The sequence below is a fragment of the Oenanthe melanoleuca genome, chromosome 1, assembly GCF_029582105.1.
Source record: "Oenanthe melanoleuca isolate GR-GAL-2019-014 chromosome 1, OMel1.0, whole genome shotgun sequence".
Taxonomy (NCBI): Eukaryota; Metazoa; Chordata; class Aves; order Passeriformes; family Muscicapidae; genus Oenanthe; species Oenanthe melanoleuca.
In genome coordinates, this window is record NC_079333.1 from 28,514,044 (window position 1) to 28,654,468 (window position 140,425).

Sequence of the window (140,425 nt, forward strand, 5' to 3'; positions counted from 1 at the left end):
TTTTTTAACCCTTTCCTTTATCCTTTTTGCTTGAGAGTGATTCAATACAATTTTTCTATTAAGTATAAGGCAACAATTTTGCTAATATTGTTACAATTTAATTAGCAAGAATCACATATATAACAATCTTTATCTTGCCAGAACATTTCACACAATACACATTGCATCACAAACTCATTGAGGCAAAGGAAAACAAATGCAGGGGAGCATCACTGCAGCTCACACAACCTCCCTTTGCACAGCCTCAGGCACTTTCACAGCTCATCCATGGCCTTCCTTCTCTGCTGCCTGTCCTTTCCTGCTGAGGGTCCATGTGTGTGAAAATACATACATGGGCAGGTATATTTGGCATTTGCTAGCCAAGGGCTAAACCCACAGAGCACAGCCTGCAAAAGGGAATCAAAAAACACAGGAAAGCATATCTGTGACTCAGTGTGGGCAGTGCCCATGTGCACCCTGAGCCCAGAAATCCAGAGCACAACAGACAACTTGTTAACACACTTTTGATTGAATTCCACTAGAAGATAGGGTGGGGCTTTGGGCAGAGGCGTTCAATATGTCCTGTGTTTTTGGGGCTGGAGGCCATAAAGGATCACTGGATGGTGCCAGAGTCTGTTTGCACGACAGGAAATTTTCCTTGATTATGACTACAAAACCTGCAGCCATACTCTACGAATTTCTAGGAGTTGTCAAGGAGACCTGGATTAAGCTTCTGCAGCTTGATATTGCTAGGGATGGCCTGAAGGGTGAAGTATCCCTACAGGACCCCAATGTCCTCTGAATGGCCTGAGAAGGGAACAGAGCCTTTGGTCATATACCATCATACAGTTTCTGCCTTTGAGGAGGAATGCATGGGTGCAGAGACACAGGAATAGGAGAGCTCATAGATACAGCATAGGCATTTCAGCTGAAGCATCAGAAGATCAGAGAACAAAACTGCTTACAAGTGAGGACAAGCCTGAGCTCTCTGTAGAATACATCCTCTGATTCTGTTCTTTCCTGCACAACAGGCTGCAGGCACAACCAGAAAGTAAATTTTTAAACATCTTTGTGTAACTAATGTTCACAAGCTCTCTCCCCACATAAAAACACATTCACATGACTTGTGCAACATCCAGCCTTCTACCAGCCCCCCCAAAAAAGTGCAGCTGCAAGAACACATCCCCTTTGTGGAAGCAGGACTTCCCCTGTTCCCACACACTTCCTGCTGCACATGTAGGTTTCAGGAGTATCCACACATCTTCCAGCAGCCTGTGGAGCAGAGGTGAAAGCACAGGCTCACATTGTCACACTGCAGAGCTGTGGGTCTGTGCCTGCTGCACCCCTCAGTGCCATGAGCAAGGTCACCCAGAGCACTGAGCTGCCAGGGAGCTTCTTACAGACAGAGGTGGCCAAGCTGCAGAGCACCCTGAGCTCCATGGCCACTTCCTTCCTTCCCACTTCTCTCTGGTCTCTCTCTTACAATGTTCTTGCTTCATAGAAACTTTGTTTTCACACTGTTTCTTGTGTGCCTCAGAAGCCTTTCCCTAATTCTCTGGTTACTGTTAGGCTGGTGGTCATGCTCTTCTTTAACAGCTGTGGTTTGGGGCAGATGTCCCCTCAAATAGTTGCAGCTACTCAATTCACACAGCTGTTTGCATTCACACTCCTACTTTATCACTTGCTGCTGTCCAGGCCACTGGAAGCAGGCCAGAAGCATCTCAGGCTCAAAGAGGCTGGTAAGAGCATCATGGTTGTGTTCCCAACCCTGGACATTGAAGTGGCATAAGAGGAGGAGTTAATTCTGCGTGAGATACACATCTACACTCTGAAGCTGGAGAGGACAGGAAAGGGAAGGGAGGACATTTGCAGCACTGTACTTCTCCAGTTCCTGATACCACCTCAAGTCTCTTCTGACAACTGCTTTCTCACAGCTGCCTGTGAAATTTCTTCATGTCTGCTTGTGTAATTGACAGTATCCGGTGGAATTAAATCCCTGCAAGTGTCAATGTTACAGCAGTGGAAATAGTCTTGCTGAGAGGGAATTCTTGCACAAGAATGTAGTGATAGGACAAGGGGGAATGGCTTTAAACTCTCAGAGGGCAGGTTTTGATTAAATATTAGGAAGGAATACATGCCTGTGAGGTGGTGAGGCACTGAAACCAGCAGCCCACAGGAGCTGTGGATGTCCCATCCCTGAAATGTTCAAGGCCTGGCTGGATGGAGATATGAGTGACTTGGTCTAGTGGAAGGAGTCCTTGCCCAAGACCAAGTGGCCTGACACTAGACTATCCTAGAAAGTCTCTTCCAACCCAAACGAGTCCATGATTTGTGGATTATGCTCCTGCAGGATAGAGATGGAAAAGGAAAGAGAGATAAGCACAGAGACATGGGACAGAGCATTTTTTTCATTGGTCTAATATTGTATTTTGTCTTGTCTAAATTTTTAGAATTTGTTCTGCAAAACCAGGACAGCTGGAGGACATTCTGTGTATGACTCAACAGAAAGCAAACACCTCTGCTCAAGGAGACCAAGGACATTGAATCTCTGCATATCTGTCTTCCATTCCAGTGTCTTCCTCCTGGAGAAGGCCATCTCTTTTCAGCCAGAGGCTGCTGGACCCTCTCAGAGAGAAGAGGACATAAGAGCACAGGACATGCATTGATGAGCATAAGATTTCCTCTGTTCCCTGAATCACCCCATACACTCAAGATGCTGGAAAAAGCTCATTTCACTTTCTCACAAACATGGTCCCCCCACACACAGTGAAGATGTGTCAGGGCTCCTCACCCCTCCCAGCACAGCCAGCACTGTTCCCAGCTCACTGCTCAGCTCCCAGCTTTGCTCAGGACAGGGGTATTTCCATCACACAGTTACTGCTGCAGCTTCACAAATTCGAGAGAAGTTCCAAACACACCCAGAGTCATTCCAGTTGTTGACAGTTTTTTCAGGACTGTAGATTACAGTGCAGTTCTCATCCTGCCCACCACTTGGTTCTCCTTTTCGCCAGAATCTGGGACAGAGACAGGCTTGTTACTCCCCTGTGTCCACTGTGAAGCACTGTTGGAAAAGGCCACAGTGGGATGCCAGACTTGAAGGGAAGAGACAGAAATTCCCAAAGCTGATTTTATGGACAGAAGCAGTGCCCTGGCTCCCACTCCATATCCCACTGGCACCAGTGTCACATGGAAACCTGCCTCCTTCCTACAGCCTTCCAGCACAACAGGGCCCTGCTCCATCCTGCTGGGGGGAACTGATCACCACCACTCATCCCATGCACCTCACACCCAGCAGAGGCCCCTGTCAGCCTCCAGGGCAAGACACAGCAAGGACAGTCCTGGTGCTCTCTCCCTGTGCCCCATCTCTTTCCCTGCATTTCAGCACAGGCCATTTTGTGCATCCACGTGCAGTGAATGGAGGTCAGGCTGGGCTGGTCATCAGGGTTCTGAAGTGTTCTTGCTGCCTGCAAGGTGAAGTTTTTACTATGCCTCCAGCATTGACTTTCATGTCATAGGTAATTAATTCATAACTCATATCCAACACAGATGGGAACCTGGTGTTCCTACACAGAGCAGTTCTGCTATATCTTTGATGTCTCACAAGGAAGTAAGGTGACAACCCCCTCTCATGCACAAGCAGACCCCTTCACATTTGTCCTATTTTTCCCTACCAGGAGTCACCCCAAACACTCTTCACCCAGAGATACTCACGCTGCTGTCACATTATATGGAGTCTTGTCCACCCACTGCCGCGGGCCCTCCTTGGCCACAAACAGACCGATGTAGAAATTCTTTCTTTGTGGAGATCGTTTTATCTGCTTAGAGAGGAATTCCTGGCAATCAGACAAAGAGTGCAATGTCCATGAGGTGCAGGACTGAGCACAGGGAGGCATCAGGAGTCCCTGTGGGGTGGGGCTGGTGGCAGAGGGGGACTGGTGCTGCAGAGGTGCAGACAGGACATTCCCCCTCCCCTGCAGGACAAGGAGGGGCTCTGAGTCCCCTCCAGATCCCAGCACTGTGTCTCTGCCTGCTGGCTCCCTCTCTCAGCCCTGTGCACCCACTTGCTCTGCCTTGCTGTTGATCACCACCAGCTGGGAGCCCATCCCAGTGCAGTTCTGCTGACTCTCAGTCCAGTTCATCTTATCAGAGGACAGGAAATAGCAGCTTCTTTGAAACCTTCTCCAGCCCTCTGGGCAGCACATCCAGCCTCGGTCTGTGCAGGGAGAAGAAGAGAGATGAAGGCTACTAACAAGAGATGGTGATTGCAAAAATCTCAGTTTTCCAGGGACTGCCCCCATGTCCGCCTTAGTGACTTTTCTTGTCAAAAAGGGCTTGAAAAAACAGGGATAATACAGACATTTCTTCCTATTGCTTTGGGGTATGACCAATGAGCTTTGTCTACCGAAAGCCATGGTAATCCTTTTAAGGGGGTCTCAGGTCTCAGTTCTTTTGTTGATGTGGTTTGACTTGTCCTGGCACAGCCTCCTTGAGGCCTTTAGCCCCAAGGAAGAGGGGACATTGTGAGCACTGACCTGTGCCTTGTGGCACTGCTGAGTCACACTTCCACTCCGAGAACTGCTGCTGCAGGACTCTGGGCTGGTCACTGCTGTGCCAGAAGAGAACCACTGCAAAGGGAGAGGAAAGGCAGCAGGATTACCCCTTTCCTGCCAGCTCCTCACACAGCATCTCTGGCCCCTTCACTCTCCTGCCACCATTTCCCCACCAAGCATTGTCCCAGCTGTCACCTCTCCTGTCCCAAACCAGTGGCACAGCTGCCATCCCAGCCAGAAAGAGACTGTCTCCCAAGTCAGACAGCAGAAGGAGCCCTGGAAGCACATCCCACTGAGGACACACCACACACATGGCAGGATTGATCCCACCCAACCACAGCCACTCTGCCATGCACATTCCTACAGCCCAGCTGCCAGTGTACAAAGCAGCCTCTCACTGTCACACTTTGTCTCTTCCAAAACTACACATCAACAGCATTTGCAGAAATCTCCCATCAGCTGGGCCTGTTCCACCAGCAACACACAGTCCAGGTGCAGATAATCCCATCCAGCTGGAGCTGCAGAAACAAGGGGGGAGCACAAACTGCTAGGACTTCCTAGCTCCAGTTTGTGGGGAATAATGCACTGTTAGTGACAGGCGAAACCCACAGTCCCAAGGACTTACTAGGAGCTCTGACACTCAGGAGTGTGGATTAGGATCTGATCAGACTGTGCTTAACAATCCAGATGTCTATTTTCATCAATCATGCAAATCTATTTTGACTTCTGAGCAGAACATTCCTAGTGGCTTCAGTGCCTGATGAGTGCATTGCTGCAATGGAAGAAGACTCAGAGGAAATGGGCAAGGGTGATGCCTGACAGACCAGCTTAGACAGCCTAAGTGCAGATTCAGCTGCCTGTATAGACACTTGTGCTTCTGTCTCCACTTTTTCCCATCTGCCAAATGTAACTGCGTCCTTTTTGTGGGAAATGAAGATAGAGAATTGTTCCACACTTCCAAAAAGGCCATGCAAGATTGGAATGTGCAATCTGGGCACACTGACAAGGCCTCAGGGTAAACAGTGGAAGATTTGGGGGATGTATACACACATATACAATGTCAGGGCAGGAAAACCTGAGACCTTGCACAAAGCCCAGACTACCATGAACCATGCTTTCTCTACTTTTCTCCCAGCACTCCCCCCAGACCTCTCCCTTGTAATCTCCTGCACATACTCACCGAGGAGGACAACAACAAGGGCAAAGCACACCAAGAGGAGCAGCAGTGAGATCAACCATGGCAGCCAGAGTGGGTATTTCTGGGGATGGTGCTCAGGCTTCTTTGTCTCAGGAGGTACTAAAAGTGATGGAAACACACCAAACAAAACAGCACAGTCAATGGTGGGTCTGTCAGTCTGCAGTCCACATTCGAAGGATGTACTACTCAAGGGAGAGCTCCTCAAAAGAAAATGAATATAATTTCATTTCTGATGTGGAAGTTACAAGTTTTGAGAGAAGGGCAGGCTGGGACAGAGCAGGGAATGTCTCTGGTTTCTGGAGAAAGTCAAATTCAGTGAGTGTTTCCAGCCCAGCCATTGAGCCAACAGTGATAATTGTTGGTGTTTGGGGGTGAGCCCTTCACAGGACCTTAAAATCTGCAGTGACACGATGACTTTCTAGATTGATCCCAAAGCTGCCAAATGCAACATTTCTCAAGCCATGATACTTGCAACATACAAGAGGAGATGTCATGTTGACTTCTTCCCAGATAACTTTTTCTGCCTGCCTCAGTCCCTTCTTAGTTTTTTGGATTTCCTGTGCAGAAGGTTGCTGTAATCTGAGTGAGGATGGGAGACAAAAAATGCAATGCTATGATGGCATCATCATCACTGGGAGATTAAAAGATCTATTTTTTCCTTCCATCTCTCCTTTCCTAGTCAGAATTCAAAGATTTGCTGTAATAAAACTAGATTGTACTAGGCTGGATATTTGGAGAGAACAGAGGTCTGTGTCCAGCAGCCTGAGTAAAGTACTCATATTAAGATTGCCAGAACCTCCCTTTCATCTAGAGGTATTTTGCCAGTACTGAGGAAGTTTGGGAGCAGGCAGGAGAAGGGATCATAGGGAAGGAGAAGCAAACACATGTTAGGGGATTGTTCCAGCTTATGCCAGGTACACAAGCCAGGGCAAACAGGAGCACTCACTGCAGGACAGGAATAAAGAAGATTTGGGAGAGACTGCTATTAAAGATAAGATTTAGAGAGCCTTCATTCATTGTTCAGCATGAAGTCCCCAGGCCTGTCAGCAGCCAAGTGTACCTGCCAGACATGCCTAGTAAGCAAGATTGTCAGAAACCTGCTCTTTGTGGAAGCCTTCTGACTACTTCCCAAAGACTTGGGAGAGACTGCTACAGCAGGGCAAAAGCCATCATCTTTCATTATCTGGACAGAAAATATGTGTGGACAGGCAAGGTCCAGGTTTCCCTGGTGAAATCATGTTTTTCTAGCCAGAGCTTCTTCCTTAGTGAAAACAAGCCCCCCTCGTGATCTGGAGTCCAACCACCTACTTCAGAAATAGCTGAAATAGCTCTAACCAGTCCAACCAATTTTTTTGACATGCAGCACATCCAGAGATTGTTCAGCCTGTGCCCAGTCAGACCTGAGCACCCCACACTCACATCCAGGTGGCACAGGGAACACTGCACGCTGTGCATGCAGCAGCACAGCTCAAGTGCAGTAATCTTGTGCACACTCGGTGGGTTGAGCTCCCTGCAAAATGCTTTCCACAGCTGGTTTGTGCTCTGGAACGTGCCCAGCATGATCACAACACAACAGACTTGACATCTTTGGAATAGTCATTTGGAACACAATGGGGAACCTCCAGCACCCCCACCTCACCACAATGGAAATGCTAACTACATGCAGAACCATCTAATCTTGGTGCACTGAAAACAATGAGCTTTCAAGTCAGACAGGACTACTTACACTCTTTATTTCTGTGACTCATGCTTCAGAGCAGGCAAGGAATAACCTGGAGCTGATGCCTGCTCTGTTTGGGATTGTAAAACTGAGGTAAAGCTGCAAATTACGCAGCAGTAATTATTCATTTAATTTCTTAAAGTTATTATTTATTGATTTATGCACACATACTTTTACTGCCCTGGAACCTACTCTTGCATAGGGTCCCGTATGTCAGGCAGAAGCAGTGAGCCTTACACAGAACATCTCTATGACTTCCTACTTGTGGCATAATGACTACAGAGTACATACTGACCAGAATATGCCTTAAATTTGCATGCAGTCTAGTGAAAGAACCATTTCACCACTGTAGTTTTTAACAAGAAAAAAGAATTGTTTGTTTGGTGTGTTAAATATTTTCCAGGAGTGGAAGACATCAATAGCAGATTTGGATCTCCCTCCAGATCTTAAATAATTCTTCCTCTGTATATTTTAAGGTCTCACTTCTCCAAGGACCCTTTCTCAATCAGCCATTGACAATGGGGTTATGTTTCTGCAGCCAGTTCCACTTCTCATGAAGCTGCAGAGTACTACTGACTGCTCTACTATAAGCAGGCATGTTGATTCTCCTACCCTCTCCAGAAGCAGCAATCTGTAGTCTCACTCAGAGGCAAGAGCAGCCAGGACTTGGGCTTATTTGCTGCTTTGGGAGCACCTTTGGGACAGATCAGATTGTTTGTAACAAACCACAGTCTCTACTCTTGGTACATGGTCCAAAAATTACTCTTTCAGGACTACATAACATGTAGGGTAGAGGGAGCCCAAACAGATTCCTTAATGAATGCTCATTTGAAACCTATGATTTGTGCTCCGGGTAGTCACTCTTGTTCCTGCTGCAATTCCCATTCAACTTTCCTCTTGGAGACATTCCTCAGGATACTTATTTCAAAATTCCTTCAGTCTCCTGAGCATTTAGCTCCTTTTTCTCACCAATCCATCAAGATCAGGCAGGAACCAGAGTCACAGAAGGAAAAATCTCCATTCCCACTTCTTCAGCCCCACTCCCTCCAGCTGCCTTTCTCCCAAATAACCCATTCATTCCTTACCTTTGACCACTGGAGCCGGTGATTCATTTTTGAATTTCACCTCAGCATAGGTGATTTCTGATGCCATTGAATCACAGTGGGACCCTGTCCTTAGTTTTGTCACGTAAAAGGTGGTCCTTTTAGCTCCTTGTTTCCAGAGGGTGACACAGATAGGTTACTGAGCCTTCCCCTTCTGTTCATTCACCTTCTGCCCATCAAAGAAGGCTGTGCTGAACACTGGAAGCACTGGCAATAACCTGACAATTCCTGTGAGCTCAGAAATGCTCCAAAAGATCTTCAGTTTCTTAGCCCAGAAAATAAGCCCTAGCACCATGGAAGATTTTGAAATATGCAAGAAAAATGAGAACCTAACAACTGAAGAGGAAGTTGCACTCCTCCTTCCCCATATCAGATTCTCAGCTGACAGGCTTTCTTTACAAGACATTTATAGGGGTTTTTTTCTTTTTTTTAAACTTTCTTACTCAACTATCTCCCCATATTTTCATGCCTTTCTTTGTCAGCTAGTAATTCTACCATTGCTCTCACACTTGCAGCTATCACAGATCTAGCCCAGTTTAACCTGCAGTCCAGCACAAAAAGCATTCTGCCCTACTTGTCCCTTGTGGTTAAGCTGCATTTGCTCCATCAAATGTTGCAGCTATGTCTCATTCTTCAAAATCAGTCCCAGTTGGAAGCTAGCACTAGAACAAACCTCAGACTAGGAACTGTCCCTGTAGATGTGTGACTGGGGACTTGCAGCCTTAGAGCAATAAAAATAATCAGAAGGTTGATATATCCATGAAGAAACAGAAGGATCTGGGTGAGATCAGGAGAACAAGAAAAGTGGACTTAAAAAAAAAAAAATTATCTTGATGGTCTGAGAGATTATTGGGAAGAGTACACAGAAACTTTTCTATTATAACCTAATTGACAGCCTGCGGAAGTCCAGAGCAGTGCTTGCTCCAGGCTCCATTTCAGAGGCAGAAAAGGGATGGTTTACATTTTTTCTGCTACATCTCCAACACTGTCATTTATCTCCCAGTCTGATCACCAAGGGGGAGCACTACTACATTTCCTGTGTTTCTTTTGCTCCCTATCCTGTTTTTAAGGCTGTGTTCAGAAGGAGGCAAAGCATGGACTATTTCATTCCACTAATGCAAAGACAGAGACCAATGGGGATCAAAAGTTAACAACAAGTCAAAGAGCAGAAACTGCCATGAAAACTTGAGAAGGGACAAGCCAAGAGGCCAGGAGACAAGCTGGGATGACAGTGATCTGGGAACTAGAGAAATGATCTCAAAAGCAGAGAAGAGTAAATCCTTGGAAGGCAGATGCATGTGAATGCACAGTGGAGAAGGAAGTCACTATGAAAATAAACTCTGAGGGAAGCGGTTAAAATGCATCTTTGCAGGGACAATCTTGACCCCCATGAAAGTCTCTGAAACAGATGACCTGTCCAGCAGTGGGTCTCCAGGGGAGGTACATTGACTCTGGGTTTAGATGTGTGACTTAGGGGGACAGAAGGAAATTGTGCTGTTGTGCTCACAGCCAGAGCACTGGGCTTTGGCAGAGGCAGCAGGGAATAGCAGGAGCTGAGGCAAAGAGAGATAAATGGTGTAAAGAAATAGGTTAAGTAGGAAAGGTGAGGCTTGGAACTGGGAAAAGAAGCACTGGAAGAGGGGAGAAGCATTCTCAGGCCCAAAGCGGCTGGGAAGAGCACGGTGGTTGTGTTCCCACTAGAGGAGACATTAAGGGATATTAACACAAGTGGCACCAGAGAAGGAGTTAGTTCAGCATGAGACAGACATCTGAACTGTGAATGTGGAGAGGACCAGGACACCAGGAAAGAGAAAGGAGGACATTTGCAGCACTGCACTTCTCCAGTTCCCTGATACCACCACCAGTCTCCGCTGACAGCTGCTTTCTCACAGCTACCTGTGACACTTCCTCTCATCTGCTTGTGTTATTGACTGTATCCTGTGGAATTAAATCAAATCCCTACAAGTGTCAATACCACAGCAGTGAAAATAATCTTGTTGAGATTAATTACTTCCACAAGAATGTTGTGATAGGACAAGGGGAAAGGCTTTAAACTGACAGAGGGCATGTTTTGATTAAATATTAGGAAGGAAAATACATGACTTTGAGGTGGTGAGGCACTGGAACCAGCAGCCCATAGGAGCTGTGGATGTCCCATTCCTGAAATGTTCAAGGCCTGGCTGAATGGGAATATGAGTGACCTGGTCTAGTGAAAGGTGTCCTTGACCATGACCTAGGGGGCTTGAAATGAGACTATCCTGAAAACTCCCTTCCAACCCAAACCACTCCATGATTTATGGATTATAGCTCCACATTTTAGGGATGGAAAAGGAAAGAGAGATAAGCACAGAGAGCACAGAGCCTTTTTTCATCGGTGCAATATTCTATTTTGTCTAAATTTTCAGAATTTGTTCAGCAAAACCAGGACAGCTAGAGGACATTTTGTGTGTTTAACTCAACAAAAAGCAAATACCCCTGCTCAAGGAGACAAAGGTCATTAAATCTCTGGAGATCTGTCTTCCATTCCAGTGTCTTCCTCCTGGAGAAGTCCATCTCACTTCAGCCAGAGGCTCCTGGATCCTCTCAGAGAGAAGAGAACACAAGAAAACAGGACCTGCTTCAAGAAGCCTGAGCCTTCCTGTGTCTCTCTGCCACTCAATGCACTGGAGATGCTGGACAAAGCTCATTTCACTTCCTCACAGACATGGTCCCATCCCGTTGGAGTCTGTAATCAAGGGTCTCTCTAGATTCTTCAGAGAAAAATCAGAATGCAGGGATTGAATTAAAACCTGCACATAAATTGAAGTATGTTAAGCCACTCACACATAAAGTAGAAGTGTAAGTTTGAGTTTTAAAATAAGTAAGCAAGTAAGTAAGTAAGTAGGTAAGTAGAATAAGCTTTAAGTGGTTTATTAAGCAAAAAGTCTCAAATGCCAGAATAGAAGTGCAAGTTCTAGTGAAGGTTCAAAAACATAGTCCTAGATACTAGTGATTCTGAGGAGGCTCCAGGAAAATAATTTTAAACATAATAAAACTACAGTAAGAATATTGCTTACATTTTTCAAATAGAACAAGATAAACCATATGCGTAATTTATATGTAACCTGGCGTGCTAAAACACTAAAATTCCAGTAAGTTTAAAAGTAGTGGCTCAAGTTTACATCTTAGCTTGTTGGGAAGTTTCTATATAAGAACATGTATGCTGGTGCTTTTTGCCATTTGCTTTTGCTTTAATTCCTGCTCTCTTGACGCCGTCCATCAACAGCTGAGAAGAAGACAGGAGCTGCTCAGCAACATCCCCCATGCCAGCATATCTGGGAGCAGCTTCTGCTTCTATTTAGGACCTTATACTAAAACATAGCATGGACTTCAGCATCTATAATTTTTGCCTTTTTAGACTGATATGCTTCTGCAATAAACAACTTTAGAGCAACTATTAGCTGCGTGGCTCATTAAGGACAACCAAACAAATTGGTACCTAGAGCACAATGAGTATGTGTCAGGAATCCCCACCCCTCCCAGTACAGCCAGAGCTGTTCCCAGCTCACTGCTCAGCTCCAGCTTTGCTCAGGACAGGGGTATTTCCATCACACAGTTACTGCTGCAGCTTCACAAATATGATGATGGTTCCCATCTGAATAGATGTCATCCCGGTTGTTGAGAGTTTGTTCAGGACAATAGATTACAGTGCAGTTCTCATCACACCCACCACTTGGTTCTCCTTCTCGCCAGAACCTGGGACAGAGACAGGCTTGTTACTCCCCTGTGTCCACTGTCAAGCACTGCTGAAAAAGGCCACAGTGGGATGCCAGACTTGAAGGGAAGAGACAGAAATTCCCAGTGCTGATTTTATGGACAGAAGCAGCACCCTTGCTCCCACTCCATATCCCACTGGCACCAGTGTCACATGGAAACCTGCCTCCTTCCTACAGCCTTCCAGCACAACAGGGCCCTGCTCCATCCTGCTGGGGGGAACTGAGCACCACCACTCACCCCATGCACCTCACACCCAGCAGAGGCCCCTGTCAGCCTCCAGGGCAAGACACAGCAAGGACAGTCCTGGTGCTCTCTCCCTGTGCCCCATCTCTTTCCCTGCATTTCAGCACAGGCCATTTTGTGCATCCACGTGCAGTGAATGGAGGTCAGGCTGGGCTGGTCATCAGGGTTCTGAAGTGTTCTTGCTGCCAGCAAGGTGAAGTTTTTTCTATGCCTCCACCATTGACTTTCATGTCATAAGTAATTAATTCATAACCCATATCCAACACAGATGGGAACCTGGAGTTCCTACACAGCCCAGTCCTGCTGTATCTTGGTCTGTCACCACGAAGTGTGGGGACAACCCCCTCTAAAGCACCAGCAGGCCCCCTCACATCTGTCCTATTTCTTTCCCTACCAGGAGTTACACCAAAAAAACTTCACCCAGAGATACTCATGCTGCTGTCACATCATATGAAGTCTTGTCCACCCACTGCCACTGGCCCTCCTTATCTGCAAGCAGGCCAAAGTAGAAATTCTCTTCCTTTGGAGATTGTTATATCTGCTGGGAGAGGAATTCCTGGCAATCAGACAGAGAGTGCAATGTCCATGAAGGGCAGAGCTGAGCATAGGGAGGCATCAGGAGTCCCTATAGGGTGGGGCTGGTGCTGCAGAGGTGCAGACAGGACATTCCCCCTCCCCTGCAGGACAAGGAGGGGCTCTGAGTCCCCTCCAGGGCCCAGCACTGAGTCTCTGCCTGCCAATTCCTTTGGGGTATCACCAGTGAGCTTTGTGTACCCAAAGCCATGGTAATCCTTGTAAGGAGTCTCAGGTCTCGACAAAGTTCTTTTGTTGATGTGGTTTGACTTGTCCTGGCACAGCCTCCTTCAGGCCTTTAGCCCCAAGGAAGAGGGGACATTGGAAGCACTGACCTGTGCCTTGTGGCACTGCTGAGTAGCACTTCCACTCCGAGAACTGCTGCTGCAGGGCTCTGGGCTGGTCACTGCTGTGCCAGAAGAGAAAAACTGCAAAGGGAGAGGAAAGGCAGCGGGATTACCCCTTCCTGCCAGCTCCTCACACAGCATCTCTGGCCCCTTGACTCTCCTTCCACCATTTCCCCACCAAGCATTCTCCCAAATGTCACCTCTCCTGTCCCAAACCAGTGGCACAGCTGCCATCCCAGCCAGAAAGAGACTGTCTTCCAAGTCAGACAGCAGAATGATTCCTGGAATCACATCCCACTGAGGACATGCCACACACATGGCAGGATTGATCCCACCCAACCACAGCCACTCTGCCATGCACATTCCTACAGCCCATCTGCCTGTGAACAAAGCAGCCTCTCACTGTCACACTTTGTCTCTTCCTAAACTACACATCAACAGCATTTGGAGGAGTCTCCCATCAGCTCAGCCTGTTCCACCAGCAACACACAGTCCAGGTGCAGGTAATCCCATCCAGCTGGAGCTGCTGAAAACTAGGGGGAGCACAAACTCCTAGGACTTGCTGCCTCCAGTTTGTGGGGAATAATGCATCATTGGTGACAGGCCACAACCACAATCTTAAGGACTTACTAGGAGCTCAGACACTCGGGAGTATGGATTAGGGGCTGACTGCTTAACAATCCAGACGGCTATTTTAATCAATCATCTAATACAGAAATATTTTGAACTTCTGAGCAGAACCATCCAAGTGGCTTCAGTGCCTGATCAGTGCACTGGTGCAATGGAAGAAGGCTCAGAAGAGATGGGTGAGGGCAATGCCTGACACACCATCCCCATTGCCAATAAAGGTGACCTTATCCCTACACAGAGACAAAGGATGAGAAGAGCGATGACGTTTGGGTTAGTTCAGCTGAGGGATTTGACCTACTGTGGAACTGCTCATCCCTGTGGGGATCCAATAGGGTCTTCCTCAGTTAGCCATGAAAGCTCTGTTTGCTCAGAGACACTGGTACTGCTTTAGCCTTCCAGAGGAAGCAGGATAGGAAATCATTGGCTCACAGTCCTCTGGAAACCCTTTCATCAGACAAGTGTTGTCCAAGCTCTCAGCTCATGCAGACTGAGAGACTGAGAGCAAACTGCTATGACAGCCTTGCTGCCACCACAGGCAGTTCTTACACAGCCAGTTTATCCAAGAGATTACCTTATGCCCAGAGATTCAAATGATTCTCACAAAGGTCGAGGCTGCTCGAGAAGGGATTTCTGACCTGTGCTTTGGTGAATGCCATTTGCCTTTCTGCAGAGAGACTGGGATATGGGTTTACCACCTGACCAAAGCAGTCCCCTGAGCCCTTCATCCCATGGTAATTAAGACACCCTGGAACCCATCAAGGCAAGATAGTCACAAAGGCAGTTTTGATTGGAAGAGCAAACATAAGGAAGACCCAGATGTTCAGCCAGGAGCAGCTTCTCTCTTCTGCTGGGGCTGAAAAACACAAACCAAAAGTGAGCATGTCCCTGCCCAGATCGGGGGAGCAGGATAACGCAGATGGCTCTGTACCCCAACACCCTGCTGGTCCCTGGTTCCAAGGACTGGGGAGCCCCACAGGTGCTGGAAGCAGGTCCTGCTGCCTGTCACTAGCAGTGCCTCAGAGCCACAGAGTACAGTAACACAGTGGCTGCCCTGAGTCTGCTTTTTTATTTCCCTCTTCATCACAAGATCTGCCTGCGTTCTGCCCAAACCTCACTCCTCTCTGTCTTGTCCAAACCTCCTTTCTCCTCAAGACATCTTCCTTGTTGCCTTCCATTACCCTTGTGTGTCACTGAATGCCCTTCCTCTGTCTCCCTCCTCTTCTTCCCTTTTGCCTCTGTACCCTGAGCCCCTTTCTGCAATGGTCCAGTCCCCCAAAGGAGTGACTGTCCAGCTCAGGCTGTGCACAGCCAGACACACAGAAGGGATTCTTTCCACAGGGAGAAAAGGCACTTGGCAGCTCTTGGGAGAGCCCTGGCTGGGTTGTGCTGAGAGACACCAGAGATGAGAACAGGGACATGTGCTCAGTGTTTTGCAGAGAACTTTATCAGGTGAATACCAGAAGGATAGCACCCTTCATCCCCATTGTTCACAGACAAACCACTGAAGGGAATAGCTGGGCATGGTCTGCCTGGCCTTGCACTCCCCCTGGCTCCAGAAAAGAGGTCATCCTGGCAGCCTGGGCACTGCCCAGTTCCCACATATCTTGCCTTGCTCTTGTCCTAAGCCCTATCTCCTGGGAGGAGGCCAGCCACTGTACCATGCCCAGGATCCATCCCAGCTCCCAGCCCCTTCTTTCCCCAAGTTCCTCATTCACCAGCAGGACAGAAAAGAAGAAAGGTTTGGGGCTTACCTGCAGTTCCAGGATTGACTCTCCCTTGGCAATTCATCATCTCTACAAGAGGATCACTCTTCTCCAGGGGCCCCCGTTACCAGTGTGGCCACAAACACAGCCTCCCTCCTGCACAGAGCACCTCCCACACTGGTGAGGGGCCTGCACAGGCTCTAATCTGATGAGCTGAAAAAGCCATATCCTGGGTGCATCCCACAGCATGACCAGATTGAGGAATGTCCATCATTAGCTTGCCAGAACATTTCACACAATATTAGCTGCACCACAAACTCATTGAGGCAAAGGAAAACAAATGCAGGGGAGCATCACTGCAGCTCACACAACCTCCCTTTGCACAGCCTCAGGCACTTTCACAGCTCATCCATGGCCTTCCTTCTCTGCTGCCTGCTCTTTCCTGCTGAGGGTCCATGTGTGTGAAAGTACATACATGGGCAGGTATATTGGCATTTGCTAGCAAAGGGCTAAACCCACTGAGCACAGCCTGCAAAGGGGAATCAAAAATGACAGGAAAGCCCATCCGTGACTCAGTGTGGCAGTGCCCATGTGCACCTGAGCCCAAAAACCTAGAACACACTAATTAACTTCCACTGGAAGAGACAATGGAGTGTTTGGCAGAGGAGCTCAGTATGCTCTGTGTGTTTGGGGCTGGAGGCCAAAAAAGATCAAAGAAAGGTGCCAGATTTTTTGTGCATTACTGATCATGGAGTTTTCCTTGGACTTGCCTAAAAAAGATGCAGCCTCCTTATTTGGTGGTTTTTGCATATTGCAAGGCTACTGAATTGAAACTCCTGCCAGAGAGTGATCCTAAGGATATCCATGAGCATAAAGAATTCCAGCTGGATCTCATTGTCCTCTGAATAGACAGAAATGATACATTGTTCATAGATATAGCACAGGCATTTCAGATGAAGCATCCAAAGATTTGGGCACAGAACTGCTTACAATTGGGGACAAGCCTGAGCTCTCTGACATCCTCTGATTCTGTTCTTTTCTGCACAACAGGCTGCAGGCACAGTCAGACCATCCATTTCTAAACATCTTTGTGTAACTAACGTTCACAAGCTCTCTCCCCACATAAAAACACATTCACATGACTTGTGCAACATTCAGCCTTCCACCAGCCCCCTCAAAAAAGTGCAGCTGCAAGAACACATCCCCTTTGTGGAAGCAGGGCTTCCCCTGCTCACACACACTTCCTGCTGCACATGTAGGTTTCAGGAGTATCCACACATCTTCCAGCAGCCTGTGGAGCACATGTGAAAGCACAGGCTCACATGTCACACTGCAGAGCTGTGGGTCTGTGCCTGCTGCACCCCTCATGAGCAAGGTCACCCAGAGCACTGAGCTGCCAGGGAGCTTCTTACACACAGAGGTGGCCAAGCTGCAGAGCATCCTGAGCTCAATGGCCACTTCCTTCCTTCCCACTTCTCTCTGGTCTCTCTCTTACAATGTTCTTGCTTCATAGAAACTTTGTTTTCACACTGTTTCTTGTGTGCCTCAGAAGCCTTTCCCTAATGCCCTGGTTACTGTTAGGCTGGTGGTCATGCTCTTCTTTAACAGCTGTGATTTAAGGCAGATGTCCCCTCAAACATTTGCAGCTACTCAATTCACACAGCTGTTTGCATTCACACTCCTACTTTATCCCTTGCTGCTGTCCAGGCCATCAGACCTACATGAAGTGGGATGGGTAAGGCTGGAGAGGGTTCCAAGTACAGAGAACAGCAAGCGTGCTCTTGTTCAGAAATGAACCTGGTGGAGGATGTTCTCTCTTTTTCAGTGCTTGATGGCAGTTTCTTCATCAACCTGAATCCCCTGAGCAGTCCTGCTACCCAGTTCTCTTGAATTCAGGATGATTTGGAGGGAAAGACTTACCTGCAACAATGACATAAGGGAAAGAGCCTGGAAGAAATACTATCAAAGCCAAAGGCAGAAAGCACAGGAGAAGTGCTGGCAGCAGGGACAATACAGGAAGAGGGAATTAATGCCAGAGAAAGTTGTACCCACTGTGCCTGAAAACCAGCCCCACAGCCCTGAGCCCCAGCAGTGTGTGAGGGCACTTTCTGAGTTTTGTTTTCAGCACTAAAGGACAAACAATCCAGGATGACACTGGCAGTTCCTTTTCATGGAGCTTTGTGAGACAGGTTATGGAAGATCCAAGGATGAAATGGGCTCTTCTTGCTCTCACTCTCTGCAATGAGGCTGAACTGTTGGGGATATAGAGGCTGAGCTCCACTTTGTCTGCAGTGATTCTGACCTGTTGGCGTTCAGGATGTTTTTAATCCTTGCAGGGCATGATGACCTCCTGGACATGGGGTCTTAGGGCTCAGAGGTACATGGAGACAGACTCTTCCAGACCTTGAGTCATCCCAAACTCCCAGAATGAATCACCCTTGTTCTTCTCCTACTCTGTTCCTACAAACATGAGTCCTAGATGGAATCCTGCCTTCTTCCTGTGGGAGTCCAGGGTGTTCCCTTGGCTTCCCTGGATGCCTCTAGACCCCCCTGCCAGGGGTCTCAGAGGTCTTGGCATTGTACCCAGGGGTCCTGGGAGCTGGACTTAAGTCCCTGGAGAAATTTACCAACATTGCAGGAAGAATTACAAGCCACGAAAAATAAGTAGAGTATAAATTAGATTGTTAGAAGATAGAAAAGTGAATTTTTAGAAATGTTTACATTAGGGAGTTTGAAGCTAATATAGAGGATTTTGGGCATGGTATGTCTTTTCCTCCTTCTTCTTTATGCCATTCCTGTTGAACGCCAAACTGGCATTCTTGGATTGGATTGGGACAGAATTGGAGAGTGTAATACAACTGTCGTGTATTGGAAAGTAATTGTAAATATTAGGTATGTAATTTGGAGTATAAAAGATAAGACTGGCCCGCTGGCAGTCAGAGAGTGTGCCCTGGATCGACGTGCTGAACAGACTTGCTGTTAGCTGGAAAAGAATTCCTTAGATAAGAAACAATAAACAGCTTCCTGCATTTTCTTCGGCACTGGGGCTGGGAAGAACACAGATTTTAAACAACCAACATGTCCTTCCGTGGGGAGCTCAAGCAAAAAGAGATCCCAGGAGACAGTGACATTTGGTGCTGCTGAATGGGCTCAAACCACCAACCTTTCAGTTCACCCCAGAAAACAGTGACACTTCCTACAGACAAGGTGAGGGAGCCTGTGTCCAGACCCAGCAGGGGCTGCTGCTGACCGCAGGCTGACCCCAGGATTGGACACCCAGCAGAGGGACCTGCTGGTCAGCTCTGTCCTTCAGGGGCTGAGCACCTTCAGCTGGCTTCACCACAGCAGGCCTGACCCTCCTGTGCTGGCATGGCTCTGGGCTGGAGGAGGGAAGATGGGAAATCTGCTCCTTGTCCTGCTTGTGTGCTAAGAGTTATTGCAGAGGGGAGCCCTAAAGGGGATTCCTGCATGGCAAAAAGCCAGAAGGGCATTGAAATGAGGCTAAAGATCCCAGACAAGACAGGCCTTTGCAGCCAGGGCCATGACCAGCAGCCCAGGCTGGTGTTGGGAGAAGCTGTGCATGCAGAGCCTGGTTTCTAGGTCAGGATGGAGAAGCCCTCACACACAGGGCTTCATTTTATAGGTGTAAACAAACATTTCTCCTGATAGCAGAATTTCATCCTGCTGCAGCCAGGGAGGGGAACAGGAGCAGGTAGGTGTTTGAGTTTGGGTCAGTGCTTTCTGCCTGTGCTGATTTGTGTGGGTTTTTGCATGTACACACCCTCTTTCTTCACTATGTCCCTGGATATCTACAGACTGTCCCTACATGCTGTGTCTCACTGCTGCCTCGAGCTGAGCATGTGGACCTGCAGCCAGCACACACTGCTGTTCATACAACTGCTCCCACTGCATTAGCAAGCCAAATCTCCTGGGCACCTTGGCTCCAGTACAAATTCCTCTCTCTCTCTGGGACACAGGAGAGGATTCACTTTCATAGGAAGGACAGAGGTGCACAGACAGGAGTTGTACATCCAGCTGCATTATCTGTGGGGAGCTGGCACTGTTCGGTCAGGACATTTTAGGCAATTGGTGTTTGCTGAGGAAAGAGAAGTGAGGACACAGGAGGCAGGAAGTGGGAAGAGATGGATAAAAGAAAGATCCATGTTTTCCAGTGGTCTAGAGGAGGACATGAAGGCAATTCAACAGACAGTGATGCTCTGGATGGGATGTTATTTGCAGCAGGAGCCCTGTCTCTTCAGCCTCTTCTGCAGCATGATCTGGCCTGGGCAGACATGGCATTACAGGCACAACTGAGGATTTGTCTTTGCAGGAATGCTGCTGCCTCAGGTGAGCCTGGGATCACCTGTGAGTGAGGAAGAGGACTTTTTCCTCCAGGTGGCTCTGAAGGCCCAGTGGGGATTGTTTCTCCCATGGCAGAAAGTGCAAAGGGGGAGCCACAAGGATGAAGGCAATGAGGATAGAGACTGAGGGTTGGAGCACAAGCTAAAAGATCTAGAATTGTTGAGCATGGGAAAGAGGAGATTCCAAGTTGGTCTTATAGCAGCATTCCAGGAGGATTCCAAGAAGAAGGCTGGAAAGGGACTTTTTACAAGGGCATGTAGTGATAAGACAAAGGGGAATGGCTTTAAACTGGAAGAGGGCAGGTTTAGAGTAGGTATTAGGAAGAAATTCTTTCTATGAGGGTTGTGAGGCACTGGCACAGGTTGCCCAGAGAAGCTTTGCATAGCCCATCACTGGAATGTTCAGAGCCAAGAGAGGTGGGGCTTTGAGAAACCTGGTCTCGTGGAAGTGGTCCCTGCTCAAGACCTAGAGCTTAAAAACATGATCCTTAAATGTTCCATACAACCATTCCATGATTCTAGGATAATACCTCTACAGCTTAGATATGGGGGAAAAGGAGATACAGAGACAAAGCTCAGAGTATTTCTTCATTGTATTTTGTTTTGTCTAAGATTTCAGAATTTCTTCAGAAAAACCAGGACAGCCAGAGGACATTCTGTGTGTGACTCAATAGAAAGCAAACACCTCAAAGAGATCAAGGACATTGAATCTCTGCATATCTGCCTTCCATTCCTGTGTCTTCCTCCTGGACAAGTCCATCTCTTTTCATTCAGAGGCTCCTGGACCCTCTCAGAGAGAAGAGGACACAAGAACACAGCACATGCTACAAGGAGCCTGAGCCTTCCTGTGTTCCCTGAGCCACCCCATACACTGGGGATGTTGGAAAAAGCTCATTTCACTTACACACACACATGATCCCCTCCCACACAGTGAAGATGTGTCAGGATTCCCCACCCCTCCCAGCACAGCAAGTGCTGTTCCCAGCTCGCTGCTCAGCTCCCAGCTTTGCTCAGGACAGGGGTATTTCCATCACACAGTTACTGCTGCAGCTTCACAAATTCGATAACGCTCCTTGTCTGATGGGATGTCATTCCAGTTGTTGAGAGTTTTTTCAGGACTATGGATTACAGTGCAGTTCTCAAGAAGGCCATTATTCGGTTGTCCTTTTCGCCAGAACCTGGGACAGAGACAGGCTTGTTACTCCCCTGTGTCCACTGTGAAGCACTGCTGGAAAAGGCCACAGTGGGATGCCAGATCTTAAGGGAAGAGACAGAAAGTCCCAGTGCTGATTTGTGAGCAGAAGCAGTGCCCTTGCTCCCACTCCATATCCCACTGGCACCAGTGTCACATGGAAACCTGCCTCCTTCCTACAGCCTTCCAGCACAACAGGGCCCTGCTCCATCCTGCTGGGGGGAACTGATCACCACCACTCATCCCATGCACCTCACACCCAGCAGAGGCCCCTGTCAGCCTCCAGGGCAAGACACAGCAAGGACAGTCCTGGTGCTCTCACCCTGTGCCCCATCTCTTTCCCTGCATTTCAGCACAGGCCATTTTGTGCATCCACGTGCAGTGAATGGAGGTCAGGCTGGGCTGGTCATCAGGCTTCTGAAGGGTTCTTGCTGCCAGCAAGGTGAAGTTTTTCTATGCCTCCAGCATTGACTTCCATGTCATAGGTAGTTAATTCATAACCAATATCCAGCACAGATGGGCCATGGGAACCTGGTGTTCCTACACAGCCCATGTCCTGCTGTATCTTTGATCTTACACAAGGAAGTGTGGAGACAACCCCCTCTCATGCACCAGCAGATCCCCTTCACATCTGTCCTAATTTCTTTCCCTACCAGGAGTCACCCCAAACACTCTTCACCCAGAGATACTCACGCTGCTGTCACATTATATGGAGTCTTGTCCACCCACTGCCACTGGCCCTCCTTGTACGTAAACAGACCAATGTAGAAATTCTCTCTTGGTGGAGATTGTTTATCTGCTCGGAGAGGAATTCCTGGCAATCAGAAAGAGAGTGCAATGTCCATGAGGTGCAGGAATGAGCACAGGGAGGCATCAGGAGTCCCATGTAGGGTGGGGCTGGTGGCAGAGAGGGACTGGTGCTGCAGAGGTGCAGACAGGACATTCCCCCTCCCCTGCAGGACAAGGAGGGGCTCTGAGTCCCCTCCGGGGCTCAGCACTGGTGTTTCTGCCTGCTGGCTCCCTCTCTCAGCCCTGTGCACCCACCTGCTCTGCCTTGCTGTTGATCACCACCAGCTGGGAGCCCATCCCAGTGCAGTTCTGCTCACTCTCAGCACAGTTCATCCTATTAAGGGACAGGAAATAGCAGCTTCTTTGAAACCTTCTCCAGCCCTCTGGGCAGCATGTCCAGCCTCGGTCTGTGCAGGGAGAGGACAGAGAGATGAAGGCTACTAATAAGAGATGGGGATTGCAAAGATCCCAGTATTCCAGGGACAGTGCTCATGTCCTCCTTAGTGACATTTCCTGACAGAAAGTACTTGGAGAAACAGGGATAATACAGACATTTCTTCCTATTGCTTTGGGGTATCACCAGTGAGCTTTTTGTACCCAAAGCCGTGGTAATCATTGTAAGAGGTCTCAGGTCTCAACAAAGTTCTTTTGTTGATGTGGTTTGACTTGTCCTGGCACAGCCTCCTTCAGGCCTTTAGCCCCAAGGAAGAGGGGACATTGTGAGCACTGACCTGTGCCTTGTGGCAATCCTAAGTCACACTTCCACTCCGAGAACTGCTGCTGCAGGGCTCTGGGCTGGTCACTGCTGTGCCAGAAGAGAAAAACTGCAAGGGGAGAGGAAAGGCAGCAGGATTACCCTTCCTGCCATGCTCCTCTACACAGCATCTCTGGCCCCTTGACTCTCCTGCCACCATTTCCCCACCAAGTATTGTCCTACTTGTCACCTCTCCTGGTCCAAAGCAGTGGCACAGCTGCCATCCCAGCCAGAAAGAGGATGTCTTCCAAGTCAGACAGCAGAAGGATGTCTGGAAGCACATCCCACTCTGAGGACATGCCACACACATGGCAGGATTGATCCCACCCAATCACAGCCACTCTGCCATGCACATTCCTACAGCCCAGCTGCAAGTGTACAAAGCAGCCTCTCAATGTCACACTTTGCCTCTTCCTAAAGTACACATCAAAATGCATTTGGAAAAATCTCCCATGAGCTGGGCCTGTTCCACCAGCAACACACAGTCCAGGTGCAGGTAATCCCATCCAGCTGTAGCTGCTGAAACCAGCGGGGAGCACAAACTCCTAGGACTTGCTATCTCCAGTTTGTGGGGAATAATGCACTCTTATTGACAGGCCATTTCCAAAGTCCCAAGGACATACGAGGAGGTTAGATACTTAAGAATATGGATTAGGCGTTGTTCTTAAAAATCCAGATGCCTATTTTCATCAATCACCTACTATAAAAATATTTTGCCTTCTGAGCAGAACCATCCTATTGGCTTCAGTGCCTAATGCATTGCTACAATGGAAGAAGGCTGTGAAGAAATGGGCAGAGGCCTGTCAGACCAACCCTATTGGCTATAAATGTGACCTTATCCCTACACAAAGATAAAGGATGAGGAGATGACTTTTGGGTTAGTTCAGTTGAGGAACTGCTCAACCCTAGGGGGATCCAAAATTGTGTGTGTCTTCCTAAGTTAGCCATGAAAGCTCTGTTTGCAGAGTCACTGTTACTGGTTTAGCCTTCCTGTGGAAGCAGGATAGGAAATCATTGGCTCACAGTCCTCTGGAAATCCTTCCATCAGACAGGTGTTGTCCAAGCTCTCAGCTCATGCAGACTGAGAGACTGAGAGCAAACTGCTCTGACAGCCTTGCTGCCCCCACAGGCATTTCTTACACAGCCAGCTCATCCAAGTGTTCTGCCTTATGCCCAAAGATTCAAATGATGGATTAAAACCTACAGCTATGTTCTCAGAAAGGGCAAGGCTGCATGAACAAAGAGATCTCTGACCTGAGCTTTGGTGAAGGGTATTTTTCTGCTGGCAGAGGGACTAGGATATGGGTTTACCACCTGACCAAAGCAGGCACCTGAGCCCTTCATCCCAAGGGAATTAAGACACCCTGGAACTCACCAAGGCAGCTGGTCACAAAGGCAGCTTTGATTGGAAGAGCAAAACATAAGGAAGACCCAGATGTTCAGCCAGGGGCAGCTTCTCTCTTCTGCTGGGGCTGAAAAACACAAAGCAAGAGTGAGCATGTCCCTGCCCAGAGCTGGGGGCAGGATAACCCAGGTGGCTCTGTACCCCAACACCCTGCTGGTACCTGGTTCCAAGGACTGGGAAGCCCCACAGGTGCTGGAAGCAGGTCCTGCTGCCTGTCACTAGCAGTGTCTCAGAGCCACAGAGTACAGTAACACAGGGGCTGCCCTGAGGCTGCTTTTTTATTTCCCTCTTCATCACAAGACCTGCCTGCATTCCGTCCCAAACCTCACTCCTCTCTGTCTTGTCCAAACCTCCTTTCTCCTCAACACATCTTCCTTGTTGCCTTCCATTACTCTTGTCTGTCACTGAACACTCTTCCTGGATCTCCCTCCTCTTCCTCTCTCTTTAGAGCTTCTCTCTCACTACCTGGATTTTGCCTCTGTACCATGAGCCCCTTTCTGCAATGCACAGTCCCCCAAAGGAGTGACTGTCCAGCTCAGGCTGTGCACAGCCAGACACACAGAGAAGGGATTGTTTCCACAGGGGAAAAGGCACTTGGCAGCTCTTGGGAGAACCTGGCTGGGTTGTACTGTGAGACACCACAGATAGGAGCAGGGACTTGTGCTCAGTGTGATGCAGAGAATTTTTTCAGGGGAATCACAGAAGGATAGCACCCTTCAGCCGCATTGTTCACAGACAACCCAAAGAAGAGAATATCAGGGCATGGTCTGCCTAGACTTCCACTCCCCCTGGCTCCAGGAAAGAGGTCATCCTGCCAGCCTGGGCACTGCCCAGTTCCTTCATCTTTTGCCTTGCTCTTGTCCTAAGCCCCATCTCCTGGAAGGAGGCTGGCCACCATACCATGCACCAGATTCATTCCAGCCCTGTCTTTTCCCCTAACTCTTTTTACAGGAGGACAGAAAGGAAGGAAGGTTTGGGGCTTACCTTCAGCTCCAGAACTGACTCTCCCTTGGCCATTCATCATCTCTACAAGAGGATCACTCTTCTCCAAGGGTCCCTGTTACCAGTGTGGCCACAAACACAGCCTCCCTCCTGCACAGAGCACCTCCCACACTGGTGAGGGGCCTGCACAGGCTCTAATCTGATGAGCTGGAAAAACCATATCCTGGGTGTACCCCACAGCACATGGGGATTGAGGAACTTCCATCATTAGCTTGCCAGGACATTTCACACAATATTCACTGCAACACAAACTCATTGAGGCAAAGGAAAACAAATGAAGGGGAGCATCACTGCAGCTCACACAATCTCCCTTTGCACAGCCTCAGGCACTTTCACAGCTCATCCATGACCTTTCCTCTCTGCTGCCTGCTCTTTCCTGCAGGCAGAGGGTCCATGTGTGTGAAAATACATGGGCAGTTATTATTTGGCATTTGCTAGCCAAGGGCTAAACCCACTGAGCACAGCCTGGAAAAGGGAATCAAAAATGACAGGAAAGCCCATCTGTGACTGAGTCTGGGCAGTGCCCATGTGCACCCTGAGCCCAGAAATCCAGAGCACAACAGAGAACTTGCTAACACTGTTTTAATCAAATTCCCCTGGAAGAGCAGATGGAGCTTTGGGCATAGGTGTTCAATATGCCCTGTGTTTTTGGGGCTGGAGACCATAAAGGATCATTGAATGGTGCCAGACTCCCTTTGCATGATAGGTCAGGAAGTCTGCCTTGATTATGACTATAAAATATGCAGCCATATATGGTGTTTCTAGCTGTTCTCAAGAAGACCCAGAAGAAGTCCCTGTAGCATGATATTCCTAAGGTTGTCCTTAAGGATGAAGGCTCCCTACTGGATCCTAAAGTCCTCTGAATGGACTGAGACGGGAACACAGCCTTAGCTCATATTCCATCATATAGTTTCTCCCTGTAGACAGGAATGCATGGGTGCAGAGGCAAAGGAATAGGAGAGTTCATAGCAATAGCACAGGCATTTCAGATGAAGCATCCAAAGATTTGGGCACAGAACTGCTTACAAGTGAGGACGAGCCTGAGCTCTCTGACATCTTCTGATTCTGTTCTCTTCTGCACAACAGGCTGCAGGCACGTGCAGACCCACATTTCTAAACATCTTTGTGTAACTAATGTTCACAAGCACTCTCCCAACATAAAAACACATTCACATGACTTGTGCAACATTCAGCCTTCCACCAGCCCCCCCAAAAAAGTGCAACTGCAAGAACACATCCCCTTTGTGGAAGCAGGGCTTCCCCTGGTCCCACACACTTCCTGCTGCACATGTAGGTTTCAGGAGTATCCACACATCTTCCAGCAGCCTGTGGAGCAGAGGTGAAAGCACAGGCTCACGTTGTCACACTGCAGAGCTGTGGGTCTGTGCCTGCTGCACCCCTCAGTGCCATGAGCAAGGTCACCCAGAGCACTGAGCTGCCAGGGAGCTTCTTACAGACAGAGGTGGCCAAGTTGCAGAGCACCCTGAGCTCCATGGCCACTTCCTTCCCACTTCTCTCTGGTCTCTCTCTTACAATGTTCTTGCTTCATAGAAACTTTGTTTTCACACTGTTTCTTGTGTGCCTCAGAAGCCTTACCCTAATGCCGTGGTTACTGTTCAGCTGGTGGTCATGTTCTTTCTAAAAGCTGTGGTTTGGGGCAGATGTCCCCTCAAATAGTTGCAGCTATTCAATTCACACGGCAGTTTGCATTCACACTCCTACTTTATCACTTGCTGCTGTCCAGGCCATCTGACCTACATGAAGTGGGATGGGTAAGGCTGGAGAGGGTTCCAAGTACAGAGAACAGCAAGCGTGCTCATTCAGAAATGAACCTGGTGGAGGATGTTCTCTCTTTTTCAGTGGTTGATGGCAGTTTCTCCATCAACCTGAATCCCCTGAGCAGTCCTACTACCCAGTTCTCTTGAATTCAGGATGATTTGGAGGGAAAGACTTACCTGCAACAATGACATAAGGGCAAAGAGCCTGGAAGAAATACTATCAAAGCCAAAGGCAGAAAGCACAGGAGAAGTGCTGGCAGCAGGGACAATACAGGAAGAGGGAATTAATGCCAGAGAGAATTGTACCCTCTCTGCTTGGTTGCTTTGCCCTCTCACAGCTTGAAAACCAGCCCCACAGCCCTGAGCCCCAGCAGTGTGTGAGGGCAGCTCACAGAGGCAGCTTCCAGGGTCTGCAACTTGTGCTGCACTTTCTGAGCTTTGTTTTCAGCAATGAAGGACAAACAATCCAGGATGACACTGGAAGTTCCTTTTCATGGAGCTTTGTGAGACAGGTTATGGGAGATCCAAGGATGAAATGGGCTCTGCTGCTCTCACTCTCTGCAATGAGGCTGAACTTTTGGGGATATAGAGGCTGATCTCCACTTTGTCTGCAGTGATTCTGATATGTTAGGACTCAAGATATTGTCAGCCCTTGCAGGGCATGACAAGCCCCAGGACACAGGGTCTCAGGTCTCAGAGGGACATGGAGACAGACTCTTGCAGATGCTGATTCATCCCAAATTCCCAGGATGAATCACCGTTGTTCTCCTCCTACTCTGTTCCCACAGACATGAGTCCTACATGGAATCCTGCCTTCTTCCTACAGACAAGGTGAGGGGTCCTTGTCCAGACCCAGCAGGGGCTGCTGCTCACCCCAGGCTGACCCCAGGATTGGACACCCAGCAGAGGGACCTGCTGGTCAGCTCTGTCCTTCAGGGGCTGAGCACCTTCAGCTGGCTTCACCACAGCAGGCCTGACCCTCCTGTGCTGGCATGGCTCTGGGCTGGAGGAGGGAAGACAGGAAATCTGCTCCTTGTCCTGCTTGTGTGCTAAGAGTTATTGCAGAGGGGAGCCCTAAAGGGGATTCCTGCATGGCAAAAACTAGAAAGGCATGGGAATGGTGCTAAAGACCCCAGATAAGGCAGGCCTTTGCAGCCAGGGCCATGCCCAGCAGCCCAGGCTGGTGTTGGGAGAAGCTGTGCATGCAGAGCCTGGTTTCTAGGTCAGGATGGAGAAGCCCTCACACACAGGGCTTCATTTTATAGGTGTAAACAAACATTTCTCCTGCTAGCAGGATTTCATCCTGCTGCAGCCAGGGAGGGGAACAGGAGCAGGCAGGTGTTTGAGTTGGGGTCAGTGCTTTCTGCCTGTGCTGATTTGTGTGGGTTTTTGCATGTACACACCCTCTTTCTTCACTATGTCTCTGGATATCTACACACTGTCCCTACATGCTGTGTCTCACTGCTGCCTCGAGCTGAGCATGTGGACCTGCAGCCAGCACACACTGCTGTTCATACAACTGCCCCCACTGCATTAGCAAGCCAAATCTCCTGGGCACCTTGGCTCCAGTACGAATTCCTCTCTCTCTGGGACACAGGAGAGGATTCACTTTCATAGGAAGGACAGAGGTGCACAGACAGGAGTTGTAAACCCAGCTGCATTCCCTGTGGGGAGCTGGCACTGTTCGGTCAGGACATTTTAGGCAATTGGTGTTTGCTGAGGAAAGAGAAGTGAGGACACAGGAGGCAGAAAGTGGGAAGAGATGGATAAAGAAAGATCCATGTTTTCCAGTGGTCTAGAGGAGGACATGAAGGCAGTTCAACAGCAGTGATGCTCTGGATGGGATGTTATTTGCAGCAGGAGCCCTGTCTCTTCAGCCTCTTCTGCAGCATGATCTGGCCTGGGCAGACATGGCATTACAGGCACAACTGAGGATTTGGCTTTGCAGGAATGCTGCTGCCTCAGGTGAGCCTGGGATCACCTGTGAGTGAGGAAGAGGGCTTTTTCCTCCAGGTGGCTCTGAAGGCCCAGTGGGGATTGTTTCTCCCATGGCAGCAAGTGCAAAGTGGGGGCCACAAAGATGAAGGCAATGAGGATAGAAACTGAGATTTGGAGCACAAGCTAAAAGAACTGGGATAGTTGAGCATGGGAAAGAGGAGATTCCAAGCTGGTCTTATAGCAACCTTCCAGAAGAATTCCTAGAAGAAGGCTGGAGAGGGACTTTTTACAAGGGAATGTAGTGATAAGGCAAAGGAGAATGGCTTTAAACAGAAGAGGGCAAGTTTAGAGTAGGTATCAGGAAGAAATTCTTTTCTATGAGGGTTGTGAGGCAATGGCACAGGCTGCCCAGAGAAGCTTTGCATAGCCCTACCTGGAATGTTCAAGGCCAGGCTGGATGGGGCTTTGAGCAATTTGGGATAGAGGAAGGAATCCCTGCTCAAGAACTCGAGGTTGAAAACATGATCCTTAAAGGTTCTATACAATGCAAACCATTCCATGATTCTAGGACTCATAAACCTCCAGCTTAGATATGGGGACAAAAGAGGTACAGAGACATGGGACAGAGCCTTATTTCATTGGTCTCATATTGTATTTTGTCTTGTCTAAGATTTCAGAATTTCTTCAGCAAAGCCAGGACAGCTAGAAGACATTCTGTTTGTGACTCAACAGAAAGCAAACACCTCTTCTCAAGTGACCAAGGACATTGAATACTGGATATCTGTCTTCCATTACTGTCTCTTCATCCTGGAGAAGTCCATATCTTTTCATTCAGAGGCTCCTGGACCCTCTCAGAGAGAAGAGGACACAAGAACACAGGACCTGCTTTGATGAGCCTGAGATTTATAGTGTTCCCTGAGCCACCCCATACATTGGGAATGCTGGACAAAGCTCATTTCACTTCCATACACACATGGTCCCCTCCCACACAGTGAAATTGTGTCAGGATTCCCCAACCCTTCCATCACAGGCAGCGCTGTTCCCAGCTCGCTGCTCAGCTCCCAGCTTTGCTCAGGACAGTGATGTGTCCATCACGCAATTATTGCTGCAGCTACACAAATTCTATGAGAGTCCCTATATGATGGGACATCATTCCATTTGTTGAGAGTTTTTTCAGGACTATGGATTACAGTGCAGTTCTCATCATGGCTGCTTTGTTCTCATTTTGCCAGAACCTGAAAGAAAGACAGGCTTGTTACTCCCCAGTGTCCACTGGAAAGCACTGCTGAAAAAGGCCACAGTGGGATGCAAGACTTGAAGGGAAGAGACAGAAATTCCCAGTGCTTGTTTGGGGACAGAAGAAGTGCCCTTGCTCCCACTCTATATCCCACTGGCACCAGTGTCACATGGAAACCTGCCTCCTTCTTACAGCCTTCCAGCACAACAGGGCCCTGCTCCATCCTGCTGGGGGGAACTGATCACCACCACTCATCCCATGCACCTCACACCCAGAAGAGGCCCCTGTCAGCCTCCAGGGCAAGACACAGCAAGGACAGTCCTGGTGCTCTCTCCCTGTGCCCCATCTCTTTCCCTGCATTTCAGCACAGGCCATTTTGTGCATTCAAGTGCAGTGAATTGTTTTATCTTCTCGAAGAGGAATTCCTGGCAATCAGAGAGTGCAATGTCCATGAGGTGCAGGAGTGAGCACAGGGAGGCATCAGGAGTCCCTGTAGGGTGGGGCTGGTGCTGCAGAGGTGCAGACAGGACATTCCCCCCCTCCCCTGCAGGACAAGGAGGGGCTCTGAGTCCCCTCCAGGGCCCAGCACTGTGTCTCTGCCTGCTGGCTCCCTCTCTCAGCCCTGTGCACCCACCTGCTCTGCCTTGCTGTTGATCACCACCAGCTGGGAGCCCATCCCAGTGCAGTTCTGCTGACTCTCAGCACAGTTCATTGTATCAAGAGACAGGAAATAGCAGCTTCTTTGAAACCTTCTCCAGCCCTCTGGGCAGCACGTCCAGCCTTGGTCTGTGCAGGGAGAGGACAGAGAGATGAAGGCTACTAACAAGAGATGGGGATTGCAAAGATCTCAGTATTCCAGGGTGTTGGGGGTTGAGTGTTCTTCTATTACTGTGTCAATTTAAAGAATTTTTCCCATTATCATGCCAATGGAGCTGGCCAGTTACACCCCGGACCTTTGACGACTCTAGACAAAAGGGGTAGGTGGGATTGGCCTTCAAGACTGGCACTCGTGCTTCTGGAGGTGACTTGTGTTTCCAGCGAGCTCGGAGGAGGATTCCCCAGTCTTGGAGCCACGCGGCCGAAGGCAGGAGAGCCAGACCCTCTGCAATCACCTGCCCTGCATCTGCCCTGCTTCAGCCCCCTGCCTCTACAGACACAGCAAATCACCCGGACACCAACGGTGAGCGAGGAGCTGCCCGCTCCTGCCCGCTCCCCCCTGAGACCGGCGTGGCCGCAGCTGCCCCCTCCCACCTCCGCTCCCGCTGAGAGAGAGCGTGCCCACAACTAAAGAAAGGACTGGAACCGAGTTATCTGTTATGTTTTATTAGTAATTTTAACAGCTGTTGTTGTTTTTGCTTGTACAGTTAAATATATTAGTAAAAGAGCTGTTATTCATACCCTTTTATCTCTGCCTTAGAGTCCTTGATTCAAACATTTATAATATTTGGGGGGAGTGGAATTCAGGTCTCTGTTTCAAAGGAAAACTGCCTTTATTGGCAGACACCTGTCCTTCAAACCAGGACAGATTTTGGTGCCCAACGTGGGGCCCAAGGGCATTAAGAGGAGAGTTAAGACAGGAGTAACAGCTCTCTTGAGGGGCAACATATTGTCCGGTTTAAACTGGTTTGGGCTCCATGTGGCCACAGATATCTCTCTCCCATTTGCAAGCCCTTTTTTGAATATGGGCCCTCTCACCAAAGTTACTGTAGCTATTATCCAATTCATTTGGTGGATTGATTATGTCAAGAATTCATGGTTTTTTAATTTTCTCTGGGAAGTGGCCACATGGATCCAGAGCTATCGTACTCTAACTGCGTGTTTCTGGGGTTATTTCAATAATGGTACTTACTGTGAAGTAATGAATGCAAGGGAAATTTTCTCCCAACCCATCACCCAGTTTCTTGAGGCTACCCCACCAGTTTTCAAGGATTTCAAATCTGTTTTAATTGCTAGTGTTATTATAGAGTGGCTAGTGTTGCTGATAGGCCTGCTCTACTTAGCATTCAGAAACAAGAGAATATTGACTTGGAAAACAACCCTGATACCTACCCCAGGGACTAGAGATGCTGCCCCAGAACATGACCCTGCCCCAGGGACTAGGGATGTTTCCCCAGAACATGACTCTGCTCCAGGGACTAGGGATGCTGCCCCAGAGCCTGATGCTGCCCCACAACCCACCGCAGAAATGAACCACCCAGAGTGGGTGGGGGCTCTAGTGAAGGATATAGGCCAGGTGTTGAAGGAGCAAAGCCAGATGTTGAAGGAGCACAGCCAGATGTTTAAGGAGCACAGCCAGATGTTGAAGGAGCACTTTTCTTCAGCCGGTAAGAAACCCTCCCCCTTCCCTAAAGAGGGAGAGTCAGTGCTGCAGTGCTGCAGTGGAACCCGTAGATGTTGTATCTGCCCAGGTTCCAGCCGGATCACAGGGGCAGCCACAGCCAGCAGCAGTTGCCCCTGTGGAAACTAGAAAATCTAAGATTAAAACGAGGCACCTAGATAATGGGGATCAGCCAGGAGGGTCCTCACAACCAGCAAGGGAGCCAGAGGTTGAGATCGTCACTGAGTCCCTCTCATACGATAGTCTCTGTAACCTGCGTAAAGACATTGCACGGCAAGGCCGTGAGCCTTTTACAACTTGGTTACTCCGGGTCTGAGACCTTACGGGAACAGGTGTGCAACTGGATGGAACTGAGGCCAGGAATTTGGGATCCTTGGACCAGGATTCAGGTGTGGACCAGATATTTGTAAAAGAGCAAGGCCTCCTTTCCCTCTGGGACCGGCTTTTAATGAGTGTGAGAGAGAAGTTTGTCCACAAAGAGAGAATGCAGGAGTACCACCGTAGAATGAGCTGGAAGACTCTTCAAGAAGGGATCCAGCAGCTGAGAGAAATGGCAGTATTGAAGGTACGCTTTGGGAGGGATGGACAGCATGACAATGATCCTGACAAGGTCAGGTGCACAGGGCAGATGCTTTGAAATCTGGCAACCCTGGGGCCATCTCAATATACCACCTTCATTGCAATGATCAATGCTGATAACCACCTAGAAACAGTGGGTTCTGTTGCCAACAGACTCAGAAATTTTGAGAGAATAATGAATGGCCCAATGCAGGCCAATATCTCTGCCATGGCCAAGGACCTCCAAGAGGTCCAAGACAGGATGGAGGAAATGAGGGAGGAAATGAGGGAGGAGATGAGGGAGGAGATAAGAAAGATCAGTGCAGCACCAGTGCGAGTCACAGGCCCCAAAGTTAGAGCCCAACGCTCCCCAGCTAGGGAGAGAGGGTACACCTCATGGGCTGACCTGTGGTTTTTCCAGCGAGACCATGGAGAAGACATGGGAAAATGGGATGGAAAACCCACTTCTGTCCTGGCAGCACGGGTGCATCAGCTCAGGGAAGGAAATGCTAACTGAAGGAATCGCGCTAAAAGAAAGGTAGCCTCAACTTCCCATAGTAAAGGTGCAGGGTATCACAGAAGGGAGGATAGTCTGTCAGATCCCCTAGAAGAAACCTACCACTATGTATGCCCAGGAAAGAAATAATAACCAGGGCTAGAGGGGCCCTGCCTCTAGCCAGGGAGAGGCATGGGATGACAAAAAGTATTGGACAGTGTGGGTGCAATGGCCTGGCACATCAAAACCACAGGATACTGGTTCACAATGCACCCTGATACCATCAGAACATGTGGGGAAGGTACCTGTTTCCATTGTTGGGGTGACGAGGGGATCACAGGAGTACACTTTGCTAGAAGCTGAAATTAGCCTGACAGGGAAGGGGTGGCAGAAACACCCTATTGTAACTGACCCAGGGGCACGACGTATTCCAAGCATAGACTTCCTCAGGAATGGCTACTACAAAAACCCAAAGGGGTTCAGGTGGGCTTTTGGAATAGCTGCTGTAGCAACAGAGAGCATTAAGCAGTTGAACACCTTGCCTGGACTATCAGAAAACCCATTTGAAGTAGGAGTTCCTGAAAGTGACAGAGCAACAGGTACCAATTGCCACCATGACAGTGCACCGCCGGCAGTACCGGACTAATCGAGATGCTGTGATCCCCATCCACAAGATGATCCGTGAGCTGGAGAGCCAAGGGGTGGTCAGCAAAGCCCACTCACCCTTCAACAGCCCCATCTGGCCTGTGCGCAAATCTGATGGAGAATGGAGACTGACTGTGGACTATCATGCCTTGAATGAAGTGACTCCACCGCTGAGCGCTGCCGTGCCGGACATGCTGGAGCTGCAGTACGAGCTGGAGTCCAAGGTGGTATTGCCACCACTGACATTGCCAATGCATTTTTCTCCATTCCTTTGGCAGCAGAGTGCAGGCCTCAGTTTGCTTTCACCTGGAGAGGCGTGCAGTACACCTGGAACCGACTGCTCCAGGGGTGGAAACACATCCCACCATCTGCCACAGACTGATCCAGGCTGCACTGGGAAAGGGTGAGGCTCCAGAACATTTGCAGTACATCGATGACATCATTGTGTGGGGGAACACGGCAGTGGAGGTATTTGAGAAGGGAGAGAAGATCATCCAGATTTTGCTGGGAGCCGGTTTCGCCATTAAAAAAGCAAAGTCAAAGGACCTGCCTGAGAGATCCAATTCCTGGGAGTGAAGTGGCAAAATAGACGGCGCCAGATCCCCACTGAGGTCATCAATAAAATCACTGCAATGTCTCCACCAACAAGCAAGAAGGAAACACGAGCTTTCCTAGGTGCCATAGGCTTTTGGAGAATGCACATCCCTGAGTACAGCCAGATTGTGAGCCCTCTCTACCTGGTCACCTGCAAGAAGAACGATTTCCACTGGGGCCCTGAACAGCAGCAAGCCTTCGCCCAGATCAAGCAGGAAATCGCTCATGCAGTAGCCCTTGGCCCAGTCAGGATGGGACCAGAGGTGAAAAATGTGCTCTACTCTGCAGCCGGGAACCATGGTCTGTCCTGGAGCCTTTGGCAGAAGGTGCCTGGTGAGACCCGAGGCCGACCCCTGGGATTCTGGAGCAGAAGTTACAAAGGATCTGAAGCCAATTACACTCCCACAGAGAAGGAAATCCTGGCTGCCTATGAAGGAGTTCAAGCTGCCTCAGAGGTAATTGGCATGGAAGCACAGATTCTCCTGGCACCCCGACTGCCAGTGCTGGGGTGGATGTTCAAAGGAAAAGTTTCCTCAACCCATCACGCCACCGGCACCACATGGAGCAAGTGGATTGCCCTCATAATGCAGCGCATCTGGATTGGCAACCCGAATCGCCCTGGGATTTTGGAGATAATTACAAACTGGCCAGAAGGTGAAGATTTTGGTCTCGCTGATGAAGAGGAGCAGAAGCAAGTGACCCGGGCTGAAGAAGCCCCACCGTACAACCAACTGCCAGCAGATGAAAAATGCTACTCCCTTTTCACCGACGGTTCCTTTCGCATTGTGGGGATGAACCAGAAGTGGAAAGCAGCTGTATGGAGCCCCACATGACAGGCTGCACAAGCTACTGAAGGAAAAGTTGGATCAAGTCAACTTGCTAAGCTCAAAGCTGTTCAGCTGGCCTTGGACATTGCTGAGAGAGAAAAATGGCCAAAGCTCTACCTTTACACTGATTCATGGATGGTAGCCAATGCTCTGTGGGAGTGGCTGGAGAGGTGGAAAAAGGCTGACTGGCAACATAGAGGAAAACCAATCGGGGCTGCTGATGCATCGAAAGACATTGACACTCGTGTAGAGAAGCCACCTGTGAAAGTCCTTTAGCTCCAAGGAAGAGGGGACATTGTGAACACTGACCTGTGTCTTGTGGGACTGCTGAGTCACACTTCCACTCCGAGAACTGCTGCTGCAGGACTCTGGGCTGGTCACTGCTGTGCCAGAAGAGAACCACTGCAAAGGGAGAGGAAAGGCAGCAGGATTACCCTTTCCTGCCAACTCCTCACACAGCATCTCTGGCCCCTTGACTCTCCTGCCACCATTTCCCCATCAAGCATTCTCCCAAATGTCACCTCTCCTGGCCCAAACCAGTGGCACAGCTGCCATCCCAGCCAGAAAGGGATCGTGTTACAAGTCAGACAGCAGAATGGTCCCTGGAAGCACATCCCACTGAGGACATGACACACACATGGCAGGATTGATCCCACCCAACCACAGCCACTCTGCCATGCACATTCCTACAGCCCAGCTGCCAGTCTACAAAGCAGCCTCTCACTGTCACACTTTGCCTCTTCCTAAACTACACATCAAAAGGCATTTGGAGAAATCTCCCATCAGTTGGGCCTGTTCCACCAGCAGCACACAGTCCAGGTGCAGGTAATCCCATCCAGCTGGAGCTGCTGAAACCAGGGGGAGCACAAACTCTTAGGACTTGCTACCTGCAGTCTGTGGGGAGTAATGCACTGTTGGTGAAAGGCCACTGCCATAGTCCCAAGGACTCACTAGGAGCTCAGTCACCCATAAATATGGATTAGAATCTGATCAGGGTGTGCTTACAGTTCACATGTCTATTTCTAGCAGCCATCTAATTTAGAAATATTTATAGTTATGAGCAGAACAATACTGGTGGTTTCATCAGACAAGTGTTGTCCAAGCTCTCAGCTCATGCAGACTGAGAGGCTCATAGCAAAGTGCTGTGACAGCCTTTCTGCCACCACAGGTGGCTCTTACACGGCCAGCTTATCCAAGAGATCTGCCTTATGCCCAAAGATTCAAATGATGGATTAAGAGCTACAGAAATGTTCTCACAAAGGTCGAGGCTGCATGAGAAGGGATCTCTGACCTGTGCTTTGGTGAAAGGCATTTGCCTGCTGGCAGAGGGACTGGAATATGGGTTTTCTACCTGACCAAAGGCCGTCAATTGAGCCCTTCGTCCCAAGGGAATTAAGAGACCCTGGAACTCACCAAGGCAGAAGGTCACAAAGGCAGCTTTGATTGCAAAGGCAAAAAAACAGAAAGACCCAGATGTTCAGCCCAGTGAATCTTTAAAAAACTGTTATGATCACATACAAAGACTCTCTAATTAAAGTTATAAAGTGGTGAGTTTTTTCACTGGCAGATGCCATGGGAGTCATCTCTTAAAGGTGTTACTGCCCCGAACAAGGTTCCTTGCCCTCTATTTATTTCTCAAAATCTTACTTACAATACATATGCATAACCCCCAGCACCTCCCATCTTCATTCCATATTAAAATGAGGCTATTTGTCCTTTACAGGTGCGCAATTCTTTTCTTGAATTGGGTCAGTGATCTCCAAATGGGTCAGTGGTCTCAAAAGATGAAGTCAGGAGAGTCTTCATCAGGACTCAGTGACCCTCTGACACGAACCAAGGCCCCCTGCCTCATGATTAATTGATATGCAGTCAAAATGCTGGCCATTGTTCTTACTGGTTTCAGGCTATTCTCATAACACTTCACTTACACCACTTTCTTCTATAAGCAAGGATATAACAGCAAACAATATAATAATTAGCTGAAGAGTCTAATAATAATTAACTTACCATTTGCCTACCTAACTTACATCCTGATCAATATAATTGCTTCTAACCCTTAACTAAATATTAACTCTTTAAAATAATCATTCACAGTAGCAGATTGTCTCTTCTGCTGGGGCTGAAAAATGCAAAGCAGTAGTGAGCATGTCCCAGCCAAGAGTTGGGGGCAGGATAACCCAGCTGTTCTGTATCCCAGACCCTGCTGGTCCCCTCTTCCAAGGACTGAGGAGCCCCACAGGTCCTGCTGCCTGTCACTAGTGTGTTGGGTTGATGTGGCCAGGAATGTGTATTCTACCACCATTTGTTGCAGCCTGATGGGGTAGTGATATCCTTATCTCCATGGCACATACTATCTGCAAATGGGCCATCTTTAAGATAAGGTGAGGCAATCATCTTTATCTTTTCCACAATCGGTTCTCCCTCCAGGAGCTGCTGGCCCATTAAGTCCCACTGTATGACTGACTGGGAGATGCTCCAGCCAGGGGGAGGAGCCAAGCCTTTCCTACCTACATAAAAAACTGAGATTTTGGACAAGATTCCATCTTTCCACTGGATTCCAGAGGAACACTGGACCTTTCCACATCATCTCTGGACCTTCAGAGGAAAACAACACCTTCTACAGGACCACTGCCTCACCTGAACCACATCTGTCACAGTGAGAGGACAGTAGCCACCATTTAATTTGACTGCTACCAACATCCTGACTGACAGGGTATCAGGTTGTATCCTGACTCTGTCAGTGTTTTGGAGATGGTTCTTTGTAATACTGTATTTCTATTTTAATTTTCCTAGTAAAAAACTGTCATTTGTAAATCCCATATCTTTGCCGGAGAGCCACTTAATTTCAAAATTCTAATAATTTGGAGGGAGGGGGTTTACATTCTCCATATCAAAGAGAAGGTTTTTCCTTTATTGGCAGATACCTGTCCTTCAAACCAGGACAACTAATGGTGGCTCAGAGCCACAGAGTACAGTAACACAGGGGCTGTTCTGAGGCTTCTTTTTTATTTCCCTCTTTATCACAAGACCTGCCTGCATTCTGTCCAAACCTCACTCATCCTCTGCCCTGTCCAAACCTTCTTTATCCTCAACACATCTCCCTTGTTGCCTTCCATGACCCCTGTCTGTCAGTGAATGCTCTTGCTGGATCTCCCTTCTCTTCCTCTCTCTTTAGAGCTTCTTTCTCTCACTACCTGCATTTTGCCTCTGAACCATGAGCCCCGTGCACAGCCAGACACACAGAAGGGATTGTTTCCACAGGGGAAAAGGCACTTGGCAGCTCTTGGGAGAGCCCTGGCTGGGTTGTGCTGAGAGACACCAGGGATGGGAGCAGGGACTTGTGCTCAGTGTGATGCAGAGAACGTTTTCAGGGGGAATCACAGAAGGATAGCACCCTTGTTTACAGACAAACCACTGAAGAGAATATCAGGGCATGGTCTGCCTGAAATTCCACCCCCCCCTGGCTCTAGGAAAAAGGTCATCCTGCCAGCCTGGCCACTGCCCAGTTCCCTCATTTTCAACCTTGCTCCTGTCCTAAGCCCCATCTCCTGGTAGGAAGCTGGCCACAATGCCATGCGCAGGATCTATCCCAGCCCTATCTTCCCCTAACTCCTTTGACAGGAGGATAGAAAGGAAGGAAGGCTTGGGGCTTACCTGCAGTTCCAGGACTGACTCTCCCTTGGCCATTCATCATCTCTACAAGAGGATCACTCTTCTCCAAGGGTCCCTGTTACCAGTGTGGCCACAAACACAGCCTCCCTCCTGCACAGAGCACCTCCCACACTGGTGAGGGGCCTGCACAGGCTCTAATCTGATGTTCTGAAAAAGCCATATCCTGGTGTTGGGGGTTGCGGTTTGTTGCCTTGAAAAGGATTATGGAGCAGCAAAAAAACAGCAATAAGACACTCTCTTGCTTGGTGCAGGAAAGAGCAAGAAAGAGCAATTTATTAAAAGAAGCCATTGCCTTAAAAAATGCATTTCGTGCAAAACAAAGTACAAACAGATCATTGGTCAGAGAAAGAGACACGTCTTCTCCCTGGCCTTCTCAGAGACCTTGCAGGTGTTTATATCTGTTATGGTTCTTTCTTTTGTGTTTACAATAAAGAAGGAACCTCTAACTTGGGAAAAATCCTAGCTGAGGCTGAGAAAGTTTCATGGCCTAAGAAAAATACTTAGAACTTGAGAAAAAGGCCTGACAGCTTTTGCCCAGGCCTTCAGCAGTGTCCACAATTCCCCCTTTTAGTTTTAAAAACTAAAAGAAAGAGAAATGTTCGTAATCCCTCACAGGGCCCCTGCGAAGGAGAACGAACACCACTCAGGACCACTCAGGAGATTTGTGGACATCTGAAGTGCCTAGGAAAATCTTCACACCTGGTGCTTTTAACAAACTTAATTCTAATTACAATAACAAAACCCATCACCATTCACCAAACTTATCAAACAGTAAAAAATCCACCACTAAGTGATTATTCTAATACAATGAAAACTATATCAACAGTTCCAACATGAACAGATGAATGTCCATTCCCTGCTTGTAGAGGGATCATCTGGTCAGTGTTTTCATCTGGTTGGTGCTTGATGAGCTGGCCAGTGTGTGAAAGCTGAGCTGTGATCACACTCTGCCCCTGGTGCAGGTCAGGACGGACACCTTGATGGTCAGTAGGAAGGACCCAGGCATGTCTCCTCTGAAGCCTGAAATGAGGCAAAGGTGATTCACAACAACTGGATCATTTAGATCTTTTCTTTCTCTTTTTCCAGTCTCGCGTCCCACAATAGGAACAGCATCAGGCACAGGAAAAACCTGAGCCTCTTTCATTTGGGTATCATCATTACAAGTTTTCAGCTCTTCCCTTAGAACAATGGAATAGAGCTCAGAAACATCTGCCCCAGCACTCCCTCCTCCAATGCCAACTGCAGAAATGAAACCAGATCCTGCTGCTCCCCCCTTTAGAGTGAGGGCAAATCCATCGTTGCTGTCAGCACAGGGTGGGAGCGGCGAAGCAGCTGGAAATGCTGATGGGAGGGGACCCGTTCGTGGGGTCCAGCACTGGGGTCAGCACCGCTTCTGGGTGAACGAACGAGGAAGCTGAGGGAAGAAGAGAGGGCGACCCTGCCTTTGCTAAAGCAGAGAAGGGCAGCCCAGACCCTGCCTTGGCAGGCAGGTCGTTCTCCAACATCGGAGAGGAGGGAGGCGCCGGCACCACCTCCTTCTCTGGGGTGGCTGGTGCCGACGGCCCCCTCTGTGCAGGCGGGTCATGGTCAGACGGCACCTTGGACGAACGGGTCAGCACCACCCCCACCTTTTCAGGGGGCGGCTCTGCCCCGGCAGGCGGATGGAGCGACGGCACGGGCATGGTGGAGGGGCCGGCTGACGGCACCTCCTTCTCGGGAGCGAGCGGCCCCACCAGGGCGGGGGGTCCCGCCCCCCCTGAGGCAGCGCGGGCGGCACGGGGGGGCTGCTCCAGCCGGCGGCTGCTCCAAGCCGTCAGCACCCAGCGCCGTCAGTATCTCTCCTTCTTTCTGTGCTAAAAGGCTGTAATAAGATTTGGCCAGAGCTGCTTTTTCCCAGACTGAAAAATCCCACGTCTCTCAGCTTTTTTCCATGGGAGAGGTATTCCAGCCCTATGAATGTCTTTGTGGCCCTCCTCTGGCCTCTTTTCATCTGGTCTATACCTTGTGCTGGAGGCCTCAGGGAATGACACAGTTCTTTAGGTGGAGTCCCACAAGAGCAGAGTAGAAAGGGAGAATTGCCTCCCTAAACCTGCTGGCCAGCCAATCTAATGATGTAATTTAATCAGTAAAAGCTTTTGTTGTCACATTTGCACCGATTTTGCCATGCTTATGGAAGACCATTTCCTTAGCTATTGGCCAAGGAAATCAGTGTAGGAGAGATGAAGTAACACAGGTTTTGAAAGTTAACATCAGAGTCAAAGCACTCTACTTTTTTTAAGATATAAAAGCTTTCTACTGGGGATTATTCTTGTGGTTTTCAGCTCAAGCACCTGAAAGAACCTATTTACAAGTATGATTATGATGCTGTGATGAAGTCCCTAAAGGAGAAGAAGGTACTAACAATTCTGAAGAACATGCAAAGCCGCCTGGCTGTTTGTATGGAGTCTTCAGCTGCAGCTATCCCCCAGCTGGAAGAGCGCATTCGACGGTAAGACAGTGGAGCAAGGCTTCACTTTGCATGATTCTGTGAACACAACAGGACTGTCATCTTGCATCCCAGTGAGATGCTAATACACGATTTTCAAAGATGCTTTTGTTTTAGAAGATGTTCTTCCATGCTATTTCATTGGGATTTGTTCTCTTGTGGACTTCTATCATAAAGCCTGTACTTCTTTTTCAGGCTCCAAATTCAATCTGCAAGGCTGGAAGCCACAATCGAGCAACAAGCCAAGACTATTGAAGCTTTAGAGAAAATGAAGCAAGTCTCTTACCGCAGTAAGCTGCTCAGAGCTTTCCCTGTTCATGATACACAGAGCCTAGTTCATGTGAGAAAATTTTTTAAATTTCAGGTTTTCCTAGAGGCAGTCTTGGAGAGATCAGATCATATAACTAGATAACCTGAAAGACCCAACTATATTCTAGAAGAAGGGGTGTGGAGGTACATGTTTGGAAGGAAGATATATAGTAGGTGGTTTGGGAAGTTTGTACACTTCTAGTACCTCAGCCAATGCGGGAAGGAGGAGGGCAACATGAAGCTGGGAGATTAGGATCAAAGGAGGCTGGATCCTCCAAAAACTTGAGAGACCCCGCAGGGTTATCGCCCACTGGACTCTCCCTTTATTCAAATAAAGTTGATTTTTGCAGGACTCCTCTGTGGACGCCAGTCTTTGACACTGTGATTTTCCACACACTATCAAAAACTGCTTTGGAGTGAAGTTTGCAAAGTGAGCAAATCCCTGAGGCTGGGTACCCTGTGGGAGTTTCCGCCGTTTTGGATGTCTGTTCTTGTGAGATTTATAAAAATTAGCAATTTTGTTCTAGTGATTAGTTACTGTTATTTTTTTGCCTGTTGCTGTTTCACTTATCAATAAATTCTTATCTGTTCACTCATATGTACTTGTATTTGTTTGTTCCTTATTGGTGGACAGGGACTGGATGGAACTAAGGGGACGTAACTCATTCGAAAGCGTCCACCTCTTTAAACTGTCTTAAACCAAGACCTATTTATTAGAACTACCTTGGAAAGATTATTATGATATTGTTCTTGCTAGACAGGTTTCCTGGATGGCCAGAAGCCTTTGTCTGTCATACCAACAAAACTCAAGAAGTAAGGGAAGTTTTGTTAAAGGAAATTATATCCAGATTTGGGCTACCACTGGACCTGTCTTCAGACAATTTCATTCTGTGGCTGAAACAATTCAAAGTTTATGCGAAGTGCTTTTGGGAGTCACATGGTATCTCCACACTCCTTAGAGACCTCAGTCCAGTGGAAAAGTAGGAAGGATAAAGCAAAACTTGAAATGGCAAATAAGTAAGATTCGTGAAAAAACTTCACTAACATGGCCTCAGGCTTTGTCTTTAGCCTAAACCTTATTAGCCTAGATTGAAAGAAATATGAATTCCTTTTGAAATTATTTAAGGCAGGCTGTATCAAACTAACTAACTCAGGAGAAAGCCACGTGTTAGGAAGCAGTACTTTAAAAGAATATGTTTATCTTTGGGAAAAGAGCTCTCAGTTTTGCATAGGCTTGTTGTTTAGCATCTACAACAGCCTTGGACATTCGGGTACATCCTCATCAGCCCAGGGACTCGGTATACGCCCACGTGTGGAATGATGAACCACTTAAGGAAAAGTAGAAAGGACCATTCCAGGTTGTGTTGGTTTCACGTGCAAGGGGGCAGGGGTGGATTTCGCCTGAGGGAAGCTCCATGAGGCTGGGGAGTGGGAGGGACTCTCCCATCTCTGGGAGCTTCCCCTGTGAGCTGCTGGCACTAATCGGAGAGCTGATTTGGTGATGGACAGCTCAGGAAACCAATGGAAGGTTATTTCGCTTTCACAAATCACAGTGGATCAAGCTAAGTAATCCTCTTTTGGTTTCCGGCTCCCGGGGGTGGTGCGCTGGCCTCTGGCTGGGGCACCGGCCCCCCGGTCCGGCTCCGGGCTCGGTGGGGGGCTCGGCACCGGCCACATGGCCCCGGCCCTGCCAGCTCGGCTCAGCTCGCCTCTCCACGTGGCAGAAGAGGCTTCCAGCTGCCCATGTGGTTTTTCTTCGTGATCTGGATACAATTTTAACTCTTTTTAATGCCAGGATAATATTCTAGATCTCCTGAGCTCCCCTGAATGAGAAGGAATAAAGCATGGAGTCCACCGAAGTCAACGGAATGAAGATAAAGTTCCTGGAGGGAAGATCTATCCAAGAGAGATGCTTTTTGTTCTTTCCACCAAATGATCCCTTTCTTCTTCGGTATCTTGGCTGAGGCAGAAGCTTTGAGGGTGGAATGGGATGGAGAAGCAGCCTGTGCCACTTCTCATGTATGTTTCTTTACTTAACACAGACTGATTCTGAAGGTGAAGGAAAAATGTCAGCTGCTGTCCAGCTTCCCGCTGCAAAGAGCAACAGATTGAATGCTGGTTCTGCTGCAGTGGAATGTAGCAAAGGTAATTTCAGAGGGACTACATGGTTATTTTTGTGAGCCCCTCTAGGGTGAACCAGATACAGAAAAGCAGAGAAAAATAAACAAATTAGCTTTTATGTGCTTATCTTTTCGTAGGGGTCCTGAGACAGGCATGTAGAGAAGGGAAGAAGGAAGGGAGAGTCTTGCAGCCAGCAGGGGGAGAAGCAAAAGATGAAGACTATGATACTTCTCCCTGGGATTCTGAGGTACCTTTTCTGAGGCAGACAGTGGGGGTCCTTCTGATTCACCTGCTCCATTTTCCTTTGCTGCTGTTTCTGCCACATGTTCATAAATTGGACCTTGACACGCTGCTGCTTCTTCAGACAAGCTGTTCAGTTGGGACAGGGACAAAGTGACGTCCAGCTAGTGTCCTGGACCTCCTTATAGGTGATGTCCATGTGGGATTTCTAGGGCAAAGAAGTAAAACTTGTCCTGGTTACAGTCCTCTGAAGTTCTAGATGGCTTCTAGGCATTGTCAGAATTGGTTTTTCTACCTCACAGTTCTCTTCTGTGGATCCAGTCAATGTCAAATAGTTGTAGGTTATCCACAATGTCTTCTGCCTAGGTTCCCTCTAGCTAGGTGTCACAGTGTGACTCGAGTTTTCCACTTTAATATATTTGGCTTCCTTTAGAGATAGCAAGTAGTAGCAGGGACCAGGCAGGCTCAAAATTGTATAAAAAGGAAGTTATTAATAACACAAAAAGAATTCAGAAAAAGATTTCTAGATTATTTCCTCCTCCCCATCTCTTCACTCCACATTTTTTAACAACAACATACAGAAAACATTTCAGTTAATTATCTATTTAAATAATCATTTCAGTTGACTTTAGAAAGAAAAATTCCTTTTTGGATTAGGCTTAGACAGTGTCTTCGCCTTCACAATTCATGTCTCCCCGGGGAATAACTGGAAACTGAATTTCCTCCCATTTCCACAGTCTGTCCAGAGCTGTGCCATGTGTTATGTTACACCTGGGGTACTATTTTTAAAGGCAGGGTGCTGAAAAACAAAATTCTCTTCATCTCTTCTTCCATTGAATGTCTCGTTCCATATTTCCAGGCCCAAAAGAGCGAGCCCCATTTCCTCGAGGCAAGAGGTCCTCCTCTCAAGCACCCAACCTCCCCAAGTATATTTCACAGTTTTAAGGAATTTTAGTGTCGCCACAGTCCCCTTATAACCCCCAAAAATGTTTTCAGCTACTTAAGATTGGGAACTCTTCAATCTACTCCCATCTGGAAACTTAGCTTTCAATTCACTGAGTTCAGTAGAATTCCTCTTCATTCCTCTCATTCCGGGGAGCTCGGAAGATCTAGAGTCTTATCCAGGCATTAAAAGGGTTAAAGTTGTATCCAGGACGTGAAGAAGCAGGGCCAGGCCATTGCTGGAAAAACTCTGAGCCCCGTGGATCATCTGGGGCCTCTCTTCTCAGAACGGGGTGGGGGGAAAGGAGAGCCCTCGGTGGCTCCGCCCTCCCCCAGCTCGGCCATGCCGTGTGGAGAGGGGAGCCGAGCCGAGCCGTGTCGGGGCTGTGCCGGGGCTGGAGGTGAAGCAGGGCCGGAGCCGGGAGCCGAGCCGGGCTGTGCCGAAGCCGAGCAGAGCAGAGCCGGGGCCGCCCGGAGCCGGGGGGCCGCACGGGGCCCCCTCTGGGGCCGGGGCCCTGGGGATTGCTACCGACCTTGCCGCTGGAAGGCCAAAGAGGGCGAATCACCTTAGCAATGTGATTTATGGAAGCGAAAAAGCTTTTCATTGGTCACTTGGGCTGTCAACCACTGAATCAGCTCTCTGATAGTTCCTACAGCCCCCAGAAGAAGTCCCCAGAGTGGAGACAGCCCTCCTCTTTCCGGGATTTTGTTCTGCTCTTGTCAGGTGGCTCCCCTTCCCCCTCCATGTGAAACCAGAACACTTCTGCAGGTGGATTTTGTTGTGTTTTGAAAGATCTACACAAGAGAGATGCCAAATGTGTTGTTACCTCTTTTTGTTCTTTCCACCACCTGATCCCTCTCTTGTTAGGACTCTTGGCAGAAGCAGAAACTTTGAGGGTGGAATGGAGTGGAGAAGCAGCCTGTGCTACTTCTGATGTACGTTTTTTACTTAACACAGACTGATTCTGAAGGTGAAAAGAAAATGTCAGCTGCTGTCCAGCTTCCCGCTGCAAAGAGCAACAGGTTGGATGCTGGCTCTGCTGCAGTGGAATGTGGCAAAGGTAATTTCAGAGGGACTACATGGTTAGCTTTGCGAGCCTTTGAAGTGAACCAGATGCAGAAAAGCAAAGAAAAATAGATACTCATAGCTATAATTTGCTTATCTATTTGTAGGGGTCCTGAAACAGGCATGTAGAGAAGGGAAGAAGGAAGGGAGAGTCTTGCAGCCAGCAGGGGGAGAAGCGAAAGATGAAGACTATGATACTTCTCCCTGGGATTCTGAGGTACCTTTTCTGAGGCAGACAGTGGGGGTCCTTCGGATTCACCTGCTCCATTTTCCTTTGCTGCTGCTTCTGCCTTACGTTCATAACTTGGACCTTGACACGCTGCTGTTCCTTCAGACAAGCTGTTCAGTTGGGACAGGGACAAAATGAGGTCCAGCTAGTGTCCTGGATCTCCTTATAGGTGATGTCCATGTGGGATTTCTAGGGCAAAGAAATAGAACTTTTCCTGGTTACATTCCTCTGAAATCCTAGAAGGCTGGCAGAGTCCAAATTGGATTTTCCTACCTCACAGATCTGATTTGTGGATCCAGTCAATGTCAAATGGCTGTGGATGATCTACAGTATCTTCTGCCTAGGTTCTCTCTAGCTTGGGCTGGTGGAATTTTGCTGTATTTTGAAAGATCTATGTAAGAGAGATGCTTTTTGTTCTTTCCACCACATGATCCCTTTCTTCTTCGGTATCTTGGCTGAGGCAGAAGCTTTGAGGGTGGAATGGGGTGGAGAAGCAGCCTGTGTCACTTCTCATGTATGTTTTGTACTTAACACAGACTGATTCTGAAGGTGAAGGAAAAATGTCAGCTGCTGTCCAGCTTCCTTCTGCAAAGAGCAACAGATTGGATGCTGGTTCTTCTGCAGTGGAATGTAGCAGAGGTAATTTCAGAGGGACTACATGGTTATTTTTGTGAGCCTCTCTAGGGTGAACCAGATGCAGAAAAGCAGAGAAAAATAGATACTCAGAGCTATAATTTGCTTATCTATTTTAGGGGTCCTGAAACAGGCATGTAGAGAAGGGAAGAAGGAAGGGAGAGTCTTGCAGCCAGCAGGCGGAGAAGCAATAGATGAAGACTATGATACTTCTCCCTGGGATTCGGAGGTACCTTTTCTGAGGCAGACAGTGGGGGTCCTTCTGATTCACCTGCTCCATTTTCCTTTGCTGCTATTTCTGCCACATGTTAATAACATGGACCTTGACACGCTGCTGCTCCTTCAGACAATCTGTTCAGTTGGGACAGGGACAAAGTGAGGTCCAGCTAGTGTCCTGGACCTCCTTACAGGTGATGTCCATGTGGGATTTCTAGGGCAAAGAAGTAGGACTTTTCCTGGTTACAATCTTCTGAAATCCTACAAGTGTGGCATTGTCGAAATTGGTTTTTCCCACCTCACAGATCTATTCTGTGGATCCAGTCAATGTCAAATGGCTGTGGATGATCCACAGTATCTTCTGCCTAGGTTCTCTCTAGCTTGGGCTGATGGAATTTTGTTGTGTTTTGAAAGATCTATGCAAGAGAGATGCTTTTTGTTCATTCCACCACATGATCCCTCTCTTCTTTGGTCTCTTAGCTGAGGCAGAAGCTTTGAGGGTGGAATGGGGTGGAGAAGCAGCCTGTGCCACTTCTCATGTATGTTTTGTACTTAACACAGACTGATTCTGAAGGTGAAGGAAAAATGTCAGCTGCTGTCCAGCTTCCCGCTACAAAGAGTAACAGATTGAATGCTGGTTCTTCTGCAGTGGAATGTAGCAGAGGTAATTTCAGAGGGACTACATGGTTATTTTTGTGAGCCTCTCTAGGGTGACTGAGTTTTGAAAAAAGAAAGTGAAATAAGCACATACAACAGCAATACTCTTATTTTTTCTCTCTATTATCAGCTATAGGAGCAGAACAGGAGGACCATTTCATCTCCTCTTCTGAGAATAAGGTATTTAGCTCTCTTTCTGAGCTCTGACACTACCCTTGGTAGAAGTCACATTTCTTCATGCTCTCTGCTTGAAGGCAGTGTGATGCTGTAGTCCTGCTGAGGATTCCTTTCCCAACTCTTGTTTCTTTTTTTCTTGCTTGCTTATCTTCCTGCATTACAGGAAGAAGAACTTCAGCTAAAGCTTGATTCTTCAACTCAAACAGATTCTGCACAGGACAGACAGGTGACTCTTAGAGAGAGATGCAGATATCCCTAAATAGAACCTATCAGTGGCTGCAGTCTTCTGAGGATTCCTTTCCCAACTCTTGTTTCTCTTTTCTCTTGCTTGCTTATCTTCCTGCATTACAGGGAGAAGACCTTCAGCTAAAGCTTGATTCTTCAACTCAAACAGATTCTGCACAGGACAAACAGGTGACTCTTAGAGACAGATGCAAATATCCCTAAATAGAACCTATCAGTGTAAGCACATGTTCTTGGTATTGAGTTCATTTTGGAACAATGCTGAGAGAAGGTAATTAATCTGGACCTGAGCTGAATTTTGGACCTAATTTCATATGTATTTGAATCAGAAGAGCTGTAAAAACAGATTCTGCTTGAAGTCCCATTCAGCTTCATTTTGAACACGTCTAGGGATGAGCACAACTCCTCTGGACAACCTGGTCCAGTGTTCCATCACAATACTTCAAAATTTTCTTCCTTATATCTAATCTAAATCTACCCTGTTTTCATTTTAAACCATTGCCCTTTGACATGTCTCTATAATCCTTGGTAGAAATATCTCTTCTTCTTTCTGTGCTAAAAGGCTGTAATAAGATTTGGCCAGAGCTGCTTTTTCCCAGACTGAAAAATCCCACGTCTCTCAGCTTTTTTCCATGGGAGAGGTATTCCAGCCCTATGAATGTCTTTGTGGCCCTCCTCTGGCCTCTTTTCATCTGGTCTATACCTTGTGCTGGAGGCCTCAGGGAATGACACAGTTCTTTAGGTGGAGTCCCACAAGAGCAGAGTAGAAAGGGAGAATTGCCTCCCTAAACCTGCTGGCCAACCAATCTAATGATGTAATTTAATCAGTAAAAGCTTTTGTTGTCACATTTGCACCGATTTTGCCATGCTTATGGAAGACCATTTCCTTAGCTATTGGCCAAGGAAATCAGTGTAGGAGAGATGAAGTAACACAGGTTTTGAAAGTTAACATCAGAGTCAAAGCACTCTACTTTTTTTAAGATATAAAAGCTTTCTACTGGGGATTATTCTTGTGGTTTTCAGCTCAAGTACCTGAAAGAACCTATTTACAAGTATGATTATGATGCTGTGATGAAGTCCCTAAAGGAGAAGAAGGTACTAACAATTCTGAAGAACATGCAAAGCCGCCTGGCTGTTTGTATGGAGTCTTCAGCTGCAGCTATCCCCCAGCTGGAAGAGCGCATTCGACGGTAAGACAGTGGAGCAAGGCTTCACTTTGCATGATTCTGTGAACACAACAGGACTGTCATCTTGCATCCCAGTGAGATGCTAATACACGATTTTCAAAGATGCTTTTGTTTTAGAAGATGTTCTTCCATGCTATTTCATTGGGATTTGTTCTCTTGTGGACTTCTATCATAAAGCCTGTACTTCTTTTTCAGGCTCCAAATTCAATCTGCAAGGCTGGAAGCCACAATCGAGCAACAAGCCAAGACTATTGAAGCTTTAGAGAAAATGAAGCAAGTCTCTTACCGCAGTAAGCTGCTCAGAGCTTTCCCTGTTCGTGATACACAGAGCCTAGTTCATGTGAGAAAATTTTTTAAATTTCAGGTTTTCCTAGAGGCAGTCTTGGAGAGATCAGATCATATAACTAGATAACCTGAAAGACCCAACTATATTCTAGAAGAAGGGGTGTGGAGGTACATGTTTGGAAGGAAGATATATAGTAGGTGGTTTGGGAAGTTTGTACACTTCTAGTACCTTAGCCAATGCGGGAAGGATGAGGGCAACATGAAGCTGGGAGATTAGGATCAAAGGAGGCTGGATCCTCCAAAAACTTGAGAGACCCCGCAGGGTTATTGCCCACTGGACTCTCCTTTTATTCAAATAAAGTTGATTTTTGCAGGACTCCTCTGTGGACGCCAGTCTTTGACACTCTGATTTTCCACACACTATCAAAAACTGCTTTGGAGTGAAGTTTGCAGAGTGAGCAAATCCTGGAGGCTGGGTACCCTGCGGGAGTTTCCGCCATTTTGGATGTCTGTTCTTGTGATATTTATAAAAGTTAGCAATTTTGTTCTAGTGATTACTATCTAGTGATTAGTTACTGTTATTTTGTTCCCATGAGACTTATAAAAATTAGCAATTTTGTTCTAGTGATTACTATCTAGTGATTAGTTACTGTTATTTTGTTCTCATGAGATTTGTAAAAGTTAGCAATTCTGTATCTAGTGATTACTATCTAGTGATTAGTTACTGTTATTTTGTTCCCATGAGATTTGTAAAAGTTAGCAATTTTGTGTCTAGTGATTACTATCTAGTAAACTAACTCCTGTTATTTTTTTGCCTGTTGCTGTTTCATTTATCAATAAATTGTTATCTGTTCACTCATATGTACTTGTATTTGTTTGTTCCTTGTTGGTGGACAGGGACTGGATGGAACTAAGGGGAGGTAACTCATTTCGAAAGCGTCCACCTCTTTAAACTGTCTTAAACCAAGACCTATTTATTAGAACTACCCTGGAAAGATTATTATTGATATTGTTCTTGCTAGACAGGTTTCCTGGATGGCCAGAAGCCTTTGTCTGTCATACCAACAAAACTCAAGAAGTAAGAGAAGTTTTGTTAAAGGAAATTATATCCAGATTTGGGCTACCACTGGACCTGTCTTCAGACAATTTCATTCTGTGGCTGAAACAATTCAAAGTTTATGCGAAGTGCTTTTGGGAGTCACATGGTATCTCCACACTCCTTAGAGACCTCAGTCCAGTGGAAAAGTAGGAAGGATAAAGCAAAACTTGAAATGGCAAATAAGTAAGATTTGTGAAAAAACTTCACTAACATGGCCTCGGGCTTTGTCTTTAGCCTAAACCTTATTAGCCTAGATTGAAAGAAATATGAATTCCTTTTGAAATTATTTAAGGCAGGCTGTATCAAACTAACTAACTCAGGAGAAAGCCATGTGTTAGGAAGCAGTACTTTAAAAGAATATGTTTATCTTTGGGAAAAGAGCTCTCAGTTTTGCATAGGCTTGTTGTTTAGCATCTTCAACAGCCTTGGACATTCGGGTACATCCTCATCAGCCCAGGGATTAGGTATACGCCCACGTGTGGAATGATGAACCACTTAAGGAAAAGTGGAAAGGACCATTCCAGGTTGTGTTGGTTTCACCTGCAGGGGGGCAGGGGTGGATTTCGCCTGAGGGAAGCTCCATGAGGCTGGGGAGTGGGAGGGACTCTCTAGTCTCTGGGAGCTTCCCCTGTGAGCTGCTGGCACTAATCGGAGAGCTGATTTGGTGATGGACAGCTCAGGAAACCAATGGAAGGTTATTTCGCTTTCACAAATCACAGAGGATCAAGCTAAGTAATCCTCTTTTGGTTTCCGGCTCCCGGGGGTGGTGCGCTGGCCTCTGGCTGGGGCACCGGCCCCCCGGTCCGGCTCCGGGCTCGGTGGGGGGCTCGGCACCGGCCACATGGCCCCGGCCCTGCCAGCTCGGCTCAGCTCGCCTCTCCACGTGGCAGAAGAGGCTTCCAGCTGCCCATGTGGTTTTTCTTCGTGATCTGGATACAATTTTAACTCTTTTTAATGCCAGGATAATATTCTAGATCTCCTGAGCTCCCCTGAATGAGAAGGAATAAAGCATGGAGTCCACCGAAGTCAACGGAATGAAGATAAAGTTCCTGGTGGGAAGATCTATCCAAGAGAGATGCTTTTTGTTCTTTCCACCACATGATCCCTTTCTTCTTCGGTATCTTGGCTGAGGCAGAAGCTTTGAGGGTGGAATGGGATGGAGAAGCAGCCTGTGTCACTTCTCATGTATGTTTTTTACTTAACACAGACTGATTCTGAAGGTGAAGGAAAAATGTCAGCTGCTGTCCAGCTTCCCGCTGCAAAGAGCAACAGATTGAATGCTGGTTCTTCTGCAGTGGAATGTGGCAAAGGTAATTTCAGAGGGACTACATGGTTAGCTTTGCGAGCCTTTGAAGTGAACCAGATGCAGAAAAGCAGAGAAAAATAGATACTCATAGCTATAATTTGCTTATCTATTCGTAGGGGTCCTGAGACAGGCATGTAGAGAAGGGAAGAAGGAAGGGAGAGTCTTGCAGCCAGCAGGGGGAGAAGCGAAAGATGAAGACTGATACTTCTCCCTGGGATTCTGAGGTACCTTTTCTGAGGCAGACAGTGGGGGTCCTTCTGATTCACCTGCTCCATTTTCCTTTGCTGCTGCTTCTGCCACGTTCATAACTTGGACCTTGACACGCTGCTGTTCCTTCAGACAAGCTGTTCAGTTGGGACAGGGACAAAGTGAGGTCCAGCTAGTGTCCTAGACCTCCTTATATGTGATGTCCATGTGGGATTTCTAAGGCAAAGAAGTAGAACTTGTCCTGGTTACAGTCCTCTGAAATCCTAGAAGGCTGGCATTGTCCAAATTGGTTTTTCCTACCTCACAGATCTATTCTGTGGATCCAGTCAATGTCAAATGGCTGTGGATGATCCACAGTATCTTCTGCCTAGGTTCTCTCTAGCTTGGGCTGATGGAATTTTGTTGTGTTTTGAAAGATCTATGCAAGAGAGATGCTTTTTGTTCTTTCCACCACATGATCCCTCTCTTCTTTGGTCTCTTGGCTGAGGCAGAAGCTTTGAGGGTGGAATGGGATGGAGAAGCAGCCTGTGTCACTTCTCATGTATGTTTTGTACTTAACACAGACTGATTCTGAAGGTGAAGGAAAAATGTCAGCTGCTGTCCAGCTTCCCGCTACAAAGAGCAACAGGTTGAATGCTGGTTCTTCTGCAGTGGAATGTAGCAAAGGTAATTTCAGAGGGACTACATGGTTATTTTTGTGAGCCTCTCTAGGGTGAACCAGATGCAGAAAAGCAGAGAAAAATAGATACTAATTAGCTATTAATGTGCTTATCTATTCTTAAGGGGTCCTGAGACAGGCATGTAGAGAAGGGAAGAAGGAAGGGAGAGTCTTGCAGCCAGCAGGGGGAGAAGCGAAAGATGAAGACTATGATACTTCTCCCTGGGATTCTGAGGTACCTTTTCTGAGGCAGACAGTGGGGGTCCTTCTGATTCACCTGCTCCATTTTCCTTTGCTGCTGCTTCTGCCTTACGTTCATAACTTGGACCTTGACACGCTGCTGCTTCTTCAGACAAGCTGTTCAGTTGGGACAGGGACAAAGTGAGGTCCAGCTAGTGTCCTGGACCTCCTTACAGGTGATGTCCATGTGGGATTTCTAGGTCAAAGAAGTAAAACTTGTCCTGGTTACAGTCCTCTGAAGTTCTAGAAGGCTTCTAGGCATTGTCAGAATTGGTTTTTCTACCTCACAGATCTCTTCTGTGGATCCAGTCAATGTCAAATAGTTGTAGGTTATCCACAATGTCTTCTGCCTAGGTTCCCTCTAGCTAGGTGTCACAGTGTGACTCGAGTTTTCCACTTTAATATATTTGGCTTCCTTTAGAGATAGCAAGTAGTAGCAGGGACCAGGCAGGCTTAAAATTGTATAAAAAGAAAGTTATTAATAACACAAAAAGAATTCAGAAAAAGATTTCTAGATTATTTCCTCCTCCCCATCTCTTCACTCCACATTTTTTAACAACAACATACAGAAAACATTTCAGTTAGTTATCTATTTAAATAATCATTTCAGTTGACTTTAGAAAGAAAAATTCCTTTTTGGATTAGGCTTAGGCAGTGTCTTCACCTTCACAATTCATGTCTCCCCGGGGAATAACTGGAAACTATGAATTTCCTCCCATTTCCACAGTCCGTCCAGAGCTGTGCCATGTGTTATGTTACACCTGGGGTACTATTTTTAAAGGCAGGGTGCTGAAAAACAAAATTCTCTTCATCTCTTCTTCCATTGAATGTCTCGTTCCATATTTCCAGGCCCAAAAGAGCGAGCCCCATTTCCTCGAGGCAAGAGGTCCTCCTCTCAAGCACCCAACCTCCCCAAGTATATTTCACAGTTTTAAGGAATTTTAGTGTCGCCACAGTCCCCTTATAACCCCCAAAAATGTTTTCAGCTACTTAAGAGTGGGAACTCTTCAATCTACTCCCATCTGGAAACTTAGCTTTCAATTCACTGACTTCAGTAGAATTCCTCTTCATTCCTCTCATTCCGGGGAGCTCGGAAGATCTAGAGTCTTATCCAGGCATTAAAAGGGTTAAAGTTGTATCCAGGACGTGAAGAAGCAGGGCCAGGCCATTGCTGGAAAAACTCTGAGCCCCGTGGATCATCTGGGGCCTCTCTTCTCAGAACGGGGTGGAGGGAAAGGAGAGCCCTCGGTGGCTCCGCCCTCCCCCAGCTCGGCCATGCCGTGTGGAGAGGGGAGCCGAGCCGAGCCGTGTCGGGGCTGTGCCGGGGCTGGAGGTGAAGCAGGGCCGGAGCCGGGAGCCGAGCCGGGCTGTGCCGAAGCCGAGCAGAGCAGAGCCGGGGCCGCCCGGAGCCGGGGGGGGCCGCACGGGGCCCCCTCTGGGGCCGGGGCCCTGGGGATTGCTACCGACCTTGCCACTGGAAGGCCAAAGAGGGCGAATCACCTTAGCAATGTGATTTATGGAAGCGAAATCACTTTTCATTGGTCACTTGGGCTGTCAACCACTGAATCAGCTCTCTGATTGGTTCATGCAACCCAGAGAGGAAGTTCCCAGAGAGGGGGCATCCCTCCTCGTTTCCGGGATTTTGTTCTGCTCTTGTCAGGTGGCTCCCCTTCCCCCTCCATGTGAAACCAGCACCCTTGTGCAGGTGAACTTTGTCATGTTTTGAAAGATCTACGCTAGAGAGTTGCCAAATGTGCTGTTTGCCATTTTTGTTCTTTCCACCACCTGATCCCTCTCTTGTTAGTCCTCATGCCTGAAGCAGAAGCATTGAGAGTGGAAGGGGGTGGAGAAGCAGCCTGTGCCACTTCTCATGTACGTTTTTTACTTAACACAGACTGATTCTGAAGGTGAAGGAAAAATGTCAGATGCTGTCCAGCTTCCCACTGCAAAGAGCAACAGGTTGAATGCTGGTTCTGCTGCAGTGGAATGTGGCAAAGGTAATTTCAGAGGGACTACATGGTTATTTTTGTGAGCCTCTCTAGGGTGAACCAGATGCAGAAAAGCAGAGAAAAATAAACAAATTAGCTTTTATGTGCTTATCTTTTCTTAAGGGTCCAGAGACAGGCATGTAGAGAAGGGAAGAAGGAAGGGAGAGTCTTGCAGCCAGCAGGGGGAGAAGCGAAAGATGAAGACTATGATACTTCTCCCTGGGATTCTGAGGTACCTTTGCTGAGGCAGACAGTGGGGGTCCTTCGGATTCACCTGCTCCATTTTCCTTTGCTGCTGCTTCTGCCTTACGTTCATAACTTGGACCTTGACACGCTGCTGCTTCTTCAGACAAGCTGTTCAGTTGGGACAGGGACAAAGTGAGGTCCAGCTAGTGTCCTGGACCTCCTTATAGGTGATGTCCATGTGGGATTTCTAGGTCAAAGAAGTAAAACTTGTCCTGGTTACAGTCCTCTGAAGTTCTAGAAGGCTTCTAGGCATTGTCAGAATTGGTTTTTCTACCTCACAGATCTGTTCTGTGGATCCGGTCAATGTCAAATAGTTGTAGGTTATCCACAATGTCTTCTGCCTAGGTTCCCTCTAGCTAGGTGTCACAGTGTGACTCGAGTTTTCCACTTTAATATATTTGGCTTCCTTTAGAGATAGCAAGTAGTAGCAGGGACCAGGCAGGCTTAAAATTGTATAAAAAGAAAGTTATTAATAACACAAAAAGAATTCAGAAAAAGATTTCTAGATTATTTCCTCCTCCCCATCTCTTCACTCCACATTTTTTAACAACAACATACAGAAAACATTTCAGTTAGTTATCTATTTAAATAATCATTTCAGTTGACTTTAGAAAGAAAAATTCCTTTTTGGATTAGGCTTAGGCAGTGTCTTCACCTTCACAATTCATGTCTCCCCGGGGAATAATTGGAAACTATGAATTTCCTCCCATTTCCACAGTCCGTCCAGAGCTGTGCCATGTGTTATGTTACACCTGGGGTACTATTTTTAAAGGCAGGGTGCTGAAAAACAAAATTCTCTTCATCTCTTCTTCCATTGAATGTCTCATTCCATATTTCCAGGCCCAAAAGAGCGAGCCCCATTTCCTCAAGGCAAGAGGTCCTCCTCTCAAGCACCCAACCTCCCCAAGTATATTTCACAGTTTTAAGGAATTTTAGTGTCGCCACAGTCCCCTTATAACCCCCAAAAATGTTTTCAGCTACGTAAGAGTGGGAACTCTTCAATCTACTCCCATCTGGAAACTTAGCTTTCAATTCACTGACTTCAGTAGAATTCCTCTTCATTCCTCTCATTCCGGGGAGCTCGGAAGATCTAGAGTCTTATCCAGGCATTAAAAGGGTTAAAGTTGTATCCAGGACGTGAAGAAGCAGGGCCAGGCCATTGCTGGAAAAACTCTGAGCTCCGTGGATCATCTAGGGCCTCTCTTCTCAGAACGGGGTGGAGGGAAAGGAGAGCCCTCGGTGGCTCCGCCCTCCCCCAGCTCGGCCATGCCGTGTGGAGAGGGGAGCCGAGCCGAGCCGTGTCGGGGCTGTGCCGGGGCTGGAGGTGAAGCAGGGCCGGAGCCGGGAGCCGAGCCGGGCTGTGCCGAAGCCGAGCAGAGCAGAGCCGGGGCCGCCCGGAGCCGGGGGGGGGCCGCACGGGGCCCCCTCTGGGGCCGGGGCCCTGGGGATTGCTACCGACCTTGCCGCTGGAAGGCCAAAGAGGGCGAATCACCTTAGCAATGTGATTTATGGAAGCGAAATCACTTTTCATTGGTCACTTGGGCTGTCAACCACTGAATCAGCTCTCTGATTGGTTCATGCAGCCCAGAGAGGAAGTTCCCAGAGAGGGGGCAGCCCTCCTCTTTCCGGGATTTTGTTCTGCTCTTGTCAGGTGGCTCCCCTTCCCCCTCCATGTTTAGCCAGCACCCTTGTGCAGATGAACTTTGTCATGTTTTGAAAGATCTACGCTAGAGAGTTGCCAAATGTGCTGTTTGCCATTTTTGTTCTTTCCACCACCTGATCCCTCTCTTGTTAGGACTCTTGGCAGAAGCAGAAGCTTTGAGAGTGGAAGGGGGTGGAGAAGCAGCCTGTGCCACTTCTCATGTACGTTTTTTACTTAACACAGACTGATTCTGAAGGTGAAGGGAAAATGTCAGCTGCTGTCAAGCTTCCCGCTGCAAAGAGCCGCAGGTTGAATGATCGCTCTGCTGCAGTGGAGCACATCACAGGTAATTTCAAAGGGATTGCATGGTTAGCTTTGTGACCCTCTCTGGAGTGCACCAGATGCAGAAAAGGAGAGAAAAAGAAACATATAATTATCTTTTATGTGCTTATCCTTTCTTAGGGGCCTTGACACAAGTATGTGGAGAAGGAAGGAAGGAAGATGGACTCTTCCAGCCATCAGGGGGGGAAGCAAAAGACGAAGACTATGATTCTCCCTGGGATTCGGAGGTATCTTTTCTGAGGACAGACAGTGGGGGTCCTTCTGATTCGCCTGCTCCATTTTCCTTTGCTGCTGCTTCTGCCACATGTTAATAACATGGACCTTGACACGCTGCTGCTTCTTCAGACAAGCTGTTCAGTTGGGACAGGGATAAAGTGAGGTCCAGCTAGTGTCCTGGACCTCCTTACAGGTGATGTCCATGTGGGATTTCTAGGGCAAATAAGTAGAACTTTTCCTGGTTACAGTCTTCTGAAATCATAGAAGGCTGGCATTGTCAGAATTGTTTTTTCCTGCCTCACAGACCTCTTCTGTGGATCCAGTCAATGTCAAATGGCTGTGGATGATCCACAATATTTTCTGCCTAGGTTCTTTCCAGCTTGGGCAGGTGGACTTTGTTGCATTTTGGAAGATATACACAAGAGAGATGCCAAACGTGCTGTTTGCCCTTTTTGTTCTTTCCACCACCTGATCCCTCTCTTGTTAGACCTCTTAGCTGATGCAGAAGCTTTGAGAGTGGCAGGGGGTGGAGAGCAGCCTGTGCCACTTCTGACATTTTTATCATGCAGACTGATTCTGAAGGTGAAGGGAAAATGTCGGCCAATGTACATGTTCCTGCTGCACACCAGAAAAGAATGGGCATGAGCTCTGCTGCAGTGGAGCACATTAAAGGTAATTTCAGAGGGACTACATGGTTTCCTTTGTGAGCCTCTCTGGAGTGACTGAGTTTTGGAAAAAGAAAGTGAAATAAGCACATACAACAGCAATACTCTTATTTTTTCTCTCTATTATCAGCTGTAGGAGCAGAACAGGAGGACCATTTCATCTCCTCTTCTGAGAATAAGGTATTTAGCTCTCTTTCTGAGTTCTGACACTACCCTTGGTAGAAGTCACATTTCTTCATGCTCTCTGCTTGAAGGCAGTGTGATGCTGTAGTCCTGCTGAGGATTCCTTTCCCAACTCTTGTTTCTTTTTTTCTTGCTTGCTTATCTTCCTGCATTACAGGAAGAAGAACTTCAGCTAAAGGTTGATTCTTCAACTCAAACAGATTCTGCACAGGACAAACAGGTGACTCTTAGAAGGCAGATGCAATTATCCCTAAATAGAACCTATCAGTGTAAGCACGTTTTCTTGGTATTGAGTTCATTTTGGAACAATGCTGAGAGAAGGTAATTAATCTGGACCTGAGCTGTATTTTGGACCTAATTTCATATGTATTTGAATCAGAAGAGCTGTAAAAACAGATTCTGCTTGAAGTCCCATTCAACTTCATTTTGAACACGTCTAGGGATGAGCACAACTCCTCTGGACAACCTGGTCCAGTGTTCCATCACAATACTTCAAAATTTTCTTCCTTATATCTAATCTAAATCTACCCTGTTTTCATTTTAAACCATTGCCCTTTGACGTGTCTCTATAATCCTTGGTAGGATTCTCCCTGGTTTTCTCAGGGACCTTGCAGATATTTATATCTGTTATGATTCTTTCTCTTGTGTTTGCAATAAAGAAGAAACCTCTAGCTTGGGAAAAATCCTAGCTGAGGCTGAGAAAGTTTCATGGCCTGAGAAAAATACTTAGAACTTGAGAAAAAAGCCTGACAGCTTTTGCCCAGGCCTTCAGCAGTGTCCACAGTGGTTTGTCAGCAGCCGGTGGCGTCTGCTGCCCTGTCCCGGGGTGGGCCCGCAGGTGGCAAGGGGCTCGCCCCCACGGCCGGGCCGTCCTTTGCCCTGACACGGTCGCGACTAACAATTGCTCCACCACATCAAGCGGAATAGCTGGCGTTTGCACTGTCCCTGTAGGTGCCAAGCGCTTCGCCCGGGGGGGCTTTGAATGGGGTGACTCTGGCCTCAGGAAGCTCCCGGGATCACAGACAGCCTCGTCCTTGCTCTCTTTTGAGCCTGCCTCGCTCTCCATTAATTTTGCATTGATGATCCCCCAGGCACGCACCAGACGTAAAAATGAGGCATTCCCTTTCCGCAGGGCTCCATAGAACTGGTCTCCCAACTCTCCCCAAGCCTCCCAAGAAAAAGCCATTTCTTGATCCTGACCGGAGGGCGGAGAGGGACGAAAACAGTACCTTTTTCGGATGGGGGAGAAAATCAGACTGGCGCCGCTCGCAGGTGTCGCTGTGCAGGCTCGCCGTCGCTCGGCTCCGCGGTGCTCCGCTCCGCACAACTCAGCGCACTGCGGGAGCTCTGCGGGCTGCGGGAAATCCGCACAAAGAGCAGGCCCGATCATGCTCTCTCAGTGGGAGAGGAGAAAAACCAACTATTTCCACGGGTTTCCCGTCCTGCTGTAGTCAGGGGGGTCTCCGCGATGTCCCAGATGGCTCTTGACTCCGGCCGTCGTCACGGCTCCAGTTCTGGCCCCAGGTTCGCAGTCCTGGTTTTCTGGGTTTTTCAGTCTGCTCGATGCAGCTCTGGCTAGAAACCCCAGCACGGGCTGGACCCCAGTTTGACAGGCCTCCAGGGTCCGTCCTGGTTTTTGCAGGGTGTCACCTCCAAGTTTTCCTGGTGCTGTTCGTTAGTTAAAGACTGCTTAGGGTAATCCCGGTCCACTCGAATTAACAATCTCTTGGTGAAACCTCCATATGTTGCCTTGAAAAGGATTATGGAGCAGCAAAAAAACAGCAATAAAACACTCTCTTGCTTGGTGCAGGAAAGAGCAAGAAAGAGCAATTTATTAAAAGAAGCCATTGCCTTAAATAAGGCAGTTCATGCATAACGAAATACAAACAGATCATTGGTCAGAGAAAGACACACCTCTTCTCCCTGGCTTTCTCAGGGACCTTGCAGATGTTTATATCTATTATGATTCTTTCTCTTGTGTTTGCAATAAAGAAGAAACCTCTAACTTGGGAAAAATCCTAGCTGAGGCTGAGAAAGTTTCATGGCCTGAGAAAAATACTTAGAACTTGAGAAAAAGGCCTGACAGCTTTTGCCCAGGCCTTCAGCAGTGTCCACAGGGGTTTGTCACTTTTTGCTTGTTACAGATTTAGGAGAATTTTTCCCATTGTGCTAAGGAATCCTCCTGGGTTACACCTAAGCTTTTCATGTCTTGAGACAAAGGGATGGGGTGGGGGCTGTCTGTTTGTGCTTTTCACTCACTGGCTGGGTCTGAGGGAAGTCAGGTCTGCTCGTTTCTAGCCCACGCTGTCTGAACGCCAGGGGAGTGAGGTTGTCTGTGATCGGACACTGCCCTGCATCTGCTCCACATCCAGCCTCCTACCTCTGAAAACACAGCTGACCCCCAGGACCCAAAAAATGAGCGGAGAGCCCTTCCTCCATCCTTTCTCCTACATGGGACACAGCTGCCACTGCCGATCTCCCCCCCTCCTCCCATCTGCTCTCTGCAGCTGTGTGGGCCCTGCTCTGCCTTTCACCACCGGGACGGAGCATAGGGAGAATGTGTCTGCGGCTGGAAAAGGACTGGAACTGAGTTATTTTTTCTGTTCTGTTGTTAATTTTCATAGCTGCTGTTGTTTCTGTTTGTCTGGTTAGATATATTAATATAAAGAGCTGTTATTCCTACCCCCTTATCTCTGCCTTAGAGTTCCTCATTCAAAAAATTATGTTCAAAAATTATGTTTCAAAGACAAGCTTCTGCCTTTATTGGCAGACGCCTGTCATTCAAACCGGGACACCTGGTTATATCCTGTAGAAGATTTTACTTCCCCTAAAATGGGCCCCTTGGATTCTATCCCTTAAAACAAAGAAATTCCTGAAGACAGGGGCCCCTCTCCTTTATCAAAACTCCTGTTATCTCTTAAGATTTCTATTGGTTCTTAAAGTGTTACAATAAGAATTTTAAGATAATTGGTTACTTTGTAATTTGTAGTTTGTATTGGTTAGAAGTTCAATCCTCTAGAAACCTATAAAAACCCTTTGTTGTTTGATGTAATTAGACCATTCTTGGCAATTTCCCTTTGGAGAAATAAAGTTATCTTCGGAACTGTTGCAACGCGACCTCAAGCCTTTATCCTTCACTAGCGAGTAGCTGAATGGTTCTGCTGCCCAAGTTCTGAGCTATCCGAACTCTGAGTAGCTACCCCAGGGGTTGGAAGGCATCCTGCCCCCAAAAACAGCTACAGTATCCCACAGCAAGTGGAGATTGAGAAACTTCCATCATTATCTTGCCAGGACATTTCACACAATATTTATTGCAATACAAACTCCTTCAGGCAAAGCAAAACCAATGAAGGGGAGCATCACTGCAGCTCACACAATCTCCCTTTGCACAGCCTTGGGCAGTTTCACAGCTCATACATGATCTTCCCTCTCTGCTGCCTGCTCTTTCCGGCTGAGGGTCCATGTGTGTGAAAATAAATACATGGGCAGGTATATTTGGCATTTACAGCAAAGGGCTAAACCCACTGGGCACAGCCTACAAAAGGGAACCAAAAATGACAGGAAAGCATATCTGTGACTCAGTCTGGGCAGTGCCTATGTGCACCCTGAGCCCAGAAATCCAGAGCACAACAGAGAACTTCCTAGCACTGTTTTGATCAAATTCCCCTGGAAGAGAGGATGTAACTTTGGGCATAGGAGTTCAATATGTCCTCTCTTTTTGAGGCTGGAGGCCATAAAGGATCACTGGATGGTGCCAGACTCCCTTTGCATGACAGGTTGCCTTGGTTATGACTACAAAATCTGCAGCCACATATATGGTGTTTATAGCAGTTGACAAGGAGACCTGGAGTAATGTCGTGTAGCTTCATATATGTAAGGATGTCCCTAAGTGTGAAGGATCTCTATTGGATCCCAATGTCCTTTGAAGGGACTGAGAGGGGAACACAGCCTTTGCTCATGTTCCATCGTACAGTTTCTCCCTGTGCACAGGAATGCATGGGTGCAGAGACACAGAATTAAGAGAGCTTATAGCAGTAACATAGATATTTCAGGTGAAGCAACAGAAGATCAGGGCATAGAACTGCTTACAAGTGAGGACAAGCTTGAGGTCTGTGTAAAAAATCATCCTCTGATTCTGTTCTTTTGTGCAGCACAGGCTGCAGGCATGGGCAGACCCTCCATTTCTAAACATCTTTATATAACTAATGTTCACAAGCTCTCTTCCCACATAAAACCACATTCATATATGGCTTTTGCAACCTCTAGTCTCCCACCAGCCTCCCAGGAAGTACAGCTGCAAGAACACATCCCTTTTGTGGAAGCAGGACTTCCCCTGATCCCACACAGCTCCCACTGGTCATGTAGGGTTTGTGAACATCCACACCTCTTCCAGCAGCCTGTGGAGCAGAGGTGAAAACACAGGCTCACGTTGTCACACTGCAGAGCTGTGGGTCTGTTCCTGCTGCACCCCTCAGTGCCATGAGTACTGAGCTGCCAGGGAGCTTCTTACACACAGAGGTGGCCAACCTGCAGAGTCCTCTGAGCTCCATGGCCATTTCCTTCCTTCCTTCCTTCCTTCCTTCCTTCCTTCCTTCCTTCCTTCCTTCCTTCCTTCCTTCCTTCCTTCCTTCCTTCCTTCCTTCCTTCCTTCCTTCCTTCCTTCCTTCCTTCCTTCCTTCCTTCCTTCCTTCCTTCCTTCCTTCCTTCCTCCTTCCCACTTCTCTCTCCTCTCTGTCTTTCAATGTTCCTGCAATATCTATATCACTGCTATATCACTTTTTCATGCTGTTTCTTGTGTGCCTCAGACGCCATTCACAAATGCCCTGGTTACTGTCAAATGGGGGAAATTGATGCCTTAAGTTCTAACTTTTTCTGTTCTGCTTGGGTGTGCTTTTCCTTTGTGCTTTTCCTTTGTGCTTGGGTGATGAAGACAAAATAGTCTGATTTCAGCTATAGACTCAAGGACAGTTTATTCAAACTCCAGGCTTTAAGTATAAACAATGTGAAAAGAGGAGAGCAGGCCAGCAAACAAGCAAGAAGGATGAAATCTTACAGTTTGAGACTATTAATTGGATGGTTGACTCCTGTATGCAAATAGACTAAAGTCTATAAAGATGTGAGATCTCCTGACCAAGCCGTCTTTTGCTTCCATCTTGGAGCCATCCAGGCAAGGGCCACACTGTGGCACTGGTACTGCCAGGGTGGGGCCTTGGAAGACCTCTCAATAAATACTCATTTTGTTCCCCTTAACTCTAAGTAGTCTTCTGTTGCAGCTCCTCTAGGCATCAGGATTTGGCAAGCCAGGCAGGATAGGTGAGGCATCTAGAAAATCCCTGGGCTGAAGCCCTGCCAGCAGCCTCGGAAATGCCCAGCAGAGGTCCAGAGGTATCAGAGCCAAGAACCCGGGGAACAGGGGCACGTGAGTGACAGAATAAAAAGGTATTCTGTTTGTTCAGCATCTGGATTAGGTGATAAGAGGGTTTTTAAAATTGTAATTTTGTAACCTGTAAATTTGTTTTGGAGAACCTTAGGGTTCTAAGCAGAATTTTTGTGCTGTGGCTAAGAAGGAACGCCTACTTGAAGAGTAGGTTTAAATTGCAGTGCTGTTAACTTGAAGCCAAACATGGTGCAGCTGATTAGTGTCTGTGCTGTGACTCTGAGTGTCATGAGTTCAATCCTGACTATTTGTGTTTTGCCGTTCTATTTTTGGGTGTCAGAATGGTTTGTGCATCCTCTTCTGAATATGATAATGCTAGTATTCCAAGAGACAACCCTTTAGGGTTAATATTGAAAAGCTGGGTGAATCTGATTGGGGAAGAGCCTATGCTTTCAAAACCTAAAGTTATTAGACCCTCAGAAAAAATGTGGCCAGCATATGAACTAGATAATGGAGAAAAACATGGCCTAAGTTTTGAAGTTTAGATCAAAAATTAATATCAAGTTTAATATCCTGAATATGTGGAGACAGATTTTTTTTGAGGACTTTGAGTATGCCCGGCTCTTTCTGGTATTAGCATGGACCAAGATAAGGAGAAAAAACCATATATTAGTCTTAAATGGTAAAAAGAAAGAGCCAGCTTTCAGTAGCATATCTAAAAATCCAGAGGAGGAAGAGACGGACCTGGTTGCGCCTGCCATGAGAACAGGATCGGTCCCAGCTGTGCTGGGCGTGGGCTCAGGCCAGGGCAGGGGCTTGGGCCAGAGCACAGCCCCTCCTCCAGCACCCACGCAAAGGGGGCAAGGGGGGCACAGCTCCGGCAGGCCCACGGTCAGTGAAGGAGGAGAAAGGCCGGCCTTGGCAGCAATGGACACTGCCCCCGCCGCCGCCTCCAGCACCATCCCGAGGGGTCGGGAAGGGGGAGGACACAGCCAGTGTGTGCAGCCCCCGGCACCGCCCCGAGAGGAAGGGCCACAGGCCAAAGCCTTTTACCGAGAGAGGGGCCAGGGGGCAGGGCCTTTTACAAAGAAGGCGGAGAGGGAATGCCCCGTAGCGGGAGTGACGCCTCCTCCGTTCTCAGGCCTGTGAGACACCACGGCAACCCCGAAGGCCGGGGAGCTGCCTCGGGAGGTGACACCATCAAAGATCAGAGACACACAGCCCGGGAACAATGTCGCAATAGGTCTTGCATGATGCTTTCTAGGATGGGGACTAACCCAGGTGGACTCTTTGCTACAACAGAGTCAGACAGCTCTTACTGAAATGGCTCTGAGGAGGAAGAAGAGGATGATGAAATGGATGAAATTATTGCTGCTTTAACAAGCAAAAAAGGGGAAGGATAGCAAGAAAGGCCCTCAGGGAACGTAGCCCAATTGCCCACCGTACTAGTTTAAAAAGGGAGAGAGGAAGAGAACCAATTTTTCAAGCCCCCTTACAACATGCAGTTGGTAATCAGGGGCCGATACTTGTGAAAGTTCCATTCTCCCTTATAGAGCTAGAGCAGAGGAAAACTACCCTGGGGAAATATAAAGAGAACCCAGAAAAAATGGCAAACTTAGTAGAACACGCTATTCACAGAACCCTGACTGGGCAGATTTGAACTCCATGTTAGATACATTACTCGATCCCACTGAGAGACAAATGGTCAATAAAGCCATCTCAACATCAGTGGAGGAGAGCATAGCCAGTGGACTATTTCAAGGTACTGTCACTCAGATATTCCCCCTTGAGAATCCTGGGTGGGATCCAAATATACCAGAACGTATGGCAAGGCTAAAACTGGTATCAAAGTCTTGTGGTATTTGGGTTAAAACATGGTATACCTAAAGCTATAAATCGGTCAAAGCTTTATGAAGTGAGACAAAATTATGATGAATCACTACTGATTTTTTAAACAGGTTAAGAGAAGCTGCTATCAAATATACGGATCTAGACCCTGAATCAGCTGGTGGTAAAGCACATCTAGTTTTGTTGTTTATGGGTCAGGCTTCAAATGATATAAGAAGAAAGCTGCAAAAGATTGAGGGAGTCTGAGATATAGAGAAACTGCTAGAAGCTGCCTGGAAGGTGTTTGGAGATAGGGGTCCAACTGAAAGGGTTAAACCCCAACCTAGTAAGAAGGCAACTCAGGAAAAGTCACCCAACAAAGCTTCTCCTACAGAGAAGGACCAGTGTGCATACTGTAAAAAGTGGGAACCTTGGAAAAAGGACTGCCCAGTGTTAAAGAAAAAATCCTCAGTTTCCCAACTCCCAATAATACAAACTCCAAGTGGCTTGGGCTCTGAGTGATGGCAGCTGAGGGCTATTCCCCCAGCAGAGTCCTTGGTTATGACTAAGCTGGAGAAAGATGACATTGAGTTTTTTGGTAGATACTGGAGCAGCATATTCTGTGTTAAATACCTTAGAAGGGAAACTGAGTCACGACACTGTACATGTTGTTGGGGCGACTGGGGTAAGTGAAACACGGCCTTTCTTTCAACCTTTAAAATTCAAATTGCGGAAGCATTGGGTAACCTATCAATTCTTTACATGCCTAACTGCTTAAAATCATTGCTGGGAAGGGACTTGCTCAAAAAATTGGAAGCAGAGATGAAATTCAGAAAAGAAAAGGGTGTACAAGTTATAATTCCTGAATCTAAATTTGCCCAATTTGATGCACTTTTTATACAGTAAAAACGCAGTAAAAATCCCCGCTGAAGTGGAAAATGTGGTAAATCCAATAGTGTGGGCCAATGATATCCCAGGAAGATCCAAACGGGCAGAACCAGTGAGTATTGCACTCAAACCAGGAGCCACCCCAGTAAGGCAGAAACAATACCCCTTAAAATTAGAAAATCGTAAGGGATTGATACCTATAGTTAAAAATTCCTACAACATGGTTTGTTAGTGCAATGTGAGTCCAAATTCAACACCCTCATTTTAGCTGTTAATAAAGCAGATAGTAAGAGTTAGCGATTAGTTCAAGATTTTAGAGCAATCAACAAAGTTACAGAGGATATACACACTGTAGATTGGCTACTACTAGCCAATCCCTACACCCTTTTGACCACACTAACAGATGAATTAGGGTGGTTTACTGTCATACATCTGAAGGATGCCTTTTTCTGCATTCCTAGACACAAAAATTGTCAAGACCTTTTTACTTTTGAGTGAAAAAAATCTCAAGACACGGACAAAATGTCAGCTTACCTGGAGAGTTTTACCCCAAGGTTTCAAGAACAGCTCAACCATATTTGGAAACCAACTAGCAAAGGAATTGGAAGACTGGAAAAAACAGGAGCCAGAGGAAGTTATTCTTCAATATGTGGATGACATCTTGATTGTAGCCGGGACCAGAGATGACTGCATACAATTCACTGTAAGTTTATTAAACTTTTTGGGACTTAGTGGGTTCAGAGTCTCTAAAGACAAAACACAGATTGCTAAGGAAACCGTAGTCTATTTGGGACTTGAGATCTTCTGTGGACACAGACAACTCAGCAAGGAACAGAAAGAAGCTATCTGTCAACTCCTGGAGCCCCATACAGCGAGAGAGATGTAAGCTTTCCTGGGAATGGTAGGTTGGTGTCATTTGTGGATAGCAAATTATGGACTTCTAGTAAAACCCCTATATGAGGCATTAAAAGCAGCTGAGAGAGGAATTATTCCATGGGCTGAACACACCAGAGCAGCTTTTAAACAGCTGAAACGCTCACGGATGTCAGCTCCAGCACTGGGACTGTCAGACCTAACTAAAGCTTTTGAGTTTTTTACATATGAGAGACAGAATACGGCTTTAGGGGTGCTAGTACAGCGTCTCAGGAACCAGCAGAGAGCTGTGGCCTACATTTCCAAACAGCTAGATAGTGTTGCCCAAGGTTGGCCGGGGTGCCACTGTCATTTTGATCCAGGAGGCCTGAAAACTTACCCTTGGGCAACGCATTGTAGTGTATGTACCCCATGCCATGGCAGCTGTCCTTGAACAAAAGGGGGGACATTGGCTGTCTGGCAATCAGATGCTGAAATACCAATCACTGTTATTAGAGCAAGATGATGTTGCCCTAAAAACAACTTCTGTTGTTAACCCTGCTATGTTTCTGTCCTCCATCTTAATTGACAATGAGCCAGAACATGACTGCTTGCAGATAATTGATGAGGTCTATTCCAGCCGACCAGATCTGAAAGATGGGCCCATGGAGAATCCAGATTGGGAGCTTTTGACTGATGGAAGCAGCTTCATGAAAAATGGTAGAAGGATGACAGGCTATGCAGGGACCACACAGGACAAGGTGATCGAGGCAAGTTCCTGCCAGCAGAAGTGGCATCACAGAAAGCTGAACTGATTGCACTCACAAGAGCTCTAGACCTGAGTGAGGGAAAAAAGGTAAATATATAGACTGACTCAAAATATGCATTTAATGTTGTCCATGCCCATGGAGCCATCTGGAAGGAGAGAGGACTCTTGAATGCTCAATCAAGCATGAGAAGCAAGTCAAGCATGCTGAGCAAATACTTGCCCTCTTAGAGAGCATTAAAAGACCCGCAGAAGTAGCTATCTTGCATTGTAGAGGTCACCAAAAGGGGAAAACTGTTCCAGAACTGGGAAATTGTTTTGCTGATAAGACAGCAAGAAGGGTTGCAGAAAAAGGTATTCTTGCAGTAATTCCACAAAAAGAGATTGATTTGTCAGGGTACACCCCAAAATATGACCAGGCAGACCACAAACTAATAAAATTTCTTAAAGCTGAAATCACAGAAGGTGGGTGGGCTGTTACACCAAAAAAACCAAGTGGTAGTCCCACCCCTGATCCTTTGAGAATTAGTTCAAAGAGAACACGAAACCACACATTTCGGGGCTGAAAACCTTTTGAAACACCTAAGAAAGGTAGTAATTGGAAAGGGAATGATTGATATTATACTATCATTAGTAAGTAAATGCGAAATTTGCGGTAAAAACAATCCTGACACAAGAAAGAGAGTTGTGTTAGGAGTAACAAAGGCAGGAGATCTTCCTGGGGGTCACTGGCAAATAGATTTTGAGGAGTTACGACGCAAAGAGGGATACCAGTGTTATAAGTGAATTGTTACTATCTGTGTTAGTGTGTAGTTTAAGTTATCAGCTAAGTTATGATTGAATTACCAATGTCCGTAATGTTGTGTAATGTTAATTGTTTGTTGTTCCCCTCATTCTCCTTAATGTTCTGTGCCTAAAGTGTAATATTCCTAGTTGTTTGTCCCTCGCCCGTCCCCGTACCTGATCCCACACACTTACTTGTGGGAGTGCCACTGGGAGTAAACACCCTTTAAAATCACTAGCTACTATAACATCAAGAACTAGGAATGGTACTCTCAGGTGAGGAAAGCTGCTGAGGAAAGACGGCGAACATCCGGAGCCTCTCTCGCCTGCTCACCATGACCTGAGTGGCACTCAGTGTGACCACCCCCAGACCACGAGCCTACAGCATCTTCCTAGGGACCTTGTGAGGATGGAAGGCCCAGCTCTGCCTGTGAAGACACAGCTGCACTCCTCTTCCTCCGTGCTGTCTGGGAGCAAGCGGCCGTGTGCGCAGCCCCCTCGAGTTCCCCTCCGCCCCTTCCCCCAGCAAGAGCTGTCCTTCAATAAAGGCGTTAAAAGGGAGCCGGTCTCCTGGCCCTTTTTATTACACCAGTACATACTGGTATTAGTTGACACCTTCAGTGGATGGCCAGAAGCTTACCCCTGTCTCACTTAACACAGCCAAGGAGGTGGTGAAAGTTTTGCTTAACCACATAATTCCAAGATTCGGGGTTCCCTTGGGAATATCATCAGATAGGGGACCACACTTTGTTGCTACTATGGTTAAAGACATAAGTTGGATTTTGGGAATTACTTGGAATCTGCACACACCTTAGAGACCCCAAGTGATTGGTAAAGTTGAACACATGAAAGGGACTCTCAAAAGACAAATTAGTAAAATTTGTCAGGAGATGTCCATGACATGGGTTCAGGCCCTACCTATAGCTTTACAGAGAGTTTGCATCCAACCGAGGTGGAGGGGTAACATCAGTCCCTATGAAATACTGTATGGCAGACCATATCAAAGTCCACATATTCCAGATGAAATTCATATGAAGGAGAAATGTGATTTGAGCATTATTTAATGGCTTTAGGTTCCAGTTTACAGAAGCTCCAGAGTCACATCTGTTGTTTAGACCCATAGGACTGGACACACCTGCACATTCATTCCAGCCTGGAGACTGGGTCTATTTGAAGTGGTGGGACAGGGATCCTCTGCAAGCCAAGTGGAAAGCACCCTTTAAAATCCTGCTGACAACTTTCACTGTGGTCAAAGTTGCTGGCAGATGACCCTGGATTCGCTACTCCAGAATTAAGAAAGCCTCTGCTCCTGAACAATTGTAACAACAAAGACTGATGTAAATGATAACACAATTCAAGTGATTCCTCTTCTGTATTAATTACTGTTCTTCTTTAAATAATATTTGATTGTGTAAGATATTATTCTTATTAGATGTTTATAGTTATTAGGTTTATGTTTATTACTATATATTTACTATTAGGTACTTATCTACTGTTAGATATTCATTATTATTAGACACTTTAGAATAGAGACTTGACAAGGAAGAGGCCTTGTTGAGCTCTAAAGGAGGGAATTCATGTCTAAAGTTCTGAGTTTTCTGTTCTGCTTGAGTGTGCTTTTCCATTGTGCTAGGGTGACGAAGACAAAATAGTCCAATTTCAGCTAGGGACTCAAGGACAGTTTATTCAAACTCCAGGCCCTAAGCATAAACAACGTGAAATGAAGAGGATGGGCAAGCAAGCAAGCAGGATGAAGCCTTACAGTTTGAGACTATTAATTGGATGGTTGACTCCTGTATGCAAATAGACTAAAGTCTATAAAGATGTGAGATCTCGTGACCAAGCCCTCTTTTTCTTCCATCTTGGAGCCATCCAGGCAGGGGCAATGACTGTGGCACTGGTACTGCAAGGGTGGGGCCTTTGAAGGACTCTCAATACCCATTTTATGCCCCTAAACGCTGTGCAGCCTCTGTTCCAGCCCCTCTAGACATCATTGTTAGGCTGCTGATCATGTTCTTCTTTAACAGCAGTGCTTTGGGGCAAATTGCCCCTCAAATTGTTGCTGCAGTTATTCAGTGCACACAGCTGTTTGCATTCACAATCCTACTTCATTATTTACTGCTATCCAAGCCATTGGAATAGGGCAGAAGCATCTCAGGCCGAAAGAGGCTGGGAAGAACACAGCGGTTGTGTTCCCACCACTGGACACTCAAGTGGCATCAGAGAAGGAGCTAGCTCTGCATGAGATACACATCTACACTCTGAAGCTGGAGAGGACAAATACAACAGGAAAGGGAAGGGAGGACATTTGCAGCACTGCACTTCTACAGTTCCCTGATACCACCACCAGTCTCTGCTGACAACTGCTTTCTAAGTGTTGCCCGTGACAATTCTTCACATCTGCTTGTGTTATTGACTGTATTCTGTGGAATGAAGTCAAATCCCTACAAGTGTCAATATTACAGCAGTGGAAATAGCCTTGTTGAGAGGGACTTCTTGCACAAGAATGTAGTGATAGGACAAGGGGGAATGGCTTTAAACTCTCAGAGGGCAGATTTTGATTAAATATTAGGAAGGAATTCGTGACTGTGAGTAGGTGAGGCACTGGAATCAGCTGCCTATAGGAGCTGTGGATGTCCCATCCCTGAAATGCTGAAGGCCTGGGAGAATGGGGATATGAGACACCTGGTATAATGGAAGGTATCCTTCCCCAAGACCTAAGGGGCCTGACAATAGACTATCCTACAAATTCCCCTTCAAACCAAAACATGCCCTGATTTGTAAATGATACCCCTGCAGGATAGAGATAGGAAAGAGAGATTTGGAGAGAGACATGGCACAGAGCCTTTTTTCATTGGTGTGATATTGTATTTTGTCTTGTGTAAATATTAAGAATTTGTTCAGCAAAACCAGGACAGCTAGAAGACATTCTGTGTGTGACTCAACAAAAACGAAACACCTCTGCTCAAGGAGACCATGTGACATTGAATCCCTGGATATCTGTCTTCCATTCCTGTGTCTTCCTCCTGGACAAGTCCATCTCACTTCAGCCAGAAGCTGCTGGACCCTCTCAGAGAGAAGAGGACACAAGAACACAGGACTTGCATTAATGAGCCCAGGCCTTCCTGTGTTCCCTGAGCCATTCCATGCACTGGGAATCCTGCACAAAGCTCATTTCACTTCCACACACACATGGTCTCCTCCCACAGACAGTGAAGATGTGTCAGGGCTCCCTACCCCTCCCAGCACAGCCAGCGCTGTTCCCAGCTCGCTGCTCAGCTCCCAGTTTTACTCAGGACAGGGGTATTTCCATCACACAGTTACTGCTGCAGCTTCACAAATTCGATAACGCGTCAAAATGGATTTAGAGTCAATCCAGTTGTTGAGAGTTTTTTCAGGACTGTAGATTACAGTGCTGTCCTCCCCAACACCACCACTTGGTTCTCCTTCTCGCCAGAACCTGGGACAGAGACAGGCTTGTTACTCCCGTGTCCACTGTGAAGCACTGCTGGAAAAGGCCACAGTGGGATGCAAAACTTGAAGAGAAGTGACAGAAATTCCCAAGTGCTGATTTTTGGGCAGAAGCAGTGCCCTTGCTTCCATTCCATATCCCACTGGCACCAGTGTCACATGGAAACCTGCCTCCTTCCTACAGCCTTCCAGCACAACAGGGCCCTGCTCCATCTTGCTGGGGGGAACTGATCACCACCATTCATCCCATGCACCTCACACCCAGCAGAGGCCCCTGTCAGCCTCCAGGGCAAGACACAGCAAGGACAGTCCTGGTGCTCTCTCCCTGTGCCCCATCTCTTTCCCTGCAGTTCAGCACAGGCCATTTTGTGCACCCAAGTGCAGTGAATGGAGGTCAGGCTGGGCTGGTCATCAGGCTTCTGAAGGGTTCTTGCTTCCAGCAACGTGAAGCTTTCCTATGCCTCCAGCACTGACTTTCATGTCATAGGTAGTTAATTCATAACCAATATCCAGCACAGATGGGCCATGGAAACCTGGTGATCCTTCACAGCCCAGTCTTGCTGTATCTTTGATCTCTCACAGGGAAGTGTGGAAACAACCCCCTTACATGCAAAAGCAGATCCCCTCATATCTGTCCTACTTTCTTTCCCTACCAGGAGTCACCCCAAACACTCTTCACCCAGAGATACTCACGCTGCTGTCACATTATATGGAGTCTTGTCCACCCATTGCCACTGGCCCTCCTTGTCGGCAAACAGACCGATGTAGAAATACTCTCTTTGTGGATATCGTTTTATCTGCTTGGAGAGGAATTCCTGGCAATCAGACAGAGAGTGCAATGTCCATGAGGTGCAGGAATGAGCACAGGGAGGCATCAGGAGTCCCTGTGGGATGGGGCTGGTGGCAGAGAGGGAGCTGGTGCTGCAGAGGTGCAGACAGGACATTCCCCCTCCCCTGCAGGACAAGGAGGGGCTCTGAGTCCCCTCCAGGGCCCAGCACTGTGTCTGCTGGCTCCCTCTCTCAGCCCTGTGCACCCACCTGCTCTGCCTTGCTGTTGATCACCACCAGCTGGGAGCCCATCCCAGTGCAGTTCTGCTCACTCTCAACCCAGTTCATTGTATCAGGAGACAGGAAATAGCAGCTTCTTTGAAACCTTCTCCAGCCCTCTGGGCAGCACGTCCAGCCTCGGTCTGTGCAGGGAGAGGACAGAGAGATGAAGGCTTCTAACAAGAGATGGTGATTGTAAAGATCTCACTTATTTTAGGGACAGTGCTTATGTCCTCCTTAGTGACTTTTGCTGACAGAATGTGGTTGAAGAAACAGGGATAGTACAGATACTTATTCCTATTGCTTTGAGATATGACCAGTGAGCTTTGTGTACCCAAAGCCATGGTAATCCTTGTAAGGGGGTCTCAGGTCGCGACAAAGTTCTTTTGGGGATGTGGTTTGACTTGTCCTGGCACAGCCTCCTTGAGGCCTTTAACCCCAAGGAAGAGGGGACATTGTGAACACTGACCTGTGCTTTGTGGCAATCCTGAGTCACACTTCCACTCTGAGAACTGCTGCTGCAGGGCTCTGGGCTGGTCACTGCTGTGCCAGAAGTGAAAAACTACAAAGGGAGAGGAAAGGCAGCAGGATTACCCCTTCCTGCCAGCTCCTCACACAGCATCTCTGGCCTCTTGACTTTCTTTCCACCATTTCCCCACCAAGCATTGTCCCAGCTGTCACTCTCATGGCCCAAACCAGTGGCACAGCTGCCATCCCAGCCAGAAAGAGACTGTCTTCCCAAGTCAGACAGCAGAAAGAGCCCTGGAATCACATCCCACAGAGGACACACCACACACATGGCAGGATTGATCCCACCCAACCACAGCCACTCTGCCATGCACGTTCCTACAGCCCAGCTGCCAGTCTACAAAGCAGCCTCTCACTGCCACACTTTGCCTCTTCCTAAACTACACATTAACAGCACTTGGAGGAGTCTCCCATCATCTGGGCCTGTTCCACCAGCAACACACAGTCCAGGTGCAGGTAATCACATCCAGCTGGAGCTGCTGAAACCAGGGGGAAAGCACAAACTCCTAGGACTTGCTGCCTCCAGTTTGTGGGGAATAATGCATTGTTGGTGATAGGCCACAGCCACAATCTTAAGGACTTACCAGGAGCTCAGAAACTTGGGAGTATGGGTTAGGAGTTGATGAAGGTGTGTTTAACAAACCTGATGCGTATTTTCATCAATCATCCAAAATCGAAATATTTTTTCTTCTGCGCAGACCAATCCCAGTGGCTTTAGTCCCTGATGAATGCATTCTACAATGGAAGAAGGCTCAGAGGGGATGGGCAAGGACAATGCCTGACAGACTACCTCCATTGCCAATAAAGGTGACCTTATCCCTACACAAAGATAAAGGATGAGAAGACAGATGACTTTTGGTTTAGTTCAGCTTAGGGAATGGAGTAGCTGTGGAAGCTTTCATCTGTTCAGACATCCGAAAGGGGGCAGCATCTTTCTTAGTCATCCGTACCAGCATAGGACGGGCATATACCTTAGTCCAAAATAATGTAATAAACTGAATGACTAACAAAAAATTACCTGAAGAAAGCAATGTGCCTGAGCTGGCTTTAACTCCTCTATTTTGTCTTGGTATTTGGGGATACTTTATGTCTTGATGTGCAGCATACTGCTGAACTATGTCCATTTTTGGCCCCCCCTAACAAGAAGGGTATTGAAGTGTTGGAGCATGTCCTGAGAAGAGTAGTGGACCTGGGGAGGGGTCTGGAGCACAAGTCCTGTGATGAGAAGCTAAAGGAGCTGATGGTGTTTATCCTGAAGAAAAGGAGGCTCAGGGGTGACCTTCTCACTCTGTACAACTCCCTGAAAGGCAGTTGTAGCCAGGTGGGGGTCAGACGCTTCTCCTAGGTAACAACCAACAGGACCATAGGAAATAGTCTGAAGTTGTGCCAGGGAAGATTTAGTTTGGATATCAGTAAAAGCTTCTTCACTGCAAGGTGGCCAAGCATTTGAACAGGGTGCCCAGAGAAGTGGTAGAGTCACCATTCCCTGTAGTGTTCAAAAGACAAGCAGATGTGGCACTTGGAGACATGATTTAGTGGTGGGCTTGGCTGTGAGTGGTTAGAGGTTTAAGTACATGAGCTCAGCTGTCTTTTCCCACATTGATGATTCTATGATTCCATGCCTGTATGACCAGCAATTAAAATCATGTTTGTATTGCGATCCATCTGTGCATTGCAGTGGCCGCTCTCTGCTACATGCAATTTGTGCTGGTTTTTCATTTAAATTGCTCTGCTAAACCAAAATCCTGTGTAGCATCAACTAATTTGGATAAATAAAATTTCACTAAAAATTAAATCTTTCCATGTGTATCAGAAGGTATCAGATGCTAACATCCCAGCCTAAAACTCCCCACACATTTGGCTGAATACTGAGAAAGGTTATACATTTGGGAACAAACAATACAAACTTCTGGGACTCAGACACTAAGGGCAGCGAGAGCAAAGGCAGTGATTTATTGCAATAAGATGACTCTCCCAGAATCCATCATGGTTATTGACACCTTGAGCAAACATGCCATGAGTTATCTTTAATAGAAAATGGGAATTAAACAGTGATCACAGTCTTCACAAACAGCATGTCCAGGAATATCCACTAATTAACTGTTCTGCAATCAACCCTAAATAGTAGTGTGAGTTAATTAACTGCAGTGTGGAGTTAATCCTGGAGATGCCAGGACTGTGAGAAGCCATTTTTTCCATTAGGACACAAAGCATATCTAAACACCTCAGAGAGCCTCAGTGCAGATTCAGCTGCCTGTATAGACACCTGTGCTTCTGTCTCCACTTTTTCCCATCTGCCAAATGTAACTGAGTTCTTTTTGTGGGAAGTGAAGATAGAGAATTGTTCCACACTTCCAAAAAGGCCATGCAAGATTGGAATGTGCAGTCTGGGCATGCTGACAAGGACTCAGGATAAACAGTGGAAGATCTGGGGGATGTATACACACATATACAATGTCAGGGCAGGAAAACCTGAGACCTTGCACAAAGCCCAGACTACCATGAACCATGCTTTCTCTACTTTTCTCCCAGCACTCCCCCTAGACCTCTCCCTTGTAATCTCCTGCACATACTCACCGAGGATGATGACAACAAGGGCAAAGCACACCAAGAGGAGCAGCAGTGAGATCAACCATGGCAGCCAGAGTGGGTATTTCTGGGGATGGTGCTCAGGCTTCTTTGTCTCAGGAGGTACTAAAAGTGGAAACACACCAAACTAAACAGCACAGTCAACGGTGGGTATGTCAGTCTGCAGTCCACATTCGAAGGATGTACTACTCAAGGGAGAGCTCCTCAAAAGAAAATGAAAAGAATTTCATTTCTGATGTGGAAGTTACAAGGTTTGGGAGAAGGGCAGACTGGTACAGAGCAGGGAATGTTCTGTGGTTTCTGGAGAAAAGTCAAATTCAGTGAGTGTGTTTCCAGACCAGCCATTGAGCCAATCAGTGATAATTGTTGGTGTTTGGGGGTGAGCCCTTCACAGGACCTCAAAATCTGCAGTGACACAATGTCTTTCTAGATTGAACCCAAAGCTGCCAAATGCAACATTGCTCAAACCTTGATACTTGCGACATATAAGGGAAATTTCATGTTGACTTCTTCCCAGAAAACTTTCTCTGCCTGCTTCAGTTTCTTCTTAGCTTTTTGGATTTCCTGTGCAGAAGGTTGCTCTAATCTGAGTGAGGATAGGAGACAAAAAATGTGGAAGGTTATGATGGCACATCATCACTGGGAGATTAAAAGATCTATTTTTTCCTTCCATCTCTGTTTTTCAAGTCAGGATTCAAGGATTAGCACAAAATTAGGCTGTGCTAGGCTGGATATCTGGGGAGAACAGAGTCTGTGTCCAGCAGCCTGAGTAAAGAACTGAGATTAAGATTTTCCAGGATTTCACTTTTGTGTATAGCAATTTTGCTTGTACTGAGGAAGTTTGGGAGCAGGCAGGAGAAGGGGTCATAGGGAAGGAGAAAGCAAACACATGTTAGGGGATTATTCCAGCTTATGTCAGGTACACAAGCCAGGGCAAACAGGAGGGTAAACAGACAGCAGCACTCACTGCATTATATGGAGTGCATTATATGCATTATATGAAGGAGATTGCTATTAAAGATAGAGTTAGACAGCCTTTATTCATTATTCAACATGAAGCCCCCAGGTCTGTCAGCAGCCAAGTGTACCTGCCAGACATGCCTAGTAAGCAAGACTGTCAGAAACCTGCTCTTTGTGGAAGCCTTCTGACTACTTCCCAAAGTCTTGGGAGAGACTTCTACAGCAGGGCAAAAGCCATCATCTTTCATTATCTGGACAGAAAATATGTGTGGACAGGCAAGGTCCAGGTTTCCCTGGTGAAATCATGTTTTTCTAGCCAGAGCTTTTTCCTTAGTGAAAACAAGCCCCCCTTGTGATCTGGAGTCCAACCACCTACTTCAGAAATAGCTGAAATAGCTCTAACCAGTCCAACCAATTTTTTTACATGCAGCACATCCAGAGATTGTTCAGCCTGTGCCCAGTCAGACCTGAGCACCCCACACTCACATCCAGGTGGCACAGGGAGCACTGCACGCTGTGCATGCAGCAGCACAGCTCAAGTGCAGTAATCTTGTGCACACTCGGTGGGTTGAGCTCCCTGCAAAATGCTTTCCACAGCTGGTTTGTGATCTGGAACGTGCCCAGCATGGTCACAACACAACAGACTTGACATCTTTGGAATAATCATTTGGAACACAACGGGGAACTTCCAGCACCCCCACCTCACCACAGTGGAAATGCTAACTACATCCAGAACCATCTAATGTTGGTGCACTGAAAACAATGAGCTTTCAAGTCAGACAGGACTACTTACACTCTTTATTTCTGTGACTCATGCCTCAGAGCAGGCAAGGAATAACCTGGAGCTGATGCCTGCTCTGTTTGGGATTGTTAAACTGAGATAAACTGTAAATAGGCAAGCTAATACCCTTAGGCAGAAGTAATAATTGATTTGATTTGTAAAAAATTATTATTCATTAGTTTATTCACACACACTTTTACTGCCCTGGAACTTCCTCTTGCATAGGGTCCTGTATGTCAGGCAGAAGCAATGAGCCTTATTTAGAACATCTCTATGACTTCCTACTTGTGGCATAATGACTACAGAGTACATACTGACCAGAATATGCCTAAAATATGCATGCAGTCTAGTGAAAGAACCATTTTACCACTGTAGGTTTTAATAGGAAAAAAGAATTGTTTGTTTGGTGTGTTAAATGTTTTCCAGGAGTGGAAGACATCAATAGCAGATTTGGATCGCCCTCCAGATCTTAAATAATTAATCTTCTGTATATTTTAGGATCTCACTTCTCCAAGGACCATTTCTCAATCAGCCATGGACGATGGGGTTATGTTTCTACAGCCAGTACCACTTCTCATGAAGCTGCAGAGTACTACTGACTGCTCTACTATAAGCAGGCATGTTGATTCTCCTACCCTCTCCAGAAGCAGCAATCTGTAGTCTCACTCAGAGGCAAGAGCAGCCAGGACTTGGGCTTATTTGCTGCTTTGGGAGCCCCTCCACCTTTGGGACAGATCACATTGTTTGTAACAAACCACAGTCTCTACTCTTGGTACTCAGCATGGTCCAAATATTACTCTTTCAGGGCTACATAACATGTAGAGTACTGAGGGAGCCCAAACAGATTCCTTAATGAATGCTCATTTGAAACCTATGGTTTGTGCTCCTGGTAGTCATTCTTGTTTATGTTGCAATTCCCATTCAACTTTCCTCTTGGAGACATTCCTCAGGATTCTTATTTCAAAACTCCTTCAGTCTCCTGAGCATTTAGCTCCTTTTTATCACCAATCCATCAAGATCAGGCAGGAACCAGAGTCACAGAAGGAAAAATCTCCATTCCCATTTCTTCAGCCCCACTCCCTCCAGCTGCCTTTCTCCCAAATAACCCATTCATTCCTTACCTTTGACCACTGGAGCCGGTGATTCATTTTTGAATTTCACCTCAGCATAGGTGATTTCTGATGCCATTGAATCACAGTGGGACCCTGTCCTTAGTTTTGTCACGTAAAAGGTGGTCCTTTTAGCTCCTTGTTTCCAGAGGGTGACACAGATAGGTTACTGAGCCTTCCCCTTCTGTTCATTCACCTTCTGCCCATCAAAGAAGGCTGTGCTGAACACTGGAAGCACTGGCAATAACCTGACAATTCCTGTGAGCTCAGAAGTGCTCCAAAGAAATCTTCAGTTTCTTAGCCCAGGAAATCAGCCCTGGCACCATGGAAGATTTTGAAACATAAATGAAAAATGAGAACCTAAAAACTGAAGAGGAAGTTGCACTCCTCCTTCCCCATATCAGATTCTCAGCTGATAGGCTTTCTTTACAAGACATTTATAGGGTTTTTTTTCCTTGTTCTAATTTCTTTCTCAACTATCTCCCCCTATTTTCATGCCTTTCTTTGTCTGTTAGTAATTCTACCATTGCTCTCACACTTGCAGCTATCACAGATCCTAGCCCAGTTTAACCTGCAGTCCAGCACAAAAAGCATTCTGCCCTACTTGTCCCTTGTGGTTAAGCTGCATTTGCTCCATCAAATGTTGCAGCTATGTCTCATTCTTCAAAGTCAGTCCCAGTTGGAAGCTAGCATTAGAACAAATCTCAGACTAGGAACTGTCCCTGTAGAATGTGAGACTGGGGACTTGCAGCCTTAGCAGAGCAATAAAAATAATCAGAAGGTTGATATATCCATGAAGAAACAGAAGGATCAGGCTGGGGTCAGAGAGAAGGACAATGAAAAGTGGAATTAAAAAAAAAAATATCTTGATGGTCTGAGAGATTATTGGGAACAGTACACAAAGAAACTTTTCTATTATAATCTGATTCCCAGCCTGTGGACGTCCAGAGCAGTGCTTGCTCCAGGCTCCATTTCAGAGGCAGAAAAGAGATGGTTTACATTTTTCTGCTACATCTCCAACACTGTCATTTATCTCCCAGTCTGATCACCGAGGGGGAGGACCACTACATTTCCTGTGTTTCTTTTGCTCCCTATCCTGTTTTTCAGGCTGTGTTCAGAAGGAGGCAAAGCATGGACTATTTCATTCCATAAATGCAAAGACAGAGACCAATGGGGATCAAAAGTTAACAACAAGTCAAAGAGCAGAAACTGCCATGAAAACTTGAGAAGAGATAAGCCAAGAGGCCAGGAGACAAGCTGGGATGACAGTGATCTGGGAACTAGAGAAATTATCTCAAAACCAAAGATTAAATCCTTGGAAGACAGATGCATGAAAATGCACAGTGGAGAAGAAAGTCACCATGAAAATAAACTCTGAGGGAAGTGGTTAAAATGCTGATTTGCAGGGACAATCTTGACCCCCATAAAACTCCATAAAACAGAAGACTTTTCCAGCAATGGGTCTCCGGGGAGGAACATTGTCTCCGGGCTAGATGTATGACTTTAAGAGGACTGAAGTAAATTGTGCAGATGTGCTCACAGCCACAGCACTGGGTTTAAGCAGACACAGATGGAAACCAGAGGAGGCTGAGGCAAAGAGAGGGAAATGGGGTAAAGATAAAGGTTAATCGGAGGTGTAAGGAGAGGTGAGGCTAGGAACTGGGGAAAAAAGCTCTGGAAGAGGGGAGAAGCATCTCAGGCCCAAAGAGGCTGGGAAGAGCACCATGGTTGTGTTCTCACCACAGGAGGCATTAAGGGACATTAACACAAGTGGCATCAGAGAAGGAGTTAGTTCAGCATGAGATACACATCTGCACTGTGAATGTGGAGAGGACCAGGACACCAGGAAAGAGAAAGGAGGACATTTGCAGCACTGCACTTCTCCAGTTCCCTGATACCACCACCAGTCTCTGCTGACAGCTGCTTTCTCACAGCTACCTGTGACACTTCCTCACATCTGCTTGTGTAATTGACTGTATTCTGTGGAATTAAGTCAAATCCCTACAAGCGTCAATACCACAGCAGTGAAAATAATCTTGTTGAGAGAGACTTCTTGCACAAGAATGTAGTGATAGGAAAAGGGGGAATGGCTTTAAACTGACAGAACGCATGTTTTGATTAAATATTAGGAAGGAATACATGACTGAGAGGTTAGGCACTGGAACCAGCAGCCCATAGGAGCTGTGGATGTCCGATCCCTGAAATATTCAAGATGTGGCTGGATTGGGATATGAGTGACCTGATCTAGTGGATGGAGTCCTTGCCCATGACCCAGCAGTCTTGAAACTAGACTACCCTTAAAAGTTCCTTCCAAACCAAACAACTTGAGGATTTGCAGATTAAACCCCTGCAGCTTAGAGTGTGCCTTGAGGTGACTTTATGATGCTTGTATCCCCAAGTCATATCTGTTTTGTTGCTGTTGAATATTGAGTACTTCAGCTTTAAGACTGGTTCCAGGAGTGAAGGAGGGAGAGAAGAGGTGCAGAGTTTGTTATCAGAGACTGCACTTGCTCTCCCACATCCTTAAAACAGACTGTGTTGTCTGCAGTGGACAGCAGGTGAGAGCTTTCTTTTTGCATTTGGTTAGTTTTTCAGGCGAGCTGAGGCAAAGGAATTCCCTGGACTGTGGGTTTTTTTCCCTTTTTCTTGGAACTGTTTGAACCTGCCCTGGACTGAATACCCAGAAGAGCACTGGGAGCTCACACCTGTGGCCCACCAGGTCAGGCCTGGGCCATGGCATTTCCCAGCATCGGAGGGATTGAGAACAGACTGAGTGAGCCGGGCTGAGACCCAGGGAAGAGACTCTTCTGAATTTGTCATCTCGTCAGAGGGTCGAGAGGTTTCGCTGTTTAGTATTGTTCATTTTTGTGCTGGGAATGGTTGGCCTGTTAAATAAACAGGTTTTTTCTACTTCGCTCCGAGGAAATGTTTTTCCCTGAACCAGTTGGGGGAAGGATTGCTTCAATCTGTTTCCTAGAGGGGACCCCATTCAGAGGTTTCCTCCCAAATTTGCCCTAAACCAGGACAGAGACAGAAAAAGAAAGAGATAGGCACAGACAGCAAAGAACATTTTTTCATTGGTCTGATATCATATTTTGTCTTGTCTAAGTTTTCAGAATTTGTTCAGCAAAAGCAGGACAGCTAGAGGATATTCTGTGTGTGACTCAACAAAAAGAAAACACCTCTGCTAAGGGAGACCAAGGACACTGATTCTCTGGATATGTGTCTTTCATTCCTGTGTCTTCTTCCTGGAGAACTCCATCTCTTTTCAGCCAGAGGCTTCCGGGCCCTCTCAGAGAGAAAAGGACAGAAGAACACAGGACGTGCTCTGAGGTGCTTGAGCCTTCATGTGTTCCCTGAGCCACCCCATGCACTGAGCACCACATGGGGATGCTTGATGAAGCTCATTTCACTTCCACACACACATGGTCCCCTTACACACAATGAAGTTCTATCAGAATTCCCCACCCATCCCAGCACAGCCAGTGCTGTTCCCAGCTCGCTGCTCAGCTCCCAGCTTTGCTCAGGACAGGGGTAATTCCATCATACAACTACTGCTGCACCTTCACAAATTCAATAATGCTCGTTATCTGATCTGACATCATTCCAGTTGTTGAGAGTTTTTTCAGGACAATGGATTACAGTGCAGTTCTCATCAAGGTCATTATTTGGTTCTTCTTTTCACCAGAACCTAGGAGAGAGACAGGTTTGTTACTCCCTGTGTCCACGTAAAGCATGACTGGGAAAGGCCACAGTGGGATGCAAGACTTGAAATTCACAGTGCTAATTTCCCATTGCAGAAAGAACCAGTGCCCTGGCTCCCACTCCATATCCCACTGGCAACAGTGTCATATGCCTCCTTCCTACAGCCTTCCAGCACAACAGGGCCCTGTTCCATCCTGCTGGGGGGAACTGATCACCACCACTCATCCCATGCACCTCACACCCAGCAGAGGCCCCTGTCAGCCTCCAGGGCAAGACACAGCAAGGACAGTCCTGGTGCTCTCTCCCTGTGCCCCATCTCTTTCCCTGCATTTCAGCACAGGCCATTTTGTGCATCCACATGCAGTGAATGGAGGTCAGGCTGGGCTGGTCATCAGGGTTCTGAAGGGTTCTTGCTTCCAGCAAGGTGAAGTGTATTCTATGCCTCCAGCACTGACTTTCATGTCATAGGTAGTTAATTCATAACTAATATCCAGCACAGATGGGCCATGAAAACCTGGTGTTCCTACACAGCCCTGTCCTGCTGTATCTTTGATCTCTCACAGGGAAGTGTGGAGACAACCCCCTTACATGCGAAAGCAGATCCCCTCACATCTGTCCTACTTTCTTTCCTGACCAGGAGTCACCCCAAACACTCTTCATCCAGAGAAACTCACGCTGCTGTCACATTATATGGAGTCTTGTCCACCCACTGCCACTTGCCCACTTTGGCCTCAAACAGACAAATGTAGATACTCCCTCCTTTTGGATGTTGTTTCATCTGCTTGGAGAGGAATTCCTGGCAATCAGAGAGAGTGCAATGTCCATGAGGTGCAGGAATGAGCACAGGGAGGCATCAGGAGTCCATGTAAGGTGGGGCTGGTGGCATAGGGGAGCTGGTGCTGCAGAGGTGCAGACAGGACATTCCCCCTCCCCTGCAGGACAAGGAGGGGCTCTGAGTCCCCTCCAGGGCCCAGCACTGTGTCTCTGCCTGCTGGCTCCCTCTCTCAGCCCTGTGCACCCACCTGCTCTGCCTTGCTGTTGATCACCACCAGCTGGGAGCCCATCCCAGTGCAGTTCTGCTCACTCTCAGCCCAGTTCATCAGATCATCACAGTCTCAAACTGTGCCAGGTGAGATACAGGTTGGATATTAGGAAGAAGTTTTCACAGAAAGAGTAATGAAATACTGAATGGTCTGCCCAGGGAGGTGGTGGAGTCTTCATCCCTGGAAGTGTTTAAAAAACATCTGGATGTGGCTCTCAGTGCCATGGTCTAAGTTTTAGGACAAATGTTGGATTCGAAGATCTTGAAGGTCTCTTACAACGCAGTCATACTGTGAGTTCTGTGAATTCTGTGAATCAAGGGACAGGAAATAGCAGCTTCTTTGAAACTTTCTCCAGCCCTCTGGGCAGCACATCCAGCCTCGGTCTGTGCAGGGAGAGGACAGAGACATGAAGGCTACGAACAATAGATGATGGTTGCAACGATCCCAGTTTTTTAGGGACAGTGCTCATGTTTTCCTTGGTGAGTTTTCCTGACAGAAAGGGCTTGAAAAAACAGGGATAGTATAGACATTTCTTCCCATTGCTTTGGAGTATGACCAGTGAGCTTTGTGTAACAAGAGCCATGGTAATCCTTTTAAGGGGGCCTCATGTCATGAGAAATTCTTTTGTTGGTGTAGTTTGACTTGTCCTGGCACAGCCTCCTTCAGGCCTTTAGCCCCAAGGAAGAGGGGACATTGTGAGCACTGACCTGTGCCTTGTGGCAATCCTGAGTCACACTTCCACTCCAAGAACTGCTGCTGCAGGGCTCTGGGCTGGTCACTGCTGTGCCAGAAGAGAAAAACTGCAAAGGGAGAGGAAAGGCAGCAGGATTACCCCTTCCTGCCAGCTCCTCACACAGCATCTCTGGCCCCTTGACTCTCCTGCCACCATTTCCCCACCAAGCATTCTCCCAAATGTCACCTCTCTTGGCCCAAAGCAGTGGCACAGCTGCCATCCCAGACAGAAAGAGACCCTCTTCCAAGTCAGACAGCAGAAGGATGCCTGGAATCACATCCCACTGAGGACATGACACACACATGGCAGGATTGATCCCACCCATCCACAGCTTCTGATGTCTAGAGGATCTGGAACAGATGCTACACAGTGTTAAGGGGAGGAAAATGGGTATTTATTGAGAAGCCTTCAAAGGCCACACTGTGGCAGTACCAGTGCCACTGTCATGGCCCCTGCCTGGATAACTCCAAGATGGAAGCAAAAGACGGCTTGGTCACAAGATCTCACATCTTTATAGATTTCAGTCCATTTGCATACAGGAGTCAACTGTCCAATTAATAGTCTCAAATTGTGAAGTTTCATCATCCTTGCTTGCTGGCTGGCCTGCCCTCCTCTTTTCATGTTGCTTATGCTTAGGGCCTGAAGTTTGAAAGAAACTACCATTGAGTCTCTACCTGGAATTGGACGATTTTGTCTTCATCACGCAAGCACAAAGGAAAAGCACACCCAAGCAGAACATAAAAAATTAGAACTTAAGGCATCAATTTCTCCCCTTTAGAGGCTCAACAAGGCCTCTCCCTTTTTGAGTCTCTATTCTAAATTTTACTGACAACAAGTATTTAATGACAGATAAGTGTCTAATAATAATAAATATCTAACATTAGATAAATATCTAATAGTAAATACATTCTTAATAATAAACATAAACCTAATAACAATAAACATCTAATAGGTATAATATCTTACACAATCAAATATTTTGTAAAGAATAGTAATTAAACACACAGGAGGAACCACTTAACATATATTATCATTTGCATAAAGCCATTAAATAATGACACTGAAAATCATGTTTCCTCTTCATCTGGGTTGCATGTGAACTTTTGCTTCTTTACCATGAGGGCAATCAAACAATGAAACAGGTTTGCCTGGAGAGGCTGTGTAGTCTCCATCTGTGGAGATGGTCAAAGCCCAGCTGAATGCAGTCCTGGGCAATCTGCCCTAGCTGACCCTGCTTGAGCAGGTGGGTTCAGACCAAATTATTCCTCTCAAGAGGTCCCTTCCAACCCCAACCACTCTGTGGCCCATGCCATCCGTAGGCTGCCCGGCCTGCCCTCCCCTCCTGGATGGCCCTCTGGTAACAGACAAGGCCATCCCTCTCATCAAGGTCTGGCATGGCATGTGCCCCACCGCCCAACGCCTACTGGGTTGCGGCCAACAGTGGAGCCAAAACATCCTCTTGGTGGCAAACACAGAGGCCAACCCAGTCTTGCCCTTGACTACCTCATGAGGGTCTTGGCCAGCCCTGCTCCCTCCACCTGGTTATCAAACCAGAATTTCACCAGTCTCATCCGATAACAAGTAGCTACATGGCAAAGCACACAGAAATTTGTATTAGCAGTATAACTACAATGGGGTGCAGCAGCACACTGAAAATGCCAGTGGCCGTGGGGGACTAGCCAAAAAAAAACTTCCCACCAGTGGTTTTCTCCCGCACTCTTAATTTGTTCCATTACCTGTTTTATAATTTTACCATCATAGTGAACAGTTATTGGGACCTTTTTAGCTTCAGCCTTGGCATTTTCTAGTAGCTGATGCAAATTTGCATGCTCTAACATTTTTTTTACAAGTGATAAATCCATAACGATGGGGGTTGGGGTTATACTACAATACAAGATATAGTTTCTGATTAGCAACTGGCTAGTAAACACAGGTGGTTTATACACAAAATCACAACATCTACTTGTAGCACCATTGCAAACACACATATTTGAGCTGCTAAACACAATTTTCCTAGCGAGTCCCTTCCCAGCAAGGGTTTTGGAGAGTTAAGCATGTAAAGGAATTGATAGGTTACCCAATGCTTCCGCAATTTGAATTTTAAAGGTTGAAAGAAAGGCCAGGTTTCACTTACCCCAGTCACCCCAACAATATGTACAGTGTCATGACTCAGTTTCTCTTCTAAGGTATTTAACACAGAATATGCCGCTCCTGTATCTACCAAAATCTCAATGTCATCTTTCCCCAGCTTAGTTATAAGCAAGGGCTCTGTGGGGGAATAGCCCTCAGCTGCCATCACTCAGAGCCCAAGCCACTTGGAGTTTGTATTATTGGGAGCTGGGAAACTGAGGATTTTTCCTTTAACACTGGGCAGTCCTTTTTCCAAGGTTCCCACTTTTTACAGTATGCACACTGGTCCTTCTCTGTAGGGGAAGCTTTGTTGGGTGACTTTTCCTGAGTTGCCTTCTTACTAGGTTGGGGTTTAACCCTTTCAGTTGGACCCCATCTCCAAACACCTTCCAGGCAGCTCCTAGCAGTTTCTCCGTATCTCAGACTCCCTCAATCTTTTGCAACTTTCTTCTTATTTGTCATTTGAAGCCTGACCCATAAACAACAAAACCTAGATGTGCTTTACCACCAGCTGATTCAGGGTCTAGATCCATATATTTGATAGCAGCTTCTCTTAACCTGTTTAAAAAATCAATTCATCATAAAAAAACAATTTCATCATAATTTTGTCTCACTTCATAAAGCTTTGACCAATTTATAGCTTTAAGTACACTATGTTTTAACCCATATACCACAAGACTTTGATACCGTTTTAGCCTTGCCATACGTTCTGGTATATTTGGATCCCACCCAGGATTCTCAAGGGGGAATATCTGAGTGACAGTACCTTGAAGTAATCCACTGGCTATGCTCCCCTCCACTGATGTTGAGATGGCTTTATTGACCATTTGTCTCTCAGTGGGATCGAGTAATGTATCTAACATGGAGTTCAAATCTGCCCAGTCAGGGTTCTGTGAATAGCGTGTTCTACTAAGTTTGCCAATTTTTTCTGGGTTCTCTTTATATTTCCCCAGGGTAGTTTTCCTCTGCTCTAGCTCTATAAGGGAGAATGGAACTTTCACAAGTATCAGCCCCTGATTACCAATTGATTGTTGTAAGGGGGCTTGAAAAATTGGTTCTCTTCCTCTCTCTCCTTTTTAATCTAGTATGGTGGACAATTGGGCTACGTTCCCTGAGGGCCTTTCTTGCTATCCTTCCCCTTTTTTGCTTGTTAAAGCAGCAATAATTTCATCCATTTCATCATCCTCTTCTTCCTCCTCAGAGCCATTTCAGTAAGAGCTGTCTGACTCTGTTGTAGCAAAGAGTCCACCTGGGTTAGCCCCCATCCTAGAAAGCATCATGCAAGACCTATTGCGACATTGTTCCCGGGCTGTGTGTCTCTGATCTTTGATGGTGTCACCTCCCGAGGCAGCTCCCCGGCCTTCGGGGTTGCCGTGGTGTCTCACAGGCCTGAGAACGGAGGAGGCGTCACTCCCGCTACGGGGCATTCCCTCTCCGCCTTCTTTGTAAAAGGCCCTGCCCGCTGGCCCCTCTCTCGGTAGAAGGCTTTGGCCTGTGGCCCTTCCTCTCGGGGCGGTGCCGGGGGCTGCACACACTGGCTGTGTCCTCCCCCTTCCCGACCCCTCGGGATGGTGCTGGAGGCGGCGGCGGGGGCAGTGTCCATTGCTGCCAAGGCCGGCCTTTCTCCTCCTTCACTGACCGTGGGCCTGCCGGAGCTGTGCCCCCCTTGCCCCCTTTGCGTGGGTGCTGGAGGAGGGGCTGTGCTCTGGCCCAAGCCCCTGCCCTGGCCTGAGCCCACGCCCAGCACAGCTGGGACCGATCCTGTTCTCATGGCAGGCGCAACCAGGTCCGTCTCTTCCTCCTCTGGATTTTTAGATATGCTACTGAAAGCTGGCTCTTTCTTTTTACCATTTAAGCCTAATATGTATTCTTTCTTCTTATCTAGGTTCTGCTCACATGCTAATACCATAAAAAGCTGAGCATACTCTAGCTCTTAAAAAAATTGCATATATTCGAGATATTGAACTTGATATTAGTTTTCGGTCTAAACTCCCAAATTTAGGCCATGTTTCTCCCTTATCTAGTTCATACCTTGGCCACATTTTCTCTGACAGTCTAATAAGTTTAGATTTAAAAAGTGTAGACTCTTCCCTGATCAAATTCACTCGTTTTTTCAATATTAACCCCAAAGGGCTATCTCTTGGAATACTGTAATTATCACATTTAGAAGAGAATACACAACCCATTCTGACACCCATAAATAAAGAGCAAAAAGCACAAAGAGCTGAGATTAGATCTCACAATCCTCAGAGCCACAGCACAGAAGCTAATCAGCTGTACCACCTCTTGGCTTCAGGCTACCAGCACTATGATTTAACCTACTCTTTAAGAAGGGGTTCCTTCTTACCCACGGATAAAAAGCAAAACAATTCTACTTTGAATGCTAAGGTTCCCCAAAACAAATTTACAGTTTACGAAATTGCAATTTACAAATGCTCGTAGCACCTAACCCAGACGCTGAACAAACAGAATAGCCTTTTATTCTGTCACTCAGTGCCCCTGTTCCCAGGATTCTTGGCTCTGATACCTGGACCTCTGCTGGGCCTTCCTGAGGCTGCTGGCAGGGCTTCAGTCCAGGAGTTTTCTAGATGCCTCACCTATCCTGGCAGAGTCGCCAGTTCTGATGTCTAGAGGAGCTGGAACAGAAGCTACACAGCTTTAAGGGGAATACAATGGGCATTTATTCAAAGTCCTTCAAAGGCCACACTGTGGCAGTACCAGTGCCACAGTCGTGGCCCCTGCCTGAATGGCTCAGTGATGGAAGAAAAAGATGGTGTGGTCATGAGATTTCATCATCTTTATAGATTTCAGTCCATTTGCATACAAGAGACAACTGTCCAATTAATAGTCTCAAATTGTGAAGTTTCATCCTCCTTGCTTTCTGGCTGGCCTGCCCTTCTCTTTTCACATTGTTTATGAACAGGGCTTGAAGTTTGAAGAAATTGTCATTGAGTCCCTAGCTGGAATTGGACTATATTATCTTCATCTCCCAAGCACAAAGGAAAAGCACACCCAAGCAGAACAGAAAAACTTAGCATTTAAGGCATCAAAATAAAGGAAAGCAAATGAAGGAGAGCATCACTGCAGCTCACACAACCTCCCTTTGCACAGCCTCAGACAGTTTCACAGCTCATGCATGGCCTTCCCTCTCTGCTGCCTGCTTTTTCCTGCTGAGGTTCCAAAATATGTGAAAATAAATACATGGGCAGGCATATTTGGCATTTGCTAGCCAAGGGCTAAACCTAGAGAGCACAGCCTGCAAAAGGGAATCCAAAATGACAGGAAAGCCCATCTCTAACTCAGTCTGGGCAGTGCCCATATGCACCCTGAGCCCAGAAATACAGAGCACAGTGAGGAATACATGACTGTGAGGTGATGAGGAACTGGGACCAGCTGCCCATAGGAGCTGTGGATGTCCCATCCCTGAAATAGTACAAGATGCTGGCTGGACAGGGATATGAGTGATATGAGTGATCTAGTGGAAGGAGTCCTTGCCCAAGACCTAGGGGCTTGAAACAAGATTATCCTTACATGTCCCCTCCAACCCAACCCATTCCATGGTTTGCGGATTATACACCTGCAGGATAGAAATGGAAAAGGAAAGAGATATATGCACAGAGAGTACAGAGCCTTTTTCATTGGCCTCATATTGTATTTTGTCTTGTCTAAATTTTTAGAATTTGTTCAGCAAAACCAGGAGAGCTAGAGGACATTCTGTGTATGACTCAACAGAAAGCAAACACCTCTGCTCAAGGAGACAAAGGACATTGATTCTCTGGAGATCTGTCTTCCATTCCTGTGTCTTCCTCCTGGAGAACTCCATCTCTTTTCAGCCAGAGGCTGCTGGACCCTCTCAGAGAGAAGAGGACACAAGAACACAGTACCTGCTTGAATGAGCCTGAGCATTCCTATGTTCTCTGAGCAGCCACGTGCACTGGGGATGCTGGACAAAGCACATTTCACTTCCACACACACATGGTCCCCTCCCACACAGTGAAGATGTGTCAGGGCTCCCCACCACTCCCAGCACAGCAAGGACTGTTCCCAGCTCACTGCTCAGCTCCCAGCTCTGCTCAGGACAGGGGTATTTCCATCACACAGTTACTGCTGCAGCTTCACATATTCGATAATAGTTCCAAACTCATGTGGCATCATTCCAGTTGTTGAAAGTTTTTCCAAGATTGTGGATTACAATGCAGTTCTCATCAAGAGTATTACTTGGTTCCCCTTCTCGCCAGAACCTGGGACAGAGACAGGCTTGTTACTCCCCAGAGTCCACTGCAAAGCACTGCTGGAAAAGGCCACAGTGGGATGCAAGATCTGAAGGGAAGAGACAGAAATTCCCAGTGCTGATTTGTGGGCAGAAGCAGTGCCCTTGCTCCCACTCCATATCCCACTGGCACCAGTGTCACATGGAAACCTGCCTCCTTCCTACAGCCTTCCAGCACAACAGGGCCCTGCTCCATCCTGCTGGGGGAAACTGTTCACCACCACTCATCCCATGCACCTCACACCCAGCAGAGGCCCCTGTCAGCCTCCAGGGCAAGACACAGCAAGGACAGTCCTGGTGCTCTCTCCCTGTGCCCCATCTCTTTCCCTGCATTTCAGCACAGGCCATTTTGTGCATCCACAGTGCAGTGAATGGAGGTCAGGCTGGGCTGGTCATCAGGGTTCTGAAGGGTTCTTGCTTCCAGCAAGGTGAAGTTTTTCTATGCCTCCAGCATTGCCTTCCATGTCATGGAAGTTAATTCATAACCAATATCCAGCACAGATGGATCATGGGAACCTGGTGTTCCTACACAGCCCTGTCCTGCTGTATCTTGGATCTTACACAAGGAAGTGTGGAGACAACCCCCTCTCATGCAGGCCTCTTCATATCTGTCCTACTTTTTTTCCCTACCAGTAATCACACCAAACACTCTTCACCCAGAGATACTCACGCTGCTGTCACATTATATGGAGTCTTGTCCACCCATTGCCATTGGCCCTCCTTGAACTCAAACAGACCGATGTAGAAATTCTGTCTTTGTGGAGATCGTTTTATCTGCTTGGAGAGGAATTCCTGGCAATTGGAGAGAGAGTGCAATGTCCATGAGGTGCAGGACTGAGCACAGGGAGGCATCAGGAGTCCCTGTAGGGTGGGGCTGGTGGCAGAGAGGGAGCTGGTGCTGCAGAGGTGCAGACAGGACATTCCCCCTCCCCTGCAGGACAAGGAGGGGCTCTGAGTCCCCTCCAGGTCCCAGCACTGTGTCTCTGCCTGCTGGCTCCCTCTCTCAGCCCTGTGCACCCACCTGCTCTGCCTTGCTGTTGATCACCACCAGCTGGGAGCCCATCCCAGTGCTGTTCTGCTCACTCTCGGCCCAGTTCATCCTATCAAGGGACAGGAAATAGCAGCTTCTTTGAAACCTTCTCCAGCCCTCTGGGCAGCATGTCCAGCCTCGGTCTGTGCAGGGAGAGGACAGAGAGATGAAGGCTACTAATAAGAGATGGTGATTGCAAAGATCCCAGATTTCCAGGGACAGTGCTCATGTCCTCCTAATGTCTTTTTCCTGACAGAAAGTGCTTGAAAATACAAGCCAGACATTTCTTCCTATTTCTTTGTAGTATGACCAGTGAGCTTTGTGTTCCCAAAGCCGTAGCAATCTTTGTAAGGGGTCACAGGTCTCGACAAAGTTCTTTTCGTGATGTAGTTTGACTTCTCTTGGCACAGCCTCCTTCAGGCCTTTAGCCCCAAGGAAGAGGGGACATTGTGAGCACTGACCTGTGCCTTGTGGCTCTGCTGAGTCGCACTTCCACTCCGAGAACTGCTGCTGCAGGGCTCTGGGCTGGTCACTGCTGTGCCAGAAGAGAACCACTGCAAAGGGAGAGGAAAGGCAGCAGGATTACCCCTTCCTGCCAGCTCCTCACACAGCATCTCTGGCCCCTTGACTCTCCTTCCACCATTTCCTCACCAAGCATTGTCCCAGCTGTCACCTCTCCTGGTCCAAAGCAGTGGCACAGCTGCCATCCCAGACAGAAAGTGACTGTCTTCCAAGTCAGACAGCAGAAGGATGTCTGGAACCACATCCCACCGCGGACATGCCACACACATGGCAGGATTGATCCCACCCAACCACAGCCACTCTGCCATGCACATTCCTACAGCCCAGCTGCCAGTCTACAAAGCAGCCTCTCACTGTCACACTTTCTCTTCCTAAACTACACATCAACAGCATTTGGAGGAGTCTCCCAACAGCTGGGCCTGTTCCACCAGCAACACACAGTCCAGGTGCAGGTAATCCCATCCAGCTGGAGCTGCTGAATCCAGGGTGGAGCACGAACTCCTAGGACTTGCTACCTCCTGTTTGTGGGGAATAATGAACTCTTGGTGAAAGGCCACAGCCACAGTACCAAGGACTTATTAGGAACTCAGACACATGGAGTATGAATTAGGAACTGATAAGAGTTTATTCAACTATCCAGATGCCTATTTTCATCAATTATCTAATTTATAAATATTTTTACTTCCAAGCAGAACCATCCTAGTGGATTCAGTGCCTGATTAGTGCATTGCTGCAATGGAGGAAGGCTCAGAGGAGATGGGCAAGGGTGATGTCTGTCAGACCACCCCTATTGTCAATAAAGGTGACCTTATCCCTACACAAAGATAAAGGATGAGAAGACAGATTACTTTTGGGTTCATTCACATGAGGGATTTGACCTACTGAGGAACTGCTCATCCCTGTGAGGTTCCAAAAGAGTCAGCGTCTTCCTTGATTAGCCATGAAAGCTCTGTTTGCTCAGAGACACTGTCACTGCCTCAGGCTTCCTGAGGAAGCAGGATTGGACATCATTAGCTCACAGTCCTCTGGAAACCCTTCCACCAGACAAGTGTTGTTCAAGCTCTCAGCTCATGCAGATTGAGAGACTCAGAGCAAACTGCTCTGACAGCCTTTCTGCCACCACAGGCATTTCTTACACAGCCAGCTTGTCCAAGAGATCTGCTGTATGCCCAGAGACTCAAATGATGGATTAAAACCTACAGCTATGTTCTCAGAATGGGCAAGGGTGCATGAAAAGAGATCTCTGACCTGAGCTTTGGTGAAGGTCATTTGCCTGCTGGCAGAGGGATTAGGATATAGGTTTTCCACCTGACCAAAGGCACTCCCCTAAGCCCTTCATCCCAAGGGAATTAAGATACCCTGGAACTCACCAAGGCTGATGGTTACAAAGGCAGCTTTGATTGGAAGAGCAAACATAAGGAAGACCCAGGTGTTCAGCCAGGAGCAGCTTCTCTCTTCTGCTAGGGCCTGAAAAACACAAAGCAAGAGTGAGCATGTCTCTGCCCAGAGCTGGGGGCAGGATAACCCAGAGGGCTCTGTACCCCAACACCCTGCTGGTCCCTGGTTCCAAGGACTGGGGAGCCCCACAGGTGCTGGAAGCAGGTCCTGCTGCCTGTCACTAGCAGTGCCTCAGAGCCACAGAGTACAGTAACACAGGGGCTGCCCTGAGGCTGCTTTTTAATTTCCCTCTTCATCGCAAGATCTGCCTGCGTTCTGGCCAAACCTCACTCCTCTCTGTCTTGTCCAAACCTCCTTTCTCCTCAAGACATCTTCCTTGTTGCCTTCCATTACTCTTGTATTTCACTGAATGCTCTTTCTGCATCTCTCTCCTCTTCCTCTCTCTTTAGAGCTTCTTCCTCTCACTACCTGGATTTTGCCTCTGTACCCTGAGCCCCTTTCTGCAATGGCACAGTCCCCCAAAGGAGTGACTGTCCAGCTCAGGCTGTGCACAGCCAGACACACAGAAGGGATTGTTTCCACAGGGGAAAAGGCACTTGGCAGCTCTTGGGAGAGCCCTGGCTGGGTTGGGCTGTGAGACACCAGGGATGGGAGCTGGGAATTGTACTCAGTGTGATGCAGAGAACTTTACCAGGTGAATCATAGAAGGATAGCACCCTTCAGCCCCATTGTTCACAGACAACCCACTGAAGGGAATAGCAGGGCATGGTCTGCATGGACTTCCACTCCCCCTGGCTCCAGGAAAGAGGTCATCCTGGCAGCCTGGGCACTGCCGAGTTCCTTCATCTGTTGCATTGATCTTGTCCTAAGCCTCATCTCTTGGGAGGACGCTGGCCACTATACTATGCCCAGCATCCATCTCAGCCCTGTCTTTCCCCTAATTCCTCCTTTGACAGGAGGACAGAAAGGAAGGAAGGTTTGGGGCTTACCTTCAGTTCCAGGACTGACTCTCCCTTGGCCATTCATCATCTCTACAAGAGAATCTCTCTTCTCTAAGGGTCCCTGTTACCAGTGTGGCCACAAACACAGCCTCCCTCCTGCACAGGGCACCTCCCACACTGGTGAGGGACCTGCACAGGCTCTAATCTGATGAGCTGAGAAAACCATATCCTGGGTGCATCCCACAGCATGAGCAGATTGAGGAACTTCCATGGTTATCTTGCCGGGACATTTCACACAATATTCACTGCAACACAAAGTCATTGAGGCAAAGGAAAACAAATGCAGGGGAGCATCACTGTAGCTCACACAATCTCCCTTTGCACAGCCTCAGGCACTTTCACACTTCATACATGATCTTCCCTCTCTGCTGCCTGCTCTTTCCTGCTGAGGGTCCATGTGTGTGAAAATGCATACACAGGCAGGTCTATTGGGCATTTGCTAGCCAAGGAAAAGCCTGCAAAATGGAACCAAAAATGACATAAAATTGTATCTGTAACTCAGTCTGGGCAGTGCCCATGTGCATCCTGAGCCCAGAAATCCAGAGCACAACAGACAGCTTGCCAACACTGTCTTGATCAAATTCCCCTGGAAGAGAGAATGGAGTTTTGGGCAGAGGTGTTCCATATGCCCTGTGTTTTTGGGGCTAGAGGCCAGAAAGGATGACTGAACAGTGCCAGATTCTCCCTGCATGACTGATCATGAAGTTTTCCTTGGTCTGGCATAAAAAATCTACAGCTTTTTTATTTGGTGATTCTTGCACTTCACAAGGCAACTCAAATGAAACTCCTGCCTGATAGTGTCCCTAAGGATACCCATAAGGATAAAGAGTTCCAGCTGGATTTTTGCATTTTGGCTATAGGAGCCATGGAAAGGATAATGCAACATAGCTATTCGAGTAATGGAGAAGCAGAAGTGAGCTTTATTTAAGGAATCACTACACACATATATATATATAGGGTAGTACGTGCAAAACTGAATAGAAAAGGCTCATTGGTCCAAGCAGGCAACTCCTCTTTGTAAACATGTTTTCTGCAAAACATCACATAGTACATGTCTCCAGCAGGTGTTTCATCATTGTTTAAACTTGTCATTGAGCAGGCTGAGGAACCCAAAGCTTCAGGGCTGCTTTTTCCCTGGTTCCCAGCGGAATGCGATGACACTGGATCTCATTGTCCTCTGAACAGACTTTCATGATACACTGCTCATAGCAATAGCACAGGCACAGGCATTTCAGCTGAAGCATCAGAAAATCAGGGCTCAGAACTGCTTACAAGTGAGGACAAGCCGGAGCTCTCAGGAGAAGACATCCTCTGATTCTGTTCTTTTCTGCACAACAGCCTGCAGGCACAGTCAGACCCACATTTCTAAACATTTTTATATAACTAATGTTCACAATTTCTCTCCCCACATAAAAACACATTCACATGACTTGTGCAACCTTCAGCCTTCCACCAGCCCCCCAGTAAAGTGGAGCTCCAAGAACACATCCTCTTTGTGGAAGCAGGGCTTCCCCTGTTCCCACACACTTCCTGCTGCACATGTAGGGTTCGTGAGTATCCACACATCTTCCAGCAGCCTGTGGAGCAGAGGTGAAAGCACAGGCTCACGTTGTCACACTGCAGAGCTGAGGGTCTGTGCCTGCTGCACCACTCAGTGCCATGAGAAAGGTCACCCAGAGCACTGAGCTGCCAGGGAGCTTCTTACAGACAGAGGTGGCCAAGCTGCAGAGCACCCTGAGCTCCATGGCCACTTCCTTCCTTCCTTCCTTCCCACTTCTCTATACTGTCCCTCCTACAATGCTCTTGCTTCATCTAAACTTTGTGTTCACACTGTTTCTTGTGTGCCTCAGAAGCCTTTCCCTAATGCCCTGGTTACTGTTCAGCTGGTGGTCATGTTCTACTTTAACAGCTGTGGTTTGGGCCACATGGTCCCTCAAACATTTGCAGCTATTCAATTCACACAGCAGTTTGCATTCACACTCCTACTTTATCACTTGCTGCTGTCCAGGCCATCTGACCTACATGAAGTGGGAGGGTAAGGCTGGAGAGGGTTCCAAGTACACAGAACAACAAGTGTGCTCTTGTTCAGAAATGAACCTGGTGGAGGATGTTCTCTCTTTCTCACTGGTTTACTGCAGTTTCTCCATCAACCTGAATCCCCTGAGCTGTCCTGCTTCTGAGTTCTCTTGAATTCGAGATGATTTGGAGGGAAAGACTTACCTGCAGCAATGACAGAAAGCCAATCAGTGTGGAAAAAATACTATCAAAGAAAAAGGCAGAAAGCACAGGAGAAGTGCTGGAAGCAGGGACAATACAGAAGAGGGAATTAATGCCAGAGAAAGTTGTACCCACTGTGCCTGGTTGCTTTGCCCTCTCACAGCTTGAAAACCAGCCCCACAGCCCTGAACCCCAGCAGTGTCTGAGGGCAGCTCACAGAGGCAGCTTTCAGGCTCTGCAACTTGTGCTGCACTTTCTGAGCTTTGTTTCAATCAGTAAAGTAAAAATAGCCCAGGATGACACTGGAGGTTCCTTTTCATGGAGCTTTGTGAGATGGGTTATGGAAGACCCAAGGATGAGATGGGCTCTGCTGGCTCTCACTCTCTGCAATGAGGCTGAACTGTTGGGGATATAGATGCTGAGTTCCACTTTGTCTGCAGTGATTCTGACATGTTGGGATTCAGGATGTTGTCAGCCCTTGCATGGCATGATGACCTCCTGGACACAGGGGCCTCAGGGCTCAGAGGGACATGGAGACAGACTCTTCCAGAACTAGATTCATCCCAAACTCCCAGGATCAATGACCCTTGTTCTCCTCCTGCTCTGTTCCCATAGACATCAGTCCTACATGGAATCCTGCCTTCTTCCTACAACCAAGGTGAGGGGTCCTTGTCCAGACCCAGCAGGGACTGCTACTGACCGCAGGCTGACCCCAGGATTGGACACCCAGCAGAGGCACCTGCTGGTCAGCTCTGTCCTTCAGGGGCTGAGCACCTTCAGCTGGCTTCACCACAGCAGGCCTGACCCTCCTGTGCTGGCATGGCTCTGGGCTGGAGGAGGGAAGATGGGAAATCTGCTCCTTGTCCTGCTTGTGTGCTAAGAGTTATTGCAGAGGGGAGCCCTAAAGGGGATTCCTGCATGGCAAAAACCAGAAAGGCGTGGGAATGGTGCTAAAGACCCCAGACAAGACAGGCCTTTGCAGCCAGGGCCATGCCCAGCAGCCCAGGCTGGTGTTGGGAGAAGCTGTGCATGCAGAGCCTGGTTTCTAGGTCAGGATGGAGAAGCCCTCACACACAGGGCTTCATTTTATAGGTGTAAACAAACATTTTTCCTGAGAGCAGGATTTCATCCTGCTGCAGCCAGGGAGGGGAACAGGAGCAGGCAGGTGTTTGAGTTGGGATCAGTGCTTGTTACCTGTGCTGATTTGTGTGGGTTTTTGCATGTACACATCCTCTTTCTTCACTATGTCCCTGGATATCTACACACTGTCCCTACATGCTGTGTCTCACTGCTGCCTCGAGCTGAGCATGTGGACCTGCAGCCAGCACACACTGCTGTTCATACAACTGCCCCCACTGCATTAGCAAGCCAAATCTCCTGGGCACCTTGGCTCCAGTACAAATTCCTCTCTCTCTGGGACACAGGGAGAGGATTCACGTTCATAGGGAAGGCAAAGGTACACAGACAGGAGTTGTACATCCAGCTGCATTATCTGTGGGGAGCTGGCACTGTTCAGCCAGGGTGCTCTAGGCACTTGGTGTTTGCTGAGGAAAGAGAAGTGAGGACACAGGAGGCATAAAGTGGGAAGAAATGGATCAAGGAAGATCCATGGTGTGCAATGGTCTAGAGCAGGACATGAAGGCAATTCAACAGGCAGTGATGCTCTGGATGGGATGTTATTTGCAGCAGGAGCCCTGTCTCTTCAGCCTCTTCTGCAGCATGATCTGGCCTGGGCAGACATGCCATTTAAGGCACCACTGAGGATTTGTCTTTGCAGGAATGCTGCTGCCTCAGGTGAGCCTGGGATCACCTGTGAGTGAGGAAGAGGGCTTTTTCCTCCAGGTGGCTCTGAAGGCCCAGTGGGGATTGTTTCTCCCATGGCAGCAAGTGCAAAGGGAAGACCACAAAGATGAAGGCAATGAGGATAGAGACTGAGGGTTGGAGCACAAGCTAAAAGTACTGAAATTGTTCACCATGGGAAAGAGGAGATTCCGAGTTGGTCTTATAGCAGCCTTCCATTAGAATTCCAAGAATAAGGCTGGAAAGGGATTTTTACAAGGGCATGTAGTGATAAGGCAAAGGGGAATGGCTTTAAACTGGAAGAGGGCAGGTTTAGAGTAGGTATTAGGAAGAAATTCTTTTCTATGAGGGTTGTGAGGCACTGGCACAGACTGCCCAGAGAAGCTTTGCATAGCCCATCCCTGGAATGTTCAGGGCCAAGAGAGATGGGGCTTTGAGCAACCTGGTCTGGTGGAAGTGGTCCCTGCTCAAGACCTAGAGCTTAAAAACATGATCCTTAAATGTTCCATACAACCATTCCATGATTCTAGGATAATACCTCTACAGCTTAGACATGGGAGGAAAAAGAGATACAGAGACAAAGCACAGAGTATTTCTTCATTGGTGTGATAATGTATTTTGTTTTATCTAAGATTTCAGAATTTCTTCAGAAAACCAGGACAACCAGAGGACATTCTGTGTATGACTCAATAGAAAGCAAATACCTCTTCTTAAACAGATCAAGGACATTGAATATCTGCATATCTGCCTTCCATTCCTGTGTCTTCCTCCTGGACAAGTCCATCTCTTTTCAGCCGGAGGCTGCTGGACCCTCTCAGAGAGAAGAGGACACAAGAACACAGCACATGTTTCAAGGAGCCTCAGCCTTCCTGTGTTCCCTGAGCCACCCCATACACTGGGGAAGTTGGAAAAAGCTCATTTCACTTACACACACACATGGTCCCCTCCCACACAGTGAAGATGTGTCAGGATTCCCCACCCCTCCCAGCACAGCAAGTGCTGTTCCCAGCTCAGCTCCCAGCTTTTCTCAGGACAGGGATATTTCCATCACACAGTTACTGCTGCAGCTTCACAAATTCGATAATGCTCCTTGTCTGATCGAATGTCATTCCAGTTGTTGAGAGTTTTTTCAGGACTATGGATTACAGTGCAGTTCTCATCAAGGCCATTATTGGGTTCTCCTATTCGCCAGAACCTGGGACAGAGACAGGCTAGTTACTCCCCATTATCCACTGCAAAGCACTGCTGGAAAAGGCCACAGTAGGATGCCAGACTTGAAGGGAAGAGACAGAAATTCCCAGTGCTGATTTGTGGGCAGAAGCAGTGCCCTTGCTCCCACTCCATATCCCACTGGCACCAGTGTCACATGGAAACCTGCCTCCTTCCTACAGCCTTGCAGCACAACAGGGCCCTGCTCCATCCTGCTGGGGGGAACTGATCACCACCACTCATCCCATGCACCTCACACCCAGCAGAGGCCCCTGTCAGCCTCCAGGGCAAGACACAGCAAGGACAGTCCTGGTGCTCTCTCCCTGTGCCCCATCTCTTTCCCTGCATTTCAGCACAGGCCATTTTGTGCATCCACATGCAGTGAATGGAGGTCAGGCTGGGCTGGTCATCAGGCTTCTGAAGGGTTCTTGCTTCCAGGAAGGTGAAGTTTTTCTATGCCTCCAGCACTGACTTCCATGTCATAGGTAGTTAATTCATAACCAATATCCAGCACAGATGGATCATGGGAACCTGGTGTTCCTACACAGCCCTGTCCTGCTGTATCTTGGATCTTACACAAGGAAGTGTGGAGACAACCCCCTCTCATGCAGGCCTCTTCATATCTGTCCTACTTTTTTTCCCTACCAGTAATCACACCAAACACTCTTCACCCAGAGATACTCACGCTGCTGTCACATTATATGGAGTCTTGTCCACCCACTGCCATTGGCCCTCCTTGAACTCAAACAGACCGATGTAGAAATTCTCTCTTTGTGGAGATCGTTTTATCTGCTTGGAGAGGAATTCCTGGCAATTGGAGAGAGAGTGCAATGTCCATGAGGTGCAGGACTGAGCACAGGGAGGCATCAGGAGTCCCTGTGGAGTGGGGCTGGTGGCAGAGAGGGAGCTGGTGCTGCAGAGGTGCAGACAGAACATTCCCCCTCCCCTGCAGGACAAGGAGGGGCTCTGAGTCCCCTCCAGATCCCAGCACTGTGTCTCTGCCTGCTGGCTCCCTCTCTCAGCCCTGTGCACCAACCTGCTCTGCCTTGCTGTTGATCACCACCAGCTGGGAGCCCATCCCAGTGCAGTTCTGCTCACTCTCAACCCAGTTCATCCTATCAAGGGACAGAAAATAGCAGCTTCTTTGAAACCTTCTCCAGCCCTCTGGGCAGCATGTCCAGCCTCGGTCTGTGCAGGGAGAGGACAGAGAGATGAAGGCTACTAATAAGTGATGGTGATTGCAAAGATCCCAGATTTCCAGGGACAGTGCTCATGTCCTCCTAATGTCTTTTCCTGACAGAAAGTCGTTGAAAAATACAGGGATAATACAGACATTTCTTCCCATTGCTTTGGGATATCACCAGTGAGCTTTGTGTACCCAAAGCCATGGTAATCCTTATAAGGGGGTCTCAGGTCTCAACAAAGTTCTTTTGTTGATGTGGTTTGACTTGTCCTGGCACAGCCTCCTTCAGGCCTTTAGCCCCAAGGAAGAGGGGACATTGTGAGCACTGACCTGTGCCTTGTGGCAATCCTGAGTCACACTTCCACTCTGAGAACTGCTGCTGCAGGGCTCTGGGCTGGTCACTGCTGTGCCAGAAGTGAAAAACTGCAAAGGGAGAGGAAAGGCAGCAGGATTACCCCTTCCTGCCAGCTCCTCACACAACATCTCTGGCCTCTTGACTCTCCTGCCACCATTTCCCCACCAAGCATTGTCCCAGCTGTCACCTCTCCTGTCCCAAACCAGTCGCACAGCTGCCATCCCTGCCAGAAAGAGACTGTCTCCCAAGTCAGACAGCAGAAGGATGCCTGGAAGCACATCCCACTGAGGACATGCCACACACAGGGCAGGATTGATCCCACCCAACCACAGCCACTCTGCCATGCACATTCCTACAGCCCAGCTACCAGTCTACAAAGCAGCCTCTCACTGTCACACTTTGTCACTTCCTAAACTACACATCAACAGCATTTGGAGGAGTCTCCCATCAGCTGGGCCTGTTCCACCAGCAACACACAGTCCAGGTGCAGATAATCCTATCCAGCTGGAGCTGCTGAAACCAGGGGGAGCACAAACTCCTCGGACTTCCTAGCTCCATTTTGTGGGGAATAATGCATCATTGGTGACAAGGCACAGCCACAGTCCCAAGGACCTACTAGGAGCTCAGACACTCAGTAGTATGGATTAGGAGGTGACCAGGGTGTGCTCAGTAATACAGGTGTCTATTTTTATCAAACATTTAATTTAGAAATATATTTATTGATGAGGAGAACCATCCTAGTGGCTTCAGTGCCTGATTAGTGAGCTGCTGCAAAGAAGAAGGCTCAGAGGAGATGGGCAAGGGCGATGCCTGACAGCCCATTCCCCATTGCCAATAAAGGTGACCTTATCCCTAAACAAGGAGGATGAGAAGAATGTTGGCTTTTGATTTGTTTCAGCTTAGGGAGTTGTGCATCTCTGGAAATTATCATCCCTTTAGAGATCAAAAAGTGGGCAGCATCTTCCTCAGTTGGCCAAACCAGCATAGCACAAGTGTATACGTTACAAAAGTCCAAAAATAACCTAAGAAACCAAAAGACTAACAAAAACATACCTGAAGAAAGCAAGAGGCCTGAACTGGATTTAACTCCTCTATTTTGTCTTGGTATTTTGGGCCACTCAATGTCTTCATCTGGAGCATACTGCTGAACTATGTCCATTTTTGGCCCCCCCTAACAAGAAGGGTATTGAAGTGTTGGAGCATATCCTGAGAAGAGTAGTGGACCTGGGGAGGGGTCTGGAGCACCAGTCATGTGAGGAGCAGCTAAAGGAGCTGATGGTGTTTATCCTGAAGAAAAGGAGGCTCAGGGGTGACCTTCTCGCTCTGTACAACTCCCTGAAAGGCAGCTGTAGCCAGGTGGGGGTCAGCCCCTTCTCCTAGGTAACAACCAACAGGACCATAGGAAATAGTCTGAAGTTGTGCCAAGGAAGATTTAGTTTGGATATCAGTAAAAGCTTCTTCACTGAAAGGTGGCCAAGCATTTGAACAGGGTGCCCAGAGAAGTTGTAGAGTCACCATTCCCTGTAGTGTTCAAAGGAAAAGCAGATGTGGCACTTGGAGACATGATTTAGTGGTGGGCTTGGCTGTGGGTGGTTAGAGGTTTAACTACATGAGCTCAGCTGTCTTTTCCAACATTGATGATTCTATGAATCCATGCTTGTATGATCAACAATTAAAATCATGTTTGTATTGTGATCCATCTGTGCATTGCAGTGGCCACTCTCTGCTACTTGCAATTTGTGCTGGTTTTTCATTTAAATGCTGTATCGCTCTGCTAAACCAAAATCCTGTGTAGCATCAATTAATTTGGATAAGTAAAAATTAACTAAAAATTAAATCCTTCCATGTGTATCAGAAGGTATCAAATGCTAACATCCCAGCCTAAAATTCCCCAGCCATTTGGCTGAATACTGAGAAAGGTTATACATTTGGGAACAAAGCAATACAAACTTCTGGGACTCAGACATTAAGGGCTGCAAAAGGAAAGGCAGTGAGTTACTGTCATAAGATGCCTCTTCCAGAATCCATCGTGGTTATTGACACCTTGTGCAAACATACCATGAGTTATCTTTAATAGAAAATGAGAATTACACAGTGATCACAATCTTCACAAACAGCATGTCCAGGAATATCCACTAATTAACTGTTTTGCAGTCAACTCTAAAAAGTAGTGAGAGTTAATTAACTGCAGTGTGGAGTTAATCCTGGAGATGCCAGGACTGTGAGAAGCCATTTTTTCCATTAGGACACAAAGCATATCTAAACACCTCAGAGAGCCTCAGTGCAGATTCAGCTGCCTGTATAGACACCTGTGCTTCTGTCTCCACTTTTTCCAAATTTTTGCCAAATTTTTGCCAAATGTAATTGATTTCTTTTTGTGGGAAATGAAGGTAGAGAATTGTTCCACAGTTCCAAAAAGGCCATGCAAGATTGGAATGTGCAATCTGGGCACACTGACAAGTCCTCAGGGTAAACAGTGGAAGATCTGGGGGATGTATACACACATATACAATGCCAGGGCAGGAAAACCTGAGACCTTTCACAAAGCCCAGACTACCATGAACGATGCTTTCTCTACTTTTCTCCTAGCACTCCCCCCAGACCTCTCCCTTGTAATCTCCTGCACATACTCACTGAGGAGGACGACAACAAGGGCAAAGCACACCAAGAGGAGCAGCAGTGAGATCAACCATGGCAGCCAGAGTGGGTATTTCTGGGGATGGTGCTCAGGCTTCTTTGTCTCAGGAGGTACTAAAAGTGGAAACACACCAAACAAAACAGCACAGTCAACGGTGGGTCTGTCAGTCTGCAGTCCACATTCGAAGGATGTACTACTCAAGGGAGAGCTCCTCAAAAGAAAATGAAAAGAATTTCATTTCTGATGTGGAAGTTACAAGGTCTGGGAGAAGAGCAGACTGGGACAGAGCAGGGAATGTCTCTGGTTTCTGGAGAAAAGTCAAATTCAGTGCATGTGTTCCCAGGCCAGCCATTGAGCCAACAATGATAATTGTTGGTGTTTGGGGATGAGCCCTTCACAGGGCCTCAAAATCTGCAGTGACACAATGCTTTTCTAGATTGAGCCCAAAGCTGCCAAATGCAACATTGCTCAAGCCGCAATACTTGTGTTATATATGTGATTCGTGCTAATTAAGTTGTAACAATATTAGCAAAATTGTTGCCTTATAATTAATAGAAAAATTGTATTTAATTGTTATCAAGCAAAAAGGATAAAGGAAATGGTTAAACAAAGCAGATGGAATCATCCTCCAGATGTTTGGTGGGAATGAGGATAGTAAGGTATAGGTCTAAGAACAGTATCTAGAAATAAAACTTTCAACCTTGAATCGGGCCAAATTGGGAAGATTCCAAGCATTGGATACTTGGACAAGACTTGTTATAGGTTTAATTATATAACCCTAAGCTTAATGCACTTTCACTACCTGCAAGATCACACAGTGAACACTGAGGAAGACCCAGAGCCTTCATCGGAAACAAGACCCCCGAAAGGAGAAGAGACCCCCCCCCCCGACGACTGGTGAAGCATGCACAATGCAACATAGTGACATAAATTTTAGGAATAGAAACTAGAAGGAGCTTTCTAGAAGATTCTGTATTAATATGTATCAGTAAACAGTATATAAGTGAGATTTTTAGCTTGACTGATTCGGTACAGTGTGAGATGAAGGACCCTACTCGGGGTATGTCCCGGTCGGTTTTGCTTATGCTTAATTTGAACCAAACCTCAATTATACTAAATTACTTACTGCTAAATTTTGTATTTACTTAAATTTATTTAACTACTATATTTTTATTGTATTCATTTATATACAATTGTTGTTATTAATCAATTGCTGTTAAATTTAACATTGTTGTTTTGATTAATTAGACATATCTAAAAATCCATGCATAACACTTGAGGCATACAAGGGAAAATTTCATGTTGACTTCTTCCCAGAAAACGTTCTCTTCTTGGTTCAGTTTCTTCTTAGCTTTTTGGACTTCCTGTGCAGAAAGTTGGTGTAATCTGAGTGAGGATGGGAGACCAAAAATGTGCAAGGCTATGATAGCACATTATCACTGGGAGATTAAAAGATTTTTTCCTTCCATCTCTGCTTTCCAAGTCAGGATTCAAAGATTTGCTGTAATAAAACTAGGTTGTGCTAGGCTGGATATTTGGGAAGAACAGTAACCTGAGTAAAGTACTCAGATTAAGATTTGCCAGGACCTCACTTTTGTATAGAGGGATTTAGCCAGTACTGAGGAGGTTTGGGAGCAGGCAGGAGAAGGGATCATAGGGAAGGAGAAGCAAACACCTATTAGGGGATTGTTCTAGCTTGTGGCAGGTACACAAGCCAGGGCAAACAGGAGGGTAAACACACAGCAGCACTCACTGCAGGACAGGAATAAAGAAGATTTGGGAGAGACTACTATTAAAGATAAGATTTAGAGAGCCTTCATTCATTGCTCAGAATGAAGCCCCCAGGTCTGTCAGCAGCCAAGTGTACCTGCCAGACATGCCTAGTAAGCAAGATTGTCAGAAACCTGCTCTTTGTGGAAGCCTTCTGACTACTTCCCAAAGTCTTGGGAGAGACTGCTACAGCAGGGCAAAAGCCATCATCTTTCATTATCTGGACAGAAAATATGTGTGGACAGGCAAGGTCCAGGTTTCCCTGGTCAAGTCATGTTTTTTCTAGCCAGAGCTTTTTCCTTAGTGAAAACAAGCTCCCCACATGATCGGGAGTCCAACCACCTACTTCAGAAATAGCTGAAATAGCTCTAACCAGTCCAACCAATTTTTTTGACATGCAGCACGTCCAGAGATTGTTCAGCCTGTGCCCAGTCAGACCTGAGCACCCCACACTCACATCCAGGTGGCACAGGGAGCACTGCACGCTGTGCATGCAGCAGCACAGCTCAAGTGCAGTAATCTTGTGCACACTCGGTGGGTTGAGCTCCCTGCAAAATGCTTTCCACAGCTGGTTTGTGCTCTGGAACGTGCCCAGCATGATCACAACACAACAGACTTGACATTTTAGGAATAATCATTTGGAACACAACGGGGAACTTCCAGCACCCCCACCTCACCACAATGGAAATGCTAACTACATGCAGAACCATCTAATCTTGGTGCACTGAAAACAATGAGCTTTCAAGTCAGACAGGACTACTTACACTCTTTGTTTCTGTGATTCATGCCTCAGAGCAGGCAAGGAATAACCTGGAGCTGATGCCTGCTCTGTTTGGGATTGTAAAACTGAGGTAAAGCTGCAAATTACGCAGCAGTAATTATTCATTTAATTTTTTTAAGTTATTATTTATTGATTTATGCACACATACTTTTACTGCCCAGGAACCTGCTCTTGCATAGGGTCCCGTATGTCAGGCAGAAGCAGTGAGCCTTACACAGAACATCTCTATGACTTCCTACTTGTGGCATAATGACTACAGAGTACATACTGACCAGAATATGCCTTAAATTTGCATGCAGTCTAGTGAAAGAACCATTTTACCACTGTAGTTTTTAACAAGAAAAAAGAATTGTTTGTTTGGTGTGTTAAATGTTTTCCAGGAGTGGAAGACATCAATAGCAGATTTGGATCTCCCTCCAGATCTTAAATAATTCTTCCTCTGTATATTTTAGGGTCTCACTTCTCCAAGGACCCTTTCTCAATCAGCCATGGACGATGGGGTTATGTTTCTGTAGCCAGTACCACTTCTCATGAAGCTGCAGAGTACTACTGACTGCTCTACTATAAGCAGGCATGTTGATTCTCCTACCCTCTCCAGAAGCAGCAATCTGTAGTCTCACTCAGAGGCAAGAGCAGCCAGGACTTGGGCTTATTTGCTGCTTTGGGAGCACCTTTGGGACAGATCAGATTGTTTGTAACAAACCACAGTCTCTACTCTTGGTACATGGTCCAAAAATTACTCTTTCAGGACTACATAACATGTAGGGTACTGAGGGAGCCCAAACAGATTCCTTAATGAATGCTCATTTGAAACCTATGGTTTGTGCTCCGGGTAGTCACTCTTGTTCCTGCTGCAATTCCCATTCAACTTTCCCTTGGAGACATTCCTCAGGATTCTTATTTCAAAACTCCTTCAGTCTCCTGAGCATTTAGCTCCTTTTTCTCATCAATCCATCAAGATCAGGCAGGAACCAGAGTCACAGAAGGAAAAATCTCCATTCCCACTTCTTCAGCCCCACTCCCTCCAGCTGCCTTTCTCCCAAATAACCCATTCATTCCTTACCTTTGACCACTGGAGCCGGTGATTCATTTTTGAATTTCACCTCAGCATAGGTGATTTCTGATGCCATTGAATCACAGTGGGACCCTGTCCTTAGTTTTGTCACGTAAAAGGTGGTCCTTTTAGCTCCTTGTTTCCAGAGGGTGACACAGATAGGTTACTGAGCCTTCCCCTTCTGTTCATTCACCTTCTGCCCATCAAAGAAGGCTGTGCTGAACACTGGAAGCACTGGCAATAACCTGACAATTCCTGTGAGCTCAGAAATGCTCCAAAGAGATCTTCAGTTTCATAGCCCAGGAAATCAGCCCTGGCACCATGGAAGATTTTGAAACATAAATGAAAAATGAGAACCTAACAACTGAAGAGGAAGTTGCACTCCTCCTTCCCCATATCAGATTCTCAGCTGATAGGCTTTCTTTACAAGACATTTATAGGGTTTTTTTCCCCTCTTTTTAACTTTCTTACTTAACTATCTTCCCATATTTTCATGCCTTTGTCTGTTAGTAATTCTACCATTGCTCTCACACTTGCAGCTATCACAGATCCTAGCCCAGTTTAACCTGCAGTCCAGCACAAAAAGCATTCTGCCCTACTTGTCCCTTGTGGTTAAGCTGCATTTGCTCCATCAAATGTTGCAGCTATGTCTCATTCTTCAAAGTCAGTCCCAGTTGGAAGCTAGCATTAGAACAAATCTCAGACTAGGAACTGTCCCTGTAGAAATGAGACTGCGGACTTGCAGCCTTAGACAGAGCAATAAAAATAATCAGAAGGTTGATATATCCATGAAGAAACAGAAGGATCAGGCTGGGGTCAGGGAGAAGAACAAGCAAAGTGGAATTTTAAAAAAATTATCTTGATGGTGTGAGAGATTATTGGTAAGAGTACACACAGAAACTTTTCTATTATAACTTGATTCTCATCCTGTGGAAGTCCAGAGTAGTTCTTGCTTCAGGCTCTATTTCAGAGGCTGAAAAGGGATGGTTTACATTTTTCTGCTACTTTTCCAACACTTTCATTTATCTCCATTACCTGTTTTCTGGGAAAGACCTGATATTATGTTGGGCAAAATGTCAGTGCTTAGTCTGATTTCAAGCTGAAGCAGATCTTGTAAAGAGACAGGGGATATGGCTGCTGACATACATTCCAAATCAGAAAGACTTCTAAAAACAGATGCCAGTAAGTCAAGCAGGGTGAGGAGGGTTCAGTCAGCTGATAGGACTAAGGTTTGGATTGGAAGGGACCTTCAAAGTCTATCTTCTCCAGGCCCTCTGCCATGGGCAAGGACATTTTTCACTACATCAGGCTGCTCAAAGCTCCTTCCAATCTGACTCTAAACATTTTCAATTAAGAGGAATCTGCAACTTCTCTGGGCAACCTGTTCCAGCTCTCAGCACCCTTTATTGTAAAGAATTTCTTTCTTATATCTAATCTAGATCTGGCTTTTTCAGTTTCAACCCATTACCCCTTATCCTACCACTACAAGTGCTGTTAAAAGGCCTCCCTCCATCTTTAAGTACCCTCTAAGTACTGAAAAGCCACAACAAGGTCTCCAAAACCACCAGAAGGAAGAAGCTGTTTGGCTAGCTGGAATTCCCTTAAAGCAGAGCAGACAGTCACAGGACATTCAGAGAGCACAGAGGGTAACCAGAGCAGAGGTAGGGCAGTTGAAGGAAGAACATGCACCAGACAACAGGGGAGAACAACGTGACAGAAAATAAAGGGCATCTGAACACAGATTATGGAGAGCTGCCCCTAAACAGTGTAGAGCATATGTAACTGGATGTCTTTACCAAGGACCCTCCTCATGTCTTGTGTGTCCTGAGCTAACTTTACTTCTCCTTTATGTATTATATGCAAAGAAAGTGACTTTTACACAAAAAATAACAACAGCTGCAGGAGAGAAGCCTGGTCCCTCAAGAAAGCATGCTGCCTGCTTCTCTTTCCAACATCCTTCCAGCACTATCCTTTGTCTTCAGTCTTGGCCCTCTTACTGGAATTAAGCCTCCCTAAGTGTCTGCTGCAATCTAGTTAAGCCCTCAAATTTCTTGCTGAGAATTCAGAGCAATCTTCTGCATGCTTCCCCCTGTCCCCACTGAACTAAGCCTCAGCAGACCCAGTCTGCTGCTTTTTCCCCTTTTCTGTGGAAAAGGCTTACTTCCTGGCAGGGTTTCAAGATTTCCACTGCGAAGAAACAGGAAACACAATCAGCAGACAGAGAAGGAAGTTACAGAGCAGCTTCATGAGCTTTTTCCATTGAAACACATCTCCAAACATAGCCAAGGCATTTCAAATGCAAATTCAGGCTCTAGCTGCTCTTTTTTATTAGATTACATTAGACTGCACTCAGACATCAGTAGACAGCTCAATTCTTCATCAGCCATCAGAGTTGTTGCTTGCTATCCAAATTAAACCCTGAATCATACTTCCATAGGATGCAGTGCTGAGCCAATGTGTAACAACAATCACATTATATTCCTGAGGGAAAAATTTGTCCTTTGAATTTCATTTGCACCAATGGCATGTAAATGAGTGGGAGACAGGAACGACCGGACCGTGCAGTTAGTTGTGGTGCTGAAACAATAATTTTAAAAAAATCTTGCTTTAAAACCCCCAAAACTCATGTTTTGCTTCCTTGCATTCTCACTGCTGTTCCTCAGTAACTCCCTTCTCCCTCCTCCTGTGTTCCACTCACTCCCTTGTCCTCCCACAATACCTGTGTTTCCCCACAGATGTCTTTCAGCTCAGCCCTACCCCACACTGCCAGGTTCTTCCCATGCTCTCAGCTCCCATGTGCCTCACAAGCCCCAGCTCCTTTCTGGAACTCCCACAGTTGTGCTTTCCCTCCTTACTCGTGCTCCAGCTACTGGTTGCTCTGCAAGCTCCATGGGCACCATTTGTCCCTGACCCAAAGAGAAGGCAGCAGAGGCACTAATGCTCTTTCTCCCCTACTTGTCAGTAAGATTTGATTAAGGTGGTATCTGCAAGCCTTTCACCCACAGCCAGAATCACCCAGTTTAGCACGCAGGTCTGTGTGAGCAGATGAAACTGTGCCACTACACATGCCCTACTTTTGAAAATCCAGCAGAACCTGAGGAGTTAAATTCAAATTTATAGGCAAAGGGGAGGACTCAAACCCTAAAGCTGTGACTCCACACATTCCAAAAGAAATTCCATTTTTATATTGACCACAGCTGTGGTGCAAGCTGCAGGGAAATGACACACTTCTTACAAGCCAGTTTGAATGGAGAGAAGCAGCTGAGGGAATTAAGCTGAAGGCTTGTGAGTCATCACAAGTGACATGGAGATTACACAGAGACATCACATTGGCCCACCCAAATACCTAGACCCTCTTTAGAAGATTTGGCAAAAGGCAAAATGAAGCTGACATGACTAAAATTATTTCCCAAAGGGATTATCAATACGCATTTTTCAACAAGCTGGCCTTGCAGCCAAATAAAGAGAATTGAAATGAGCGTGACCTCCAGTAAGTGCAAAACCATAACAAAGCCAGAACTTCCTTGTCAGAACTTCCTTGAACCCTTTTATATTTGATATATTGCTTTGAGGGCAACTGGAGAGCAGGGTATAAAATAAGCAGTCAGAGAGAACAAGGACATCAAAACAAAGCTAAATTAATTATTTGTCACAATGGAATAACTTGAAATTCATACACAAGAACCATGGTTTGTGGGAGACTAAAACAAAGGATCTGTTCAAAATAAAAGTGATTGTGCAAAACGTATGGAATTAGCAGATCTGGGAAAGATGGTCTCAGGAATTCTCAAGAAATTCAAAGGTGAAACAGCTGCTAATACCAGTGGGTGACCTTTTGCCTTAAACTATGTTTTAATCAGCAAATCCCAGGCTGGCAGGAAACATATCAAAGAAGGGGAAGGGGAGAAGTCTCAGGGAGATTGAGGAAATTAAAGGTTTGACATCTCTAATGGTCAGGTTAATGAAACAAAAGAATTAATTGATGGACAGGTGTATAAGTATGATGCACTTTGGGGAGAGTCAATATAACTCTTGTAAGGAAATCCTGCCTATTGTGGGTCTTTGCCTACAGTCCTGGCATCTCCTGCTCTTACAGCACTTGTAGCTAGCACAGACTTCCAGGTTACTTAGATAAAAGCCTAAACTAGATCCAGGCTTTATATCCCTGCACCGGGGAAGAGCATCAGAAGTGAATACATGTCACCTTCCTGGTCTTCCCTCTCCACACTGCCTCGCTCCTTTTCAGGGATTTAGGGTATGGGGTAGAGTAGCCAAGGGAAGAGCATAAAAAGGCACTGGAACACAGAGAAAGGGGACCCAAGGCCTGACAGTGAGCAGTTAATAAGGGACATCAGATAACTGATCAAAGAGATTCAGGCAGCAAGAGCTCCTTGAGAGCTCCTGAGGGATTTAGCTGGTTAGAGAGAGTCAAGCAGTAAGTGATCCCATTGTGTACCCTGCTGCATGGAACTGGTTAGGGAAGGGAGGGATAGGATGCTGCTGTCCATACTGCTCCCGGGGACAGTGTGGGAGCACAGCAGCCTCTTGAGGTCTGAGAGAAAGGCACCCTATGCCCTTCTCAGCCAATGCTGACACAGGCCATAACTGCAGGGAGGAGAGAGCAGTCAACTCCTATAATGATAGAAGGTGAACCAGGATTCCATGCAGGTTGCTAGGAGACGAAGGAAAAAATTACTTATATGAAGCTATGAAAACACAGGAAAAAGATATTTGAGCATCCACAGATGAAGAGGAAACAGGGAAGTACTGAACAACACAGTGGGAAAGAGGAGTGAGAGCAATAAGTGGGATGGATTAAACAGAAGGCAACACTGTGAAGCCACTCAAGTTTCTGGCAGGTGGCAGCACTTCACCACAGGCAGGACTGAATCGGCCAAAGGACATGGAATCCTGAGCAGAACCACCCAGTGTGACACTAACACATTGCCAGAGATCAGCAGCTCCCCAAAATGCAGTACCATGCAGAACACATGGGAATGAAAGAAAAGTAGAAGTGATAAAAAGAAAAGTTCCTCCCCAAAACAGCTTGTGCATTTCTTCCCTGGCCACATCCTTGCCAAGCTTTAGTAAGTGCTGAGGGTTTTAACAGAAGAGATCATGTCCCAAAGTTACCTGAACTCAGTGAGCTCAAACTCAGTGAGAATTGGGAAGGGAAAGTTGTGTGCTCACTCTTGTGTGATGATAGATTACCAAAATCCCTCAGGTGTAAGGGAAGGAATAAGAAAAGAAAGAACATGATCCAGAGAATATTCAAAGAGACAAGAAGCCCCAACCTGCCCCTTTACATGTGGCATTAACAGAGGATTTTCCTCAGAAGAGCAAATATATATTTTATTTATTTTCCCCCAATTAACAGATGACCAAATCAAAGCCAACAGAGGACACATTCAGATACAGTTAATTCAGAACTTTGTTTTATGCAGTTACTGGGAACATTGCACCTTTGTCTCCTTTCTCTTTTGGATCTGAGTAGGAAGTCTCAAGGCTATAAATTGTTGGAGATCAGAACCAGATACTGCAGTTGCTTGCCACAGCACCACATCTGACTTCAAACTTGGGCCAGATTCAAGTCCTGGTCAGACCCAGTGGCCTTTTTTCAGAGGTGGGGCTGTGGAGTTTATCTTCTTAGAGTGGGCATATGGAATTCGCATGCACAAGTTGTGGCCACATAACATCTCTCCACAGAAATGCTTCATTTCCAGTTCTAAGGCTCACAAAGATATCCACAGCCTTGAATTCAGTTTGGCTACTCTGCCCAGTGAGGTGAATGCACTTGATCTCCCTCTCTTGGAGGGGGAAGGGGGGAGTGCAAAGAAAAGCAAAAAAATGGAAAACAACCATAGTCACCAAGCAAGTATGTGGCTGTCACATAAGGTCTCCCAGACTCCTGCTGTAACCTTAGGGTCACTCTTATTGGAACTTAAACTGTTTCCCTCCACATCCTCTCCATGCATGTAAGTGGAATGCAGTAAAAAACATTCTCTTTGGGAAGTTCTGGGGAGAGCTGTTCTGATTAGGCTGTCCCAGCAGGTGGTACTGGAATAGCAGCACAAACCTCCCCGGCCTGCAGAGCTCTCTCACCCCCTCCTGTCCTCACGGGTGGATTTATCAGGAAGACTGCAAGAGGCCTGTGCTGCCCCTTACCCTGCAGGCCATTTCCAGCCTCCCAGGCCAACCTGTGACAGCCAGCAGCGAGGTGAAGGGACACCACCTGCCTCCAGAGCAGCCATCCCATGTGTCCAGTCAGGATGGGACAAAGCAAAAGCCATCTGGAACAGCCATAGAAATCTGAACTAAATCCAGGGAGTACAGTCAGCCCAACCAAACACTCCTTCACACCTCATCAATGAGACATGATGGGAAAGTTTTAGTGCCAGGCAGGGAGGCCCCAAGCTTTGGGGTTCAACCACAGGCAGGAACCTCCTCATGACACAGATGTCAACACTGTCAGATGAGGAAAGGCAAATTTTTTTTTTTAAAGCACACTCTCCAGGTGCCTGTGTCACCCACATTTACCGTGCCAAGACACTGAAGTCAGCAGGGAAGCAAAGGGTGGGCAAATGGCACTCCAGGCTGCCAACCTCCAGCACTGAGCTGGCACTGACCCAGAGGGCAAAGGGCTCCTGCTGCTGAGTCCCTGCTGGCTGGGACTGACAAGAGGGCAAAGCACTCCTTGATGACTCACACTGGCCTGCAGCACCATGGCCCATGTCTTAGAGTCTGCCTCCAGATCACAGTTATTTGCATATTCAGCATTTTAAGACTGGACAGGACAGGCTCAGCACACCATCCTGGTCTTCGCAGAGCGTCTGCCCTTTCTGAGGTGAAGGACGACTGTCAGATCTCAGCATTCCTCTTCACTGACCAACCCCCTATGTCAGACATCTCACCACACTGCTGGCCCAGCCTGGGACACATCTCAGCACAATAGTTGTATTAGGAAATACATCAGACTGGAGGTATCTTGCTCAAACTTTGCTCAAATCCTTGCTATGGAGCTATACCAGGCTACCCAGGGCAGGTTATCTATTTACAGTAACCCTGTTTCTGTATGGGATGTATCGCTTGAGGGCTTTTCCACCCAAAAAGAGTGATTTCCAAGCACACTTTATACATGTACCCACGGTATTGACTTCAGCTTTAGGTACTGGTGTCAGCAGCCCCTAACTCTGGGCCAGACACACAACTGTATCAATAGCCACTTAGCATATATCCACCAAGGAAAATGCTCTTCTACTCCTTACCTCTGACTGGAATCCAGCTCTTTGTCCCTGCCAGATAACCAAAAGGACAGTTTGTGTTGCACTACCAACAGCATCCACATCTTTGAACCGTTTGCTTAACATCATAAACATGGACTCATGAACAAGTGCTTAGCCACCATTTAAAAAAAAGTGTTCCATTCCTCTGGGCAACACTTTAAAGACAACAGACGTCCACATCTGTATGCACACTGACCACAGGAGGGGATTTGGGCCTGCCCTGGGGCAGGTCAGTTCCAAGCCCTACATTACCGTGTTTGTGCATGAGGGCACTGAAGCACAGAGGGCAGTAGAATAGCAGGACACAGCTACATTTGGAAGCACCAGTTCCACCATTGCTAAACTATCAAACTACAAATCACCAGCTATGATTTCTTCTCAGAGAGCACCCCACCAGTGCTAGCCAGGTCTCAGGTGGTGTCTGCTTGCATCCCACCCGGCACCCTCTCGACTGCTGGGCACCCAGCCAGTCCCTGGAGACAGTGGCTGAGCCCAGGGATTGTGGGAAAGCCCGCAACAAAGGAATTCGACAGCAGATGGCAGCACACAGTAACGGGTGAGACTGAACTCAACGCCTGGTCGCGGGTGTCACCAGCCAGGCTGGAAGACCAGGCATGAGAAGGCAGGGAGTGCCACACCTCTACACATGCCTAACACACAAGGCTTAACACAAAGGCTGCACATTACAGGTGGCTCCCTCCTTTAGGGAACGTCTCTTCAGACTGCTTCAAGGCTTGAAAAGCCAGTCGACTAAGCAAGGCAGCTGCCTCTGCCTCAACACACAGGAGCTGCCATCCCACAATGCCTGGGAAAGAAAAGAGAGAGCAGGGCATTCACTGCAAGTTACCTGCCCAGCCTGTCCCAAACACAAATGATGCCAGAAGTTCACTGCAGGATCCCAGCAGTGACTGGAAAACATAGCTCTGGTCAGGAACAACTACATCTTCCCATACGCAGCTTCAAGGAATGTCCATCAGAGCCCCAGCTAATGGCACATGGCAAAATTAAGCTGTCATCCTGCAGTGTGCTTTCCCTGACTGTTAGCATGGACAGAGCTATTATTTGGGAAGAAAGAGACCAGTAACAGTCTCCAGAGTGAGTCTATTGTTCACATAATGTAATGAGAACTCATCAGGCTACCTAGACCTGGAGGCATTTAAACGTGTTTTAACCACTTGGGCCACAGTACTCTCTTATATACATTAACAGCCCCATTGCTCCTCCTCCTAGAACCTTGTAGGTTTATGCTGATCTAGCAGGGTAAGTTCAGATCCTTTTACCTCATTATCAAAGCTCAGGAAGACTTTGGGGGTTTTGGTTTCCTGTTTGGCTTTTGTTTGATTTCCTCCAATGTACAGCCCTTCTCCATTTCTTCAGGAGTCCATACACAGCATCAAGGCTTTGTGAAATCTGGCAGGTTTGTGTCTGCAATCCATATTGTGTGGCTGTGGTAAGAACAGTTGCTGCATGGCTCTGAGACACAAAGTCACAGAACATAGAATAAAATTAATGGGAGAAGGGGCAGGGAAATACACCCCATCTCAACTACAGGTCCCACAGAAGAACTGACAACCAAAAACTAGACAAAATGGGATCTTCCCTTTGACACTCGTTTCCTGATTCTTTCCATGTGCAACAGTCTGTCCCCCAACTGGAAGAAAGGGAAAACTTGCACAGGATTCACCAAGCTGTGCATTCTAGCAGGTCTTGCTGTGAGGAAAGGCATAGGGCCTGAGAAGATCTCCACACAGGAGTAAGCTCTCCCTAATGTACTGTTTTCCAGTCTTCTGTGCTTCTTTATGCACAAACAGGAGTATATCCCAACACTTCCCTTAGGTGAACTTCATCTGTAAATCTTCCTGTTCTGGAGAAAGACCCTTTCAGGCTTTTCAGCTCTTTCTGCTGCCAAGTACTTGAGTCTGAGAAGCTAAACTATAGCTTATGGGTAAAATGCTTCATCTTCTCCCTACCAGAACTTATACAACATACCCATCCTATTTACCAAAGCAGGGTAAAAGCTTTGGTCCTAGAACTGAAAAAATGCATTTTTCTCCCCCCAGCTACTACAGATGCTAAAACATTTGACAATTCAAAGAGCTGAATTAATTCTTATCTTTACCCAGGCCACAAGACTTGTACTGTACTTTCAACACAGCCATATACAGAGCTTTGCTGTTTGGCAGAGGAACATGGAACAAGCATGCTGTGCAAGATGGCTGCAAGCAGGCTTGATAGAACAATGTCAGGGCCCTGAACATCTTCACCTCCTGGAGGACTGGCTGGACTCTGGCCCAGCTTAATAGAGGTGTTTGGCTTTGAGAAACCTCAGCAACGATGGCCTTATCACAGCTAAGTGTCCCACACTTGATCCCTTCCTGAGCTAGAACAGCCATGCCAGGCCATGTCCCTGTCTGGCCACGTACCCTGCTACCTACATCCTCATCTGACCTGCTCTGATCTTTGTGCTTAGGTACTTTAGGACTGCTCCTCTGCTGGTGAGACTTCTGCCCCTGCCTGCCCTGCTGTGACTCATGTTCCTGCTTCCTCTCTCTTTCCAGGCAGCCTGTCCTTGCTGCCCCTAACAAAGGACCTACTTGGCTCCCCTTGCTTATCTCTCTAGTAAGCAGAGACTGTTTTGCATCTAGCAGAAAGGAAAGAATAATTTCTGAAAATATCTGCAGGCTGTAGAAGCCTTTTTAATGTCTGAGGTGCTATGTATCAGGGCAACCAGGTCTTCTCACTTGCTCATTTTTACCCACACTCTTACCAAGTACCACAGGAACCTACACTCAGGCCTGTTTCCATGTTGTTGACTGGCATCTGGTATTGTGTTAGTTTTTGACCCCATTTGGAACAGCTGTGTCATTTTTGTGTCCTTCTTCCACACTCCTACCTCTTTGCTCAGAAAGAGCCTGAACCCATCACTCCTGAAGTTGCTCTTGTCCACTCTGCAGGCCACAACAGATATATGCAGAAGGATAAGTAGACTGTGAGGATCTTGCTGGAGACATGAAGACCTTCAACCTAGAGGCTTCCAAAGCAAAAACAATTTGACAACTTAGAGGACGCATGACATAATTTTCCCCAGTATTACTTGTTTAATTACCATTTGCACCAGTACATCTTATGCTTTATATACATATATGTCTTTAATTTTTGCTTCTTCAGCTTTTCAAATACATAATATATTATCTCCAGAATACTAAGACAATACAGAAGAGGCTCCTAGTTAGTTGTTAATTGGTGCCATGAACTTCCTTGGTTGGGGAATTGATACATAGTTGAAATGACAGGACCTCACAAGGACGTGAGCAAACAAAAAGACAAAGAAAACAAAATGCCAACCCAGTAGAGACTGTGATGTTGCTTGCAGACTACAGCCATCCACAAGTTCAGGAGGCAGGGAGTTCAAGTACAGTGAGACTGCAGGAGTGACTATGAAGGCAGGGGAAGGCTGGCAGGGGGAAACACCAAGAGAGCCAGGGAATCAGGGTTAAATGACTACTTAAAATACATCCAAGAGCAGTCTGGTCCCCACTTCTGCAAGTGGAACTGCAGCAGCTTTAGAGCTATTTCAAGAATGGTGCTCCCCAGAGGGATGGTCTAAGTGAAACTGTCTCCAAAATGCCCTCACTATAGCCAGACAAAAATGACAAAAGACCTTTGCCAATACAAGGTGCATACGTCTATCTACTCTTTTTTAAAGCCTCACCAGAAAATTTTTGCCCCAAGGGAAACATTCCCTTGCAAAGGTGTGCTAGAGACACAAAAGTGTTGCTATGTTGAGTGTTCAAAACAGGAAGAAGCCTTCCAGCAAAGCACCAAAGCCCTAGTGTTCCAGTAACTGGGTACTACTGTCCAAGAGTTACAGAGACCACCTTCCCAGCTAGTGCTTTGGCTTCTGCACCAGCATGAAGGGAAGCAGTTCAGCATTGTGAGGTTTCCAGCCTGCCCTGTGAGTTTCCCTAGAGTAATCAATCAAAACTTACACCCCGGATCACATCCACAGCTGCTAAAGATGAAGTTGTGTCCACACTGAAGGGACTTAGGAAACTCTCCCAGAGGAAAAAAAAAAGTAGAAATTCATGGCTTTTTACCTCTTACTCCTGCTTGGACACACATTAAAAATAATTAAAAAAATCTAAGTTCCAATAACCAGCTCACATCCCTGAAATTTGGACTCAGAAGAAAAGTCATAATAAGGAACACAGGTGGGAGAATTTTTGCTCCCACAGATCTTAGGATTGAGCCTACTATACATTTCTTGCTCAAATGAGTGAGTTGAAAAGGGGAAGGAGACTGTCCCTTCATCAGAGAATAATCTGTTGTCCCACTATAATTCTTACTGTAGATATGCAATACTTGTAACACAGTGCCAAGTCACAACACAAGGCCAGGGCTCAGGATAGTGATGCAGGAACATGAAATGCTGAGTGGTGGGAATCACCTGGTTGTCACCTAGTGCGAGTAACTACCAAATTGTAAAAACGGGCTTTTCTTTTCTTAAAGCTATTTCCAGTTAAAACAGCTCAGTGACAGTGAGGTCTTTGCCTGGGGAGAAAGGAGTTAAAATGAGAGAAGTTCCTCCAGTGAACCTGCAAGCCAGATCAGGAGCCCACCCGGAACTACAGCGCAAGGGCAGCAGGTCTACTCAAGGACTTGCACGACTCCCCCCACAGGAGCACAAGGACATGCAGCACTACCAAGAATTGCACCAAAGACAGAAGAGTAGTGTGTGCATAGGGAGGGTCACTCCTCACTACAGATGTCATTAATCCAGGAGGGGTCTGTGTTGAGACAAGACCTATCTCCTTAGAGGTTCCATTTAGCAGGTGTAGCCAGATGCAGGTGTCCTCAGCACTGCAAGCTGTAGGGGCTGCAGTCACTACTGAAAGCAGCCACAAAAAAGCAACAGCCTAGCCAGAGAAAATCTGAAGGACAAGGAACCCACAGGCACCTACCCATCCTCCTCCTGTACCCACTCTCTTCAAGATTCTTGCTTTCCCTGTAAGGAAAGACAGGGAAAAAGCTAGGATGTACCATGTAACGGCCAAGTGGATGGAAGAGATAAAGCTACCTCTTTCCTCCTTGCCCATCTTGGGAGGAGTCAGTGTGTTCTCTTTAGGTTCAGTGGGATCAAAAATAGTAAATTTAAGTGAAGGTCTGATCTAAAAATGAAGGATTGTCCCAATTTGATTGAAGACTAGAGAGGTTTGTGCCCCCTCTGATCCCATTTGGTGCCTCTAGGTCATCAATTTGTCCCATTCCACTGCTTTGATCATTCAGAACTGGACCCAGTTGGACTGCTGAGGAGCCTGATTGGGAACAGCACTGAAATAAAAAAAGGAAAATCAAATGAGCAGATCCAGTAAGACTTCTTAACTTCTGGTTCTTCCCACACCCATCAGGACACTACCCTTCTTCTGTTCCATTCATCACAGTTTACCTGGATGCAGTGCTGAAGTCTCCCCAGAGGTCTGTGGTAGCTGATACTGGTGCCTTGGATGCAGCTGCAGGAGCATCTAAGTCTAAAAGAATATCTAAGGCAGAAGAGAGAAAAAAAATAGATTAGCTTATCCAGAAAACCTTACGGGCATTTTAACTGTCACCTTAAACAAACTCCTGGATGCAGGGGCAGAAAATCTTTGAAGGGACTCCAGCGCTCCCTGCAGAAGTCAGACTTTTTGAGGAGTTTGTTACAATAGCATCTCCTTTTGCTGAATGTGCACACCTCCAGCTGACACTGCAAGGGTAATTGTCTTCAGGAACTATTCAGTCTCTACTCAGCACACCACCTGACACATTTGTCACTTATTACCTCTCCCAGCAGATATACAGCTCAGACTCAACCCAAGCTCAGCAATCATAACAGCTGCCAAACAGGCACAACCTTAACAGTACAAACCACACACTGGGGCCACATGAGCCCTATCCAGAAGCTTATGGTTTCTTCTCACTCAAATCTGTGGACAGCACTGCTGAAGTCTGCCTTTACTAAGGGATCATCAGCTCTCCAGACACCTCTGCATGGTCCCACTTTTAGGAGAGCATCCAGAAGGCTGCAGCAACCTCTCTGTTACAGAGTCATAGGATGACTTAAGTTGGAAGGACCTCTAAAGATCATCTCATTTAGTCCCACTGTCATGCCATGAGCAGGGACATCTTGAACTAAATCAGGTTACTCAAAGCCCCATCCAATCTGGTCTTGAACACTTCCAGTGAATGGGCATCCACTGCTTGTCTGAGCAATCTGTTCCAGGGTTTCACCACCCTCATGGCAAAAATTTCTTTTTATCCATTCTAAATCTACATTCTTTCAGTTTAAGCCTTCACTCTTAGCCTTGTCACTACAAGCCCTGGTAAAAGGTCTTTCTCCATCTTTCTTACAAGCTCTTTTTACATAGTGAAAGGCCTCTCCAGGGCTTTGTCCTCTCCAGGCTAAACAACCCCAACCCTCTCAGTCTTTCTTCACAGGAGAAGTATTCCAGCCTTCTGATCATTCCCATGGCCGTCCTCTGGACCCAGTATAACAGGTCCACATCTTTCTTGCACTGGGTACACCAGAGCTGCCAAAGAGACCCAAACCCTTGGGACACACCATGTCTCAGAGGGCACTGCTGGCACTAGGCTGAACACAGGTTCACTGAAGCAGTGTCTGACAAACTGTTGGCTCAGTGCTAAAGTTTACCTGCACTGCTGGCATTACTGGATTTCTGCACGGGTGGTGGTGTGACGTGGTTGGCAATGGCTGTGGAAGAAGGGGGAGGTATAGGAGGGGCTGCAATTTTGCCTCCCGGTGGGGGTGGCAGCAGGCTTAGGCCCCCTGATCCAGACACACGGGGCTTGGCCGCTCCTCCTTTCTTCGATGTCATGTTCTGTATTTAAAAAAAAAAAAAAAAAAAAGGAAGCATAAAGTAGAGTCTCCATCAGCACATCCAGAGAAAGAAGCAGGGTAAACAGGTCTGCTTACCCCAATGTTTAGTTTGATGGTCTGCCCTTCCTTAAACCCTAAGTCTAACTTGGGACGAGTGTCAGCTTCCTGGGACTCCTTGGAGATTTCAGTCTCCTGCTTCACCCACCTAAAAAGAAGAGAGGAAGACATGAGACCTTGTAGCAAAAAGGAACAGTGTTTTAGAAAAATGTGTGGTTTCTCTCTACGTCCCACCAAACTACCTTGCCTTGTCAAACCAGCTACCTCCCTGGTCCTGGTGTCAGCCAGCACAAAGCTGGGACCACCACAAACCCATGAGGCTGTTTAACACTGCACCTGGAGCATCACAGGACCTAAGCTTAGGACTTACAGATCTGACCCTGCAGAGACTCTCAGCTTGCACAACAGCTGGCAGCACACACAAGTGTTCCTTGCCAGAGCAGGCTTTCAGGGCCACCCCAAGGAAATCTGTGCTAAATGAACATGCATGACCACCCATCATGTTCTACAGGCCAGAGGAAAAAGAGTATTCCAGAAAAATAAAACTCACTTGAAGTGATCCTGCAAAGAGACGTTGAAGTCAAAGGCATCACCCCGATCTGTGAAGCCAATGCCTATAAAAGCACTTCGTCCTAGCAAGGAGACAGGAGGAGTCACTGGAGGTGCCCTGCAACTGGGCCACAAAACCCTCTGCTTGTCCTAAACCACCCTGTGCTACCTCTCCCTGACACACCTGCAGCCAGATGCCAGCAGCTCACAGCAGTGCCTTGTCCCTAGCCTTCAAAATGCACCCTTCTACCCACAGGGTGTGCTTGGAAACCAAATGTTCATTCCCAGCCCAGCCCCTGGACTCTTGTGCAATGCAGAGAACCTTCTCTGTTTACCTTGCCCTCAGACCCCTCCAGGCACACCACCTGGCCTTTCCAGCATTCCCAACACCATTATTATCCTCCTGGCACACTCCTAGCTCCACCTGGATCTCCTCCACCCCAAGCATTTGGCACATACATTGGCTCCCAACTCACCAGTCCCATCCTGAATTCGAATGACGAAGTAGCGGCTGGAATCTGCCACAGTCTCCACTGCAATGCCAGGGTATTGATCTATAGGAGCCTGGGCAAAAAGCTCTCCTGCAGACAAAGAATCGGGTGTTAAGGACAGTGACCTCTTCCTGAAGCGTGGCCAGGGCTGCCATGCACAGCTCTGGGCAGGCTGACACACACAGGCTCATGGGCAGCAATCACAGCCACAGCCTGGCCAAGGCACAGCCTTTCCCTCACCTGAAACCTTATCCTCCAGTTTTATGTAAGCAGTTTTGCCTTTGGAGGTGACACGAAGCCGCCCTGTCCAGTCTGGATGGTCCAGTTTCCAGTCAGATGCCCTGAAACGAAGAGCACCTTATCACTGACCATTGTCAACCTCTCCAATTCTGCCCAGCCACCTCAGCAGAAGTCACTTCTCCTAAACCCTCAACCCCTGTAGATGTCTCATTGCACTTCCCTCCCAAAATAAAACATGGGGTCTCAGCTCCTCTCTTGTTGCTGCCAATTGACACACAACTCTGACTGGCATCTCTGGGCAAAGGGAGAGAACATCTAGAGAACATCAACTTCTCACCTTTACAAGCTTGCAAAAGAAGGGAGACATAAGCCCACAAACTCGCTTGAACAGGAAATCCACAAAAGTGACTTTTGTGAGCATTGGAAAGACCCTAAAAATTAATTAGCAGCACACTGAAAACACTCCGTTATTCTAGCCTATTGTAGTAAAATAATAGAGTACAAACAGCTGACACCAGGCAAAACACACACACAGACATTTTGACTGATCCATCACACTCTTTGCCACAGACTCTTGCGAAGGGAAAAAAAAAAAAAAAAAAAAGAAAAAAAAAGGGAGAAAAAAACCCCAACCTACAGCATCACAGAAGATTCTGAGTTGGAAGGGACCCACAAGGATCACTGAATCCAACTCCTGGCCCTGCACAGGACACCCCAAAAATGACACCATGTGGCTGAGAGCATTGTCCAAACACTTCCTGAACTCTGGCAGGCTTGGTGCTGTAAAATCTACAGGATTTTATAACTGGAAGCAAACATCCCTGGCCAGGCACAACATCCGCCTACAGTCTGTCAGGTTCGGGGAGTACACAAACCCGCTTCTCCAGCAGCCCTGTGGGCACATCTTACAAAGCCACACTCTGCTGCTTTTGGCTGACCAGAGAAGGCATTTCTAACTGCTGGTCCTGCAGCCTCGTCTTAAAAATCACGCCGAATTCCTCCTGCTTTCCTCCCCGCCACTGCGAGAGCCACCAGGCCGAATCCAACGTGCCGTTACAGCACATCAGCGTCACATCCCCGGGAACACAGCAAACCGGGAGCAGGCGTCAGCAATGCCCGGCAGAGCAAGCTGCGCCCTCACCTCCTGGCCCTGACTAACAGAGCAGCCCCTGCTCCTCCACAGCGCGGAGAGGAGGTTCCTTCTACCTTCAGGCGCTGACCACTTGCCCACAAGAGGCAGCTCCAGCCGGCGGCTCCTCCAGAGCTCGGCTGGAGCGGGTTCAGAGCATGGCACAGCCCAGTCTCCGGCTGCCCTGCGGGCAGGGGCTGAGGCAGGCCGGGCCGGGCCGGGCCGCGCCGGAGCGGTCGCGGGCGCCGCACGCTCCCTCACCTGTACCCGCGGTTGGAGGTGCGCGGCGGGATGCGGTAGACGTTGACATCGGGCTTCACGCAGAGAACGGACTCGTACTCCAGCTCGGCTGCCGCCATGTCGTCCGCGAAGCGCGGCGAGGAGCGCGCGGCGGGAGCCTAGTGACCAGCGGCGCTGCCCACCGCCATCTTTGATGAGGGCAGACACCGCCTGGGGGCGCCGGCGCGGCCGGGCCGGACGCGGGCCACGTCGGAGAAGCGGAGGGAGCCATCTTGGATGCTGGCAGCGGGGGCGGGCGAGCGCCATCTTGGAGCCGCCCCTGACACAGCAGCGGCGGCCGGCGCCATCTTGGGGCCTGGCAGGTGGCGCGGCGGGGCTGGCGCGGCCATGTTTGTGTGGGGCGCCATCCCGATGCCGGGCTGAGGGAAGCGCCGGGCGGGATGGCTGTGGGAGCGCCCGTGGTCGGGCCGCCTCACCCAGGTGGTACCCACCTGCTCCCCTGCATCCCCCGGGGCCGCTCCCCTGCCGCCCTGGGGCAGACCTGGCGGGTTAAGCGTCAGTGTTCTCTCTGTGGTGCGGGCATTAGATGGCTTCTCGGTGAAAGAGCAAGCCAAAAAGGAAATGCGGAACGAAGCACGACGGGCTTAGTTTCAGGAGTGGGTCTTCCCCCATAATGTGGCCAAAGTAAGGGTGTACATACTAGTTTGTTTATCAATAATGGTAAGGCTGTCAGCGTTTAAACCACTCTTAGTAGTGGCTTCTCAGTGGAGACTGGTTTTGAAATTTAGTGCTGTGCAGCGTCCTATGACCGAGTCTCAAAAAGTACTGTTATAAATGAGAAAAGTCTCGATATTTAGCAAAATTTAGATTGCTTTATTTTATACAGACAGAGCAAGCAGCGCTTGCAGAGGGGTCACAGCCTACTCTATGCTCCACCGAACTTTGGTTTGCAGCTCCCTTTTATAGCATGGTTTCCTTGTATTCATCAATAACTGTTACTTTTTGTTGTCATAATTTTGCCAGGTAAGCAGTGGTGGTCCGTGGGATCGCTGGACCACGTGAGTCTCTAGACAATTTGTCAAGTCCCATAGATAACCATCTGGTCTTGGTAGATAAGGAAATGGCAGAAGTCAGGAAGTCTGATCTTAGGGATATGCTGCAATTGATTACACAAAGGCAGGAAACCCGATTTTGCAGAATCTGTTAGGCTGTGTGAAAGCCTTGTTTTGCAAGCTGTCAGTAGATACAACTTATTTAGAAACATAATATTCATAACAGGAAGATTTAAAACAAAATTATTTAATCATGTATTTTCTTTTCTTTAGTGTCATGTTTCATCTCAGACCTAAGTATTCTGGTTTATACAAACCCCAATACTTTCATGATTAACACGAATCTTTTATCAATTATCACAGTACTAGTGTTTATTCTGAAAAGTGGAAGAAAAGGCATAGGAAAAGTTTAAAAATTATGTATAGAGCCATGTCTGAGCGTTCCATGTCAAGCATTGGAACGGGGGTGGTGGAGTCACATCCCTGGAGGTGTTGAGGCAGAAACAATCAAAATAATCATTGAAACATCACGAAGTTTGAGGTTTTGCATTGGGGGGGTGGTGGTGGTCGTTGGTTGGTTGGTTAGTTGGTTGTTTTTTGTTGTTTGGTTCTTGGTTTTTTTGTTTGGTTTGGTGTGGTTTTTTGTGGTTTTTGTTGTTGCTTTGTTTTGGTTCCTTTTTCTGGTTCTGTTTCGTTTGCTGGTTTTCCCAGTAGGAAATAGCATTAGTTAATGCAGACAGAGCTATTCCTAGCCATGGCTGTCTAGTCATCATTCTCTATATTTTTTCTTGTTCTATAACTTTTTAAGTTCAAGGGCCAGTACAGCATTCAGAATTCAAGAAGGAACTTACATTTACCTTTTGGATGGAGTTGCTTGTTGACCTAATTTTTTATTAGAACTTCTTGCAGTGACTGCTAGGTTTTTTCATTGAGCACTAATAATTTACTGGGAGTACACCCTCCATGTGCATAAGTTACAGTTGCTTTTCCAAGTTCAATGATTCACAATTGGCAGTATTAAATTTCACCTCCGTCTTTACAGTGCTGTCATTCAGCGTGCCACAGTCCTCCTACTGCTCCTCTAGAAGGAGAGCATCTCGGATGAGGCAGTGGCCAAGGGCCAACTATTACAAGGCATGTGAGGAAAGACTCATAAGCAGCACCAGAATACCAAGAATACATCTCCCATTCAATTCTATTGATACCTAACAAGCAGAGAACATAACATTCTTCTGTTTGGTTCAAACAAGCATCTCTGGACCAAAAACATACAAAGCACTGCCAATAACCACTGAAGTTTAATTTTATTTTTTTTTTTTTTTTTTTTTAAGGATTCATCAGAGAGGTTGAAATCTTGAAATAGAACATATTTAACCTGGAGGATGGAACTGGTTAAGGACCTTCCTGCAAAGTAGAGCTTGACTGGCAGGTTCCATGGTGGTGACCAGGCTATGTGTCCCTCAGGCAAGAGAAGACCATAGGAGTAAGCTCCTATCAGCATTGCCTGCCTGGGCCCAAAGAGTCCCCCTGGTAGGATGGCAGCAGAGAATAAGATGAAGCTACAGGAATTTTCCTGGCAGGCTGCTGACAGCCTGTCTATCTTTGTGGGTACAGCTCAGCACTGGCCTGTCTTCCTTTTTCTGGTTTTGTGTTGGAGGCAGCATCTGTGTCTTTCACAGACACGCTCAGGAGCAGAAGTCTGCTCTGTTCATTTCCCAGACCAAAACCAAAATACAGGCTGATTCTTGTATATCTGGGCTTTTGTCATTTCTGCTATCAGTCTTGATTTCCCAAATTGTGACGGGTGATGGGGAAATCCCTTGTTGAACACTAGAAATGCCCTGGAAGTCTTCAGTTTTTATTGTCTTGCCACATTTTGTGCAAATCAGCATTTCAGTTAACCACTTCTAACTTTTTGTCAGTCAAATTTCTTTTTAAAGAATAGACTTTTAATACCCTGAAAAGTAAAAGGCAGATTAAAATCCTTTTGTCAAGACCAGTCATGGTTTGCTGAGTACAGTGTTCGGTATTTGATGAAGTAAACCATCTCAAGCTGGGACAGAAGCTGATCTGGATTGGTAAGAATCCTAGAAATGGGATTAGCTTGGTGAACGTGCTGACCTGTTAAGACATAGAAGTGTCTTCAAGACAATAACAGAGCAGATATGTCACAGTGACATGGCAGGGTTTAGACTTAGGAATTACTTCCAGCAAAGGTCACACAGTGTCAACAGGCAAGATGTCATTCTGTTGTTTTACAGAATATAGTAAAGTATATGTCTGTGATTACCATTCCAGTGCTTTCTATTAATATTTTATTTAGAGCACTATTATTTTGACAGTTTTGAGGAACTTCCTGTGGTTTGACTCTTTATTTTATGAGCATATGATGTCTAAATCTTGAAATGACATTCAAATGAGTCATTTTATCAGGGTGAAAGAACACACTTGGCACACACATGCGCATGCAGGAAAAAAAATGCAGTTCCTAAAATGTCACGTGAGAGCTTTTTCAGTCACTCCAGAGACAGGATTGATGGTACTTGCTCCAACGCACTGAAATAACTGCTTCACTCAGGTAGGCATGATAAGCTGGAGAATTTTGCTTTCCTCACCTACTTGCCATTTATTATTCTTCACTCCTGAAAACCTTTCTCCTCCAGTTCCTCCTTCTATTTTCAAACCACATTGCAACCCTTTTAGCACTGTGGGAAACCATAGTGTGGGCAGTATGTTCTAATTGATTTGTCCCTCAGTTTACTTTGGAGTAGGACTTGCATTACTATTTTGCAGCATTCCTTGTTTCTCTATCTTCTTCATACCATTTTCTGTAGCTATATGGGGAGGCAGGAGGGTTCAATTCTTGCAGCACTGTTTACCAATTGTCCCTCTAAAAGTTGCTTCTACACAGATCAGCAAGACGAAGGAAATGGAACAAACTTGGGATGATTTTAAATTAAGCCTCCAGTTTTAAGTTAAGCCTTCCACTAACTTCTTTCATAGCTTTCCTTGCAGGTCACCCTCACTTAAAAGTCTCTTAGGATATTTTACCAAAAACTGATAAGTCACAATGTTTGTTACAATTGTTTATCTCATTTTATTCTTAGTGGAGCAGTTCAAACACTTATGCATCGGTCCACTTTCAGACTGCATGTTATGCAAGAATGAGATTGATTATTTGATTGGTTTTTTTATAATATTTATATGTAGTCCTAATACAACAGTCTCTGACTAGTATTTAAGTACTGGCAGAATAGAGGTTTAAAGAGGGTCATTTTGCTTATTAATGTCTTCTCAGTTGCTTCTGCAGGCTGCATTCAGCTCTTCTCTATTCAGTTTCCTTGCATTTTGGTAGCATTTTTTGGGACCTTTCAGTAACGCAACTGCCTTCATCAATTCAGCAAGGGTTTAGTTAACAGGAGTTTTATAGACAATTCTATTAATGCCTAAAGGATGAAGATCAGGGGTTTTTTTTTCTCAATTCTATCTTGGCTTTGGTGCATTTCTTTTTCTTTCTAAATTTACTTTCTAAATTTAAGTCCAAGAATAATTGAGCAATTAACATTTTTCCTCTACTATGGTCATAGTTTTAAAATGTCGTTTAAGAATGCTGGAGGTCAGCTTCATTGTCTTGCAGTGAAACACCTCATACCTAAAATAGCTCAAGAACATTACTCTCTATCTTCATTTTTGTTTGTAAATACCTCTCTGATCTTCTTAAACATTCATTTCTTATCTTTCATAGAATCTTGAACCATTAATGTCTTGCCTTTCTCCTGGTCAAGATAAGCTTTCTGAGGAACCAGAAGACAACTCAGAATACATACAAAGGAAAAGGAAGTGGTCACTGGCACTTCTCTAAAATATCCCTTAGCCAACAGAGTTGATGTCCTGTCTATTCTATTTGTAGTGTTCAGAAAGTGAAGCAGGGTTATTTCAGAAAGACAGGCATTGCTTTCTTAATTTAAATGTACTTCACCAGTTATGCCAGAAGAAATCACCCATTTTAAAGGAAACAGGAACTAAAAATGCTGATTTGCCTTTCTGAAGCAGGAAGTCAACCAGGAAACACACCTGGAGACAGCATGGCCACGTGAATAGAGAGCTCCACTTTGGAGACTAAGAAGAACCAGACAGAAATCAAAGGGATGATAGAGATAGGAGTACGTAACTGTATAGAGCCCCCTGTTGAATAGCAGGCTTACGTAACGTAGCCACCATGAGAATGATGGTGTACAACAGGCACACTAGTAACAAACCTGTGTAGGCCAATGCCTTTGTACCCTGTCAGCTCTGTACTACCACCTGACTCAGGGATGCTTCAGTAAAGGTTAAGAGAAGAATTGGGGAGGAGGATCACAGGATCACTAGGTTGGGAGAGACCTTCAAGATAATCAAGTCCAACCCATCCCTAACACTTTAACTAAACCATGGCACCAAGTGCCACATCCAGTCTTTTTTTAAACACATCCAGGGATGGTGACTCGACCACCTCCCCAGGCAGACCATTCCAGTACTTTATCACTCTTTCAGTAAAAAACTTTTTCCTAATATCCAACTTGTATCTCCCTTGGAGCAGCTTAAGACTGTGTCCTCTTGTTCTGTCAGTTGCTGCCTGGAAAAAGAGACCGACCCCCACATGGCTACAACCACCTTTCAGGTACCTGTGGAGAGTGGCAAGGTCACTCCCGAGTCTCCTTTTCTCCAGGCTAAACACCCCAGCTCCCTCAGCCGTTCCTCACAGGGCTTGTGTTCCAGCTCCTCACCAGCCTTGTTCCCTCCTCTGGATGCACTCAAGTGTCTCAATGTCTTTCCTAAACTGCAGGGCCAGAACTGGACACAGCACTTAAGGTGTGGCCTCACCAGTGCCAAGTACAGAGGTAGATTGACCTCCCTGGTCCTGCTGGCCACACTATTCCTGATACAGGATGCCATCGGCCTTCCATTTCCACTCCCCTTCATCCCCAAGGTGTCTTCCTGTTGCCTGACAGTGGGACGTATGGGAGTCCTCTGACTCCTGGTGGGCCTTCCTCAAGGATAGGAGGGTGGAACTCCACCAATCTATTTCCCTTTCACTTTCCCTAATGTTCCTTAGCCTTTCTACTTCCTCCCTAAGCTCAGCCACCAATGAAAGGGGATTGTTCACCTGTTCACACTGTAGGCAGGCTTCTTCTGCGATGCCCCCTGGTACCACTGATAAGCTCAAACACTCCACATGGTCTGGACAGATCCATCCTTTTTGGAGGGTTCTCTTTGGCTATATACACTTTTACTAACTGCAGTTTTTGATCATGTAAAACCATTACTAACAAAAAAACCCAAAAACCCAAAACCAACCAACCAACCAACAAACAAACCAACAAAACAACAAACTAAAAATCCCACTAGCAGCAGGAAACCTGCAACCCTGCCTGCACAAACTGCCTTCCCACACCTCTGTTTGCCCACTCCTGTTCACCATGCTCCCTAGAGCCCTCTTTTAATCACACCGCCACTTGCAGGGAGGAAAGCCCCACCCAGTGTTTGCATGGCTAATGAGAGCCAAGGATATGAATTGCTGCTAATTTGTTTTCTGTTTTGTAGCTCCAGAATGCCTCAAGTCCTGGGCAATAGCAGTTCACAGGGAGAGGCTGCTGTATATTATGCATCAGAATCAATTGTCTCCATTGCTATCTTCACCATCGTTTTCGTCATAGGTATCCCAGGCAATGGGTTGGTGATCTGGGTAGCTGGTTTGAAAATGAAAAGGTCTGTGAACACTGTCTGGTTTCTAAACCTTGCTGTGGCTGACATCATGTGCTGTTTGTCCTTGCCCTTTTCCATTGTTCACCTTGTCCTCCATGAACACTGGCCCTATGGCTGGTTCCTCTGCAAAGTCATTCCAACAGTCATAATCTTCACCATGTTTGCTAGTGTCTTCCTACTTGTGGCCATCAGCATTGATCGGTGTCTCCTGGTGATGAAACCTGTCTGGTGTCAGAACCACCGAACAGTGAAATTTATATCGCTAATATGCAGTGGCATTTGGATGCTGGCCTTCATTTTCTGCTGCCCTGTCTTCTACTACCGTGAGACAAGCACTTACGATGGCAAAACGGAGTGTGTGTACAATTTCGGAGTTGATGATTACAGAGATGATCCTGTAAATACATCTGTAAATGTGTCTGTAAATGAGTTATGGGAGGAATACTCAATCTACAATGTTAGTGACTTGTGGGGAGATATCACTGAAGGTAATGACTCCATAGCCCTTGCCTCGGTGGTAATAAACATCACCAGGGCTGTCTTTGGCTTTGTGCTGCCCTTTGGCATAATGGCAGTTTGCTATGCCCTCATTGTTTTCAGAACACATGCAAATCAGTTTCACAAGCCACACAACAGGACACTGCGAACAGTTGTGTTTGTGGTAGCTGCATTCTTCATCTGCTGGGCTCCGTACCATGTAGTTGGGATTCTCCACATTGTACCTACTTTTGGAAGAGGGCAGATGGAGTCACTGATCCTGTGGGATCACCTCTCTACAGCACTTGCATATGCCAACAGCTGCATCAACCCCCCGCTTTATGTTTTTGTGGGACAGAACTTCAGGGCAAAGGTACGGCAATCGGTGCGAAGAATCTTGGAAGGTGCCTTTAGTGAGGAACTCACATCTTCAACCCTTCACAGAAGCCAGACTTCAGCAGAGAAGAACCTTAGCAGCGCCTTTTAATGCAGGACTTCCTATCACCACTGCAGAAAGAGCAAGCTATAGCGCTGCACATCAATTACTCTCTGCTTAGCACGTGGTTTTTCTCCATTATGTTTGTTTAAGCTGCGGCTCCAACCCAGGACACTGCAGTCATTCAGCTCATGACAGATAACTCTTTTTTATATCCTACACTAGACACGGGAAGTTGGAAGCACCAAGACTAATAATCTGAGGGATGACTGGTGAAGCAGAAGACACAGTACTTTAACCTACACAGACTATTTTAAGCAGGGCTGGCTACAGATTAGTGGTGGGAACCATGTAGTTGAACCTCTCAATTGAGCTAAGAATGTTACTTTATTTGCATATGTCTGTATTCTACATCTCCTGTCTCTGATAAAGTGCAGATAAAACTAATTTGGATGTTGCTTCTTGGGAGGTCATCACATCTTTCGTCTGACTCTACTAGGGCTCTGAGGTGTGTAGGAATATCTGAAGATTTCCCTAGAGGGTACTGCGTCATTTCCTTACAGCTATGCACTAGAACAGCACTTGCCCCAGTCAGCTGCACTGAAGTGACTTTTGTGCCCTGGTAGATGCCCAATCTCTTTCTTTGTCCTGGCAAATACATCACTGTGTGGTAGTAACTGGTCAATGCACGTGCTGTACCTGCGTTCATTAGCATGTGCACACTCATTGTCTCCCCAACACTCCCTCCACCACCGGAGTCCCAAATTTTCCTTTTAGGAGGGCATTTGAGATCATCCAAATGTACCTACTGCATTTTGAGGTGGCACATGAGCAGAATTTGAGCAGCTGCAGTCACTGAATGACCCAGATTGGGTGACTGCTGGACTATCAGCCATTTGACAAAACCCTGGAACTGGGAAGTGATAACCTCCAATCTCACCCCAAGAAGGTGAGAATGACCATATTATCTCTCAGTCACATGAGCCTCTCTTTACAAGAGAAATGTGCTTCTTAGGTCCTCCCAGTGGAGAAAAAGTTGCATCCACTCAGGCTATTTGGGGTATTCCTGAGGTTGAACGTTCCCTGCTCCTGGAAAGCAGAAATATATTTATTAGGTACTCTATGGAAGCAGTTTAAAATCTGCTTTTTGTGTTAGTTCTTCCTTAAAAGAGGAAGGCCAGCAAATAGTACGACAAATAGACAGCAAGCGTTGGCAGAGTTTTGACTCTGCCTTTCTGGTGAGCATGAATTGAAAGACTCTCAGATCTCACTGCCCTGAACAGCCAGCTGGGAGAACCTCAGCTCTTAACATCCTAGAAAGTCTCCATCTAAAGAACATCAAGGTGTGGGCTGTCCATTTAGCCACGTCCACACCCAAATTCTAAGGTGGGAACCAAGCCATCCTGACAGGCGCCGCTAAAAGGAAAAAATCAATACTGGCACCAAAACAGTTAAACCATAAACATTCACTTTTTCTTTTTATTAAGAAAGCATGCACAAAAATAAACTCGTGAGACCACGCCCCTCTCTCCCTGACCACTGACACAAAGCATTGGGGGCCACATGGGGCTGGAGGGGCCTGCAAGACCCCTCTGTGGGCCAGGCTGGCCCCCCTGCCCTGCCTGCAGGCTGGTGCCAGCGCACCTGCAGAGCTCCACTCCCACCCATCGATATCTTACCACGCACTAACAACACACATTGATTTCAGGGGCGGAGGAACGAGGCTAATTTGCACACTGACCGGCATGTATTTACATATGCAAATGAGGCACAACTTAATACGCAAATGAGGCAAATATGCAAATGAGGAGCACTTGGATACGCAGAAGGAGCCATCTTGGTTTGTTTTTCTTCTGGTGGTGTTTTCAGACTTCCACAGGGCCGGCTCTCAGTAATGTCCACTGCAAACACTAACTGGCACCTGCCGTAAGTTGTCTCTCGTGCCACAGAAACCTATCACACATGCTTCCAAGCTGTATCATTCCCATCCTGAGGCAGCAGAGATAACAGCTGACTCCATGTTGAAGCTGTCTGGGATTCCTCATTTCTCTTGGAAATGCTCAATGACGAACTCCCCCCCCCAAACACACGCTTAAAAAAACAAAAAAACCACAAAAAAAAATCTGAAAAAAAGGAAAAAAGAAAAAAAAAAAAAAAAAAAGTGTTGTTCCCCCCTTCCAATGCAATGACTCTGTCCACTTCCCTGACAACAATCCAATTTCCATGGTTTATCCCTACAGCAAATTTAAAAAGCAGTGCTAGTTCCCCACCTTCCTGCAGTCAGAATAGAGGTTATTACTGTACTCCTGTGCTCTGGGTCTGTCAAGCAGCCATGATAGTCTATTTCCACATTTGTTCCCTTCACTGGTAAATAGGGAATAAGGGCTGGGGGTAGGCTTTACAAAATATTAAGAGGAAACACGAGATTTGACAGAACAGAGCCATACAAGAAAAGAAGGAGAACACAGAATACAACTTCAGGGAGGAAGCACCTCAATGCTCACTCCTGTTCCTGCACCTTTTCCACCTTCCTGATTTGCACATGCTGACAAAGCTCATCCTTCAGGATTTACAGTAGATTACATCATCTCCCCAGCTGAACTGCAAGGGGTCTGAGACACCCTCCTCCCTTTTATACTACACTCTTTGGCTGGTCAGTTCAAAACCCTGCGCCGCTTCACCCTCTCTCCCCTAATGCCCCTCTGACAAAAACTGCTTGTGAGGGCCTCCCAGTCCCTGACCAGAGGGTCCAGCCCTTGACCAGCAGCCCCCAGTTCAGCCCCACTCTGCACAGCAGCTTCCTCTGCCCACCTTGAGCCCATTCACCAAGTGGGAACCACTGATGAAGGACGTGCACCTACACATTCCTGCTGCTGGCACTCAGGCAAGGACAGCCCCCAAAGAAATATGAGGGGTGGAGGACCAAATAACAATTGAACAAATACTGATGGGAGAAAACTTTCAAATTTGCATATAAAAGGGAAAGCCTCACTACATATTTTGAAAAAGGGCTTGAAGGGGTGTGGGGTGAAATGAAAAGCTCTGGGGAACAGAATTTGCTGAATCACATATGACACCCCTGACTGCTTCTTTTACCTGATGGGTATGTAGGCTTCACCTAGAGACTGCAAAAGGCAGTGTAGGAAATGGGTCAGGATTCCCCCAAAATCTCTCAGTCTTCACAGATGGTACCACATTCTGAAACCCAACTTCTCTGCTGAAATACCATCTCTGCTACATTCTCCTTTCTCCAAACTCAGGTCTGCCCTCCCACCTCAACTCAGCTCTCCCTACCTCAGGGATTACCCTCTCTTTGTACTTGGGAACACCACTTCTTTTCTTGCTGTTCCTGCTGGTGAGACAAAGTTCACAGAGCTAAGATCACCCCTCCAGTGTCCCTTCAGCCCCCTGACCTTTACAACATTAACGAAACAACATAACTACAGGCTCCCAGGGTCCACTAGGCTCTCTCACTCCAGTAGCCAATACGACAGGTTCACCGGCCACCTTGAAGGGAAAGAGGGATTGTTAAACGCAAAATAACGGAGGCAGAGAAAGATGCACTCGAGGATTCAGCCTTCCAAGGTCTTTTCATGGCACCAAGGACCCATCTTCCCGCCCTCCACTGGGCACTGCGCAACACGAAAGAGCCAATCTGATGCGTCCGAGGCCACCGGGGGAGGGGGAGGGCTGTGCTCAATTATTGGTAATAATAATAATAATAACAATAATAATAATAAACAAAAGAAGAAAAGAAGATAAAACAGGACGCAAGGAAGGATTATCTTCGGCAGCATCTTGCGGTGGCTTCTCTGGCGGAGATAGAGAATATATATCTATATACAGGCAAGGCAGGGAGGCTGGGGAGGGTGGTGCTGACACCAATGACCCCATGTCCCCCTCCCCTCCCACGTCCTTCATAAAGGACGGGCTATCAAGTCTGTAACTCGCTAGGTGATCAAGTCCCAGTCGAAATCATCAGGGATTTCCTCATTGGCGCCTGGAGGAGGCACTGGAGGCCGAGGGACCAGATGATGAGCTGAGCCAAAAACAAAAAAAAAAAAAAAAAAAAGAAAAAGGTAATACAACAGTTAGAATCTAAAACTGCATGCTTTTTCACAGTGGGGCTTGGGTAAAAGAAACATAAAGTAAGTTGGGCCTTCTCCTTTCCAACAGTCTAACAAGCAAGAACACTACTGGCATTAATCTCTGTCAGCATCTACCAGTCTGGGAATGCTCTGCTGTGAAATTCTCCACAGAAGCCTCCACAGCACAGAAGTTTCAGCCTTCTTTACTTACCTCATAGCTGACTGCTGATAGAGCACAAACAACTTCATCAACAGAAGCTTCTCATGTAAAATTGTCTTCAAACAACTAACTGAGGGTGAAGCTAAGCTAGAGGACTGTTCATGTGAAGTGAAAGAAATCAGGCCTTTGAAATTCTAAACTTTCCCAGAGCTATAACAGAGCCCTAAACAGAGGATCCCTTTCATTCCATGCATCCTCTTTACCCACAGTGCTCCATTTGATTATTAAGTGCTTTGGGAGAAATCCACAAAGGGGTTGGAAACCAGTTCCCTAATGTTCATTGGTGTAATATGCCCTAATATCACCCCTTACCTGGGCGATTATATCCCGGAGAGTCCTGGGTGGAAATCTGGTACATAGGAGATGGCCCGGAGAAGAGATGGGGAGGCTGGGGCTGACCATAGGAGTTCACTGTGAAAGGAAATGAATTAAGAAAACAAAAAAACAACTGTTACTGTTCAGGTCAGGAGACTTTCCCCTGACTGGGTGGCAGCTCAGTCACAGAGCAACTCACTCAGACCCACAGGATACTGAGGAGATGTTCAGCTGTTGGGTCCTAACTCCAAGCTATAGCTTGGTCAGGGAGCTCGTTCTTGAAACCAGCAGGAGTTTCTCTATTATTGTAAAAGAAGAAAGTTTTCATCCAGAAACACCACAAGCTGGCTCAATATCATCCATTTAGTTCAGAACTAGATGACACACACCACTACAATTCTATCAAGACCACCATATCACCTCCTCAGAATGCATCCCCTACTCCTTGTACAGTATTTCTCCAACAAGGGTGCAAGAGCATTCTCCTTTACTGTTCCTGCCATCTGGAATAGCAATCTCTCTACCTTGCCATTACTCTCTGTTGGTCACCAAAAAAACACCATCCCCTTCTCCTCTTCCAGGCTTGCCTTTTAAATATATTCCTGCCTGGAGGCTGCCTGTCAAAAGTATGCATCACATAACAGCATGTCCAGACCACAGGTATAGGTCATTCCAGTTCTTTAAAGCCAGAGAAAGCTGAGTTGTTATGAACAACTCTGACAGTCTAGCTCAGAGTTGCTCAGTGCTGCATTGCCTGGTAGGGCTGCAAGTCATATAGGATACTCGCAGAATCTGGCCTTCGTTTTACACATCATTTTAGTCTCCTAATTACCTTGGTTCATGGATTGTTCCTGTTTGCCACTGTTCAGGGCACAAGAATCAGAGATTCGAGGGGGCTGCTGTGGGCCAATCAGATGAGGGAGCTGACCAGTCTGGGTAAGGAAATGATTAAGGGAGTCACAGAGGTTGGCAATATGGTGTTGATCCAGCGTCCAGTTCTTCCGCTCAGCCTGGCGCAGACTCTCCATGAGCTCTGCAGGGGATAGAGGAGAGTGTCAAAGACAGTAGCCACACTGGGATCTTCTCTGCAAAGAATTTCTGTCTTCTGTCCCTAAATCCTACCTCCTCACAAACCGAATCTTATAGTTTCAAATCTGTCTGAAGAGCTCCACATCTAGGTTACTGTCACACTGACTCAGATAGGGCAAGAAGAGTCGGAAGGAAAAATCTCAGATAGCTTTCTGACATACTTTTATGACTTAATTCTCTCTGCCCCAACTCCTGCAGTGTTCATTCAAGTGCTTCAGGATCTTTAACAGAACCCATGAAGAAGGACACCTCTTTTTAAAAATCAGGTGAATCACTGAGAAATCCAGGCTCTTGTTGCAGTTACACTGAAAAAAGATCCCTGCACAGCATGTTCTAGACTACAGCCGTAGTCATTGAGTGACTAGCCTTAGTCACTAGGCCAACACTGACCTGAGAATTGGGAGTGCTCAATGCTAGACCAGTTCAGCCGGTTTACCATCTTGAAGCTTTCCTTCAGGGAATCAATGTTGGAGCACCAATCAGGGGGAAATGCTGGAATGAAACAGGGACAAGATTAATACAATACAGATCATCCTTTCCCTCCAGCCCTTAATATAAAAAGACTGGCCCCTCTTCACCAAAGAGCCTGATGCTACAGCAGCTAGAAATTCTTTCTCCCTTAAAAAAAACAGGGGTGGTATCTCCTTTTGCACTAAGGCCCTGACTTTATGCTGCATCCCTTAACACAATCCCAAAGCCTGGGTTGATATATCCTCCATTCTCCAGTAAGAAAGCAATTTCCTTCTCAGATTTCAACCGTATCTGCCTTTTCCCCATTTTCTACACACAGGTAGGCACAAACTTAGGGAAAAGTCCCTTGTGGGATTTCTGTCTGGGGCTCCTCACTGCTCCCTTTCCCCCATCCGTGTTTTCCATCGCCCCTGACTCACCAAAGCCAGCATTGTTGATTGAAGCCTGTGACTGCTGCTGCTGCTGGTGTGGCTGCTGCTGTGGGTGGGAGTGCGGGTGATGTTGTTGATGCTGGTGGTAACCTCCATGCTGCATCGGGGGCGGGTGCATGGACATCACTGGTGGAGGGCCATAACCTTCACCACCCTGCTGTTTTCCTCCTTGGGATGGGCAACCCTCTGGGGTTGGAGTGTGGAGTGGGGGAGCAGCACCCACTGAGGAGGGGCCTTGCTGCTGCTGCTGCTGCTGCTGGTACATGTAGTAATTGTGGTTGGAGGGCTGCATGTCACCAAGGAGGGAAGAGAAACCTGCCGAGTAAATGAAAAGAGGAGGGAGCTTTAAGAGAGCCTGGATCAGATCTTCACTTACGTTATCCAGCTCTGATTTCACACGCTCATCCCGCTATTTATGAAGCTTTTGGAGTGCCCTCTACAGGCTGCTAAC

At 47.1% G+C, this 140,425-nt stretch overlaps 8 protein-coding genes across 15 annotated transcripts in view; 1 reads left to right on the top strand and 7 right to left on the bottom strand.

Annotated features, from left to right (window-relative positions):
- Window positions 1–1,246: 1,246 nt before the first annotated feature.
- Window positions 1,247–8,802, bottom strand: LOC130250584 (C-type lectin domain family 4 member D-like). The gene is made up of 6 exons (XM_056486404.1): window positions 8,533–8,802; window positions 5,710–5,826; window positions 4,512–4,604; window positions 4,041–4,192; window positions 3,691–3,812; window positions 1,247–2,993 (listed from the first exon to the last, which is right to left on the bottom strand). Exons 1-6 carry the CDS (start codon window positions 8,597–8,599, stop codon window positions 2,846–2,848), a joined length of 699 nt encoding a protein of 232 aa, XP_056342379.1. The 5' UTR covers window positions 8,600–8,802; the 3' UTR covers window positions 1,247–2,845.
- Window positions 8,803–20,653: 11,851 nt separating this feature from the next.
- On the bottom strand, window positions 20,654–41,070 carry LOC130253192 (C-type lectin domain family 4 member D-like). The gene is given in 8 exon segments (XM_056491540.1): window positions 20,654–21,341; window positions 22,049–22,151; window positions 22,154–22,169; window positions 22,400–22,551; window positions 22,876–22,959; window positions 36,026–36,118; window positions 40,002–40,008; window positions 40,867–41,070. Coding segments are annotated over 8 exon segments (807 nt in total). The 3' UTR covers window positions 20,654–21,193.
- LOC130250581 (C-type lectin domain family 4 member A-like) lies at window positions 29,587–80,669 on the bottom strand. 2 transcript variants are annotated; one of them, XR_008840005.1, is made up of 7 exons: window positions 79,961–80,669; window positions 77,087–77,203; window positions 74,451–74,543; window positions 73,973–74,124; window positions 73,628–73,749; window positions 72,558–72,923; window positions 29,587–29,917 (listed from the first exon to the last, which is right to left on the bottom strand). XR_008840005.1 is itself a non-coding variant. In XM_056486386.1 (6 exons), exons 1-6 carry the CDS (start codon window positions 80,025–80,027, stop codon window positions 72,776–72,778), a joined length of 699 nt encoding a protein of 232 aa, XP_056342361.1. In that variant the 5' UTR covers window positions 80,028–80,669; the 3' UTR covers window positions 71,033–72,775. The 2 variants fall into 2 exon arrangements, 1 of the variants encoding a protein (XP_056342361.1); XM_056486386.1 differs by lacking the exon at window positions 29,587–29,917 and having other exon boundaries at window positions 71,033–72,923.
- Window positions 80,670–91,700: 11,031 nt separating this feature from the next.
- Window positions 91,701–93,441, bottom strand: LOC130253206 (C-type lectin domain family 4 member D-like; the record flags this gene model as incomplete). The annotated part of the gene is made up of 4 exons (XM_056491579.1): window positions 91,701–91,800; window positions 92,500–92,621; window positions 92,851–93,002; window positions 93,321–93,441. Coding segments are annotated over 4 exons (495 nt in total), but the record flags the coding sequence as incomplete, so codon positions are not given.
- Window positions 93,442–100,395: 6,954 nt separating this feature from the next.
- Window positions 100,396–121,238, bottom strand: LOC130250632 (C-type lectin domain family 4 member D-like). Of its 3 annotated transcripts, XM_056486517.1 has the most exons (9): window positions 121,148–121,238; window positions 118,964–119,101; window positions 117,351–117,543; window positions 105,179–105,295; window positions 103,598–103,715; window positions 102,520–102,612; window positions 102,043–102,194; window positions 101,692–101,813; window positions 100,807–100,992 (listed from the first exon to the last, which is right to left on the bottom strand). In XM_056486517.1, the coding sequence occupies exons 5-9, from the start codon at window positions 103,701–103,703 to the stop codon at window positions 100,845–100,847; spliced, it is 621 nt and encodes a 206-aa protein (XP_056342492.1). In that variant the 5' UTR covers window positions 103,704–103,715; window positions 105,179–105,295; window positions 117,351–117,543; window positions 118,964–119,101; window positions 121,148–121,238; the 3' UTR covers window positions 100,807–100,844. The 3 variants fall into 3 exon arrangements, with proteins under 3 accessions (XP_056342474.1, XP_056342492.1, XP_056342482.1); XM_056486499.1 differs by lacking the exon at window positions 103,598–103,715 and having other exon boundaries at window positions 100,396–100,992; window positions 105,179–105,390; XM_056486507.1 differs by lacking the exons at window positions 103,598–103,715; window positions 117,351–117,543; window positions 118,964–119,101; window positions 121,148–121,238 and adding an exon at window positions 108,797–109,154.
- Window positions 119,146–125,875, bottom strand: NECAP1 (NECAP endocytosis associated 1). Its single transcript, XM_056486488.1, has 8 exons — window positions 125,672–125,875; window positions 124,282–124,382; window positions 124,027–124,131; window positions 123,552–123,633; window positions 123,041–123,149; window positions 122,759–122,945; window positions 121,517–121,610; window positions 119,146–121,401 (listed from the first exon to the last, which is right to left on the bottom strand). Exons 1-8 carry the CDS (start codon window positions 125,767–125,769, stop codon window positions 121,353–121,355), a joined length of 825 nt encoding a protein of 274 aa, XP_056342463.1. The 5' UTR covers window positions 125,770–125,875; the 3' UTR covers window positions 119,146–121,352.
- Window positions 125,876–125,937: 62 nt separating this feature from the next.
- Window positions 125,938–133,821, top strand: C3AR1 (complement C3a receptor 1). Of its 2 annotated transcripts, none has more exons than XM_056486465.1 (3): window positions 125,938–126,334; window positions 128,034–129,280; window positions 132,286–133,821. In XM_056486465.1, the coding sequence occupies exon 3, from the start codon at window positions 132,293–132,295 to the stop codon at window positions 133,409–133,411; it is 1,119 nt and encodes a 372-aa protein (XP_056342440.1). In that variant the 5' UTR covers window positions 125,938–126,334; window positions 128,034–129,280; window positions 132,286–132,292; the 3' UTR covers window positions 133,412–133,821. The 2 variants fall into 2 exon arrangements, with proteins under 2 accessions (XP_056342440.1, XP_056342449.1); XM_056486474.1 differs by lacking the exon at window positions 125,938–126,334 and having other exon boundaries at window positions 127,269–128,185; window positions 129,136–129,280.
- A 990-nt stretch (window positions 133,822–134,811) lies between these two features.
- FOXJ2 (forkhead box J2) overlaps window positions 134,812–140,425 on the bottom strand; it is a 31,142-nt gene continuing 25,528 nt past the window's right edge. For all 4 annotated transcript variants that reach the window (XM_056493418.1, XM_056493426.1, XM_056493408.1 and 1 more), the window contains 5 exons: window positions 139,963–140,289; window positions 139,463–139,564; window positions 138,816–139,016; window positions 137,981–138,079; window positions 134,812–137,399 (listed from right to left, as the gene is read on the bottom strand). In XM_056493418.1, coding sequence (XP_056349393.1) covers window positions 137,311–137,399; window positions 137,981–138,079; window positions 138,816–139,016; window positions 139,463–139,564; window positions 139,963–140,289 — 818 coding nt within the window. In that variant the 3' untranslated portion in view covers window positions 134,812–137,310. The remainder of the gene's footprint in view (window positions 137,400–137,980; window positions 138,080–138,815; window positions 139,017–139,462; window positions 139,565–139,962; window positions 140,290–140,425) is intronic.

Bases quoted from the DNA above. Each gene is read 5' to 3' on its own strand.
- NECAP1 (XM_056486488.1), bottom strand. From the start codon at position 125,769: ATGGCGGCAGCCGAGCTGGAGTACGAGTCCGTTCTCTGCGTGAAGCCC. The intron at 123,634-124,026 runs GTGAGTTGGGAG...TCTCCTTGCTAG, and splicing joins TCGAATTCAGGATGGGACTG to GACGAAGTGCTTTTATAGGC. The intron at 123,150-123,551 runs GTGAGTTTTATT...TCTTCTTTTTAG, and splicing joins TCTTTGCAGGATCACTTCAA to GTGGGTGAAGCAGGAGACTG.
- LOC130250632 (XM_056486499.1), bottom strand. The intron at 102,195-102,519 runs GTCAGTGCTCAC...CTCCCTGCACAG, and splicing joins AGGATTGCCACAAGGCACAG to ACCGAGGCTGGACATGCTGC. The intron at 100,993-101,691 runs GTGAGTATCTCT...TCTCTGTCCCAG, and splicing joins CCATATAATGTGACAGCAGC to GTTCTGGCGAATAGGAGAAC.
- C3AR1 (XM_056486465.1), top strand. From the start codon at position 132,293: ATGCCTCAAGTCCTGGGCAATAGCAGTTCACAGGGAGAGGCTGCTGTA.
- LOC130250581 (XM_056486386.1), bottom strand. From the start codon at position 80,027: ATGGCATCAGAAATCACCTATGCTGAGGTGAAATTCAAAAATGAATCA. The intron at 74,544-77,086 runs GTGAGTATGTGC...CTCCCTTTGTAG, and splicing joins CCTTGTTGTCATCATCCTCG to TTTTTCACTTCTGGCACAGC. The intron at 72,924-73,627 runs GTGAGTATCTCT...TCTCTGTCCCAG, and splicing joins CCATATAATGTGACAGCAGC to GTTCTGGCGAGAAGGAGAAC.
- LOC130250584 (XM_056486404.1), bottom strand. From the start codon at position 8,599: ATGGCATCAGAAATCACCTATGCTGAGGTGAAATTCAAAAATGAATCA. The intron at 5,827-8,532 runs GTAAGGAATGAA...CATCACTTTTAG, and splicing joins ACCGGCTCCAGTGGTCAAAG to TACCTCCTGAGACAAAGAAG. The intron at 4,605-5,709 runs GTGAGTATGTGC...CTCCCTTTGCAG, and splicing joins CCTTGTTGTTGTCCTCCTCG to TGGTTCTCTTCTGGCACAGC.